General features: G+C 36.9%; 3 protein-coding genes and 1 pseudogene across 4 annotated transcripts; 2 read left to right on the forward strand and 2 right to left on the reverse strand.

The window, feature by feature from the left end:
* The first annotated feature begins 23,040 nt into the window (after nucleotides 1-23,040).
* Nucleotides 23,041-73,004, forward strand: LOC111507903 (juvenile hormone esterase). The gene is made up of 7 exons (XM_074184063.1): nucleotides 23,041-23,245; nucleotides 39,785-39,925; nucleotides 44,528-44,819; nucleotides 53,712-53,953; nucleotides 56,953-57,282; nucleotides 67,020-67,170; nucleotides 72,634-73,004. The coding sequence occupies exons 1-7, from the start codon at nucleotides 23,111-23,113 to the stop codon at nucleotides 72,939-72,941; spliced, it is 1,599 nt and encodes a 532-aa protein (XP_074040164.1). The 5' UTR covers nucleotides 23,041-23,110; the 3' UTR covers nucleotides 72,942-73,004.
* LOC141486331 (uncharacterized) lies at nucleotides 23,253-29,907 on the forward strand. The gene is made up of 3 exons (XM_074184082.1): nucleotides 23,253-25,576; nucleotides 25,636-25,857; nucleotides 25,914-29,907. Exons 1-3 carry the CDS (start codon nucleotides 25,406-25,408, stop codon nucleotides 26,559-26,561), a joined length of 1,041 nt encoding a protein of 346 aa, XP_074040183.1. The 5' UTR covers nucleotides 23,253-25,405; the 3' UTR covers nucleotides 26,562-29,907.
* A 5,986-nt stretch (nucleotides 73,005-78,990) lies between the features above and the next one.
* LOC111509623 (cytochrome P450 9e2-like) lies at nucleotides 78,991-108,979 on the reverse strand. Of its 2 annotated transcripts, none has more exons than XM_074184180.1 (7): nucleotides 108,825-108,979; nucleotides 104,586-104,860; nucleotides 97,809-97,972; nucleotides 92,222-92,553; nucleotides 90,658-90,862; nucleotides 80,996-81,235; nucleotides 78,991-79,495 (listed from the first exon to the last, which is right to left on the reverse strand). In XM_074184180.1, exons 2-7 carry the CDS (start codon nucleotides 104,789-104,791, stop codon nucleotides 79,059-79,061), a joined length of 1,584 nt encoding a protein of 527 aa, XP_074040281.1. In that variant the 5' UTR covers nucleotides 104,792-104,860; nucleotides 108,825-108,979; the 3' UTR covers nucleotides 78,991-79,058. The 2 variants fall into 2 exon arrangements, with proteins under 2 accessions (XP_074040281.1, XP_074040276.1); XM_074184175.1 differs by having other exon boundaries at nucleotides 104,586-104,894; nucleotides 108,825-108,949.
* Nucleotides 108,980-130,483: 21,504 nt separating this feature from the next.
* Nucleotides 130,484-132,525, reverse strand: LOC141484712 (uncharacterized; annotated as a pseudogene).
* Nucleotides 132,526-144,179: the final 11,654 nt, after the last annotated feature.

The raw sequence follows: 144,179 nt of genomic DNA on the forward strand, positions 1-144,179 counted from the left end.
CCAATTCGCACCATTAGCGATGTTGACATCCATGGAACTTACACCGGTACCAGAGCCTGCCATGGAGGTCGTGCCACCAGTGTCGAAGCCTGCCGGGGAGATCGCGCCACAAGTGCCACCAGTGCCGGAGCCTATCGGAGAAGTTAACCCCCAGGAGATGGAAACTTTCCTACAGAGGTGTAGGGATGTTGCACTCGCTTCACGAAATAGTGAGGCCGCGTTGGCTAGCATTTCCTGGGAGGAGAATGAAATTGCTAGCCGACGGCGCGAGTTGTTATTGGGGATGGCCGAGCTATATCGAAGGACTACATCTCTGAAAGAAAGGCGGAAGGCAGAGACCTCTTCGATAGAGCTCAATAATGAACTAAACATATTTATTAAGACATTTTTAAGTAAAGAGAAATAGTTTTTAGGTCACCTAGGACAGTTTTAGAATAATTAGGTAGCATGGTAGTTTTAGGTTTGTAATTATAATTTTAAGAATAAAAAAAAAAACAAATGAAAAAAGAAGGTAAATAAAGGGTGAACATTGTTTTGGTTTGGTACACATTGATCAATGCGATGGTTGGAGCATTTTTCTTCACTTCGTCTTTTCATTATTTTTATTTTTTTCAATTTCAATTCCAAGTTCTTTCATCCCAACTTCTCCCCACTCCCTTTCAAAAGTATAAAAGTAGGAATTATCTGTTGGAATATTCAGTTGATCAGCCACCTCCAACATGGAACCTGATTCAACTACTGAGCCCTATAGTGTCCCGGAGCCTCAGATGCTTTACTATGCATCTATACAGGAAAAATTCGTGCACTCCAAAACGGCACCTCATGACATTCCCTTCGAATTCATGCATAATGACTACAGGTTGCAGGTTCAGCATGTCACTGGGAGTGATGAAGCTGACCTATCGGACGGGGATTATCCGGATCCCAACGGATGGGATGACGAATGGGATGACCCACCGCCTGGAGACACCACAGATGATGACGATGACGACGACGACGATGACGCTGGCGATATCAGACTTCTACCATCCCCAGTCCTCCTCCATTTCCCATCCTAATTGATGACGATGATGTCCTAAATTCCGACGACGATATGTAATCGTTTCCCTGTTTCTCCCACCCTTTCCTTTCCTTTCCTTTCCTTTCCTTTCCTTTCCTTTCCTTTCCTTTCCTTTCCTTTCCTTTCCTTTCCTTTCCTTTCCTTCCACGGAGTACACACTTTTTGGTTGGTGTACACGAGGCACTGCGAGGCTGGGGCAGTGTCTTCCTCCCTCTCCCTTTTTAGTTTTTCATAATAATCATTAAGAGTTTCTCTTAATGATCACTCAGAGTTTTCATGAACATCGTTATTCTTGGTGCTTTCGAATTTCAAACATTGAATTGTTCTACATTTACATTTCAACTCCCTCCATTTTATCAATATAAATATAGTATCAATCCCAGTTCTACATCATTCTTCCACAATGTCGATTGCTGATTCCACCACCGAACCGATGAGTGTACCAGAGTCTTCTATGATGAGTACAGGACCCATCCAGGTACATGAAATAGATTCTACGTTTGATCATTTCAGTACAACCTTCGCAGAAATGCTGCAACGCATCTACGATCTTCCTGATGATTTCCCGGAACGTATGCAAGAGGAAGTAGATGAGTTAGACGATCTACAGGATAACGAGCTAGATGATCATGCGGACGCCATAATTAGTATATCATCTGATTCAGATGAATCTGATGAATATGAGGACGACATCATCAGTATATCATCAGATACAGATGAGTCAGATGATGACATCATCATGATTGTTTCTGATGATGAGGAGCATGAGTCCATACCATTGTGAGGATTAATAGGAAAAACAGCCCTTTTAAAGGCTACAATTAAAGACAATAAACAACTATTTCCAGAGCTATCATTATACTTTCAATCAGAAATGGGTTAACACTATAGTCAAAACTTATGTGAAAGTATCATCATCCAACTCTGTAGTACTCATCATTATATTCAATGATTGAGAAATTACCAACTTCGACTTTTCAATCAAAATAGTACTCATCATAAGTATAGATATTCAATGATTGACAAATTACCAACTTCGACTTTTCAGTCAAAGTAGTACTCATCATATGCACAGATATTCAATGATAAACAAAATCCTAACTTCGACTTTTTAGTCAAAGTAGTCATTTATCACATAATCTGTGAATTCTACTACTACCGTTTGTGTGAATAATGTAGCCCTGAAAAGGGCTGTTGTTTTTTTTTGACCAGTAGGTCCACGGTTATTGTGCCACAGGTTGGACATTATTACATATAATACATGTAGATACTCGGGTGAAGTTTGTTAGTGGCCTCTCGCAAGCTTCACACCAATTCTGTCCCATTTCCATAATTGAGACAGTGTTGTGGGTGTTGACATGGGCATACCACCCTCCATTATTGTTTCTATGCGAATAAAACCGAAAGCAGCACCAACATAGTTTTTTGTTCTCTCCATCTATTGTGCTGATCAATACGTATGCATCCATTGCACAATACAAATCCAAGGGATCTTCCAGTGTCTCACTGACGTTGAGCGTTCGCATACCGATCCTCAAAGCACCATCACCTTCAGTTGTGTCAGCTTCTATCCCTTCATCATCTCCTTCTTCATCCATGACCCTCTCAAACTCCATCACGTCATCATCTTCGTCGCTTTGGTTGGCCTCGTTTTCAACTTCGTCTATCTCATCTTCATCGACTCCAACATCTTCTGCTTCAACTATCACTTCCTCTAGCGGAACATTGACATCCTCATCATCTGATTCGTCTATCCAATTGTTTTCATCAACAGCAGATATTCTATTTAATGCAGCATTTATTTTTGCAGAATTCATCTTGTTGTTGTTCGCTCACAGTTGTAGAGAGTGAATGAATGAACTTCAGGATCGCAAGTCGACTTATACGATTGAATAGGAAACGGAAGTGGTACGACTCCCACCTATCACTTGACTCGTTTTAAGTGGGAGAGAAGGATATGGCATCTCTAGTCGATGAAAGAGTGGGCTAGTTGACGAAAGAGCGCATGCGCTAGTTTATTTTCTTCTATAAAAGGTAAAATATCAGTAACATCATCACCTTTCCTATCCACATTCTATTGCTATCACATATCATTCCCCCAAACCTAAATACTCATTATCATGAGCTCCATGCCACTATTGATTGCTGAAGATGGTTCACCACTTGTTGATATCGATCACACTGATTTTGAAAATATTCCAGTATTACATTTACACTCTCAAGACTCGATAAGTGATTTTGATATTAGCGACTTCGTTAACTTCGCAGATGTGCCGGAACCAATTCAACAAATTATCGTTGAAACTCCAATCATTTCACAATCATCATCATCCAAACACCCTTCATCTACCCCCCTCCCTTGGTGTTGATAAGAAATCCAGAACTATCAAAAGGAAGGTTAATAATGCATCTTCATCGATTGTTACTGAGTTGAAAGAAAAAAAACAATCGAAAAGTGGTTTGCGGGAGAAAAAGCCCACAACGAAAAGTGACATATCGAAGAGGAAGACAAAATGTGAACCCAAAGAAATGAAGGGTGATTTTATGACTGAATCGCTATCTTCTTTCACTCCATTACTTCGGTTTGGAGATATGAAAAAGAAAGCGAAATGCGGTCTTGTAAAGGCGCAAATGGCTATTGCTGAACATGAAAAGAGTGAGCAAGCTATTAGTGTCAATAAGGACACTCTTCAAGCATTAGATGCTAAGATTGCATTAGCGAAAATTGAATTGGCTAACATGAGCAAAGAAGCAGATGAACTACGTTCAAAAATCATGAAAGATAACAAATTCAATCAACATTCGAGAATGCAAGCATAGGCTGAGATTGAGGAGTCGACTCGACTCTATGAGACGGCATTATCAGTGAGAGATAATTGGCGAAAAGAGTTGGAGAAAGCATTTCAAAGTGACAGCGATTAGTTTTGGGAATGATATTGTGTTCTCAATATTGTGAGTTGAAAAAAATTTTAAGCGGGAATGGAGTATACAATTAATTTAGTTTGGTATACACAGAACATTGCGAATGGTTGGGGCAATGTTTACCGCTGCAATATTTTTTCAATTCACTTACATATAATAAAATGAAAACAATAATGAACTTAACCATTACTTCATTCATCAATACATTATTGGATACATTTGAAGCATATTTGATTCATCAATCCAAGAATTCTGTTCACTAGGAAGTCCTAACCACTTTACATATACTTAATTTTTCCTTTTCTTCAGCACTTTCTCTATCAGATATACGTCAGGATTTTCGGTTCGCAAAAACTCTTCTTCGTAAAAACATCCTCTGATAGGTTGTTCATTCATATCTTCAAGATTATAGGTTGTGGGGAAGGTTTTATTGAATTTAACAATCTTGAAGAGTTCCGTGGTAAAGTTCGCAGTGTAAGACTTTTCAAAAATATTTTTGTATTTGCTTATTCGTACAATATCATTCAATCGGAATTTGGGTTTACTTTGTTTTACTCCAACTCCATTGATACCTTTGAATATCAATCTTGTTGATGGATCAACATTAATGGGTGCCATACCTATTGTACGATGAACTTTATTGTTATATCTACTAGTTATAGTTGGAAGAATATCAAGCCATTTGTGGTGACCTCTCATCGAAAATTCCTTGTAGAGCCACCCCTTTATTGTACGAATCACTCTTTCTGCTATTGCTGCCTTTTTTGTGCTAAATGTTGAATAATGATTGATATTATATTCTCGCATGAGAGATGAAAAGCTCTTATTGAAAAATTCTTTCTCTTGATCGCTTTGTGTGTGTTTGGGGGAGTATTTGGCTTCTTTTAGTACATGTTTCATTGCATTAATTACTGTACTACCAGTTTTATCTTTAACTGCTACAGTCCACAGATATATATCGGTATATATCGGTATCCTTTATTACTTTTTGCATAAGGTTGCAGTTCAGCTGAATCTATTTGCCATAGATCTGCAAAACCTTTGATGGTGGTTATTCTTCTACGAAAATTGCGTCTTGCAGGTTTATGTAACTCATTAACAACTTGTCGTTTGACATCACTTATTTCATTAGTCATTCTATTTCAATATGATTAAAGAGAATAGGTGATAATGTTACTGCATTGAATGATGATGTGACAGTGATCATTACATGTGAATATGTTAATATATTATACCTTCTTCACGTAATTCTGCAATTATTGAAATTATTTCATTGTCATGTCCTGTATGACCAGCTGACTTTGAAGCTACCAATAGTCGTAGGCGAGAAACTAACTCTTTCGGTGAATTCCAGTACACATAATTCACAGGTTTAGAATTATGTGTTTTCTCCATTTTCATTCGTTTGAGTGCTCCACCAATTCTACTTTTTATTGGATATTGTGGCGAGTCTAATAGAGGTTTGATTACTTCACGAATTTTTTTAGACTTCTTCGATTGACGACTTGTTTATTTTGTGGAAATTCATGTTCACTGAGGATACACTACAAAAACACACTTTTGTCTATTTTCCACTATATTTCTTTATTGTTGACCGGTTTCGGCTATTATACCATGGTATAATAGCCATGGTTGAAAATGGTATAATAGCCGAAACCGGTCAACAATAATGAAATATAGTGGAAAATAGACAAAAGTGTGTTTTTGTAGTGGATCCTCAATTTTTTTAGAATCTGTGTTTTTATAACCATTATTCAAATTATATTGTTTATATGGAGCATTCGTTATTTTCAATATTTTGGAATATACTTGAAGAATTTCTTCATTATCATCACCTATTCTTCAAAAAGATCATATCATACAAGTCTGGACTACCTGCACATTCATATTTTTTCACTTTATTAGCATTCCAAAATGAAATGTTTCCATCTTTGAATCGTACCTCTAGACTTCCCATTTTTAGCTTTTGTGTAATAGGATCCATACGTACACCAAATGTTCTATCATATGCTGAATTTCTAGATTTTACATTATTCAAATGTTTCACCAAAACATGTTCACGACTTTCATTCATATTAGGTGAAGAGTCAGGATTCGTGGAATCGATATGGGACGATGATGGTGTTTCGAATAGAGTTGTTCTCATATCGTCTTGAAGTGTGCTCGTGTCACTATTCACAGATGATACATTACCAAAATATTGTTTTTTCCCTATTGGAGTACTCATGGGAATAATTGAAGTAGATTGAACATTTCCATTGTTTGACGATAACACTGATGATTGTGAAGTAGCTTTTGATGATAAAACATTCAATGGTTTCGTTATGGGCTCATACAATTTTTCGAGTGTCATACGATTTTCAATATTATCATTCTTGATAGAACTGAATTTTTGTCTGACAGCTTCTGTTGTCTCAACTAGTTGACGTTTCAAATTCATTTCATAGTTTTTATTTTCAGAATCATTTTTCGTATTCATATTGTCTTTTTAAATTATAGCTTAATTCGCTGATGAAGTGACCTCTACAATATTCAGTGATCGAATAAATATGAATAACAAGATCATGGGTATATGAAACTATCGAATCCTTTGCGATATCTACCTTCATCTATTTTTCTATCCTTATCAGTGACTAGAAATCCATATTGGTCCTCCCAGCATTTAACACACATCAATTGGGATTGTTTGAATGTTACATCGGGTGATACATGATCTGAATAAATGTGATGTAAATTCGTCTCATCTTGTTTGAACATTATGATGAAATTTGTATTGTCACGCACTAACTGTTTAGGCACCCGTGAATATGTCTGTGCGAGACAAAAACAATCAGCATCCTTATGACGTCCCATACAGAAATATGATCTAATAATATCCTGCTTTTCACATATCACATCATCGAAAATGAAAACAGAATTAGGCTCAGCATCGGAGGGTTACACAATTTCTGCATTATTGCTGAATGTATAAAAGCCTAATTCTTTTATAGTTTCCAACACATTTCGCAAGTACTGATATTTAGGTTGATTGAGTGATTTCGAATAGAGATACACATTTCTAAATCTCAGTCCTTGTGGATGTGTTAATAGCAATATCATTGCATTCGTCTTTCCACAATTTGAAGGTCCTATAATGAGTCCTCGAACTGATGATGGCAGTAGTGGACCATGTCTGAAGACTCTCTGTCCATTCAATCCACACCCAAATTTCTCATCTAGATTATCTACAGCAAACTTTTCTTTCTGTTTTACAATGCGCATCGTGCCGTGGTTGGATACTATATAAATGTTATATTAGCTTAATCATTTCAATGTGTACCATCAAACGATACGGACGTATTGAAAGTGATCCTAAAATTAAAATAGGTTGTGGTTTTTTTAATGATTTGATAAACAAACTTCCGTTCGAATTACACATACCCGGAGGTTATCAATACTGTGGACCTCGTACAAAATAGAAACAACGTTTAGCTCGCAACGATCTTGGAATCAATAAATTAGATACTGAATGCAAAAACCACGATATTCAATATTTTAAGCATCCATCCGATCTTGCAGCAAGACATTTAGCCGACAAAGAACTTGAATACAGCGCTTGGGATAGGGTTGAATCGAAAGACGCGAGTATTGGGGAAAGAGCAGCTGCATTACTTGTCACCAACGTTATGAAAACAAAAAGACATATGGGCATGGGTTGTAGCTGCACCAATAGAAAAAAAGTAAGAAGAAACAAACGAAAAAAAATAAAATAAGAAAAGTTGCATTTGGTGCTGGGATAGTTCATAAAGTGCGAAATGTATTGAAGAAAGCTGGCGGAAATCAATTTGTGACGAATAATAACAAAAAAGCTATCACTGTAGCATTGCAGGCGGCACGTAAATACCTCAAAGCTGCCGGTGGAAAGAAGAAAATCCGCACACAACGCATAATTCCTATTCCCAAAATCGGTGGACTTTTACCATAGATACCAATTTTTGCTGGACTATCCGCACTAGGGAGTTTGGCTGGAGCCGCTGCTGGCATTACCAAGGCTGTAAATTCAGCGGTAGTGGAATATACCTTAAACCGTACCGTAAAGGTTTAGGACTATATTTTAAACCATACAAACTCACAAACAAAACAAAAAACTAGTTGTTCCCCTACCTCAGAGGCCTCTCACCGACTTCGATCTCACATATTATGCACAAAAAATGAAAATTCCACATTTTCGTGGTGTTTTTATGCGTGACACATTACCCTCTTCAGGTCCAAGAAAAAACGAGACAGCTATTGTAAATTTAGATGGAATAAATGGACCAGGAACACATTGGGTAGCATATAAAAAATTGGGAAAGAAGTTACATATTTCGATAGTTTTGGAGATCTACCACCACCATTGGAATTGACTAGATTCTTTCGAAAATGTTCGAATGTAAAAATCAAATATAACTATGGTCGTCGACAGAAATTTAATACAGTTCTCTGTGGTCACTTGTGCTTACAGTTTCTCTCTGAATAATTTTCCAAATAAAAATGGATACAACACCAAAACTGGATCGAGAGGTTATCAAGGGAATGGGGTTTTCACTTGAGATGTTTTTAAAATATGGTACCTTGAAAAAAATGGATAAAGTGATGCTTGCAAATATGCCCAAGGAAGTGATACTTGCATGTGTTGCTCATGAGATTGCATATGTTTGGGAAAAGTTACCCAAACATCTACAAGATGACATCGACATAATGAAATATAGATTTTGTTACGAACACCATGCCAATGAAAATTCAGATTCGGATGTGAATGATGGTCCAATACCTCGAAAATCTGAGTGTTGCATTTGTAATATAGAGGATATGAATATCGGTATCAATAAAAATGATATTCATTTGAATACAACACCTTCGAAAAAGTGTAAATTGTCTCAGATATGCTGTTGCTGTGCACAACAATAAATTGAAATGTGTTTCAAAAGGTTCATCAGTCATGTCACGAAAGTTCGAGCTACAAGCTGTCGGGACAAGTGTTTCGAGTGCAGATCTTTTTCCACACATTGAATTGGATAGGAACAGTCGTTATGGATTAGGACTGTTGGGATTCTATGGATGCAATACAATCAATAATATAACTGAAGCAAATAATTTAATGAATTTCAGAATCGGTAATGACAATCCATCGATAATCCAAAAGTACACAATTGAAATTCCATGTGGTGCTTACGAAATAGAAGAGATCAATGCCGTCATACAGAAACATATCATGTTCAGATTGTTTCATGGTAAAAAACCAAATGATATCGCTGCTGATTACATTTTCTATCTACACGCCAATAATAATACATTCAAATGTGAAATGCGATCCAAATATGAAATTGATCTGACACATCCAAATTCTATAGCAAACATGGTGGGTTTTGCTCATGGCATATTTCCACCGAATCAGATACATGAATCCTCATTACCAATAAATATTACAACTGTGAGACTTATCCGCTTAGATTGCAATATAATATCTGGTTCATATATAAATGGTGAAGAATATCACATTCTTTTCTCATTCGATATTGATGTTGAACCTGGCTACAATCTTACTAAAGAACCACACAGTATTATACAATATATGCCTGTCAGTCCAGAAGGTCGTCAATTGATTCACAACATTACAGTGCATATTTTGGGTCAAAAAAATAACCTTATCGATTTTGGAAGTGAAGAAGAGATTTTCATTATTATTTTGGAATTGAAGAAAATCGAATAACTATTGTTATGGGTTTACAGTGAAAAGTGAAAACAGTGAAAAGTTGAATATATTCGATGAACCAGTGCTTGATTATTCTCTTATAAGTTTACATGTGCACACATATAAGCCATATGGATCACCGCTATTCAGGAATTCCGATGAAATTAGAATTGCTATCAATAAAATAAAGATGTTATACTAGATATTGCTGAGAGCTTCACTTACATAGAAGGTAAGTTCACCCCCAAAGACGTAACGAAAACATGTTATCTTTCGAATAATGCAATCGCATTCCTTTTTGATGAAATTCGTTACGAAATGGGTGGTGAACAAGTGGCTGTTGTTAGAAAACCCGGGATAACATCTACAATGAAAACCATGATATCATTTGGACAATCACATGCTAACACATTATTAACATCTGGCTGGGGACTTTCACAATTGAAACAAGATATCTTGGATACAAACAGTCATGTATTTAGTGGAAAACTACCACTGAAATATTTGATGGGTTTTGCTGAAGATTACAACAAAAGTATCTTGAATGCTAAACAGGAGTTGATTTTGATTATCGCTCGATCATTCAAAAACTCATATATAGGTGGGGTAGATGCTGATTTGGAAATTAATAAAATCGAATGGAAAATAAGGCACATTGTACCAGATGATAAACACAAGCTCAAACTTTTGAGTAGAATTAACAAAAGCGGCGTGAATGCCAAAATTAAGTTGGCTTATCGTATGTGGGACCTCTATGAACTCCCATCATTATGTGGGACTTCTTCAGACATATGGGCCATCAAAACAACTAACGCTCTGGAAACTCCTCGTTTTGTCATCATAGCATTCCAAAGTACTATCACATCTGAAGATAGAACACAGGATGTTACAAAATTCATAACTGCCGATATCAATAGTATTCGAGTATACTTGAATCCTGAAGTTTATCCATATGAGCGTTGGAATTTGAATTTCGATAAAAAACTTGATGCTCCTGCTTATTATGCTTTTGAGAGTTTCCAACGAAGTTATTATGATAAAGATATGAGTGAACCTCTGATGGACATTGGACAATTTAGAGAGAATCCACTATTCATCATCGATTGTTCCCATCAACCGAATGCAACAAAATCATCAATTATTGATATAAAGATTGAGTTTGAGACCAGGAAGATCAAGTTTCCAGACAACACCAAAGTATATTCATTAATTTTGCATGATACAGTTTTAACATACAATGCATTGGATGGTTCAGTCTGTGACACTCTTCAAATTATTGATACTATTTCATTTTTCCACTCTATAATGTACTGTTTTATAATCATTTCTTTTTTTTTTTATTTGTAATTGACTTATATCATGTATTATAATTTTTCTTGATTATATATATATATATATATATATATATATATATATATATATATATATATATATATATTTATATATATATATATATATATATATATATATATATATATATATATATATATATATATACATATATATATATACATACAACATACACTCCAAAACTGAAACTATTTAAAAACACTTTCCCTTAATGATATTCTGACATAATGACTGTTCATAATGATCTCCTGAGGACGCTAACTTGGTTAGCGAAATGCGCGTCGAGAGACCACAATTATTGTTCTGGTAATAGGAAAGTGTTTTTCAGTAAATGGGTATGTTGTGACTGGTGCTCATGCACTCGAAATTGATAAAAACCCTTCGGAATGTCTGGAGTTAGGTTTTTTCAACAGACTAATGAACGTTTGGTCTGTTCTACAGATTGAAAGATCCTTATAAAGTGCAGTTCAAACTGATTTGTTTGAATTGAGAATTAACGAATGAGTCGATATGAACCGTTGTCGAGTTGAACACTAGAAAGTATCTGTATAAGTGTGCAAAGTTATGGGATTGGTCGATACTTGATGAAAATCCACAACTAAAGTATTCAAAAAACACTTCATTGTGAGATTCTCACTAAATAATTTGACTAATAAGCAACCCGTGTTTCGCCATGCAATGGCTTCTTCGGGAGTGAGTAAATACTAAAGAGAAAGAGAGAAAATCAGAGTTTTTTATCGACCTTCTTTGGGCATTTTTTACTTTTCACAATTTGAAAAAAATAAAATCCTAATGGAAAACTTTATGCAACTGTAGAATGGCAAAACTTTCCAGTTCAGACCGATGCATTTTTCACAAAGAAAACTGCTATATTCATCAGTACGAGAGTCAATGAGAAGGGAAGCTGAAGCTTGCATACTTCCAGGAGGCGGACATTCTGAATTCAGTATTTTTGTTCATAACAGCTTCGTTTTTGAAAATGAAAAATTGATTTTTCATGCGTATTCATCACAAAAACTAAGTAATTCATCAATTTTTTTAATCATAACAATCTTGCCTAGATTCAGATTTTTTTAAACAGATCCAAGGATTATCACTCTTCAAGATCAGCATTCAATTTTGAAACAATAGTATGTATGAGGCATTTCAAACATTATGCACTTACGCAAATTAGTTCAGTAGACAAGGATTACAAAACACAGTGACTGGGAGAATTATGAAGTGTAAAGCAGAAGTATTGACATGTATTACAAATCAATAAATTGACTTGTCAAATTTGATCACTTCAACATGAACGTAATAATATTTGTCGTACAGGCGTGCCATCGTTCACTAGAGATAAGCCAGTTTCCTTTTACTGTAAATAATAATTATGATGTGAAAGATAACATTCATAGCAATTCATTATAAGTTATCTGATAATACCAGGTTTGAAAGACTCATTAAAAAATATATCGCACAGTGAAATTGTCAAATGTTGAATCATTGAAAATACCTAGAAATATAATGATAATAATAATAAATGATCTACTCTCGAATCTTAAAATCATATCGGCTTACTGCACTGAGGCAGAAATCTTAGCCGCATAGATGCAGAATTCTGTCATTCTTGACTCACTGCGCTTCTCGGACTCAATGATCACTTACCCCACGGTGTGGGGAGTGGTCATTGGTTGATAATGCTGGCGCGCCCTTAGGAATGTATCGGGACTTCGGGGGATAGGGCCTGACTAGCGCACACTACGGTGAAAAAAAAAAGATCTAAATCATCAAAAATATCATCATTGAAACATAATATAACCGTAATCTTGATGAAACGAAGGAATTTCAACTGAAGCTGCTTCACAAATCAAGCTTTGAAAACAGATAATAACACAAGATTCAATGTATAAAAAGTATATATATATATATATATATATACAGGGCTTTTCATGATGAGCGTTAATTAGCCGTTTCTGACAAACTATTCAACGGATCAACCTGAAAAGTTCACAGTATGCATAAATCAATATGACCCACACGCCTAAAATATTTCAGACAAAGAGGCATTGTCGCTTATTCTATAAAGTAGCGGCTTCTTTTATTTTTCAAATGGAACACCCCGTATATAATATTATATTATGATTCATTATCACTTCATCAACAAATTCATATACTATTTCCCTATACCTATCTATTACCGTTTAGAAGATATGAATTAATTTCGATATTTTTTTACCAAACATGAACTTTTATAAATGCTGATAATCTTGAACTCTCTTGCACTGAAACGATCAAATTTAAAATGGAGTGGAGCGATACTATGAGGATCTTCACTCCGAGTCATATTTTCATTTGCCTCATACAGGGTCTTCAAAAAATGCAGATACTTTGATCTCATGAAAAAATGAGTGGAAATCAATTTTTTCAAATGGAACACCTTGTATATTTCAACATTTTTGAGCTCTACATCCAATTTTCCATCCAAAGCCGCTACTTTATAGTAGAAGCGACAACGTCGCTTCGTCCAAAATATTTCAGGTGTGAAGGTCATATTGACTTATGCATACTGTGGAATTTTCAGGTTGATCCGTTGAATAGTTTGCCAGAAACGGCTAATTAACGCTCATCATGAAAAGCCCTGTATATATATATATATATATATATATATATATATATATATATATATATATATATATATATATATATATATATATATATCTTTCACGTATAGTCAGTGGGCATACTTGAAGACTGGCTATAAATCCAATCATCTAAAAGAACAATTCGTTCAGGCCAGTCTCAACACCCTACACAGTAGGTTAATGGACTGACACCTATCAGAAAACAACTACTCCCCTGGCTAATACCACGAAGGGCGTTGGATTATATCCGACAGGTGTCAGTGCAGGATTCTTCACTGAAGTTATTCCTGCATATGCTGTTGGCGATACAACTGCCGCAATAGATTTTCAATTATCGGAACACACTTGCAGACCGGTTTCGGGCTGTTTGGCCACTCGTCAGTGCAAGGTAGTGTATATCATCAACATAAAGTCGATGATTTCCGATAATTGAAAATCGAATTCCGTCAGAGTATCATTCCTCGAACTAAGCTGAAGACTACAACAAACAACAGGTTTGTCGTCGCTCCATCTGCCTGTGAACGAGGTAACCAACTGCATATCCAAATTTGCCCAATTCCTCGTAAAAGGAAAGAAATCTTTCACGTATAGTCAGTGGGCATACTTGAAGACTGGCTATAAATCCAATCATCTAAAAGAACAATTCGTTCAGGCCAGTCTCAACACCCTACACAGTAGGTTAATGGACTGACACCTATCAGAAAACAACTACTCCCCTGGCTAATACCACGAAGGGCGTTGGATTATATCCGACAGGTGTCAGTGCAGGATTCTTCACTGAAGTTATTCCTGCATATGCTGTTGGCGATACAACTGCCGCAATAGATTTTCAATTATCGGAACACACTTGCAGACCGGTTTCGGGCTGTTTGGCCACTCGTCAGTGCAAGGTAGTGTATATCATCAACATAAAGTCGATGATTTCCGATAATTGAAAATCGAATTCCGTCAGAGTATCATTCCTCGAACTAAGCTGAAGACTACAACGATTTTCAATTATCGGAAATCATCGACTTTATGTTGATGATATACACTACCTTGCACTGACGAGTGGCCAAACAGCCCGAAACCGGTCTGCAAGTGTGTTCCGATAATTGAAAATCTATTGCGGCAGTTGTATCGCCAACAGCATATGCAGGAATAACTTCAGTGAAGAATCCTGCACTGACACCTGTCGGATATAATCCAACGCCCTTCGTGGTATTAGCCAGGGGAGTAGCTGTTTTCTGATAGGTGTCAGTCCATTAATCTACTGTGTAGGGTGTTGAGACTGGCCTGAACGAATTGTTCTTTTAGATGATTGGATTTATAGCCAGTCTTCAAGTATGCCCACTGACTATACGTGAAAGATTTCTTTCCTTTTACGAGGAATTGGGCAAATTTGGATATGCAGTTGGTTACCTCGTTCACAGGCAGATGGAGCGACGACAAACCTGTTGTTTGTTGTAGTCTTCAGCTTAGTTCGAGGAATGATACTCTGACGGAATTCGATTTTCAATTATCGGAAATCATCGACTTTATGTTGATGATATACACTACCTTGCACTGACGAGTGGCCAAACAGCCCGAAACCGGTCTGCAAGTGTGTTCCGATAATTGAAAATCTATTGCGGCAGTTGTATCGCCAACAGCATATGCAGGAATAACTTCAGTGAAGAATCCTGCACTGACACCTGTCGGATATAATCCAACGCCCTTCGTGGTATTAGCCAGGGGAGTAGTTGTTTTCTGATAGGTGTCAGTCCATTAACCTACTGTGTAGGGTGTTGAGACTGGCCTGAACGAATTGTTCTTTTAGATGATTGGATATATATATATATATATATATATATATATATATATATATATATATATATATATATATATATATATATATATATATATATATATATATATATATATCGATCGCTTCAAAAACACTTCAATAACAATAATTTCTGATTACATAAGAAAATACTTCTGAATACTCACCATTAATATGGAAGTGTCCAATCTACATACAGTTTTATCAAGTGAAGTTACTTTTTAATCCTTTTCTACCAGCCTTCTTCGGTAATATTAGATACTTCTTCTTTAATTAGCTCTATTACGTTATCAATTTTGAAAAATTATTTTTACTCCTAATATTTAGTTTCAATTTTCCCCAAATCAACTCGATGGAATTGAAAACACAAAAATAGGGGGGAAGTCTCAGAATGGTATGTACTTTTCAGCAATACTCTCAAGGGCATACCTAGTTGGTTTTTGGTATGATGATAGTAGATGTTTACAGCTGATTCTCGGACTCCCCCCACCACTATGACGTATTAATTGCTTATTTTTGTTGGTTTAGTGAAATCAAGGTGATGTGATCTTGAAGTGTCTGGTGCATGGACCATTCAGAATTTTTTCGAGATTTTGTGTGTGTGACGCAATGACGTAATTGCATTTGGTTGTTGGGGCATATTTCAAAGATCATCCAAGTAATGAATGTTCCATCGGTGTGAGTCCACCAAGCGGTGTGACGTCACAGCAGGCAAAGTACAGGGTTTATCATGTGCATGTTTGTATACAAACATACGTCTGCATACTTCAAAGATCCTCCAAGTAATGAATGTTCCATCGGTGTGAGCCCACCAAGTTAGTGGTGTGACAGCTGCAACCGTTCAGCAGTAGGAGAGCGAGATGTGCACACCACGGCGTATGGCTGAGTAATGCGTATTCATCGGTATGTCCTCACCTCTGTCTCGATGCGGTGAAGGCTGTGACGTAATGCATCGCTCTACCCTCACGGTCGATGGTGACACGCAGGCGGCGAGGAATGTGTTAACGTATACCCTCTTGGACAGCGCAACGACCACGGCTTGTTCGTATCGACACATCTGCTAACGCATCCAGTGTTGAGACGTTGCGTTGGCGCATGTATCTGGGAGGTGGGGAGAATGTATTTAAGAAGCGGACAAGTGTTGCTTATGTCAGTTCTGCAGCAGTTAGCAATTAGTAGAGTGTTATCCAGTTCGTAATAGAAGGAAGACGGTGAGTGTATTTTTCTGTTGGAAATTGTTTATATTTTCATACATATTTTCATCATGTCCGTTTCAAAAGTAGACTTGAATAAAATCAATAATTTGATTGTACAGGAGGTTGAAATATTAGAGCAAAAGGCCTTATCATTATTGCCAATTGATGAAGTGTACATAATTAAAAATATGTTAACTCATTCTACAAGGTTTGGTAAATCAATTTTATTAACTTTGGAAGATGTGAGCAATGATAAATTATTTAAAACATGGCTACCAAAATGAATTTCGTTGCAATTCAGTGATGATGATATAGCTTGTATCAACTCATCGGGTGGTAAATATACGATGGTGTATTTAGGTCAGAGCCCACAAAGTTTTGCTGGCATGAAAACGCGATCTCTTGTCAAATTCAATATGATTGAATAATGATAGTAATTATTTATAATGAATTTCTTTTTGTTTTATTAATATTCATATATTAGATTATTTAGATATTAATTATATGGAAATATAAACATTACTAACATAGTTGAATACACTCACTTTATAACTACAAATAAAATGGGAATGTGAGTATTATATCATGGAAACAAATTGGAGGTTATTTATTGTTTTTTACTCGATTTCAGTTCCACCATTCAAAGTTGTGGATGCAGTATGCGAGTCAAGATTGGATTGATGTTGTAGATCTCAAATCATCGGTTCAACATTTGTCGTCTGAATTGAAGGTGAGCCGAACATGCAAGCAATTACGATATGAGTATATGCTATGATGAAGAACAAGTCGAATTGTGTCTTCGTGATGCTGAAAAATATTGGAATGGTGCAAAAGTTTGTGAAACATTTTTGGATAATGAATTGGAATTGTGTCAACTTTGTGAGGTTATGATTGAACTGAACCTGAGAAGATTCCTGTAAAGACTCCAACCATACTTACCAGAATGGATTATTCATCACTTTGAATTGAATGATGAAAATGGAGAGGAAATTGAAGATGGTCGCGAAAATGAGGACTATGAGGAAGAAGTTATTTTAGATAGTCTGTATGTTCCTGTAAATCATAAATAATGTCAAATAAAAAACATTGTATTATTTTCATGTTTAATTTATTTAAAACCGATTATATACAATAAAAAATGATTACCAAACAATAAATATGTTAACTCGAAGTTTCTCACGGATAAAGTATGATGAGCTGTTTTCTCGGGTTTCGCTCCGTGTTTTGTGTATTTTCTCCCCATAAGGATTATTTTCACAACGTTTCGGCAAAGTCTCATTTGCCATCTTCTGGTGATGTCTGGTTTTTTCAACTAGACTGATTAATTCGAACTCTGTGTCTCCATTTATAGGGATGGATGTTTCCCTTTACCTGCGTTGCTGTCACTACCTGTGTTTGCTCGACTACCTGTTTTGGTCTTATTACCTGAGCTGCATCTCCTGTCTCTGTTATTGTACCTGTATTGTCATGTACCGAGTTTTGTCTCTGGAGTTGAGCAGTCTGATTGCTTGTGCGAAGTGATAAAACGGATCTCCATGTTGATGGTAATCTTTGCGCATCATCCCTCTTGTTCATATTATTAGGTCGTTTTTCAATTTCGATTGCCTCTCTGATTGTTCGTGAGTAAAAGTTTTCGTTGCTTGCTAGAATTTTTGTGTTGTCGAAATGGATGTTATGTCCTGTTTGAAGTACGTGTTGGAAGAGAGAAGACGTGGTGACTTTTCCCTTCACTGCTAGTTTGTGTTCATCTTTGCGAATGTTGATTCGTCTGTTGGTCTGGCCGATGTAAGTCCTGTCACAACCATGGCATGGTACTTCATACACTCCTTGTGATTCCAATGGTATCTGATCCTTGGGATTACGAAGCATGGACCTTATTGTTCGTTCTGGTACGAACGAAGTTGATATGTTGATAGGTTTTAATGTACCTTCTGCTCAGATAGTGAAACGCTGCAAAGGCTTTGTGATTTGACGTCGGGGCCTCAATTAACCTACTTCCCACGGTTTGTCGCTGATCTCTGCAAGGGTCTCAATCTGCCTACTCCCAAGCCTTAACTGTCGGTCCAACAGTTCTCTGGTATGTCCTTGGACGAGTTGAGAGGCGGACCGGCAGTGGGAGCGATAGTGGGGTTGGTGTCAGGAATGGGATTGCGACTTACAGGAACGAGGTGTGCAATGTTGTGAGATGCATAGGGTGTTGTGAGATGAATGATTCAATCTTTGTTAAACATCTCGTTTGTTGAGGCAGTTGAGTTTGTTGTCAAAATCAATAGTTTCGCGAATTATCATGGTCGGGAGAGTTTTTTCGGTGGCAATGGCAATGGTGTGACCTGTTTCACAATGATGTTTGATAAGGGATGAGGCTGGAACTGATTTACGGACAGCAAGATCATGTTCATAGGATCTGTTGGTCTGACCGATGTAAGTTCTGGAGCAGATGGAACATGATATTCTGCATATACTCTGAACCCCATTGCCTATTGTGTCCTCTGATGTTCCTAGAAGAGTGAAAATTTGATTGGTGCCTGTGAATACTGTTCTTATATCGTGACTGTTCAGCATTCGGCTCACTTTGTTGGGGTGGTCCGCCTGTTCACTGAGCTGTTTGAGATGTGGGGTACATGTGAGGTACGGGTTTGATGAGATTGAAAGAATTTTTGGATTTGGAATTCGAGATAGTCATTTTCGCAAAGTGTGGATTTGAGTTCGTCTAGTTTAGTATTTCTTAAAGTGGGCGATAACGCCCCCTTGTGGCCGCTCCTTTACGCTTAACGCGCGTTTCCTCGTGTAGCGCCATCTAGGGGGATGGACAGTAACTATTTCCTGTCAAATTTTACAATAGATGGCGGTAAGCTTCAATGCGAAGCAAGAAGTATTTAGTCTCCATTTTCGAAAGTACCAGGCTCGCTCGCTGCCTCATATAAAAGCGCGCGCGCCATCCAGCCAGTAATGTCATTCGACGATATTACGAAAACAAGTGAATTTAGTTAGCAATTAGCTAGGTAAAGTGCTGTACGTGTGATGGCGAATACTGTGAGTGGTGTCATTAGCAAATTTTCAATACTCGATTTATATGAAATATATGAAATATGTATTCATTGAAAATCCCACAAATCCATCTTTGCCTATGTGCCTTATTTGTCAAAAAACATTTTCGAATGAAGCTCATCGCTTCAAGGCTACAAGATCAATTAATAAAATGCATTCAAATAAAAAAACACAAAAGTGTGACTCATTTTCAAGAACTGGAAAAGAAAAAGTCAGCTCAGCTAACTGTGTCAAAACTTTTTCAAAACTTTTTCAGCGTTTTCTAAGAAAGACGACGACGATTCAAAAATGGATACCAAGAATTTTGGCTACAAAAGCCAATCCCGCAATTGTACTCTGGATTGTGGTCCATCGTTCATTCATTCATTTTTGATAGCATTCCCATCACCGTATTTGTGTGAACGTAGATTTAGTGATGTGGCAACGTTGCTAACTAAAAAGAGAAATCGGTTGCAGATTACCGAACGCGGTGACTTACGGATATTTTCCAGTAAATTCGAGCCTGATATTAACAAACTTGTTAGAAATCATCAAATTGATCCTTCACATTAGAATAGTTTTGAAATTCATATTGAAATGTTTGTTTTAATAACATAAATAAAAGTTTTCCTAATAAATCTAAAGTAAATGGAACTTCAAACATTCCAGCCAGTCTTTGGTAAACCTACACAGTAGGTTTAATGGACTGACACCAATCAGAAAACAACTAATTCCCTGGCTGATACCACGAAGGGCGTTGGATTATATCCGACAGGCGTCAGTGCAGGAATCTTCATAGAAAATGTCCTGCATATGCAATTGGCAATACAACTGAAAGAGTCGACCTTCAATTATGGAACGGGCACACTTGCAGATCGGTTTCGGGCTTATTAGCCACTCATCAGTGCAAGATAGTGACCATCATCGACCTAAAGTCAATGATATTCCACAATTGAAAATCGGAATTCTCTCAGAGTATTTCATTCCTCTTCCGAAGTTGGAGCAAACATCACAAATGTCACTCCATCTAGTGGACGAGGTACTAACCAACTGCATATCCGTAATTTGCCCGATTCCTCTGAATAAGGAAAAAAACTTTCTTATTAGTCAGTGGGCTATGCTTGAAGACTGGCCGTAAACAAATCTAAAGTAAATGGAACTTCAAACGTTCCAGCCAGTCTCTATATACCTACACAGTAGGTTTATTGGACTGACACCTATCAGAAAACAACTACTCCCCTGGCTAATACCACGAAGGGCGTTGGATTATATCCGACAGGCGTCAGTGCAGGAATTTTCACAGAAAATGTCCTGCATATGCAATTGGCAATACAACTGAAAGAGTCGACCTTCAATTATGGAACGGGCACACTTGCAGACCGGTTTCGGGCTTATTAGCCACTCATCAGTGCAAGATAGTGACCATCATCGACCTAAAGTCAATGATATTCCACAATTGAAAATCGGAATTCTCTCAGAGTATTTCATTCCTCTTCCGAAGTTGGAGCAAACATCACAAATGTTAGTACCTCGTCCACTAGATGGAGTGACATTTGTGATGTTTGCTCCAACTTCGGAAGAGGAATGAAATACTCTGAGAGAATTCCGATATTCAATTGTGGAATATCATTGACTTTAGGTCGATGATGGTCACTATCTTGCACTGATGAGTGGCTAATAAGCCCGAAACCGGTCTGCAAGTGTGCCCGTTCCATAATTGAAGGTCGACTCTTTCAGTTGTACTGCCAATTGCATATGCAGGACATTTTCTGTGAAAATTCCTGCACTGACGCCTGTCGGATATAATCCAACGCCCTTCGTGGTATTAGCCAGGGGAGTAGTTGTTTTCTAATAGGTGTCAGTCCATTAAACCTACTGTGTAGGTATATAGAGACTGGCTGGAACGTTTGAAGTTCCATTTACTTTAGATTTGTTTACGGCCAGTCTTCGAGCATAGCCCACTGACTAATAAGAAAGTTTTCCTAATATTATGAAATGTTCTTTTACATTACCCTTATCACAACGTCTCATTTTCACATGACACACATAATTTAATTATTGAAATAATGACTGCGATTGCTATTCTTAAGATGTCGTAAAGTAAAAAAAAAGTGGGCGGTAGACAAAATAAGTTTGAGAACCTCTGGTTTAGTTCCTTGAAACTACTATGGCTGTTATTATGACTGATAGACCTGAGTTTGAGGGAATCCAGAACAAAATTCAACTGGGCAGAATGATGTTGGGACATTGGATTGATGAAGCGATTAGTATCCGTGGTTTTTCGGTAAACAGTGTGTGATAAGGAACTATTGGATTCTGTGATTAGAACGTTTAGGAATGAAAATTAGTTTTTATTTTCGACTTCCATTGTAAATTTCAGATCGAAATGTAAGTAGTTTATGTGCATGGTTTAGAAATATATGAAGAATTTCAAATCCATGAGGAAATATAACAAAGACGTCAACTACGTATCGAAGCCAATATGGAGGTATGAGGTCAGACTTGTCATTGGCTCTGTTTTCAGTCGTCCATGTGAAGATTTTTCAAGAACTGGAGAGAGTGGAGAACCTAAGGGGGCGCCTTTCACTTGTTTGTGAAAATTTGCCGTGGAAAGGAAATAGGTGATTGACATGAGGTTGAGAGTCTCTTGAGAAATTTGGTGTTTCGTTTTAAGGTCAAATAGGGTTTCGGACAGTGAGATATTTTTAAAAAGGGATTCTACGTCAAAGCTGACAAGCATGTCTGTTTGTTGGATATTTTCAAGATTCCAATGAAGAAATAGCAATTTTGAACATATAATGATGATTGTTCGGCTAGTGGTTGAAGAGTAATAGCATGGTAATGTCACAAACTACACCTAACGATTTGATCTTCATAAATTTTAGTTTTCATAAAATATCACGACATGTTTCGCTATTAGAGTAGCTTTTTCGTGATGAATAACATACTGGAAAGCGATTCTTAACTTTGTCAAAGTATTATACTTTGACTGAACCCCATGGCCTCAATCCAAAAATGTATTATCTTGGCTATCAGCCTATTTTGTTTTGTATAAGTCAAATATTACAAATGTGCCATGTACTCATTTTGATACTTCCTGTTGCCTGACAAGTGAGCACTGATGATGACGAAAGTCGAAAGCGCTTTGCAATGATTTTATAAATATACAGTTTCATACAAAACCTCTTCGATTCATTAAATAAATACATATTTTTTCAAGCAATTGATCACGGTTATCACAATTCTACGATGAACTAATTTTTTGCTTGTACGATCCTGTATATGATGGGTTAACTATTTTGCCTCGTAGGTTAAATAAATACGAGCGGTACTGATAAAAACATCATTTTCGTGTTGGTATCATTCGTTTCCAAGCGTAACAAGCTACGACATCGATACATTCGTTCGTCGAAAATGACAGTGCCGGTTGCCAGTATTTCCGAAGGTAAGGTCAAAGGCTGTTTGGGAACTGATCTAGATGGCCAACAGTTCTTTTCTTTTCTTGGAATTCCTTATGCGAAGCCACCGGTGGGAGACCTAAGATTTAAGGTAAAGATTTACAACTGAATCATGCTGTAGCTCAGGTACTGGTATATCAAATTCCATACACTGATTTTTGAAATTATACTGAGTGATTTATCACGAGAGTTTCCTCCCATATGGAGTCCTACTGTCCCTAATTTACACTACTAGCGAGCCGCCCCGGATCCGCACAGGTGCAATGCTGATATTGAATATAAATTCATTACCCGAAAATTTAGGGACATACAGAAACAGTGATGAAACATATTTTTATAAACGCGATTTTTTCCCTCACGGCTGGCGCCCAGTTGGAATATCCGAAAATCTTTCCTTATTCCACACCTACAATATGAAATGAATCTACATACAAAGTTTCAGCCTCCGAAAATATACTGGTATGCAGAAACGGTGATTAAATAGCTACTTATGATACGAGTGTTGAAAGTAAGGTTTTATTTTGTGACTGAATTGAACGAATTGAGCAATTTCACGAACAAAATAAAACATACTTTCAACACAAATATCATACAAAGTTTTTTGTACAACTGTTCTCTTTTCATAATGAAATAGATGAATTTGATATGAAGTGGCCGTGTCAGGTGACGCCAAATTACCTGGTTACCAACAAATAGTATTGTTTAAAGCTCACCAGTTTTATTTAAAGTCACATTTGAAGTTCTTGCTGGTGTTTAATGTCTTGTATGATGAAGAAAAATAGTGAGGAATTGTGTGTTCCTGACGATATTGAAGAGGCTGCAAAAAGAGCTCAACTGAATTGTTACCAAAAAAATTGGCTTAGCAGTACAACATCGCATATTCTGATTTTCTTAGATGGTGTAGACTAAAAAACGTCGAAGAAAATATCAGAGAAACCGTCTGGAAGAGAACTCAAAAATATGGAACCCTTCAATTTTGTGGAGCAAGTTTTAAATGATAAAGTCAAGTGCGTTTAATCTGGTGGTGATACAAGAAAATATTTTAATAATAGCATTCTCAAAGCGGAAAAAGGAAAGTTATAGGCCCGAAAAATCAAGAACTCTTATGTTTGAACAAGTCCAGAGGTTTATAAATGAGGAGCCAGATGGAAAATATTTGATGATGAGAGTTGCCAATATTTTCGGAATGTATGAAGCCTGCTGGCGCGAAAAGCTGTGTCATTTATTAATGGAAGACATTAAATTAATGGATAAATAAATCATTGATTGTTCAAATTCCAAATACAAAAACGAAAATAGGTCGTTTTTTTGCATTATTGGAAAAACATTGACTATTTTAATAAATACGCTGTATTACGCCCTTCCGTTATCAATCATCAACGTTTTTTTCTGAAATACTCAAATTATAAATGCAGTGCCAACCCAGTTGGTGTAAACACGTTTGGGAAAATGCCCTCTACCATTGCTGAGTTTCTGAACCTCTCGGAACTGAAGGAATATACAGGTCACTGTTTCAGAAGGTCTTCTGCTTCTTTGCTAGCAGAATTAGGAGCAAATATAACGGATATTAGGAAGCATGAAAGATGGAAGTCTACAACAGTAGCTGCTACATCGATCAATCTATTTCTTATAAAAAGGCTGTTGCTAAAAGAATAATCCCAACAGCTAGCTTAATGTCCATGAAACTAATTCAGCACTTCAACATCGCAAGGTATTAATATCAGCAGTCATGAAAATGTAAATAATGGATAATACATTTGTAACAGAATTCAATTGTATCTATATCTATTGTTCATAATAAAAGTTCCTTGAAAATTGAATAATTATGTTTTGTTTATTGATAGTTTGTAAAAAATCGTGTTAAAAATATTTTCAACACTAGTGTTGAGAACACTAGTGTTATAGTTATTTATGTATCAAGGGAATTAGGAGGGCCTTAATTACCGATGGCAAAGTTTGCGTCCCGAGGGCCTCTGGCCCGAGGGACAGCAATTGCCTGAGGTTATTAAGGCTCATTAATTCCCGTGGTACATAGATAATTTTATTTCTGACCGATTTCAATAAAATTTTGTTCATTTTTGAAACGGAAAAATGTACCAATTCATTACCTTCCCGGTATATTTGAATCAGGTACCGTTGATTATAGTAGAGTTTTCTTGTTGCTAGGTTGTTGCTATGTTACTTGCTTATAAACAGAACTTTGTTATCAAACTGTGTTTGCGGTGAAAACGTGTTTTCTACCCCAAATATAATGGAGGATATTTTGAAAAAAGCTGAACAAGCAAGAGAATCATTAATTCCATCGAAAAGTGAAGCCGTATACCAAAAAGAATACAAGATATATCTGGACTGGCTGACACGGAAAAATGTTATGCCAAAAGATGTCACTGAAACTGTATTTCTGGCATATTTTCAAGAACTGGTAAGGAATTTTCTATGTTTTTCGGTAGATTTGGTAGTAATTGTGTTTATTCGTTTCAGTCAGAAACGTATAGTCCGAATTCTTTATGGACTGAATGGTCAATGCTAAAATCGATGGTGACTATACATGAGAAACGAGATATCACCAAGTTCAATGAACTACAGGCTTTTTTGAAACGGAAGAGTAAGAGTTATAAGCCGAAAAAGTCTGCTGTTGTATCTCCTAAAGATGTTATCAGATTCCTAAAGGACGCTCCTAATGATATTCATTTATTGCATAAGGTAATTTTTTTCTTATTTTCCTTTTGTGTGTATTTATTTCCTTTTTTTTGTTATAGGTTGTTTTGATTATGGGTTATTTTGGAGGATGCAGAAGTCAGGAACTTTTGAATATGAAGATATCGGATATAGAGGACCGGGATTCCGTTATGGTAGTGAACGTACCGGAAAGTAAAACTGGTGTATCGAAGAAATTTACAGTTGTGGATGAAAAAGAGTTCTCCGCTTTGCCTTTATTAGGACTTTATATGTCTTTGCGTCCTAAAGGTATTGAACGATTTTTTTTGAGCTTCCGACGAAATAAATGTACATCTCAGTCAATTGGAAAAAACATGTTTGGGAAAATCCCCAGCAAAATCGCAATGTATTTAGGATTGCCAAACTCATCTTCCTATACGGGACATTGCCTTCGTCGCACTTCTGCTACTGCTCTAGCCAATGCAGGAGCAACTATGACTTACTTAAAAAGACACGGAGGTTGGAAAAGTTCCACGGTGGCGGAGGGGTATTTGGAGGATAGCATCGAATTGAGAAATAAAACGGCGCGTATGTTGTCTACTTTGTCATCAGAAGAGGCAGGTACCTCGACTGTAGTGAACAGAAGCTCCAGCCATACAAAAGAAGAAATTGTTTCCAGTGGCGGAAGTAATTTTCAGGGAACATTTCAAAATTGTACATTTATTATTTGTAATGACGTGAATAAATAAAATATGGTTCAGTTTTCATTTCTATTTATTTTTACTTGTGAAAGGTAGAGGGAATTATAAAATCGATAATGTCCCAAGGGAGTTATGACCCTCTTTATTGATAGCGTAATTATGACGATATAAGCTTATAATATCCCGGTCAGAAATAAAGAATATTTTCAACACGCTACTTTATAAACATCATCTTTTAATACTCTTGACAACCATTAAAAATGTCACTTTCAATGACAGTTGTACAAAAGGTAATTTTCATATGTAAAGGCTCCCCTTTCATAACCAGGGGGTGCCTCAGTTGTATATTTGAAAATCCTCTCTTATATTTTTTAATAATAATAATAATGATAATGTTTATTCAGATTCAAATCATGAAAAGAAATAACTAAAGTAGGTAATACATACAGTTGAATAAACATCGTAGAAACCACAGAAGCATCAGATGTTGCTTGTATGTGCTTGTATTGCCCATGCACAACATAAAACGAACCTACATACAAAATTTCAGCCTTCGAAAATATAGCGGCACGGAGAAACAATGATGAAAAAGTTATTTTCATATGTAAACGCCCCACTTTTACCCCCACAGAGGGATCCCCAGTTGGAATATTTGAAAATCTTTTATTAGTGCGCACTTGAGACCTGAGAAGCACTCATATACCAAATTTCAGCTTCCTGGAACTCACCAGTACGGAGAAACAGAGATAAGTGTAAATTGACTGAAAATGTGTTTTTTGAATACTGAAACTTTTTTTTACAAGTGAAACAGGAGAAAGTAATTACTGAAATGAAACTGACTAGAAATTCTTTTTTCTTCATTCGTATTTCCTGAAAATTTAGGAATGTGAATATTGAGTAATGTGAAAAAAACTCCAGTTTCAATTAAAAAATACATATCATATAGATAATTGCTGAATAAATAATGGACCTGAGTTATCATTATATATTTTTACACTGTGAAATGATAAGAAACGCTCCGTTACTGAACAAATATTTTTAGAACGTTTTGTTATCAAAATTGAACTCACTATGAGCTACGTCAAGTGGAACATTACCTTCGAAATTCATCTGTTTCTAGAATCTTTGAACTCTTCAATTCCTATATACAACACAGGGAAGCTAGTTATTTTTCAAATTATTGATATTGTACTCTTTTATTTGAAGTTTCGGCATTCCATCACATTGATTGCAAAATTCAAAAAAACAATCAAAAAAGTTGTTTGAACGGTCCATTCCCTTCAAGTTTCCGGAAAACACTGTAGGTAGCCTCATTGACTTTTTGCGTTTTTAGATAATATGATCCAAAAATTTGATTGATATACACTGTTAAAAATTGAAGTAATTTTCCAGAACATATTAGGAAATATTTCACAATCAAAACTCTGTTTTAGTCTAATAATCTGATATATAATGTAAAAATGCAAAGTTGTGTAATAAATCAATACAAATGAGGTAAAACTCATTTTACTCTGTGAATATTCAGATGAAATGTGAACTTTCTCTAAGAAGTTATGGAATCAGTTATGTACAGGAAGTGATCTGTGAATTTTAATAAATATTGGTAAAATCACTACCTATATTCTTCACAGCTCACATATCAAATGGGTAGATTTTACAGTATAGGTATATTAAGTATATTTGGATCAGTCCATTAACATGTTATCGTGTTGTCGGAAAAGGATAATTGCTCGTAGGCAGTGTGCATCAAATAAAGATCGAAAATAACTTCGGGTCGCGGGGAGCCAGGCGCATACCCCTATAACCGATGACCAAAAACATCATGTTCAAGCGTTATAACTTGTGAAGAAAATTCGTGATTTCATTGTTTTTCAATAAAGGATTATTGTGCAAATAGTGAGGTATTCAAAGTGATCAAAAAGGTAAGAGATAATGTTCAAATGTAAATTGTGTTTATATGAATGTGTATCACTAAGAAATTCAGCATCACGCCACCGTTACTGGCGTGATGCTGAATTTATCTGCTTACACATTCGTCTTCGGGTGATAACAGCGAACACCATATTCCCGAAATCTTATAGAAAATTTTAATTTTTGTTTTCAAATGAATGACAGATAATTCAAGTGAAAGTTTTTCTGAAATTAAGTTTATAAAAATATCACATACTAACAATATTCACTTTTCTTGCAGCAACCACGAATTCCGTTTAATATGTATACGTCGAGCAGGAAGAAGTTGATGTAGAAGGATTTGTGAATTTCCTAGAAGCATTAAAGGTGGTGATATTCAATATCCAAAAGGTTTTTCAATAATATTAGAGTTGTTACAGCGTCTAATTTTGAAAATTCAGCAGATTCGGGTTTCGAATATAAAAGGCTGAATCCGGTGGAGAAAATAGTTTTCAATTTCATAAACAAATTTGTCAAACTTGAAAAGTGAAGATTTTATGAAATAATGTGCTTGAAATTAACTTATGTACTTATTTGTGATGCACTGTTTGGAACCTTTGGTGTAGTAATGATCATTACTGCAGGTTTTTCTCAACATCAAACCGTTATTTTAACATCTCCACACGTGTTTCGATCACCAAGTGATCATCTTCAAGAGGAAGATCAAAACTCAAAGATGTGGTGTTGGGAAAAAACTCCAGTAATATTTATTCACTTATAACTTATCACAACTTATTATCACAGTTGATAATAAACCTAATTTAATGTGTTTTTATGTTTGAAATGTTTTTTTTCTAATGTTCATGCAATATATGCTGCACTGATGATGTTGAATTGAATTCTAGTTAAGTTTCAACAACATTTTTTCAAATTTTATTTTCTAGTTGGTTATTATTGTTAGATGCCATGTGTTTCATTTCTCGGTATGTATTCAGTTGAACTTTAATTTATTTAATTCTATTAAATTTGGTACACATTCTTGACTTAGAGTATTCTGATATGATACAACTCTTCGAAAAAATGATTCAGGTCCATGTACACATTTCTCAGTGAGATATGATAATTCTGTTATACATCGAAATATATATTTGGATTCGACCTTCACATAATAACATATAATTGGATTCGAAAAGGCACGTGTTTTGGGCTAGTTGGCCCTTATCAATATGGTGTAGTCAAATGGCATAGATTGGGCAGTTACATGGTTACAAATAAAAGCGCAGTCATCAACAGAAGTCAGTCGCACATCTGTGGTTTTCGTAAGAAGATCTAGTATTCACAAAAGCTATAGCTACCTACGTGGAATTTTCAATCCGGAAATGGTAACAATAGGAATGCTCTGATATATAAATCCATACTTTGCTTTCATTTCAGTGTTATGCTTGATAAAACTTTCCCTTTGATAGATAACACTCAATTTTCAAATTAACATAAAGGCAAAAGTGAAATATGTCCATTGTGAAATGACAATGAAATATGTGAAAATACATTGTTATAATACATTGTAAACATACACTGAAAATGGAAATATACAATGTGAAAACACATTATTAATAAGGTAAATATTACATAAGTTCTTCTGCAAAATTCCGTTACCTATCACAGAATTTTGAGTTACTATTGAGGAAATTTACTTAAAATATTATTTAAAATTACATTACATATGCAGAACTATTCCAATTCATATTTTACTGTTTCATTAGTATTTGTGTTATTCTCCATTATATTAACGGTTTTTGTTCTACATAATTTATGATGGACTGTCTTCGTTACAACCCCTGTTGTATTTTCACATGACATTACGTTGGTTATTTGTGGCCAGCGTAATGTTATGTGAATTTACACAAATTTTTTTAACAGTGTAATTCATTCTGCTGCTAAAGTAAAATGGCATTTATTATCAATTTGCTCCCTCATATTTATATACTGGAAGAGTTTTCAAATGGTTTTCAAGAATTGGTTTTGTATTTCGTTAACGGAAACATACGGAAAGTAAAAATTATTATTCATGAATCGCTATTCCTTTTATTGATTGAAGTTAGAAATAGAAATACTCATTTCAAATTACGTCACATAGTTAGACCTAGCATTAAACAATGTGGAACACCAGTAACGAGGTCAACATACCTATCTGTCGATTTCAAGAGAACTGTCATTCTAAAAGTTGTGACGATTGAGAAATTCTTCGACTGGGTATTTCTTTATTTTCTACCACGGAATGATGTTCAATACTTTCCGTACGTCCAGTGTCACGAAAACTACCACCTTCTCGTCGACTGTATGCAAACCTCTGTTCTAGACCTATATCTGCATTTGTGTTAATCGAGCAAGGAGACAATTCACAAACTTCCTCTGGAAGTATATTAGGATCATTGCTGAGACTTCCAAATATAATCATCGCCCTCGTAGTCAACGCACAAACGACTGATGTCTACCGCAGTAGCAGACGAAACGTTTGGTACTACAAGTGGAATTCTATCACGGCCTACCAACTGGGATTTGATTCTCTCCGGAAGTCTTTCATAGTTACTGAAGGCTGTTACCCCGAGGCTCTGTGGTGGAAATCAGTCCACAGTGTACCTTTTTTTCAAGGGCGAAACACAAGCACTTCAGGGAAATCCTCGAGACGCTTCAAGAGCAGTGTCTGTGCGAAAGTAGCGGTTCACATTAGATTTGGATCGCTGGAGATTAAATCCATTTGTAAATACGTTCTCAGGAAGTTCATTTCACATGAACGCAGTTCACCAAATAAAAGAGTTCTTGAAGAGTGAAGTTCAAGGTGTACTGAGTTGAACCTTGAAACGATAAGCATCCACATTCCGTCGCGTATTTCTGATATGTACCGCTCTAGAAACTTCATGTGAAAGTATCCATAGAAGAGACAGAAATCTCCAATTTTTCTTCGATGTTATCGAGGTTGCAAGTGATATTCGTGTCCCCAATCAGGCGGATGACTCTTTTTTGGATGGAATTCAACAGTTTCAGGGTGCGTTTGGGGGCGGAGTTCGGTACTCCAAAGAAGGTCTGATCTGAGCTTCATAAAGCATCAAAAGTTGCTGAGGTGTGTACAGTTTTCTGGTTCGGAATAGTGTTCCGAGCTTTTGAGAAGCAACCTTTGCGATTCCAGCGATATTGATGTACCAAGACATATTAGTTTCCATTTCAACCCCACAACAAACTTATCGAAGTAGAAAGCAGAATTGTCTGTCATGAAATTATTATATCCGGTTGGGAGACATTTATCTTTTTGGAGAAAACTGTTGCCTGGGTTTTTGTTGCATTAATTCGACCCTGGTTATTTTCACCCCATTTCGAAATAGTTTCTAGATCCTCATTAAGATATATAATCTTCTGCTGCCGGTGAAGATGTGCATCCGCAGCCAATGTTCTGGAATCCAATTGGAATGACGAGACAAGTGTGCAGCGTTAGCAAAGAAATATATTAGATACTTATTTTTTTTCCAATGAGTCATTGATATACAATAAAAAGAGGATTGGAGACAATATGGATCCTTGTGGAACACCAGCGTTAATGATAAAATTATTCGAGATATATCCATCGATGGCCACTAGCAGGGAACGTCCTTTCAGGAAGCTGGAGAGCCATACCCATAACTGATCCAACAAGCCATAGCCAGCAAATACGGTTGAAGGCCTTAGAAACATCAAGCGCAACAGCTCTTAATTCTCCATGTTCTTCGATTGCGTTATTTCAAATATGGGTGACATACGATAGAAGGTCGCCTGTTGATTTTGTTTCCGAAAGCCATATCGATGATCGCTCAAGATGTTGAAGCTTTCCGAATATTTAAGGTTTATGGCTTTCTCAATGATTTTTTTATATCACCGATAGAAAAACGACTGGTCTATAGTTATTTGGAAAGAAAATCAAACGTGGAGTGGGACCCAAATTGTTCAGCTAGTAGATTTTCTTTTTCCATGGTTGTTGTTGCAACTAAACCATTCGCTTGTGTTAGTGGTGGAATTGTGTATTTGGTAAAGTTTTGATTAACAGCTTCAGCTGTTGCTACAAACTCAGCATAAATGGCACTGAGACTTTCGCGCCACTGTCGTAACGCAAGATTTTTGTAGGTGACAGCTTGCTCACAATATTTGTTGAACCAAGGTTTGCCGTTAGAAGTTCGTTTCATTGAGAAAGGGATATATAGATCCATGGATGATGGGCATCTGAGAATTGAGTTGATTCCAATAGGTGCATTCTGTGCCAATTGTTCTGGTATCGCCAACAAACCCTAGGATATCACATGATTTCTCAGAATTCTTAGTTTTGCATTCATCCTCGTCTAAACTGAGTAGACTACAAGTATGAAGAAAATGCGGAGAACTCTGTCTGTGACCTTTTTTAACCGTAGAAAACTACGTGTGAAATCCTATGAAGTTTATAGATAAGTTTGATATTACTCCTGAATTAACATCGTGGGTATGTAGGAAATTGATATCATTTTAGGACAGACATTCTGGTCGAATTGAAACCAATCAATCAGGGAGGATCTTGGAAAATCATCAGTGGATCAGTGTACCTTCTTCATGAACTGCCACCAATCAAGAATGAGAAAAAGCTAGTTCGAGTCCGAAAAGTAGACAGATCACGATATGACCGGGTGGGACGATTAAGTGGGAATTTACCACAGTTCATAATGTCAAACAATAGACGTAGAAAATAAACCAACTTTCGCAAACAGAGAAAAGATCCGACAAAGGCTTTGAGCCCCATCACTCTTATCTCATTCGCATTGAACACTTCAGACAAACTACTTATTCAACATTGAGAAAGATTATCAAACAGGGGTGCTGAGAACTCTGAAATTTTGAAATGCAGAGATGCAACTGGAGAAGAAAGTTGAATATTTGAGATTCATACAAGATGTGAGACTGAACACGTAGAAGCAACAAGATTGTTGGAATAGATGCCATCTAAAAATGGATGGAAGAAGAAGCGCAAAAAGTCACGTAGGCTACAATTGTTCCTTTGGATAATTGAGAAACTTTAGAGGAACTGTTGATATAATTCCATAAATGCTCCAAATCAGATCACAGAAAGGCAAATTTCAATATTCCATTTCATAGTTCTCGACACGATTATAACTGATCATGCAACCGTTATTCTGCAAGTTGTTATGAACAAATATTTCAGAAAACAACAGAATAATAAAGATATCAAAACTGTTAGGTACATCAATCACAATTTGGGATAATATTTATGAACAAACAAATCTTAATATTGTCGCAAATAAATTCACTCATACTCTTAATGAAAATTATAAAATCGATCACAGACACAAAAATGTATTCAGAAGAAACACAAAAATTGAACCATGGATGACAGATTCGCTATTGAAATTGGTAAATAAAAAAAAATGAAATGTTTAAAGGAACTTTGAAAGAACCACATAACATTTTGCTTAAAAGTAATTACACTGATTTTAAAAATAAATTAACGAACTTAATATCTATACTCAAATAAAAATATACTTATGATGCACTGTTTGGAACCCTTGGTGTAGTAATGAATATCACTGGAGTTTTTTCCCAACACCAAATCGTTATTTTTAACACCTCGACACGCGTTTCGATCACCAAGTGATCATCTTCAAAGAGGAAGATTAAAACTAGAAACTGATGCGAGCTAACCCTATTTATGCTACGAAGGTAACCCATACAGGTAAACATCGCAGTCCTTACTGCGATGCAAAATATTATGGACAGACAGAAAGATCTATTAAAGTGAGATATAAGGAACACATAGTACACTTAAAATATGGAAGACCTGAAAAATCAGCAGCAACAAAACCATTCTATAGACTTCAGTTCATTAAGATTAGTTAGACAAGTTAACAACAACAGGAAACTAGATGCCTATGATAGTGTAGAAATAAGTAAACACAATAATATTATGAATAACGATGACGGACCTATACCAAAGAGCATACTATATAGCTTGTTAAAATAAAATAAAATAATGTTGTTGGGTTTACTGATTACTACATAAGGACACATTGCAAAAATAAATTTGGATAGGCAATATTGTGAAATTAATTTTTATATAGCTGAAAATTGTTTTATATAAACATATATTGTAAAATAATAGATAAGGCAAAATTGTAAAATCAATTTTGGTTGGTATACCTGTATGGTTGGTATGCCTGGATGGTTTACCTGTATGGGTTACCTTTATAGCATAAATAGGGTTAGCTCGCATCAGTTTCTAGTTTTAATCTTCCTCTTTGAAGATGATCACTTGGTGATCGAAACACGTGTCGAAGTGTTGAAAATAACGATTTGGTGTTGGGAAAAAACTCCAGTAGTATTCAAACAAAAATATTACAAAAATTAAATTCAAATGAATGAACAAAACCCGAAACAGTTATGGAACATTGTTCAAAAACTTACTTGTGAAAAAATAAAAACTAAAGTCATAGGGCCAATAAAGAATTATCGCGGCGAAATATTAATTAACAAAACCGAAACTGCCAATGAGTTCAATTCTGAATTTATTGAAATGGGTAAGGTTTCATCAGAAGAAATAATAAAAAATCCTAATTTTCAAATAAAATCAGTGACAATATCAAATTCAATTATATTGAGAGAAGCTGATAATGAGGAAATTTTGAATATCATCCATCAACTGAAAAACAACAGATCACCGGGAGCCGATGGAATCAGGGCCGGTGATCAAGTCAATTGCAAATGATATACTTGAACCTCTGAAATATATAATTAATACCTGCCTTAGGAAGGAAGTTTGGCCTGATGTGTTCAAGGAGTCAATAGTGTGCCCAATAGAAACGGGGACGAAACCTCTGTGAATAATTATAGAACAAAATCTCTGATCAACCATTCATCGATAATCCTGGAAAAAATCATAAAAGCAAGATTAGTAAACTTTATTAACAAATATCATTTAATTTCTGAAAAACAATTTGGTGGTTTCAACGAAAGAACTTCCACAGAAGATGTTCTATTGGAGTTAACTAATGAAATTTATAAAGCTCTAGAAAATGGAAAGCCTTGTTTATGCCTCTTCAATGACCTAAGCAAGGCCTTCGATACTGTGGATCACCTTATATTGGTACAAAGGAAAGGAATTCGAGGAAAATGTCTCAATATTCTGAGTAGTTATTTAGAAAAAAGAAAACAAGTAGTAAAAAAAGGTGATGACCTGAGTGGTGTACCTCGAGGTACCGTTCTTGGTCCTGTTCTTTTCAACCTTTATGTCAACTATGTGTTTGAACGGAACAGTGCAGAAAGAATAATTGGATATGCCGATGATACTAAAATATTTTATCAGGCGAATACTTGGGATGAATTCAAAAACATGGTAGAAAAATATTGTATTCTGAAAAATTACTGGTTTTGCCAAAAACTGTTAACTGTCAATCCGGAAAAAACTGAATTTATCACCTTCAGTTGTAATGAATCCGGGGCTGCACCTTTCCATCAAATTGTAGTAAACTTACCTGAAAAAACATTATATATTGAATCTGTAAGAAGCATTGAATATCTAGGCGTGTAACTCGATAATAACTTGAGGTGGAACTCCCATATCAACTTTGTTATTGAAAAACTGCGTAAAATTATTTATCAATTCAAAACTCTTGAAAAATGTTTGCCCATCATCGAATTGAAAAAACTGTACTATTCTCTTGTTGTGAGTCACTTGTGATACGCTATTACGGTTTGTGGAAACGCATCTAAGATATATTTGAATCCTTTGGAAATGATTCTCAATAAACCCCTCAGATTTTCTTCCGATTTCCGATAGCCTATATAAAGAGTCAATTTTTTTTGATATTGGACAGCTATATTTCTTGTGTTTAAACGTCAGATATCATTTCTGTAACTCAGAACGGTCAGTCGGTAGCCAAGCGGTTCGGCGTGGGTGCTTTGTTCACTCACTCGAATTGACTGCCGTGTTGGTCGGTGGTTCAAGCCCTAGTCTGAACGATCGATCTTCACTTGCTACCGTCCAACCCGTGTTAGGAATCACACGTTAAAAGGTAAGACCTCGTTAATCCTTAGCTCGCACAAGTTTCGACTTCTGAGGGTTGTCGTTCGTAGGGGTGCGACAGCTGGTTAACGGAAAAACAGATTTTAAACAGATTTTAAACAGATTTTTAAACAGAACCAGCTAAGCCAGAACACGAATACAATACATGAAATCGAAATGTATTCACCTACATTCTAAAGAAATAAATTTCTCAACAAGCCTTTTCATATGTTTCGTTAAAATTTTATAATTCGGTACCAGAAACAATAAAAAAAATTATTAGTAAGCATTTGTTCAAAAAAAGCTGGGGGTATATATACTCGAACGTGGGAGATATTTTGTACAAATGCTGAACTAAGACTTCAAATACTTACCAGGACTTGACACAACTTTAATGACTGAGATTAACGCATCTTTCGCAAATGAAATTCTCCTTACTCACTGCATTTTTTTTTTATTATATTACTTTATTGAAATGTTATTATAATGAAATTTTATTATAATGATCATATACCTACCTCTTATTTTATTATATAACTTAATTGAAAATTCATTATAATTCTTATAGATTTATTTAAAATTAATTTCATCAATGTTTCATTGCTATGAGGAAATAAGTACTGGGATACTTATCGTTTTTTTACTGTCTCATTCATTTAATAATCATTTTGAAATATATTTATATTTTGTATTCTGTACAGTTATCTGTTAAGTCAACAAAGTTTGTATTATTGCATTTTGTATTCTTTGTGATGCTTGACTTATTTATTCATATATACACGCATTCTTAAATTGTTACAATTTTCTCATTTCATAAATTTTTATAATATTTTCAATTTGGTAATTTTTTCTGAATGATACATGCATATGTTTTTTGTACATAATACCATTCATACATATATGTCAATTTTTATGGGAAACAAGTGCTTTGCACTTATCCTAAAATCGCTTTATTCAGTCATTCTATGTTGTAACTTATTTGTATCTGTATTATTTGTATTTATCTTTTATGAATAAAGTTATATTATTATGATGGAATCGGCCGATACTTGATGAAAATCCATAACTAACGTATTCCAAAAACACTTTATTGTGTGATTTTCACTAAATTGTTTTACAAAAACGCAACACGTGTTTCGCCATACAATGGCTTCATCTGGCGTATATTATTATTATTTATTATTATTTTTTCACCGTAGTGTACGCCGGTCAGGCCCTATCTCCCGAAGCCCCCATACATTCGGGAGGGCGCGCCAGCATTATCAACCAATGACCACACCCCACACCGTGGGGTAAGTGATCATTGGGTCCGAAAATCATGTGCTCTGAGCAAGCGCAGTGAGCCAAGAATGACAGCCTTCTGCATCTGTGCGGCTAAGATTTCTGCCTTAGTGCGGCAAGCTGGTATGATTTTAAAATTCGAGAGTGGAGAGGACATCATTCCACCAAAGACTCCAATAATCAGAACAACCATCTTGACAGAGTGATCTGGATAGAGTCTGCTGAGTTTGAAGAGAAAATCTCGATATTTTATCCGTTTTTCCTCCTCTTGTCTGACGATATTCGTCTCGCCAGGAGCTGAAAACTCCACGACAAACATCGTTTTGGTCTGGTGGTCGAGAAGGACTACATCAGGCGTATTAGCTTGTATGTGCCTGAGGGTGGGGAACGAATAGTTCCAATAAATTCGGCACTTCTCGTTCCCCACAACGGATTCAATATCCCCCGGAGCGTAGGGCAACACCGGTGTCTCGTCAATACCGTAAGAGTGCCATAGATGGTAATATAGCACTCTTAGGGTCGCGTTATGTCGATGGATATAGGCCGAGACCGCATATGCTGGACATGCTGATAGCAAGTCCATTAGGGTCTCGGGCGCCTCGCGGCAGGCCCTGCACCTTGTGTCAGGAACCAAACTCCTGACGACTTTACAGGCTGTATTCAGTACCATTCTGTCATGTAGACACTCCAAACTCAAAAGTCCACGGCCTCCCTGTTGTTGGGGGAAGTACAACCGTGGAACGGACGATTTGGGATGCAAACTCCTATAGAGATGCATCATTTTTCGGGTCTTTACGTCGAGTTGATACAGCTTCTCCCGAGTCCACTTCACTACTCCAAATGAGTAGGGTAAGATTGGAACGGCAAGCATATCTGTTGCAGCAACTTTGTTCTTCCCCGACAGTTCCGATGACCAGATCTGTCGAAGTTTATGCTGATACTTGCCGCGGAGAGAGTTTTTCACTGCAGTTACCTCTTGTGAGTGGCGTTGTTCCACCCCGAGGTAAGTATACGTCTCTCCGGCATCCAGATGGTGTATGATGCTTCCATCTACGTGCTGCACATCTTCTCCGTAGTCCCCGCATCGTCCTCTTTTGAGATGAACCATTGCAAGTTTGTCTATCCCGAATTTCATACCGATAGCATGCGTGTACTCTTCCATCACCCTCAAGGACTCATGGAGATCCTTCTCTCCAGAGGCATGAAGTTTAAGATCATCCATATGAAACAGATGGGTGACCTTGTGCCTCCGGCTTCCGGGAGTGCCACAGTTATATTTCTGAGTATTTCTGAGTGCAACGGATAATGACAATAGTGAGATGCAGAAGAGAAAGGGACTTATTAATATTATTATTTCCGGGGGTGCCACAGTTATACCCTCGAGTATTTCTGAGCGCAACGGATATTGGCAATAGTGAGATGCTGAATAGAAGGGGACTGAGGGAATCACCCTGAAATACACCCCTTCTGAAAGTGACCCACCCTGTTTGGACTCTTGCTTGACCAGATGTTATGGTGAAGCGAGCTCGCCAAAGTAATATCAGTTGTTCAATGCATCTCACTATGTTGTCGGGTACCGCAAGGCATCTGAGCAAATGCAAGATGAGCTCATGCGAAATTGTATCAAATGCCTTACGGTAATCGATCCAGGCCATAGAGAGGTTACGCTTATATTGTATCGAGTCCTGCGTTACACATCTATCGATGAACAGGTTCTCTTTACATCCAGCGACTCCTCTCTTCGACCCTCTCTGCTCATATATCCGTTCGAACACTCGGTCAACTGCGGTGAGTATTTGTGTGTATAAGATGCTTGTAAACAACTTATAACACGAATTCAAGCATGTTATCAGTCTGTAATTTTTTGGAATCGACAAATCTCCGCTTTTAGGGATAAGAACGGTTATTATTATTATTATTATATATCTTATCAAATCTACATTAATATCATCTCAAAATATAAATGTGAATCCATCGCATTCAGGAGATAGACTTTACCAATTATTTTTTGTTCATTCGACTCAATTTTCAGGCCCCTCAACCTATCGAATCATGGCAAGGAATAAAGGATGCAACTTCCATTGGAAACTGCAGTCGTCAAAGAGATATAATGGTTAGTCCAGATGTGGAAGGAAGTGAGGATTGTTTGAATCTCAATGTCTTTACCAAAACGGTGAGTCGATGTCATTATGCAACATTTTTCTCAAATATGTTAGACAACTATACTTTTCAATTATTGATATTGTATGTGTTTAAAGTGTACTATGTGAAGTGTCAAAGAAAATACTTTATTTTCACAAAATCATTATTGTTACAGACTTAATATATAAATCGAGAAAGCTCTTACCTAGTTCGTGAATAAAACATTTTGTAAAAGACCTAATGATCTATATCTATTATGGCCTGTAGACGAATGTATTTGAAGATTGAATGCCTGTACTTCGTGCAGAGAAAGTAATCATTTTGATTGAATAGCAAACATACAGATGAATTAGAATATAATTTTCGTTAAAAAGAGAACGAAGAGAACTTACTGTTGCTTCTGGACACAAGTTTGAGTACTTCTTTTCAGTTTACGGAACATATGAAGTGATGACATATTTGCATAGTTGAGGATACCATCAAAACCGAATAATCGGGTGTGAAAATTCGTGACCAATAATATTTCATCCAATGAAATTCACGTCCATAGCACACACAATTATATCCGTTCAGAAACAAGTTCTAGTGGTCTCTATCACAAAATCCCTACCTGCTGTGGTTATAGTTCCTTATTTTTTGAATTATCCTGTAGACTGTCACCGGATAAATGTTCCATCCTATATCTATAGTTTTATCCAAGAATCCAATATATTGCTTTGCTGACGGCTGCGGATGCATGTCTTCACCGGCAGCAGGAGGTTGCATATATTCATGAGAATTTCACCAAGAGCGGTCCATATCAGAAATACGCGACGGATTGTGGCTGCTCATCGTTTTGAGGTTCAACTTAGTACACCTCGAACTTCACTGTTTAAGAACTCTTTCACCTGGAGAACTGCGTTCATATGGAATAAACTTCCTGAGAACGTTTTTTCAAATGGATTGAATCTCCAGCGATTCATATCCAATGTGAATCGCTACTTTTGCACAGGCACCGCTGTTAGAGCGCTTTGGAAAATATTGTGACAGTTTCTTTATAATACAAACTCAATGAGAACTCAGCCTTTTTTCCCAAAAAAACATTATTTTCATTCTTCGACCTTGGATGGATTTATTATAAGTGGACAAGATGTACATATTTGTATCAGCCATAAAATATAATAATAATATTAATAAATGGTCTTTATTTTACGTGGCGGAGTTTAGCAAAGACCTACTCTTCCACTCAACCATGTTCGAAAAAAAAAGAAACATTACAAAAAATAAATGGCAATTTCAGGACAATAGTAAAATAAAATACAAATGTTTATGTTTGGATCACTGTTTGCTGAGCAATTCAGTTTTAAGTTCACTTTTGAATAGCGGTAGTGATGAATTTTTCAAAGATTCACTGAATGAATTATACATTGTTACAGCATGATACGTGAAGGATCGTTCATAGATGGTGCTGTTATGATTCGGAATGTATAAATTATTGTTGAATCTAAGGTTTCTTGAGTGTATCTGATGTCTGAGAAGGAGTTTATTTACCAAATAAGTGGGTTGTTGTGTTTTTATCAGTTTGTGAATGAAACAGGCGAAATGCAATTCTCTTCTATTTTGCATTTATGTTTCAGTTCCTCTGATGAGGTGATATTTGCTACTTGTATCGAATCCATCATGAACCAGTCAATAGGTGAACTAGTTCATTCATATGCGGATACATAAGAGAGATCTGAAAAATCATCACAAAGAGCTTTCGTGGAGTTACCTAGTTTCAGAAAACACAGAATAAAAAAAATTCAACCCTTTCATTGTTATCCTTTTCCCACCTAAGCTGATGCTCCCTCGCAACGTAGCCCAAAATATCAGGTCTATCGTCTTTCAGAAACCATTGGATGAGTTTGTTTTGGGAGTTTTCGTTTTTCACTTCTCTTTACCTATTTAATGTGTAAGTCTTTTTCACAAGTTTCACGCGAAACTATGTAGTTTCTCATGACGTAGAAAATGTTACTGAAACCGAATTTTGTTACACATATACGATAAATACTTACTGACAATTTCCCAGTTTTCCTAGTCCCAACCCAATAATCACACCTATGAAAGGGCTCCATCCACCATTTACTCTCCTGAAAACAGTTTTTAAGAGCTCATAAGAACGATATTAGGATCTGCATTGAGTGGCAAATAGAGTGATTTTGCTCAAAATCCCGATACGATATAAAAATAATAAAAACATAACCTGTACCACAAAAAAAGGATATTTCATCATAAGATATTCTGTAGAAACATACCCACTCATAATACAACAAAGAGCAGAATGGTTACCATAAGTAACAATTTCATTTCACCAAATCACGTAACAATACAGAGCACTATATGTAATGAATAAATTCATTTTCCACGTTATTAGCCATCTCCAAGAAAAACCCTGAAACACGTCGAATCATGTATTCGAAAAGACACTCTGTGACATAAAAAAATTCCCCCTTCTTCACCCCCCTCAACGTGACAGCCACCCCCCCCCATTTTTTTTAAATACAAAAGGGAGTCAAGTGCATGCCTCAAAAAACAATTGAATAAATTGTGTTATCTAAATCATTTATTAAAGCGGTAGTAGTCAATGTGCAACTAATGAAAGTCTTCAGATCGAAAGTTCAAACTGACAGCCATTTGTTTCTTGATAATGATAAAGGCGTTGCTGAAAGTTATCAACAACATCTTGAATGGTTTCGGGAGTGATACATTCTATTTCTTCTCTCTAAAACCCAAAGTATACGTCTATTGACGTATACTTTGTGTTTTAGGTAACCCCACAAAAAGTAGTCAAACGTTGTCATGTTGGGAGAACGGGCTGACCACTCTATGGCCAGCCCGTCTACCAATCTATCTGTTGGGAACAACTTCATTCAGATATGCACGAACGTCAGCTGCAAAATGTGGTGGAGCACCATCTTGCTGATACCAGATACTCTTATCTATTTGATTCGGATTATCATTATCTGGAAAAAGTTTTATCAGCGTTGGAACTGAAAAATTAGTCAAAAACTTCAAGTACCGTTCACCGGTCAATGTTTCGTTGAAAAAATATGGTCCAATTATGCGATTATTTATAATTCCTGCCCAAACATTTACTTTTCTGGGATATTGAGTGTGGGCCTCCATCATCCAATGGGGATTTTCTCGGCTCCAATATCGATAGTTCTGTCTGTTGACGGTTCCATTAAAAAAAAAGTTGACTCGTCGGAAAACAATATGTTTTTCTTAAACGAAGGATCCCGCAAAACTCAGTTCTGCGACCTGGATCGTCTTCGTTGAGTTCATGAACCACTTGTACTTTATACGAGGTGATAGTTTTCACTTTCAAAAACACGCAATATCGAACTTTGACTTACGTCGTAATCGGCGGCAAGTTGTCGGGTAGGTTTATGTGGATTCTCCTCGATGTCTACCAAAATATCGAATTTCTTTCCATCCATCTTCTGCTTGGTTTTGAAATATCTTGGACAGTCCCAAATTCACAGGAAATTTCGTTTCTATTCTACTAACGGTAGATTGAGAAATGTGATGATCAGGATATTTATTATTGAAAATTTTACTTACATTCTTCTGGGTTCTAGTTTTGTCCCCACATCCTAGTAGTTCAGTCAAATGAGACATTGCTAGAACTCTTAGCCTATTGTCTGAAAGTAATACTGAACAAGAAACACAAACAACAACTGAAAAACTGTTTATCTTCAGCAAGTTCACAGAATATATACAATTTTTTACTCAACTGTCACGGCTGACAAACAACCGTTGGTGAAAGCACAAAAAAATTGAAGGTGCATGGCATATTGTACAACGGACGGATTCAATGGAATACCTACGTGATACCTCTCAACACTTTGAATTTTTTGTTTCATTATGAGGCATGCACATAAAGAAAATTGAATACCCTTCAAAATGAGATACCATTTGACCCCCTTTTGCATTTAAAAAATTGGGGAGTGGCTGTCACGTTGAGGGGGTGAAGGAGGGGGGATTTTTTTTATGTTACAGAGTGTCGTTTCAAATACATAATTCGGCGTGTTTCAGGGTTTTTCTTGAAAATGGATAATAACGAAAATGAATTTATCCGTTACATATGGTGCTCACTATATATCCTAAGACTGAATCAAAAATGGTAAGACGCCCAGTTTTTGCGCCATCCCGTTTGTGATGGTTCAGTCTCCACCGGGGTCCTAGAAACGAAATTTTTTGTCGAACAGTGCGTTCCTCAACACTATCAATGCCAAATGCCTAGTTGATTTTCAGGGCTGTTTTGACAGCGCTTTAGTTTAATTCGAATTCGTAGAAAAAAATTGGTCAAAAATTGCTCAACGAGATGAGATATCAATAAGCTGAGAAAAAACAAATATCAAAATTTGGTAAAAAATGAATAGTGTTAATATATGGAGTACAAATTCCACTAAAGATCAGTATGTACCACAATGCAGTGAATTGAACATTCATTGAGGTATGTGGCTACAAAAACACATAAAATTATAACGGACAAACCTATATTAATCTATATCAACAACATATATTGAATAATATCATTATCAAATGTGAAAAAAGAGAAATGGAAATTATTATGTTTTTATACCACTTGTATTATCAAATATCTCTCCAGCTTCCAGAACAAGATTCCACTCTGAAACCTGTAATGGTATGGATCCATGGAGGAGGATTTTTTTTGGGTTCAAATAGTACAAAACTTTACGGCCCTGAATATATAATTACGAAAGATGTCGTGCTTGTGACTATCAACTATCGTCTAGGATTCTGTGGCTTTCTCACTTTGAAAGATTCTTCATTGGAAGTACCTGGAAATGCTGGATTGAAGGATCAAGTGTTGGCACTGAAGTGGGTGCAAAGAAACATAAAACACTTCAATGGCGATCCAAATAATGTCACTATTTTCGGTAAGTGAAAATGATTTGAAAGGAAATCGATTATTTTTTGTTATTATTCCTTTTCCTAACCTATCTGAAGAAAGACAAATGCCTGCATGCTGCTCAATTTCAATACAAAATACAATGTTCATCAATCCTATAGTCTCAAATGATCTCAAAAGTTTGTCTATAGAAACTGAATGTCATGGGGATATTTATTAGGCTAATTTTATGGATGATTCAGGGGAAAAACTGTAAAGGCCTGTTGATTTTTCAACGTCACTGAATAAATACTTCTTTCAGACATATGTCATTCATTTAACACCTATCAAAAATGGTTTTCACGGTGATACCTTCCAGATCTGAAACAGGTTCCAAGTATATCATCAGAACCTGCTTCAGATCCGAAAACACTATCTGTTCAGCCTCACGAAAACCAGGCAATCAAACGCGGGCTGCGATTCCAAGAATTGCATTTTCCGAATATCAGGTCATGATTGAACTCATCAACATAACATTGATGAAGTTCAACTCAGTGCACTTCGAACTTCACTGTTTAAGACCTCTTTCACTTAAAGAATTGCGTTTATATGCAATAAATCACCAGCGACTCAAATACAACGTGATTCACTAATTTCGCACAGGCACCGCTCTTAAAGCGCCTTAAAAAAAATTTCCCGTAGTGCTTGTGTTCTGCCTTAGAAAAAAAAATACGCAACATATGGAAACCTGTAATCAAGTGAAAAATAGCCAGCTCCCGCTAAAACCGGTGAAGCGCAGAGAGGTAAGAAGAGACGATGAAAGCACTTGAATAACCTGTAAATATTCATCTCTCGGAGGAATAAGTTCAGTCATCATATGAAGACGATTGTTTATACTAAAGATCGAAACGTCGTGCAGTAACGTGGTTTGAAATTTTTTGATTGTTTTCTGTATTTTATTTAGTTTTAATTTCAGTTAAATTTCACATATTATGTTATTTTTATCGATTCTTTCAAGGATTTCAAATAATCTAATGCCATATTAGACAATAGAAGTTCGAATTATTAAAATGCAAGTTTATGATGCACGTAATATCTTCTTTCAAATACGCGCTATGAAGATATTCTGTTCCGATGAAGTTCACTCACATGTCATGTTTTTCTCAAATGTGTGTTTACTCATTGGTTAGAATCAGTAGACATTTTTGACACTTGCATATAAAGGTATATAATGTATTCATTAACTCCGATGATCGCTCATCGAGTATTTTCTGCTGAATTCATCACATAATCATCTAACAAAATCTTTGCGAAAGTTAATTTCATCCTTCCTCTTATTTAGGTTTATCAGTCACTATTGTTATCAGTGATACGCCAGTTGAACTTTTCCATAAATCAAGGTAGCTAGTGTCGTGTTTCGACACGTATACCTATACATCGAAAGAAACTGTATTATATTCCATTTCATCGTAAATACCGATTCCTATGGAATCGATATTACGATGAGAACAAGATATCATATTTGGACGTGAAAGTAGAATACACTTGTGGTGAACTTGATGTGTTGGAATTTGCTAGAACTTTTCAGATAATTATTATCTATTGTTACCTTCCTTAACAATTGTATCTGGGAAGCAATGAATCACATAACTCCATGTGTTTAAGTCAGTTGAAACAAAGAACAATCAAACCAAGAAGGTGATCTCATAGAAATATGAAGGGTGAAAGTTAACAATGAATTTGAAAAAAAAATTCTGAGGAAAGTGTTTAGACTTCCCATGGCTAGATGTTTGTTTCAGTTCTAATCAACTTGTGCTTTTGAAGTCACGGAAGTTATTCTATCATCCATGGATGTATATATTTCCATTTCAATGAAACGAACTTCTAACAGCAAACCTTAGTTCAACAAAGATTGCGAGCAAGCTGCTGCCTCCAAAAATGCCACGCCTATCGGCAGTGGCGTGAAAATCCCAGTGCCGGAAATCGAACAAGGTTTGTTATTGCTCGAAACAGCGGCAAACTTAGAATAAATTAAAGAAAATAATTGGGGATAAACTGTTTGCCAATCCCAACTGATCTAGAACTTTCTGATCGGTAGCTGAAGCAGTTAATCAAAACTTTACAAAATTCTCAATTTTACTGGCTAATCTACTGGCAATCTACTGGCTGAAAAATGTGTGTCCCACTTCACAAACGATTTTCTGGGAAATGCACCACCCACTATTCCCACACTAGAATCCACAATGCCGTCAATTACTTTTCGACAAGGTCTAGTCAGACAAATTTTGAAACAGCTTAATATCAACAAGGCGTCTGGTCCAGATGAAGTGCCCGTCATCGTATTCGAGAACTGCGCCAATGAATTCCCACAAGCATTTTGCAGATTTCTCAAACTCCCTTAGAAGGATGTGGTTTTTCATTCTTCTTGAAATATTGCTGGCGTTCAGCCTATTCCCAAAAAGGACAAGAACAATTTTCCATATAACTATCGACCAGTCGATTTGCTATCAGTGATATGAAAAATTATGGAGAAAGCCATAAACCACCATATCCTTGAATATTTGGAAGGCTTTACCATTTTGAGCAATTATCAATGTGGCTTTCGGAAACAATGATCCACAGGCGACCTTCTATCGTATGTCATCCATATCTAGAATACCGCAATCAGGAAACATAGAGAGTCAAGAGCTGTTGCGCTTAATTTTTCTAAAGCCTTCGACTATGTGTGGCATGAGATTTGCTGGCCAAACTTCGATGCTATAGCATCACTTTTGTGTATGGTTCTCCAGCTTCCTGAAAGAACATTTCCTGCGAGTGGCCGTCAATGGATACCTGGTATTCCCCAGGGGTCCATATTGTCTCCAACACTGTTTTAATTGTAAATCAATGAAGTATTGGAGAAACCAAGTATCCGATATATTGCTATGCTGACGACAGCACCCTTGTCTCGACATTTCATTTGTATTCCAGGACATCGGCTGTGGATGCATATCTTCACCGGCAGCAGGAGATTGCATATTTCAATGAGAATCTAGAGGTGATTTTGAAATGGGGTGAAAGTAACCAAGTTCAATTCAATGCCACGCAAACCCAGGCATCGATATAATAATATCGGGACAGACAATCTCGTTTTCTGCTTTGATAAGTTTGTTGGGGGTTGAAATGGACACCAATATGTCTTGGCACAATCATGTTGCAGAAATTGCAAAGGCTGCTTCTCAAAAGTTTGGAATACTGTTCCGAACTGGAAAATTGTACACAGCCCAGCAACTTTGTTGGTTTATAAAGCTCAGATCAGACCTTCTTTGGAGTATTGTTCTCAAGTATGGAGCTCCGTCTCTAAGCATACCCTGATGCTGCTGGATTCCATCCAGAGAAGAGTCATACACCTAATTGGAGATACGAGCATTACTTGCAACCTTGATAGTCTGGAACATGGGAGAAAAGTTGGAAATTTGTCTTTCTTCTATAGATACCTTCACGGGAGGTATTCAAGGAAATTGGCACATTTGATTCCACCAAGAGCGGTATATTTCAGGAATACGCGATGGACTATGGCTGCTAATAGTTTTGAGAATCAACTAAGTGAACTTCGAACTCCACTGTTCAATACCTCTTTCATTTGAAGAATTGCGGTTACATGCAATAAACTTCATGAGAATGTTTTTCCAAATGAATTCATTATCCAGCGATTCAAATCCAACGTGAATCTCTACTTTCACAGAGGCACTGCTCTTAGGGAGCCTCAAACTTTTCTGTAGTGCTTCAATCGCGAACAAAACGTGAGTTTGTTGAATGTAAGTGAATTAATTCCATAATTAATATTCAGATAGCGATTTCGAAGTTATCTCCAAATTGACTTTGTTTTTTATTATAAATCAAGTGTTCCAGTTCATCAGATATTTCATTAAAATAATTTGAATTATATTTACGTGAAGGTCATTGATAATTAGATAAAAGTAAAAATTTTTGTGTTATCGTTTAATAGTGTATTGCTGTATCAATCATTCGATGAAACTTCAAATGAAAACAGTTGAAGTTTTTATCAATTCAAAATATATCATCAGAAAGTTCAAAGTTTGGGTCCCAACTGAACTATGACCTGTTAAAAATAGTCTTTGTTGTGTTCCGAGAACTCGAAATCACATTGTTAATGACAATGATATACTAGTTAATTAATTATTGAGTTTCTATGGATAAGTTTCCAAAAATATAATACTGTACCTTATGAGTTTGCGGGCCTAATGACAAAATTTTAATTATTGAAAATTTTTTGTGGTGAAAATCAAAGTTTTTCTGAGGGTTTTCATTTTTCACAATATGAAAAAAAATGCAGGGAAAGCAAACTACTAGTTGATCCCAATAATTGTTAAAAGGTTGTTTCAAAAGTTTGAAAAAACATTTCAATCAGTGCAGGATGAAAATTATGTGCTTGAAAGTCGACTAAGGCCGTTATTGCCTGGTCCTGATTGGTGAAGGTTTTAACGGTGAGAAATCTATCGAAGTACTTGAAAAAGATGTTAGTCAGTTGGCGAAAGGTCTTGGGAACTTAGACGCTCAAATAATTCACTTTTCGGACCATGACTTGTGGAACGTGCGGACGGGCGTTGTCGTGGACCAGGATCCAACCCCTTCTGTTGACCAGTTCAAGCAATTGCTGATGCAGTTTTCGGTACATTTCATTCCTCACAATAGAATTCTGCTGTGATGGTTTGGCCGGATAGTAGAAATTTATAGTGAATCATACCAGCCGCTGATCACCATACAGCAACAATGGTCTTGTTTTGTGTGATTTTTCCTTTGGAAAGTGCCTGAGTGTCCAACCACTGCAAACCAACGTTGAATATCAACACTATCATTGTCACATGTCTGGTTGATTTTTCGAGTTGTTCCGGTAGAGCTTTGGTTCAATTTGGAGTCGTAGAAAAAAATTGGCCGAAAATCGCCAGACATCATATAGTACTGACATGAAAAGAGGCTGAGAATTGAGTCTTCAGATTTAAAAATCAAAGTTAGTAGGAGGAGGAAACGAAAAGACGGGAATTTGAAAAAAGAATATATTTTAGATTACAGGATAAATTCGAAGAGATTGGAACTGGTAAAGTTCCACACCATCTTTCTGACCTAATCTAAAATGATTGCAAGTTCTTCCAGTACATTCGGTTGAATCACAACAAATTTAACAACAAAACGAACATGTAATAAACGAACTACCTATTTGAACTCATGCCTTTTTGTCAAGCACATTGTTTGCGAATGTGGAATTGGTCTTCCCAATACTATGTTCTTTCATTCTTTGGAAAAATATTTTTTCCGTTTTGCTGATACGAAATTTTGGGCAAGAACCACATGTTAAACGATGGGTTGTAAAAAATTGCAAGATTGCAGATAATTCATTGAATCATTGAAACCCCTTCCTGTGGTGGATTTAATTGATCGGTGGATGGAAATAACAAATTCGACAAACTGCCCGTCCGCCTATCTGTACCCGTAGAATAGACTGAGATATATATGTAGAATAAATACAAGGCTATTTACTAGATACTATAGATTTAAAGAAACAATTGAGCAAAATATGACTATATGATGAATACCTTAGCAGCACAAAGGCTGCTGATCGTGTTATATAGTACGTAAGGCACTTCTATAACATTTTCATTCACTCTTCTTGTTTTCAAGTAGTTGAAATTTGCAGAACATCGTCCATAGGCTTTCAATTCCATTTATAGCAATAATCGACCTTTTGGTAAATTTCATTTGTTCGCACTTCCATTGTCTAATATGATATGAATTGATTTGAAATCCCTGAAAGAATCTATGAAAAATTTAAAGTCTTAGCTGCGAAATAACAATTATATTGAGCAAAAAACTGAAATTACAATGAAATGAAATACAAGCAAAAAATCAAAAAATTGAACTGTCAACACGAGATGAAAATTAAAAATTAAAAGATTTTAAGCCAAGTTACTTAGCTTAAAATCACAGGGTATCTGGTAAATGCAATTCTTGGAGTCGCAGTCCGTGTTTGGGGATCTTGAAGATCGAAACAGAAATGACATTAGGAGCGGCATTGAATAGCATTAATAACAAACACAGGTAATTTTACGAATGACTTGAAACTTGTGAAATCAATACGCAGTAAAATTAACGAAAATGATGTTATATTGATTAGAGCAGATAAAGGCAACATTGTGGTGGCTATTGACCGAAATGACTATGACAACAAAACCCGTGATTTCTTGAATTTAGGAAATTTTTAAATGCTTAAACATATTCCAACTAATTCGTTCCGAAGAGAAGTGAAAGATTTTTTGAAAAATTCAAAAATACTTTTTACTGAAAGGGAAAAGTTCAAATTAACATTGATGAACCCCCAAATGCCCAAATTATATTCATTCATGTAACTACACAAACAGAGTTATCCAATTAGACCAGTGGTTTCCTTTGTCACTGCACTATCAGTTAAATTATCAGAAAGGCTAATCAATATCATCTTGAACCATTGTAACTTCTAACCAAAATTCAGTCTACGGAATTCATATGACTTAATCAATAAAATAAAGAACATACCTCTACCAAACAATGCAAAATTACTATCCTTTGATGTGCAGATCTATTTCTCATCTATTACTTTAGTAATAGAATTATTACTCATGATGCACTGTTTGGAACCTCTGGTGTAGTAATGGATATTACTGGAGTTTTTTCCCAACACCAAATCGTTATTTTTCACACCTCGATACGTGTTTCGATCACCAAGTAATCACCTTCAAAGAGGAAGATTTTTTTATTCTTCCTCTTTGAAGATGATCACTTTGTGATCGAAACACGTGTCGAGGTGTTAAAAACAAGGATTTGATGTTGGGATAAAACTCCAATAATATTAATACAATTATTAAATGAAAATAAAGTGAACCCAATAATAAAACGAAAAATAATTGACCTTCTGTCGTTATGTCTCAAACAAAATAATTTTCAATTCAACAACTATTCCTCCTCAAAAGGTTTAATTATGGAATATCCATTAAGCCCCTTACTTGCAGAAATTTTCATGGAGAGAAGTCGTTCTTTAAACATCCTGTGATTAGGAATTTCTTGTATTGGTATAGATATGTGGATGACGTTTTGGTATGTTTTACATGTACTGAGAGGCAATTAGATACTTTTCATAGGGATATTAACAAAATTCATGAAAACATTAAATTCACTATTGAAATAGAAGCAGACAACTCAATCAATTTCTTGGACCTAACAATTAGTAGAATGAATAACAAACTTGATATTTCAATTTATCACAAACAGTCCTATACGGATATTACTATACATTACGATTCTACCCATCCTTATCAACACAAAGTAGCAGCTTATAATAGCATGATTTACAGATCAGTCAATGTTTCTCTTTCAATAGATAATTTCGATAAAGAACTTATATCATCAAGCAAATTGCGGTTAACAATGGGTTTAAAGCCGAATTAATAAACAAAATACGTGCCAAGAAAGTCTACGAAAAAGCGATTCAAGACGTTTTTTCTATTGATAAGGTAGATATTCGATATTATAGAGCTTTAACGTATTTTGGGCAACCAACAGAAAAAGTGGCTTCATTTTTGAGGAAACGAGATATTAAAATTGCATATAGAACAAGTAATACGTTAAGAAGTTAGTTAAAAATAATAAAAAACAAAACATCCAAATTCGAGAAATCAGGAGTATATAAATTAAAGTGTGGAACGTGCCCTAAGGCATATATTGGTCAAACTGGCAGGACATTTAGGAATCAAATCGAGGAACATCATACGAGCTATGTAAATAAGAAATCAAATTCAATATATTCAAATCATCTTCTAGAATAAAACCATATCTTCAACAAAGAGTTCGAAATTTTGCATATAGAAAATAAAGGTTTGGAACTGAATCATTTGGAAGCAATGGAAATTAATAAACTAAAAAATTCAAACATTCTAACGAATGATAAACTACATTTGAATAGATCACCATTATTGACTTTGTTTTCTTAAAAATCGAGAAAGAATTATTATTGATGTAGTTGTGAGGTAATATGCTTCAGGTGATCATAATTGAACAGGTACAAGGTTCAGGTCATTTTTTGGAGGTAGTCTCGATTATGGTTACCTGTAGTATATAAATATAATTGTAAGAACAACTTGATGTAGATATCACTTGAAAAAGCTAATGTCTTAGCGAAACATGTTGTGATATATTGTGATATATTTTTCAAATAGAGTTTGTGGAGATCAAATCGTGGGATGTAGTATTTGAAAAAAGATATAACATATTAGACAATGGAAGTCCGAACTGATGAAATGCACCACTAAACATTGTCACACACCTTAAAACAAATAATTGACCCTGATTCGAATTTTGAATCAGATGTAATATTTTTTTATTCTCTGTTATATAATTACAATTTTTTATTGAATCTTCAATATCTCTCTGAGCTTTGCTGCCCCCAAAACATTCTTGAATGTTACTACTTTTTCTTTACTTGAATAATTGAGTAAATCAAGTAGTTCATCAAATTTTTTGTTTATTTTATTAGTTCCATATATATCCAAATACATCAGATATAATTTCAGTACAGAGTTTCAGATGCTCGACAATAAAAATGAAGGCTGTCGTATAAACCAGTTAGTGGTAACTGTAAGCACATTGGGTTACTGTAATCTGACTGAAGGAATTTAACAAGTTTCATAAAAAAAGCATACAACAACGCAACCTGGCTGATTCGTTTAATTAGAGTTTGCAAGATACAAGACAATCTTTATGGAAAATTCATTTCACTAGCGTCTTACTTGGGGAAAGTCAAATTTTTCCATTCATTAATGCTTGAAAAGGTGACACGCCGTTATAAATAATCGTTTTATGTATCTCAATACTGTACATTTTCTGAAAATAAACTATATATCATGATTTTCAGGTGAAAGTGCTGGAGCTGCTTCGGTTCATTATCTCATTTTATCACCCTCAGCAAATGGTCTTTTTCACAAAGCCATCTTACAAAGTGGGGCTGTCTTAAATTCTTGGACTAGGTCGAACTTCGATATCTTTGATCTCATGAAATTTATTGGAAGAGAAGTAAATGATGAGAAAGAAGCCTTGGAAATTTTGAAAGCAATGTCCGAGGAGGACTTATATATTTTACAGGAGGATTATTTGAATGTGAGTCGATTATTGAATGATTGAATCAATTTTGAAAAACCAGTTGAAATGAAATTAAAAATGTGTTAGGTTTTATGTTTTAAAAAAAATTGTGTCCGTAGGAGTATGTCCCCGGTAGAATATTATTTCAAAATTTTCAAGAAATATCGTTGTGCATTTATATTTATATATATATATATATATATATATATATATATATATATATATATATATATATATATATATATTCCAATTTAAGATCCACCGGTAGCCAGCTGTTTCAGCCAATTGGACAGAAATTTGGGAAGCTAACCTGAAATGCCATCGGAAAACGAGTCCACATGTTTCTAGAAATGATATGAAATCGAAAAAGGTTAAAGTCAAGCTGCTGGAAAATAATTCCATGAAAATCAAAAGATAAATAGATGAGTACTATTCTGGTACCGGATAGGTGGTCCTCGATTGAAGACAAAATGTGAATACCAAAAAAACGTACTTAATAAAAATAACTGCGTGAACGCAAGCGAGACATAATTGGAACCACCTATTGGTGTGACACCCGAGTCAACTTGCCAAGTTCTTATGTCAGTATTGGTGGTTTGACCACTAGTTTCCCAAATTTCTGCGGTAGCAGAAACTAACCTGAAATGCAAGTTGACTTAGGTGTCATACCAACAGGTGGTTCTACTTATGTCTCGCTTGCGTTTACGCAGTTATTTTTATTAAGTACCTTTCTTGGTCTTCAATCGAGGACCGCCTACCCGGTACTGACGATGCCCAATAGGCTGAAACAGCTGTCTACGGGTGACTCTTAATTGGAATCAATATGGGAATGACCGAAATAGTACTCATCTATTTATCTTTTCAAGATAGAAGTTAAGCAAGCTAAACACCTTTCCCTTCACTGCTAGTTTGTGTTCATCTCTGCGTATGTTGATTCGTCTGGTACTTCATACACTCCTTGTGACTCCAGTGGTATCTGATCCTTCGGATTACGGAGCATGGACCTTATTGTCCGTACGAATGAAGTTGATATGTTGTGTCGGCTAATGATTTTGCTGATTTTGTCTGTTGTTCCTGCAATAAATGGTAGTGTGGTTGCTATGACCGGTGTAACTCGACTACCAAAACAGGTAGTCGAGCAAACACAGGTAGTGGAGGCAATGTAAATGGGAACATCCATCCCTATATATTGAGTGTAAGGACAGTCTACTTCCGAACAAACATCACTGTACCTATATAGTAGGTAGCGGATCGAGTAACATTTTCAATCTGTTACAGGAGACTGAAATTCACGTAAACAGGATGTCCCAAAGACATCCTTTGGAAGTACTATGAATATACATTCTTGTCCAAAAGGATATCTCGCGGACATCTATTTCCGTTCAAGGAATATCCATGAGGTATATTATAGAATGGAGACATTTTTGAATATCAAGTTGATATCAATCCTATATATGAAATGATGTACGAACATGTTTATTCAGATATTCACTGTACACGAAAAAAAGTCCGAAAGGATTCATTTGGATATCTTGTGAATAGAAATCTGTTGAAATACGACATCCATAATCAAGAGATGAATATTATACTAAATGGTATAATTCATTCCACTGATACTTGATACTCCTTCATGACAAACGAAAACATGATAAACGAAATCATTATAGCCTATGTGGAATTGGCCGCGGTGGTAGTGCGCCCGACTCACGATCGGAAGACCGTGGGTTCGATTCCCACCTCGACCAGGTATTTTTCTCGAGAGAATTTATCTGGTTGAAGCTGTAATGATTTCGCAACCGTGTTAGGAATCACACGTTAAAAGGTAAGACCTCGTTAGTCCTTAGCTCGCACAAGTTTCTCAACTTCTGAGAGTTGTCGTTCGTATGGAGGCGACAGCTGATTAATGGAAAAACAGATTTTAAACAGATTTTCCATACGAGATATGACAAACAATGAATAAAGTTTGAGTAATTATATTGATATGAAGAATTGTTTCAAGAAATGGCATGGTCCATAGGAATGTGAAACACGGTATTAGAGAGCCAATCATGAAAAATGAGAACTTAAACTTCCTATATTTTTAAACCACTCGTATTCGTAACTAACGTTACTAAAATTTCGTCCTAGAAGGACATTATCAAACAATGTACACCCTGACATACCTATACAATTAATGTCTGAATCGGAAGCGTAAGTACGAATATGGAAAACTGATGAAGTTTGGTTGATTGATGGACTGAAATAATATCTGTTTGAAAAAAAATCTGTTTAAAATCTGTTTTTCCGGTAACCAGCTGTCGCACCCCTACGAACGACAACCCTCAGAAGTCGAAACTTGTGCGAGCTAAGGATTAACGATCTTACCTTTCAACGTGTGATTCCTAACGCGGTTGGATGATAGCAAGTGAAAATTGATCGTTCAAACTGGGGCTTGAACCACCGACCAACACGGCAGTCAATTCGAGTGAGTGAACAAAGCACTCACATCGAACCGCCTGGCTACCGACCGAATTAGCTCATGCTCAAACGAAGATTCACCCAAACCAGAGGCGAGAAAATCACACATGGATGAATCTAATATATCGTTGATAAAGTTTGCTCCGGTCAATAAGGTGGCACTACGAATAATCTAAAACTTTAATATTGGCCAGTCAAATGAAATTCTTTCAATATGCCAGTATGTCTGCCGTTGAGGGTATTCCTGAAGATGGTACACTGGTACGGTTCCAAAATCACACTCTTTAGTCTGGATGGCTATACGCTACTTGAGAGAATCAGGAAAACGTCTCCCAGCTGGTGAACATTTTGAATATAGTGGAAAGCATTATACAAAATTATGAAATTTGACCCTTCCACCATGGTCCATTTCATTCCGGTCGTAACAGCCTATTTTATTTTACTGAAGGATCACACTGATTATCCTAGGACGATAATTATCACCTGCCTCATTTCTTTCCTTCCTCTCAAAATATAAGTTCATTCCCAGATTTTAAAACCTGGATTATGTTTTTCCTCAGACAAAACCTCCAGGCGGAAGTATAGGGCCCGTGATTGAAAAACCCAACCCAACAGCCTTCCTGACAAAAAATCCATTTGAGATAATGATTTCTGGGGATTACAACAAAGTTCCAATGATAATGGGCTATACTTCAAATGAGGGTTTGTTGTTCTCATTCGCAAATAAGTTGTTCGGAAGAGAAGGTCGTGAGTCATCAGAAAAACCGAGTTTGGAAGATTTCATTCACCCAGAAATGAAAATAGAGAAGGGATGCCCTACAAGCAAAGTTATATGCAAAAAATTGGAAGAATATTACTCCCAGGAAGAGAACGCCAAGAATCCATTTATGGTATGTTTTATTCAATTTTCATAATCAAGAAAAACATTCGCAGGTTTTCCGTGTTATATATGTATATTTATTATGAATACCATTCTGAAATCATGATTTTTTCTGTCTGATTTTTTCGACACAAACAAACATAGCAATGTGAGAACTAGGGGAAGGCAGTCTAATATCGACCACCTAACATAAAGAATTTATGAAATGAATACGTGGTAACCAAAGACATATATATTGATGTGTATACTTTGACTGATGTTCAAAGAAGGTAAGTGAGCACAAATATGTTATGGAACCTTGTAATGGACGAGCTGCTATGTCTCCTGGACCGTAATGGGTATAAAGCACTGGGCTATGCAGACGACTTAGTCCTCCTAGTCCAGGGTAAATACAATAATGTAGTGAAGGAATGCATGCAGCAGGCCCTGAACATCATAACAAGATGGACTGAAGAGGAAGGGCTTAACATAAGCCCATCCAAATCGACCATAGTAGCATTCACCAAGAGGACTGAAATGGAGGGTCTCGGACCTCTAAAACTTCGAGGTGAAGAAATACAAGTGTCGGGGGAGGTTAAATATCTGGGAGTAATCCTAGACTCCAAACTGACCTGGAACCAACACTTGGGCAGGATAAAGAGGAAAGCGGAGGTAGCACTGATGCTCGCCAGACGCACCTATGGAAAAACATGGGGACTAAAACCAGACATGGTATATTGGCTATACACGATGGTGGTTAAACCTATGGTCTGGTGACCAAAGGTGAAGCAGGCGACCGCCATCAACAAACTAGGCAAGGTGCAAAGACTTGCATGTTTGGGAATGACGGGAGCAATGAGAACTACCCTAACAGCTGCATTGGAGACACTCCTGAATCTACATCCTTTACACTGTGTGATAATGGGGGAGGCCACGATGGGCCAATTCAGACTGGAAAACTCACCGAACTACAGAAGATCGGACCGAACAGAAATTCCGGAACAAGTGGGGGAGCACATATGGAATATGTGCACGGACCACATGACACCGAAGTACACCTTTAACACAAACTTCACGGCCAAAATCATAAGCCGTGAAGAGTGGAAGACCATTAGTCATCCCGAAAACATGTTTGGAAAAAACACCTGGTATACAGATGGGTCGAAGACCAAACATGGAACGGGAGCTGGAATATACCGAGCGGATAGAAATCTAAACTACAGCTATCCGCTAGGACTATACACATCCGTATTTCAGGCGGAAGTGTATGCTATCTTGCAGTGTGCAAGGCTTAATAAATTGAGACCTCAAAGAAATGAGCGGATCAATATTTTTACAGACAGCAAGAGCGCACTAGGGGCTCTGACAAACCCGAAGGTGACATCAAAACTGGTCTGGGAATGCCATGAAGAACTGAATGAACTTGCAAACAGGAACAAATTAACTTTGTACTGGGTGCCAGGGCATTCAGGAATCACAGGTAATGATAAAGCTCATGAATGCGCTAGACGCGGATTATCAACTTCATATATAGGTCCTCAACCAGCTCTGGGGGTATCAAAATCACTGGTACGAAACCAGATTAGGATATGGACCAATAAGAAACACACAGAGTACTGGACAAAAGTACCTGGCAACAAACACAGTAGAACCTTCATTGGGGAACCGCCCGAGAAAAGAACCGAAGAACTACTTCAATATAGTAGGGATCGGCTCAGAATAATTACAGGGTTACTAACCGGTCATTGTTCGCTCAGAGAACACCTGAATAAAATGGGGCTGTACAATGGAGACCTCAGCTGCAGATTATGCAACGAAGGGATAGAAACAGCTCTACACATCTTATGCGAATGTGAGGCACTGAATCACAGGAGGCAGGCAATATATGGACGTATGAAATTACGTCCAGAAGAATATGACGAACATCCAACACGGAACCTGTATAAACTAGTACAGGGAACGAGACTGATGGAATGGGTGTCATGAGAAGATGGAAGAACAAACGCAATAAGCCCAAGAGGCTGCAGTGTTTCCTGGAGACTTGGACTAAATGGACAAGTCAGACAGCTCCCAAGGTACAAAAAAACAAAAAAATAACAATATACAAAAAGTTTTACTTTTACGAAAAATATTACCCGACCACTAATGAGAAATATTGACAATGAGTGGGAAAATATCGACCGAAATAAAAAAAAAAAAACTCAAAACTGAATGAATACCCTCGACTCGAAATAATTACATGATGAAAAGTATTTTGCATAATCTGCAGTTATACAAAACATGTGCCACATAATCTGCATCGCCATCATTCTTCATTATCTGCCCCATTTCTTTCAATTCTCCTTTCATCGTTGTCGAGGTGAGAATTTTCGATTTCTCTTTCTTTCTTTTGCTCTGTGTAGGTTAAGGTTTAGGTGTTGGATGTAATTCTTCGAATGTCCTGTCCTTGATCTTTACTGTTTTGTCTTCATCATCTGTAGCTTTATTATCATACACTTCTTGTAACTCGCAAGATGATTCGTCAGTTTCCGAAGAGAAGTCATTAGAATTTTTTTTGCCTCAATGGCTTTGTCGAATTAGGATTTGTTTTTTTCTTTCTCATGGAAGTGAAACCACTTGGACCAGCAAGTGAACTTGGGGTTGCGAAAGGTAAAGTGATTTCATCAATAATCGCAACTGGTATCACCATATTATCCTCGATAACAGTAGGTGAGTCAGGTATTGGAGTGAAATCTTCCTCTTCGAATACATTCCTATCTATCGGATATAGTCCTGTATTTTCAAAACTATTCATACCTTTTTCAATAGTAGCTACTCGGTTGTAGGCTTTAGCAAATAATTCTGCAATATCTGTAACAGCAATTGTTTCATAGTGATTATATGCAGATGTTAAGTCAAACGAAAAAGTCGCATCCAATGGATGAACCTCATGAGACGTGTGTGTGGAAAGAGAAACCATTATGATTCCATTTTCACGACAGTAATTATAGGATTGCAGAGTAGAATGTGAGGTGTGATTGTCTAAAATGAGCACGACGGGATCATCAGGGGAGGCTTTGACGAATTCACAAAACTGCTTTCACCATTTGGAAAATAATTCCTTGGTCATCCAACCGGACTTTGAACAGTGATAGATTGCGCCAACTGGATCATTTTCACGCAATCCCTCCTTCATTATTCTCGTTTCCCTCAGCACTTATACAGTAAACTACAGTAGTGGTTTGACTTCGCTATCCACTACTAATGGACCCCCAACTTGCTTTCTTCTTTTTGGTGCTAGAACACGAGACGGTTTGTGCACGATTGTTATCCCGGTCTCGTCCACATTGTGAATGCGGTCTGGGCGAAAACTGTATTTTTCCGTTAGTGTTGTCACATTTATATCTGCTTCATTAAAAGCCAGTACTCTATTCCCACTAGTCGCTTCTGGCTTTCAAGGACAATTGGGAATGTCTCCTTAGGAACCCATACAGCCATTTTTTTCAACATGTTTTTTTATTATCATTGAAGCTGTCTCTTATATTGTTTGATACAGCATATTCATATGCAACTTTCCGTATACTGTTAGTGTTAATCCATAGAAAAGGTTTGACAATTCAATTACATAATAGGATTGTAATCTTGTTCGACAGAAAATATTGGTTTTCTTCCTAACACAATTTTTTTAGCTGGAAACCGATTTCTTAGACGATCTTGCAGAGTACCATATGGAATCGAGTAGAAACTAGCTGCTTTTATATTTGAACAGGATTTTTGTTCAACCTCATTTAAGGATCGCTTCATCCACCTTTCTGTCCAGGAAGAACGGGTTGTATTTTTTATATAATTTCTTGTAAATGATACCAAAATTTCTTTTGAAAAACAAAGTGTACAATATCGACCACTGGTTGGGGTAATATCGACTGCCGTGATCGAGATTACTCGTTATAGACATCGAAGTATGTTTACACCAAATATAGTGTCTAACCTCAAAATTTTAACAATGCGAATGCCACAATAAATTAGGTTTGCTTTGGTTCACAATTCTATACAGTTCGATCATGCGCAGTTATTAAAATGTGTTTTGGTTCAGTTAGAACCTTTCTAGTATCGTCCACAAATTGTTTTGGTTTTCTCCGAACCGATTCGGAACTATTCCAGTACGGTAATTATAAGTTCGTAAATTTGCGTAGGGACCGGTCAGAACTTGCTCTTACGCACTAATAACATTTTTCATTTGCGTTATGGATTTTGGTAGTTACGTTTTCTTAATCTCATTTTTATCCGTATTTCAGTTGGTTTAGTTGGTGTTTCATTTGGTATTTTATCTACAATACTGTTCGTCTCCGGTAAAACAAAGAAACTCGGAGAGTTCATTGCGGCCTGTAAATAAGACAAAATTATATATCAACATTATTCTTATACCATAACAGATAGTCGTGAAATGTATGTAGCAATAATATTAATAATCATTAGTATTATCACATCTTTTACAATTCCAAAAATTTATTCTTGGCATGTTTTTGTCAAACTCATTAGTATAAGATTACAAGGAGAGGACAATATATTTTCAAATTAATTTTGGATAACCGGAGATAACGTCTTAGTTGATTCCTGTTACTCTCATTTTTTAAAAAACATCATCACACTTTAATTATACATTTGCTTAACTTTTTCACTCTTGTCTTTAAACTTAACTCGAAGCTCCAATGATCGTTATACCAGAGTAGAGGTACCTAACCTCCAATCTTTGTTTATACACTTGCCAGAATAATTTTTTTTTATATTTTGGTTTTTTACTTGTTGGGACCGTTCCAGAACTCTTCTGTGACTGTAATGTTCTGCGCATTGATTCGGCATCGATACGGGACGGTTCAATAACAGTTCGAAATACAGAACTTTAAACAAACACACTAATAATATTGGTTAGAACAAAATTTCAGAACAGTAACACAAAAAAAGTACAAACCTTATTTCCTCAGGCAAACAATTCGTGAAAAATCGGCGAAAAAACAACTTTATGTTATATTCATAGAACTGAACGTCTGACTGATCACATGGGTTTTCGGTAGTTTGGCAACTATGTCGCAAGGTGGTAGCACGTACGAGTATTAGAGTAGTGAAATCACGCTCTACTTTAGAAAAATTGTAGTGGTCGATATTGTCCGCTGCTCGATATTAGACCACCTACTCCTACACTTGAGTTTAGTAATTCCGATCAGTTCTGTGACTACTCTTCAATGTGAACTCTTTCAAATAATTATTGACTGCACTTGGGACAAAAATTTACACGAATCAAGTGTGTACGTAATACACTACTGAATATATCCTCTATATAAGTAGTTTCGATTTTATAATAGTATGAAAAAACTTTCGACAAATTCATCTATCATTAGAGCTATTCGCAGTTTCTTACAGACATTGAGTGACAGAAAAGGTCTATCTGAAATGAATGCTTCCCTCTATGAATACACAAAAAATATTGTTTTTCAATTTGTACACCAAACCACTACTTTCATATATATATTTAGAAAAAAATCACAAATTCCATTTTCTTATGCAATTTGTACACCAAACCTTCATAATGAAACCCAAAACACATAGCATTGATGAACATTTCTTTTCAACGCATCAATGCTCAGTCGAAATAGCGCTGTCTGGTCATAGAAGCTATGTGTTTGGGTTTTGGTTACCGATAGTTTCTTTGCAGTGAAAGCTGCAGACAAAGGACGAATCAAGTCGGCAGTTTAGTCTTGGTTTTGCAAATAACCGCCCTTGGAGAGCCTCTTTCATCTTTGATCTTCAGGGATTGAGTTTTCTGTCGATCCCATACATGGCGTCTTCGTACTTACTCACTCAAGCTCGTCTTTGGATCATAAATGAGATGTGTTTGAGATATGGTTCCAACTTTCATCTCAATTGATATATGTCCATGAAAGATGAGAGTACCTACTTAAATGTTGGAACTTGCTTGGAATACATTTGCAGTTATTCTTAATCCTAAGTTATTAAGTTATCCTTAATCGTAATAATGAAAATAATCTGAATTAGGTGATCCCAGAGATGAAACGCTACATACAGATTTGGTAGCAGGTAACGTTATTTCAACCTGTCATGTATTATTGATGGGTCGATTCATGCAGGAACTTTTGAACACATTTATCCCTGAAGAGAACACCCCTCAGTTGACTTTTCGCGACATTGTTCCCTGAATAGAAATTTCTCCTCTGTCTTCTTCACGCCTCACTACAGATAGGAAGATATAAATTTCTCCTTTGTCTTCTCCATCCCTCACTACAAATAGCTAAATAGGTGATAACAGAGCTCAATCGGTACAGCCATGTTACAATCTGTCCTCAACAAAGACAACCTTGAGTAATTATGATGACTCCCTCACGAAGACACCATTTATGAAATTGACAGGAAAATCACACTAGGGAGATTGAAGATGCATAAGGCCTTTCAAGGCTACATACCTTCAAAGTCGTAGGTTCACATAAAAGGCAAGGGTATGGCGTTTTCACCTAGACTGAAGCATGTCATATGCGCCTCTCCGGAAGATGTTTATTTATTTATCATTCTGACTCTCGCCTCGGAGTATGTTTGTAGGGCTGTTTTCGAAAATTGTCTACAGGTGACGCAGTTGTACACCCTACAGAATCAACTGCAGATAAAGCTTATGACTAGTTCGAAATCATATTGACACTCAGACGGTTCACTACGTCTGAAATGATCCCTGCTACTGACGAGGAGCTAGTATTCCGAAACTGGTCTATCGGTGGTCGTCCCCATCAAATGAAGTTAATTTCTGCTATTCATATATTGTGAGTTACTTGCGACAGATATACCGAATGGAAGACGTTGCACAGGTGCCTGGTGGTATTACTTTAGCTTCCTGCGCGGCATTAGCAGGGTTAGTTGTTGTTTTACTGTTGGGTATCTGCCACACGTACCTACAAAGTCGTAGGTTCACATGAGAGGCAAGAGTATGGTGTTTTCACCTAAATTGGAGCATATCATATGCATCTCTTTGGAAGATATTCAATTATCATTCTGACTACCACTCCGGATTATGTGTTTGTGGAGTTATTTACGGACTTTGTCAGCATGTGGTGCAGTGGCACATCCTACTGAATTAACTGCAGATATAGCTCATGACTAGTTGGAATATATGTTATTTGTTCAGGATACTCGGACGGTTCACTCCGACTGAAATGACCCCCGGTACTGACGAGGAGTTAATACTCCAAAACCGGTCTATCGATGGTCTTCCCGATCAAATGAAATTGATTCCTGTTTTTCATATATAGGAAGTAACTTGTGACATATGTTCCAAATGGAAGACGTTGTACAGGTGCCTGATAGTTGTTGTTGTTGTTTAAAGCTGACCATCTATAATGCAGTAATTCCTAGATTTTACTCTTTGCCTGAAGTACACAAACCTGAACTGTCGATGAGACCCATTGTGTCATCAATAAATTCACCTAACATCAAACTGGCTAAATGGTTGGCCAATATTCTGTCTATGTCATATAATACTGACAACGAACTTTATGTGAAAGATTCTATTTCCTTCAGTAATTTCATTAACTATTATAAACTTCCTGAAGACTATGTTTTAGTGAGTTTCGATGTAGTTTCACTTTTTACAAATTTGCCTTTGTAAAAAGGCAATATGTAATAATTAATAGCTTAAAAAATCACTGGGATGTCATCTCTTAGCATTGTATGCTTGATTTTCCAAATTTCAAATCGATTTTAGAGTATATTTTTGACTCCAATGTCCTAGTTTTTCAGGATACTTTCTATAAACAAATTTTTGGTACCCCAATGGGTTCAACTATTTCCCCCATTTTAGTAAATTTTGTATTAGATGACCTAATTATGAATGGAAAAGATAGAATCCCTTTTAATATTCCTTTCATTAAACGTTACGTGGACGATTTGATCCTATCTGTTCCTCGTGAGAGAACTGAGGAAGCATTAACAACGTTTAACAGTTACAACGAGCATCTGAAATTTACAGCTGAAGAGGAAGGTAACAACAGTTTACCATTCTTAGATATGCGTGTTCCAGATAAAGTTCTACGTACAAGATGGTATAGGAAACCATGTGCAAGTAACATGTTACAGAACTATCATTCTTACCATCCTACGAAGATGAAAATAAACTTAGTCCTTACCATGAAAAACAGGGTGACCAATTTAACACATCCACTTTTTAAAGATGAATGTATCAAAGAACTAAAAGGTATTCTCCTTGAAAATTCATATCCTTATAAACTTTTGAACAAACTACTTTCCAACCCCTTTTCCACAGGGAATAATTTAATTAATCCCATAAATGATAATAATTTAAATATGTCAAATAGTGGAGATATACCTCTAAATTCATTATTTTTCAAAATATTACCATATTTTTAGTCCTCAACACCCAAATTCATGAACGTTTTCAAGAGTGAAAATATTAAATTTGCTCAATACATTGTCACCACTACGAATAGATTTTTTTTTCAAAATTAAAACTCCGTTGAAAACTTCAGAAAAGTCAAATGTAGTATATGAAATTCCTTGTCATACATGTGACATATGTTGGTCAAACATCTAGAATTTTATCAGGACGCATAACGTCACATAAAAGTGATTGTAATACGAATAAAACCACCTATGCACTTGCAGAACATGTCATCAACACAAAGCACACAATGAATTACACCGAAGTTAGAGTTTTGTGTACTGAAAGCAACTTACAAAAACGGTTGTTTGAAGAAATGTTCTTTATCAAAAGAAATACCAATAACCTTGAACAAAAAGACTGAGATCAACAACCTCAGCAACATTTATAATTACATCTTAAAATTGGAACTCATTCCCCCAGGTTCCCCAAGCAACATATAGTGTGTGGGTTTGAACGCAGTGCTGAGTCTGTCATTCACTTCAATTATGAGTACTTTGAAGCACTGTACCCATATTCAGATACTTTGGAATTTGCTAGTGTCAACCATGCTGTTGTTGTGCCTTTTGGTAATTCTGTTTTTGTTTTTCACACTCCAAATGTCATAATGTCAATTATCAATTTTCAAATATTTCCTGTTTTCTCTTTCTTTATGGTTGCTACCACGCCACCAGTAAGTGCCATGCATGGCCAGTGAAATAATTTTAAAATTTCAAATATTTCGAATGTTAAAATGAAATAAGTTTTGTATTTTTCCTCTGAAACATAAAAATTTGATGTGTGACACTTTTGTACATGATGAAAAGTATTCACTTTGTTTTTATCATTGCAACGTCTGACTTTTCACTATAAGCTCAAGTTAATAAGTACCATTTTTATCTATTTGTTTTACAATTTGGCTGCAATATTTTCAATTTCTTGTACATGTCTTGATAAAGGGAATAAACATTCTCGAAAGCTTGACCATATAACAAAGAGTATTCTTTAAACAACAGCCCAACTATGTCAGTGTTGGTGGTTTGACCAATCAGCCGACAACTGCGGCTGATTGGCTAATTTTCATGGAATTATTTTCCAGCAGCTTGACTGCATTAACCTTTTTCGATTTCATATCATTTCTAGAAACATGTGGATTTGTTTTCCAATGGCATTTCAGGTTAGCTTCCCAAATTTCTGCAACCGCAGTTGTCGGCTAATTGGTCAAACTACCAACAATATGGGAATGTTAAAAATAGTACTTATCTATTTATATATATATATATATATATATATATATATATATATATATATATATATACATATGAATGTTATTTTCAATATAATTTTTTTTTCAGTTGCATTCGGATTATTTTTTCGTCGCAGGAATTGTAGGTTCCGCGAAAATTCACTCAAAAACTTCGCAAGAACCAGTTTACCTCTATAGGATGTCTGTGGAGACTAATTTGAACCTGATGAAAAGAATATTTGAACTGTATGGTTTACCAGGTGAGGATTACAACTCTTCAATGAACGCTTTAGCAGGTTTTTTAAGTTACATCATTTTGAGAATATTCTTACGAACACTGACTCTAAAAAAATTAACCATTGGAAAAAAAATCTCTCCCATAATATCTACTCGATATATATTGCCTGATTTTCCTTCAAATAATTTCATACATCTAGACGAGACTTACGCACAAAATCAAATATTTCATCAACTTTCATCAATATCTTTCATATCTGTATCTGTAGAGTCGGGAGGGTGAGTGTAAGCCCACAGCACTTAGGCCACATGTGACCCATTGTACATCCTCCCGAGGAGGAAGGTGAACAGGTCACTGGGAGACATCTCCTTTATATCGGGAGGTGTAGGCCAAGACTTGCCGGTCACACACTCTCATATTGACGATAACTCCGGGCACTCGCATAGGACATGCCTGACAGTCTCATCTTCTTTTTCATACATCCTGCATAGAGGTGTGTCCACTAGCTACATATTATGCAGGTGTTTCCTTAGTTGACAGTGGCCAGTCAGAATTCTCATTGTTAGGCGTAGATTTTTCCTGGTCATCGCCAGATATTTCTTCGGCGCCAGCTTTCCAGGGTCGCCCAGGGTAATCTTGGCGAAATTGCATCATTTGATTCCATTCCATCTCTTCACGAATTGAGCATGGGTGTAACATTTGACTAGTCCCGCAATTGTCGTAGTCATCAGGTCGTAGGTGCCACTGGGTTCTAAAATTCTCAGTCCAGCCGCTTCCTTGGCTAAACAGTCGACAATGCGATTACCTTCACTCCTGTCGTGCCATTTAACCCACCTCAGGATAATGTTATTATCTACCGAGTCTTTGGCTGAATCTTGGTGGCACTCTAGTACTAGCCCTGAGGTAACCCGTTGTCTCTTCAAGGCTAACAGGGCTTGTCTGCTACAGACAGTGCAGATTGTTATGTTTTTGCTAGAAATTACTTTTCTGCTTATTTTTCTTTTGTGGTGATTGAGATAACAGCCAGTTCTGTTTGGACCACGCTGGAATTTTTTCCAATTATCCACTTAATCCTTAGGCTTAGTGCTCTGGAGTATCACATCCTTAGCCTTCTTTGGTTTTTGAGCCGTCTGTATATATGCGTATTGCATTTGTAGCATCTGACTCTGTGTTCTGTTTTATTTGTATTTTCTCACTGTTGCCTGCAGCAGAGGTTGCGCAGTAGGCGCTTTTCGCCATAGGCTCAGCCTCAATTGATACATACCTACTTCGAGGTTCACACCAGCCGTGCGCAATCGTAACATGGCCATTAACGCAACCTCCTTAACGTACAGGTCCAGAGGGGTCAGACCCGTAATTAATTCCATTGCTGCGGTTGGTGTTGTTCTTATGGCTCTGTGATATTTAAACAAGCCAGTCGCTGTATTTGATATGATTTTTGGATGGCCGTTTCTTGTAAAACTTTCGTTCCCCATGCAATGGCTCCGTACGTTAACGAAGGTCTTATTATTGCAGTGTAGATCCAGGTGACCACACGGGGTGAAATATCCCTGTACATTCTACTAGCAATAAAAGTTACACTAATGATAAACACATTTCTAAATTATTTAAGTAAGGAAAATTGGGTGGAAGTATACGATTCTCCATCGGCCCAAGACAAATACATTCATTTCCATAATACATTTTTATATTATCACAATATGTCTTTTTCAGTACCCCCTAGTAATAAGAAATATAAAACAAAGAATTGGATCACAGATGAAGTAATGACAGCTAAAAATAATCTTCTTTTTCTTCATACATTTTCTAAACAACATCCAACTATAGAAAATAAAAAAAATTATACAGATTTCAAAAAAGCATACAATCAAATCTCAATATCTGCCAAAAAAGTCCACAATGAGAAATTATTACAAGAATCAGAAGATTATAATAAAATTGTATGGCAAATTATAAATAGTGAAACAGGAAGGAAAAAAAAAAGATAGTTTAGCCTACTGACTTGTCAGTAGATGACCTAAATGATCATTTTGTAAGTAACGCGACAAGAACTGTTCAAGAGTTGAACAAAACTTATATTAGTGCCGAATCTTTATTGGATAATTTGAAAAGGATTTTCATCAATTCTATGTTTTTCATACCAACTACACCTGATGATATCAGAGTAATCATTATGGGACTCAAGAATAAAAAAACTGAAGACATATATGGAATATCTACATTTATTTAAAAAAATGTGTGAATTTTATAATGGATCCATTATGCAATATAACAAACAGTTGTCTAGAACAAGGCAATTTTCCTTCGGAATTGAAAATTGGAAAGGTATTACCAGCTTATAAAAAAGGTGATCCTTCTATAATAAATAAATAATTTTAGACAAATATCCATACTGCCAGTATTTTCTAAAATCTTGGAGAAAAAAATGTATAATGACTTAACATCCTATCTAGATACTCACAATATACTTGTAGCAGAACAATATGGCTTTAGGAAAGGAGTCTCGACTGCCAATGCCAAAATGTCCCTTACCAAATTTATTGAAGAAAGTTTTGACAAAAACAAACAATGTCTGGGTATCTTCACGGATCTTACTTGTGCCTTCGATTCAATCAATCATTCAACTTTATTAAACAAAATGAGCTACTATGGCATTCGTGGAACCTGTCAACAAATGTTCACTTCGTATTTGACCAACCGAATACAGCGAGTGGAGTGCAATAATGAGAAAAGTCAATTCCTTCAAATTGAAAGGGGAGTACCTCTAGGTTCAATCTTGGGACCTCTGACCTACCCCATAATGTGGCTGCACATAACAGATTATCTGTACTCTTTGCAGATGATGCTACATTCACAATCAGTATAGAAAGGGATGAAGATCTCAAAATAGCCCAAGATGGTGTCAGACAACAAGCACATACATGGTTCGCCAGCAATGAATTCATACTGAATGATAGTAAAACTGTAAGCCTAAAATTTGATTGTAGGCCAAATAATTCTGCTAATCAGGCAGAAATGTATGGAAATGTGTCACCTCCAGTGGTCACAACTTGTAAATTTTTTGTGTACTAAACTCTCCAAGGCTGTTTTTACTATTAAAAAAGTTCGAGACCTTCTAAATCGAAGAGCAGCGCTAACTTCTTATTACTGCCTATTCCACTCACACCTTCGGTATGCTACTTCATCTTGGAGTAATGCAGCTCAAACATACATAGTTAAACTACTAATTTTACAAAAGTCTGTCATAAGATGATCTAGTAACTGTATTTACAACTTCCAAGAATTTACTCAGTTGATCGCTGAAAATCGGTATTTGTTCATGGATAATCAAAGTGATTGAATATAACTTCCCATTTCATTGTTACGGTATATATCCATATACTATCTATATTTCATTCATTTGACACATAGAAGTCGAAGGAATACTTTTTGCGCGCGGAAAAAAAAACACCAGAGAATTCGAGACGGGATCCGCGGAGATTTTGTGAGAAGGTTAAATAGATATCGGCTGTAAGGAATCACACGTTAAAAGATAAGACCTCGTTAGTCCTTAGCTCGCACAAGTTTCTCAACTTCAGAGAGTTGTCGTTCGTATGGGGGCGACAGCTGATTAAAGGAAAAACAGATTTGAAACAGATTTTCTTTTAAACAGATGAATGAACAAAATTGTTAGGTATCGTATTATACGGATAAGTCATTGAAAGTGCCTTATGCAATATTGGTGTTATTTATGGTTATGTCTGTTGTATGGTATATGCCCAATACTGTGAAACATTAAATTTGGATCGGTATCTGCTGTACGGTTGTTGGAAAAAGCGTAATTGATGTGCTAGAAGACTCGACACTCAGATATGTTTTTGTGCTATATCGTATATTTGTTATCAAGCAGGAAAGGTGAAAATTTTTTTCTGTATCTTCATTTGAGATACAGTGTGGCTTATTCAATGGAAAGACGAACTGAGCTGTTAGTTTGAAAGGAGAAGTTCATCTATTGAACGCATTAAAGAACAAGGATCACGGATGAGTACCTCGTAGAGGATAATTCTTTTTTCAATCTTCAATTATTTTACTTATTTTCATTACTAAAGCAATAATCATTATAATAGTCATAATTCGTAATGATAGTAGTAATAGTGATAGTTATGGTACTGTTGTTGAGATGTCAATAAGGCCAATATCTCCTTCCTAGTGAAGTATATATTCTCTATACTTTTTGTACTCTTGCAAGAGTCCCCAATTATATAAGGTAGGGACCAGTATCAATGTAGTAAGTTGTCTATATCGTTTCATATAGTAATATATATTTTATAACTCTCAACAATTCATTTTTGTTGGGCAAGGGACTGCTGAGTAGTTGATTTTGGTGGTTGGTTAACAGCAAGGGGTTCAAAAACCACTTGGCGCCCAAATGATTTGATCAAAATTGTAATAAGTGTTTTGAAATCTTCAGTAACCCATGCACGGTCCTACCAGAGTAGGTACATTACCTGCCATACCTGACCCCCCTGCCAATACGGTCCAAAACCTGGAAATTAACATACATATATGTTGGACGTGATACAATCTATGAAAATCTAGAATTATCACGTTTGCCCCACTGTCAGCCTAGAGGAAATAAATGGATATATTTTACAAATAATTTAAAATATTACACATCTATGGATCCTCTCTCGTGATTGTAGGTGCGTTTCGTTGGCAATGGTCTATTACAGAGTTGTCCGATCTGTTTGAAGTTATTCGCTTTCTCTGCTCGATCAAAATATGTCAAGAAGAGACGGCCATCAACTTTTGGTGTGAATAACTTGATATGAAACATCTAATATAAGTGGTAACAAAACACACCTATCAACATCTTATATAGATTGGCCTATATAGATCGGCTAATAGTGAGACATGAATTACGTTCAACTTTTAAAGAAATCATACAAACCTTTTGTGCTTATATTTCTATCAACACATTTTAATTGTCGTTTCATTGATATTGAAATGCTTATTTTTCTTTCTCGTCTATTGGTTATTTTGCTTTATTAAAATATTTCAAAAAGTGTCTTTAACTTAGGTACCTCAAACAACCATATACTTGAACATCACTTTTGGAGTATATATGTAAAAAGCAATGTCGCCGGATGAATCCATCGCTGAAGATAAATTTGACACAATCTTAATACGTCAATGAATAACCTCACTTATTTCTTCCAAAAAAATTAGTATTATTAACATCATCCATCAAGGATTAATTGATGACTGAAATTGATAATATTATTGACCATCTTGCGATAACGTTATAACTGCTCCTCTCGGTCTACAACTAATTCTGAAATAAGAGCGCATCTCAGCATTCACCTCTGAATAGACATCATAATCATTAAATTCTTTTCAATTCGAATTATGAATGATTCAATTTCAGTGTTATTATCAAAGTTGAGAAAAAAAAAGCAGAAATTGAACGTTTTGTATAACTACAACAACCTAATTTTCATTTCAGGTGTAAGCCATGCTGATGATCTTGGATATTTGTTCAAATATTCAGTTTCTCCTGATGTTGAAATGGGAGAGCTTGAAACAAAGGCTATGCAGCGATTCTTGAACATGTGGACCAATTTTGCCAAATACGGCAATCCAACCCCTGAAGGAACCGATTTAAATATTATATGGAAACCTGTTGAAGAAGATTCCGTGAATTTTTTGGATATTGGAAGCGAGCTTACGATGCAAACAAATCCAGAATCAGAACGAATGACATTGTGGAAAGATATCTTTCAGCTCAGCCCTGCCACAGCAAAATATTTATAAAGAATACGATATTTTATCATATAATACTCATTCTCTGTTATGAATAAAAATTCAGAATATCGACTGCTATTTTGATGTTGGCGTGAGGGAAAATATTGATATTCTTGAAAAAGCTTCGAAGAGCTCTTTCAGACGCTGAACTAGATAAACATAGACATTCAGCAGATCGAGTATTCAAGCTGTATTGGAATATACGTTTTTCTACTCCATACATTTTTTAAACTAATCATTACTCGTTTGACAGCAGGTAGGTAATGGCTTATTCAGAATACACGTATATTCTAAATTAATGGCGGTTACTTTGGAGAGAAATTTTTAAAAATGATGGGATATGTAACATTTACTCTGATGAATATGATCTCATGAATACATTCATCCGTCCAAAAGCTAAAATCAGTGAATTTTCTCTCCAAATTCTCTATAAAATAGAAATGAAAATCATATTTTCAGTAAATTTATTGTTCAACAGTTGGTGGGTTGATACTGAATCTAGTTATATCCGTGTATCAACAACAATTTGTTTTGATTATAAGCTGTGTTCGGTCTCAAAATGTTGCTATCGTCATTAAGTTTTTCAATTGAATCTTAATTTTCTTAGTCTTTAGCCTAGAGTTGCCAGCTCTAAAATCTGTACAACAAAACAGATTTATTTAATCTTTCATTATTCCCAAGAGTTTCCCAATTGGGGGTTTCCAGTTGGTCTTCTAATGTACTGGTCTTTTCGAATGTCTTTTCTCAAGCAACCCGTATATTTAAGTGCATTTCACGTAAATATTGTATGCTACAAATAGCTAGATTTTTAAATTCCTTAATTGTTACTTGTATCTCTTATCTTGGGAATTATGACCTTTCCTACCTATGTTAATCCAAACCTCTGTCTATCCCTACAATGACGAATCTGATCCCTTGTCTAACTACCGATGTGAAACATTGCATTTTGTCACATCATTCATTACGTTACAAACCTTGTAAGAGTTCAGTAAGAATTAAATATTGTCTACAGTACATCTAGCCAGTTATTTTTCTCATTCTATCTTTTCACAAGAGTTAATGTAATTCTTGTGCGATAAAACAATCGTGGGTCAAAACATTGGTCCTTCGAGCAGGATATTTTTAAAATTGATTAAAAATATTCATAATAATTTTCAAGTTTTCACTTGAAACTGTAAGTGAACAGTAAACACCATACTATCGACATCAGTGCAATCTTGCACAACCCCGAAGCAGCAGCATACCAGTTCTAGGATTTCAAGTGCTGAAAATCCTTTGCGTACAGCAGCCCAAGTAGCGGGTATCAATCTATCCAAGGAATTCACGCCCTGCAGCATCGATATCTCGTCAAAATCGTCAGTGGTCACAGTAAGTCATTTGAACTATCCTATCTTATCCTTTTCATATATTCCATTCTCACTAAATCAATTCATTTTTTATTAGAATTAAGTCTATCAGATCACACTTGAACAATCAAAACAAATCTATCCATATAATTAATCTTATAAACATTCTCTATTTCTTGTTCAGTAACTGATTAAGCATTAAAAATCTGTCGAGCAAACTGAAGCAATGAAAAACTAAACGTGGAGTTGCCCAGCGATCTCTCACAAATCATGAAAAATTCTTATCGCGCTTTGATCCGTCGAAAGACTTTCCCGCTCTAGAAAAACCGTATGAAAAAATAAAAACAACTCTTGAACTGTTCGAAACCTGTCAATCTGAACTTGAGTCAATTCTTGATGAATCGGAAGAATTAAGCGATTATTGCACAAATTTTGAAGAGCAATATTTTGATAGGTTTTCTATTGCCTCAAATCTACTAGCTACTCCCGGAAACCACAGTCGCAATCTACAAGTAATGCGGCACTTATAATGAATATAGAAGCGCCAAATTTAAATTCCCCTTCGCTTTCTTTTTCTAATCAGCAAGCGGAACAAACAAAAGGTGAAGCCAATCCTTCTAGCAATGAAAACAATACCTATTCAACTAACTTGTCCACCAAGACAGTAGTACACCCCCAATTCCAAAATTATTCTATTTGGAAGGCTGCCTTTCAGGCGAAGCAGCACAGGTCATCTCATCTATTGAATCATCAGCTCAAAACTATGAGATATCATGGAATTTGTTAAAAGAGAGATACGGCGATCATAAATTCATTCGCGGTGCTTACATCAAATCACTAATTGATCTACCTTCCATTTCAAAAGATTTTTCTACTCGCACCTTTTTAGATCAGCTTCAGAAAAATCTGGGAGCTCTTCAATCTTCAGGTGAGCCTACTAGCTATTGGGACTCATTTTCAATGGTTTTATTTCTCATCAGAAGGACTAATGGGAATATTGAGAATTCACTTACCGGCTCAACAGTGTTGACCCAAGTACTAAGTATACACCGACCGCCAGTCGCTGTGGAACTGCCGACAACAAACTTTGAAATATAACTCTACACCGATCAGATATCTCAATTTTTTATATTAAAATGGAATTCAATTCTAACTTGACGTTTCGTACATTTACATGAATTCGTTCATTAAAGTAAGATGATTTTCATTCTAAAAAGTCATTCGGGTTAACAATCTACTATTTTCCAATGTTCATCCATGTTTCGAAATGATTTTGAAACATTAAACAAAGAACAAGATGTTGTTCATATTTATGTGTTTCACTTGTCATATATTTCTTCTCTGATCAGTAACTTTTGAAACGGAAATATTTGATTTTTTTTGAAAATTTGTCTACTTGATTATCCTGAAAAATATATTTGATTATAATATTTTCCATTGGAAGTCACGCAGTGAAATTAGACAGTATCTGAACCAGGAATCCAACCACCATCAATTGACTGAGAGAGGAATCATCAAGACTCTAGTAAATCGTTCTTTTGAGCTCTGTAATACAAAGGAAGGTCTCGAAAAAAAAACTAGGCATCATCAAAAATTATATTCAACGGAATGGTTACTACAAAGTGGTGGTGAAACAGACTTTGGCTAGAAGACAGCAATAGTCTCTGGTGGAAGAGAAGTCGCCACAACCAGTACTTGTACTTCCTTACATCAGAGGATTGTCGAAAAGGATAAGAAGAATTGGGTTCCAGTGTATCATCAGAACCTGCTTTAGATCTGGGAACAGTATCCGTAGCAGCCTCACGAAAATTAGGCCACCAAACGCGGACTGCGATTCCAAGAATTGTATTTACCGGATACCCTGCGAGTGCGGAGAATCATACATGGGTGGAACTAAGAGGCCATTGAAACTTTGCATTGCCGAGCATTAGAAACACACACTGCGAGGAACTAGCATATCAGGAATTGCAGAGCATGTTTGGGCTCATCAACATACCATCGAGTGGTCTCAAGCTGAAATCATACACAAGGAGGAACACTGGTTTAGGAGAAAATTCAAAGAAGCCGCATGTATGTTGTCCAACAACGCATTTAGCCAAGTTAGCGTAGAGATACGCTGTAATCAAGCGAAACATGACCAACTCTAGCCAAATGGTCAGCTCCCACTGAAAGTGATGCAGCGGAGAGTGGAAAGAGGGGATAGGTGAAAGTACTCGAATGACCTATAAATAATCATATCTCGGAGAAATGAGTTCAAAACTTTCGATCGACCAGCAGAAGATCGTGCAAGCGGTACCAACTGCACTACTGGCAGCACCCGGAAACCAATAATGCCAGCACGGATTCCAGAAAACCTAAAAATCGGATCGTGGAACATAAACAGCGTTACAGAAAAAAATAATGAGCTTTTGAAAGTGCTATCATGGCTAAGCATAGCCGTCATGGTACTCCAGGAGACAATGCTCAGAAACCACACGAATTTTCGCATCCCAGGATACAATACTCATAGAAAAGACAGGCCAGGGGGCGCCACGCCGCAGGGGGCGCGGCTGTACTAATGAAGAAAAAACTAGCGCATAATGAAGATAGAAATCCGGAACTATACTTCGGATAGGCAGTAGCGGTCAGAGTGAAACTGAAACGCTACGAACAGCTGAGGATTTTGTCGATGTACCTGTCTCCGCAGAGAATACTAGAGAGAACCGACATAACAGAAATGTTCCCAGATCACCATCCAACGGTAAACAAAGGCGACTTCAATGCGAAGTCAGGCGATTGGAACTACAGGAACGGAAATCAAAGAGGCAGGCAACTAGCCAGGCTGCTAGAAAAATCAAAGGACACCGCGAAAGTAGCTCCAGAAGCCCCAACGCACTACTCACGAGAAGAACAAGTCCCAGACATTCTCGACGTCGCTATAGTGCAAAACATTCCTACATCGGAGATGGAAGTACTAGACGAAGAATCGTCAGACCACAATCCGTCCTGCTCGCAATAGAAACAGGCGAAGAGGAACCAGATAATCCGACAAAGAGAATCATCAACTGGAGCAGATTTTAGCGCATCGTTCACGACGCGATAGGAGATATCCCACGCATTGAAACAAGGACTGATCTCGAGAATGCCACAACGCAGCTACAACAGGCGATCATCCAAACTATGGAGAGAAGCGCGCGGGAAGTCCCAGCTGCGTACTTCAATTTGGAGGACCACATTACACCGGATCAAGATCAGAAGACGCCTGAAGAGAAGATAAAAACGGACACGCGCTCCAATGGACAAAAGGAGTACGCACAGAGCCGACAGAATCCTGCGGCTAAGGCTGTGTGCAATTCGAGACCGACAATGGACAATCCGTCTGGAAGATCTCGACACCGAAGATCAATCTGCATGGAGAATGCAGAAAGTTCTTAGGAAGGGACACCAAAAACCATGTCTGCCTATACACGGCTAGCAAGGAATCGTCTACACGGACCAAAGAGAAAGCGGAAGCATTTGTTGACAACTTCGAAAGACAGTGCGACAGTGCGTCTCGTTTACGGACGAAGTAGAAGGCAACGAAGGGACAACGCACAACCCCTGATACCGACATCACACAAGAAAGTGAAAGGCATCGTGAGGTGCCTAGCCACTCAAAAAGCCCCAGGCCCGGACCAGATACTAAACCGGCACTGAAAGTTCTACCAAGGAAGGGTAGAGCGGCAATAACGCAAGGAGGCAACGGTCAGTCAAATCCCGAAGCCAAAGAAGAATCACATATTTCCATTGGCCAATAAGCTTAACCCATTCCATAAGCAAAATGGCAGAACGAGTCATCTTGAAAAGAATAGAAGACCGAACCAGTGAACTTGGAATCTTACTAGGTGAACAGTTTGGTTTCAGACCCGAACACTCGACAGAGCTGCAAGTACTGAGGATAGTAGACTTCGCGATAGAGGGTTTCAACCTTAAATGATATTCCTTGACGTCTCCAAGGCGTTTGACAGACATGACGTCTATTAGCTGAAATGAGCAATTTTGGCTACTCGAAACAAACGGTTACTAGATACTTGCAACAGCAGGCGAACAGACTAGAGGATTGAGCCAACCTTTGGAAAATCATTATAAACCCTGACAGGAATCAGGCGATATTGTTCACCCGGACGCTGATACACTCGGAAGGAAACATACTGAAATACTGATAATTCCAGATGTTTCCAATGTGATGTCGTAAATAAACATATTTTTTGTGCTCACATTGCAAACGCTGGCTGAACCTTACGAGATAGATAAAAAATGTACTACAGTATTGTACCTTAAGACGGTCCAAAAAATTCGCGATGGTATATGCTATCTCTTAGGGATAACCCACAATAACCATTTTTATCGTCGAGAAATAATAGCTCATTTACGAAGCGATTTTAAGCAATACAGCAATAATTCATGTGGAATTGAGTACCTAAAATAATGTGTGTATTCAATAAAGATCAGTATGGTCTTTTGCAGTATGTGATTTGAAATAATATTCTCGAAGATATTACAGATTTAAAATGTAGAGACATAGCGGTTGTGGTGGTACCGACCGAGGGGTCGGTAGCACTTGATAATTAGCAGTGACTGTACGCGTTTATATGTATATTTAGTATCGGGCATTGCCCCCGAGCAGTTTCTCATAAGGATTCTGTTCAACCACTCTGCATTCTGCATAATATATATATATATATATATTGAACTATGAGTAATATTAATATTAATTATAACAATTTTCAAGTGATAGTTGGAATTTTGAAAAATAACTAATTTATTTCTGCAATCGTTTCAGGCCCAGCCAGAACCCATTTTCTGCCATTAGGTTGACAGTCCATGTAGACAGTTTCAGTGGAATTTGAGTTTTCTCTACAGGAACTAATTCAAAATGCGATAAGAGGTGGAAAAATAACAGTTTCGTTTCTAGAAGAGCAAATCTAGAGCCTATACAGATTCTTGGTCCCAGTCCAAAGGGCATATAGGTGAAGGGGTCGATTTTTCCTTTATTTTCATCACTAAATCTCTCCGGATCAAAACGTTCTGGATTTGGATAATATTTGGGATCATAATGTATTCCTACCATAGGGATCATCAGTGTTATGCCTTTTTCGATATGTAGTGGTTTTTCATCTGCATTCTTTGCCTCTATCGTATAAGGTTTCGTACAAACTCGGTCTGTTGATACAGTACTTGGCCATTTCCTCAAAGATTCTAAAATAAAATTGAATGAATCAATGACGGCTATAAAAACTCACCAATTCCATTTATTGTGAGTTGTGCAGACCTTATTTTGATTATAATACAAGAACATGAGCTCTCACAGTTGAAAGTATACTTAATGAAAACAAATTTTGAGCTGTTAGGTTATGGTCACATGGAACTTGTAGTACCAAACGTTTCGCCTGCTACTGCGCCAGATGTCATCGGTGGTATGTGCGTTGACTAAGAGGACAGAGGTTATATTCCGAAGTGTCAGCAACGACTGACTGGCGCACCTCGTGTTCAATCGTTTTAAAATTTCAAAGGGTGTTGGGGATGACGGTGTTTCATGCAGATGCTCACTTCCGATCAGTTCACACTCTTGATGGGTTGGCCATGGTGTTGATGGCTACGTTGCTGTTGGGATATTTATCGGAGTTTTATTTTGCTTCCTTGAGTACTGGATATCATGTTATGTTGAACCGTATACCTTCTTTCTCTGCTGTTGAGATCGTTGGGATGCAGCATTAATACCTCCGCACTAGGTTACCCGGATGCCACCGTATGTAGTCAGAGAAATCCGCAATCGCAAAGCATGTCCTAGCAGTAACAGATCACGTTAAAAGTACATTAAACTACCGTCCTTTCCGAATCAACGCATCAACACGAATTATTTCATAGGAAGGCCATTGAGAACTACAAGTATCCCAACAATTCCAACAGTGAAAAAGAAGGTATACGGGTTGACAGAACGTGATGTTTTGTACTCAATAATGTCAGTAATGCACTGAAATATAGCTTTCATCGACTTTTCACCAGCAGCGTATCTGTCATCAACGTGGACCAATCTGAACAACCCAGGAAAAGTGCGGGCCACTCAGGAATGAGCATTTACATGGACATCTCACTCCTACCAACATCTTCAAATCCACTCCCACCGCCATCCCTTACATCACCCCCATCAGCTTCTGAAATTATGAATACGAGGAAACACGAAGCTCCCCGGTCACTCGTTGCTGAGACTTCGAGATATAATATTCATCCTAGCAGTCAACGAAAATACCACTGTCTGTCTGTCTGTCGTAGTAGCAGACGAAACGTTTGTTACTGCATGTTCCATTCGACCACGGCCTAACAGACCGGGCTTTTTTCTTCAATTTTTGTACTAGATTCATGACTGATATATCAAAATTATTAAGGAGTGATATGAAATCTTTTTTCTTATGAAGTTCAACAAGAAATGTTCAATTTTTTAAAAAAATTCTTCTAAAGTGTTACGGATTGAACACCTATCAAAACCCGTTTCTTCAAATTCTTCTGATTTTTTTTTTCTGAACTCGTCCAATTTCAAATTTTTCGGTTTGTAACATTATTTATTTTTTTTTGTCGTGTATTGTTTTCTTAATTGTACTGCATTTTTTCTCTATACTGTGCCAAAATTATTTGGCATTTTATTGAATGGTATCAGTCAATCAGAAATACAGAAAATATAAATTACGATTGTCTTCTTACCTGATATAACCATATCCATATATTTCATTTTCAATAATGCTTCATATGTTATTTTTCCTCCACATTCCGCCAGTGTGTCTTCAATTTCATTTCTTAGTCTCGTTTGGATGTCTGGATGGATAGCCAACTCATGGGACATGAAGCACATGAGCGAAGACACCGTATCAAACCCGGCAAAGAAAAATAGCAAAGCCTGAGCTGTGATATCAGAGTTTGTTAGTTCAGTGGCTTGCCCTTTTCCTGAAAAAAACGAAACCAATTCTATATTTCGACATATATTCTAGAATAGAAAAAACAACGAGTAGCTCAGCATTCTTTGGCATGTCTACTAGAAGTGGTACTCAATAAATTGACACAAGAACATTTTCAGTTCTCAGCTAGTAGTTTGTTATGGAGGATTTATAAGCAACAGTGCAACTTCTTTTGCCGTTGATTTATTCATTCAACAACTTTTTGATAGAACTCTCTCTGCACTATTGGCATATTCATAATGAGGAACATATATAAGTTTTCAGTTTTTTCATTGTGTAAATGCGCTGCAGATATGATAATAGATCTATCAGTATGAACTTTCAAGGCAGGTGATAACTTTTTACAAAGCTGAAAATGTTTGTTTTTTCGAATTGTCGTCTGTTGGAATTCGAAGGTTCGTGTTATTGCTTACAAGATTGATGATACACTGTCAGAGCTATTTTCGTTTTTATGGCCGGCATCGGCAGTTTTTTATGGCTCACGCTTCGACTACGACTGCTGTTGGTATTGTCAAATGCCATGAAACAACTTACAAAGTGCTCCAGTTTTCGTCACACCAGATATTAAATAACCGGAATGTGTTCCCTATTTTATTTTATCGTTGGTGGGTGTGTCTTCTTTCATATTGATTAAATTGAATGGCCTAATTCGTGTTCAATTCGAAATGGGTAGAGAGATACAGTTAATGGTAATTTTCTCTATCTTTCTATTGATTTCTGTACATTTCTGGCTGTATGAATTTCTATCAACTCCATGTATCTTCGAACGAGTTGGCGAAAATTCTTGTTTGAGTGGTTTTGTTGGCTTGAATATTGACAGAATATATGTAATGTAAGTTAGTTTCCCTCGAAACCAAACTTGAGATGTAGATTCTTGTATACATTGAAACTTACTCTCTGTGTTTCAATATTCGAATACATCCGAATCTTATTCACTGTTATCTCTTTTTCGCATTGTTCACCATCGCTATTGGAATCACTACACTAGAAAAAGTGTTAGGTTAGGTTAGGTTAGGTTAGGTATATAATGATTATAGAATTCACGAAGATTTGTCCAACGATTTACTGGCCTCAAATATCTTATCTATTATGTCGACCATTATGAGCTACTATTGATATTATTGCCTCTCTTCTGCAGGAGGTCTATGGATGATGACCAAATTCAGAAATCATGTTGTTCTAGGCTGTCAATGTTTCTGAGGACATTTGGATCACCAAATGAAATGGAAGTTTTCAGTTCTGTTATATAAACCCAAGCGTACTATCCAAAAAGTAAAATGATTTATTTGAATCATTTAATTTATAGGGGTTCAGTGGAAAAAAATTATTACAAATAACATGATGGAATAGTTTACATTTTCAGCACTGAAAAAATTGTTCAAACATGGAAAACATACCCATTTTGAAAAATAAAATGCTTTCTTTCAATATTTAAGCCTCACCAAATCTCAGGGTTTGTGAAAAATTTCAAGACGAGTATTTCAAATACTTTTACATACATACATACATTTTGCCAAAAATGTACCTATAGGACAAAAATTTGGCGAGAATATGTGATTTAGTGCCTCCACTTGGGTAAAAAAAATTAAAAATTAAATTCTGCGCGATATTGCGAATGTTCGCTAATAACGAGCAAAATGTTTCGTTGGAATTGACGTCTTGGATACATCCCAGATGATTAAATATCACTGAATTTTGTTCTGAATACCTAAATTCTATGACTTTCAGACTGGATCATCGATTTTTCCTTTTTTTTTTCTCCTACGGAATGGCGTTTGGAAAAGTGTTATTTTTTCAGTGGTAATAAGTTGCCCTATACAATTGTAAGTAATATGTATTTATGTATCAACGTAGTTGTTGAGATCAAGTGTACAAAAATGTTACAAAGTTTGAAAAAAAAATGAGTACACACCATTTGTTACCATAACAAATATTAATTTCTCTTGCATAATCGAATAGGTGTAGTCGAAGTAACCTGTATTGTGAATAGTTAAAAATGTCGGCATCTCAAAGGCCAAAGAAACCAATACAGATCAATAACGCCGCTGCCAACTAGTCCTCGTGGACTGGTCATGCTCATAAAATTAAATTTGAAGTCACGTTACGGCGACAAATAGAATGCGAGGATGGTTCAGGATCAGTTCAGGAACTGATCGCGATGTGAGTGTTGAAATTCGATATCGGTGCAGTTATAATTACTTGGAATTTATGTTATCTGTTTAAGATGTGGCGTCTCTGGACAAGTATATACTGATAGTAATAAAGAGTGTGATAACAACGCAGACTTTTTTCTGTGTAGGGATCCAATAGCGATGGTAAACAATGCGAAAAAGAGATATATACCAGTGAATAAGATTCGGATGCATTTGAATATTGAAACACAGAGAGTATGTTTCAATGTATATAAGACTCTACATCTCAAGTTTGGATTCAAGGAAACAAAATATTACAAGCAACATCAGATTTGATCGAAATTCCATTCTCAACTGTAAGTAAAATAGTCAAAAACAAACCTTATGAACGGAAGACACGATATGACAAGGGATTACCAAAACCTTTAGATCGTTGAAAAAAACAATTTACGACTGTTACAAAAACATTGAGATTTCTACAACTGGAATCATAAGAAAGGAATTGAATGCTTCCGGCCATAACATGAGCTGCTGTAACAAAACTCTCCAGAATTTGATAAAGAAACTAGTATTTATATTTAAAATAATAAACAAACGTCAAGCAGTTATGGAAAGCAGAAGAAAAGTGGAATTGTGTAAAATATACTTAGAACAAATAGATAAATATAGACAAGAACGGCAAATTCTCTATTTGGATGAAACTTGGTATGACACTCACGACACAGTTACGAAAGGGTGGACTGATGGTTCGAGAATGTGTACGCCTAACATGCCTGCAAAGAAAAGATCGCGACCAATCATTGTGTATTGCGGAGGAAGTAAAGGATGGGTTCCGAATTCTTTGAAATTATGTGGAAAAAAACTTGAGGACTACAATGTTGACTCTCATAAGAACAAGGAAGCAAATATTTTTGAGGAATGGTTTCACCTTTAAGCTGACAGAACCAAATCAAAATTGTTCATTCTCTGTATAATTTGAAATTTCTGAGTTATGTCAGGCCCTGTTATTACGATATTGAGATTATTTTCCCCTTGTCAGAATCAGATATTTGAATGATTACCTCAGACACACGCGATAGTATTGAAAATGTATTGAGAATTGTAGGTCCGTTTAAGCTCCTATGACCCTTCGTCGCTGGATTTTGATGTTTAGGAAAAATAGTGTGTTTTGCTTGCTTTACCGTTAGGCTGTCAGAAACAGATCCAAATCTTTAAACTTTTTGGAAAGTTTTAACTTGCAATCATTTTACTTTCATTTCAAGCTTCTTCATTACCGTATTAGTCCCTCATTTGAAATTAATATTTGGGTAATTACTCAAAACACACATGCTGAATGTTCTTCAATTATTGTCCAGAAAAATTTGTATTGGGAATTTCAAGCTCGTTTTAGGCTGTTGTGAACCATATGTTGTTTGTTCCGAACCAGTAGGTTCTTCTAGCTTCATCGATATGCTGCAAAAACTAAATCGAAATCTGTCTTTTTTGTTAATTTTAATTATGCAATAAGTATTTCATTACGCTATTGATCAGTTTTTTGCTTCTCCGTTGAATTAAATATTTAGATGGCTACCTCAGCACATGGGGTGTTGAAGAGACACAAATATATTGAATTTTTTTCATCATCGCCCCCTTTCATGAGTTGTTTTTTTGTAAATCTATGGGTTCGATAAAAATCTTTCAATATGCTATTGTTGCTTTTCGTTTGAATTGAATATTTGAGAGATCACCTCAGACACACACAGAATATGTGAAAATAATTGTTTGAGAATATTCTTCAAATTTTAGACTCATATTCCCATTCATCACTGTTTCTCCAAGTGTGTATGAGGTATTCACCCAAATATTCAATTCAAATGAGGAGCAAAACTTTTTCAAAACACTAATGATTTCGTTCGAATTTTCCAGAAAATTGAGAACTACGAATTGATTTTGCCAGTTCAATGGTAAAGCTAGTAGAATCCATAAATGAGTCAAGGAATGTGGGCGAGGGAGATGACAGAAGTGTGAAATAAATGAAAGATTCTCAGTTTATTCCTTTCTCTTCCACAGTCGAAGAATTATTCCAAAACATTTCGCCTCTATCACGTATGCATAGGTTGTCACTCGAATATTTATTTCAAACGTAGAGCGAAACAAAGTTCAATATCAGGATGAAAAAACCTAAATGACTTCAAAATTATTGCAAGTTCAAATTTTCTAAAAAATGAAGCCTAACTGTTTAGCTAGCAGAACCCATTTAAAAAAACAACACTTCAAAAGTCGGTAGATAATAAGCAGAATCAATAGAATAAAAAACTACGCTCAGAAAATCGATAACAATAAGTAATTAGAGCCTCAAATATGTCTAAAATTATGACGTAGTCTGATTCAAGAAAGTGTTTGGGTAATGCTAGTGTCACTTAGAGCTCGATAGGCATGACATCTCTGTCAAAATAAAAGCAAAACATTTTGGAATAGGGTACAAAATTAGCATAACATTAGCCTGGAGGTATGACCTGGAAATAAATATAGAAATTCGAAGTGATTTTGTTAGCTCAACAGTAGTAATTATCGAAAATTCTACAAATCCTGGAATTTTGGTAAAGTTATTTACAAAAGGACCGAAACAGTATTGGAAAGAACATTTTTTATATTATATCAAAACATGTTTTTCATGTTTCAACAATGTTTACAGTGTTTGAAATGGAAACTATTTTCACACATTATGTGTATACATTTTATCAATCAAACACTACAGGTTGAAAGGTTAAATTCTGCTATTATTCTGCTATTATTCTTTTGGATGAGATTCCTGGGTTTTATGAACAATGATTCCATGGGATGTTTCAATTTCTATTATTTGAAAACTTAAGTTTTTGTGGAGTTTCCAATCGAACGCAGTTGCCCCCAAAATTCATATAAAACTAACAATTGTGTATGCTTAGCCGTGGATGCTACTCAGTTCAAGTCACAGAAAGCTGGAATTTCTATGTATGATGTGATCCACCAAAGATTCACTAACCAATATGTGTTGAATATAAAGCTGTTCAATAGAAAAGGGGTTGAAGACCATATTTATTCTGGAGAAGTATCAAGTTTCATGACTGAGGTATCCAAAAAGTTATGAAGAATATATTTACAAAATATATTCAATGAAGCCACAAAGAACCAATTGAAAAAATGAACGGACAGGTATCCAGATTTCATTAATGTTCATTTCCTCTCCTTTCCTATTGAAATTATTCTTGTATTTTTGAATTTCTATTGCTTTCTTATTTTCTTATATTCTTTTGGATAGTAATTTTGAGTTCTATGGGGTATACCTGTATTTCCGAATGAGATAATGTGGGTGCCTTTTTTTGAGAGCATTGGTCGGTTTGTCCGAGGCGACAATTTCTCTTTTGTTCAGAAAGACGGATACCTATACCTTTTTTCGTTATTCCAATGAGAAACGAACCACAGCTACAAGAAATCCGGTATACTCAGGGTATTGCTGAAGAATCTCTGAGGTCACTAGCTGACCTAAAACTATCTTTGATAGTTGATTTCAGCATTCTTGGATGTACTTGTGAACAAATGTGCAGATGGTATATTGAACCACAGAGTCTACAGAAAATAAAAATACATAGAAAGGTCACAACAAAAGAGAGATGTATTATTAAAACGTTGGGTGAGAGAGCACGGCGTATCTTTGAACCTAAAAGTCTCCCTGAAATCAGGCGGGTTGGCTGTCCTTGTTCATCTTTCACTGCCTGAACTACGGTGCATGCTGTTTTTGGCGAGTGCATTGGCAGGTGCATAGGTGCGATAGGTGACAACTGGGGGAGTTGATGGATCCGTGACTGGTTGACCATGTGCGGAAGGGGCGGGGCTTCACACTGATTACCTGTTGCGGTCAAGGGGTGCTTGATTCTGATTGGCTGAGGCGGCAGGGGATGAAAAAAGTGGAGGGGTGCTTGATTCTGATTGGCTGAGGGGGCAGGGCTAAAAAAGTGGAGGGGGGTGCTTGATTCTGATTGGCTGAGGGGGCGGGACTAAAAAAAGTGGAGGGGGTGCTTAATTCTGATTGACTGAGGGGGCGGGGCTAAAAAAGTGGAGGGGCTGGTCTATCCACTGCAGTGCATTGGGAGATGTGGGGGTTGAGCGAACCGGCCATCGAATGCCTGCTTTCACGTAGCCTCGCTAGATACGGGAATGACAGCATCATTTGTGGTTCTATTATTCCCTAACTGAATGGCATCCCAAAGATGGCCTTATCCTGAGGTGTGTGTATCTGTGCCGAGAGAATGACACTGTGCCTATCAGCTGGATGTCGAGCAACTGACCTCTCTGTAAATTTAGATCAGGAGCGAGAGCTTCTCAACTCTCCAACTCCTGATCCAATAACTGATCCTAAAAAAAAGGTTTGGTGGACGACTGGGTCGTCTCCTCAAGAGCGAGGTACCTTATGAAACCGCCTTGAGCGGTGTACGCAGAATCTGTCTCAGGTGGAGGAACAAACCCCCATGAGAAGGTTAGCAAACGTTTGCGTTCAAATGATTCACCAAAACCAGAGGCGAAAAAGCCCTGCACGGTTGAATCTAAGGCTTCGTCAGGTGTAGCTGATGTGCAAAAACCCTCATATGGACAGGTTGTCGCGGGTATCAAGGTGGAAATCTTGCATCTTGACAATCCGACTACCTCTTTAACGATGAAACAGCAGAGCATATGCTTTTAGTCTGCCCCGCTGGGAACGAATCAGGTTTTCAGAGTTCGGCAGAGACGTACTCTTACCATCTGACTTGAAGACCACTCACCATACAAACTAATCGGCTTCGTTAGGAAGCTGGGTTCATTTGGTCGAGTGTGAATAAGTGTGAGCCACAATAAACTCTTCCGGGTTGCGGTGGAGGGTCGAATAGACCCACTCACTTTGAACCTAACCTAACCTACATCACTCGTCGTCAAAAGAGCGCTATAAACTTTCCACAAACAGAAGTTGTGTAAACAATATTGATGAGTATTTTAATTCTTATCAGATACTTTTCGATTTTTCGACATGATAAAGAAGTACCTCATTATGCTGCAACATAATATCAGTTGAAAACCCACTTCTGAAATCATATGAAAAATGCCTTCAAAGGAAATGGGTATAGCAAAGGAGAGAATGCTGAAGTAACCCCAGCTAGGCTAGTTAGGGGAAAAGTTCCACTTCCCTATGTTAAAAATGGTACAGACCGGATTGGGACAATCTTAGAGAAACACGACGTGAAACCAATATCAGAGAAAGTCGGAAATCAGCCCCAGAGAACCTTTAGCAACACCGGGGGTATACCTTATCACTTGTAGCTGCGGGTCAGTCCACACTGAAACGACGAAAAGAAGTATAGGTACTAGTTTTTTTCAATTTATTCACAAACAAGTTACACAGTTACACAGAATTAGTATGCGTTGCAAATAAATTAAGATAACTCACAAAAGGTAAACCCTGAGCGTGAGATGCTTAACTATAAGCTGTATATTTATAGAAAAATTAACCCAAATAACACATAATCACAAGAGAAATAATGCATTTCTAAGTCTGATTCAAACTTATGTATCAGAGAGAAACGTCTTTAAAAAAAAAAGAATAAGTTTTATAAGTAATAGATATTTTTTACATCAACATATTGATGTATTTGAGGGCGGGGGATTCGGAGAACCCATAATTTGGTTTTTTGTTTGAAAACTCTCGAGTTTTGTATATTTTTCAAAGTTTTTGGCAGCTCATTATAAAGTTTTGGACCTAAGTAAAAAAAAAACTAGTAGTATGTTTTTTTGATGGTCTTGCTACTTGCGACATGTTCGATTTTTCCGTGTTAGGTATGGATGACTGATGGCTTGTAGACTTGCTTTGTATTTATTTTGTCAGGCTACAGTGCTCACAAAATGTAATTGTCGAATATCCAAAATTTTCGATTCATCAAAAAGTTGTTCGATAGAGTAAGTATACGGTTTTTCAAAAATGACTTTGAGAATCATTCTCTGCATTTTTTCCAAGTTTATGAGAAACGTTTTATTGACTGCACCCCAAGCAATGACTCCATAACTGAGATGGCTCTCGATTAGCGCCTAGTATAATATTTTCATTTGACCTAGTATAATATTTGGTGAGTATATTCGAATAGTGTTTCATCCTGTATAGAATACTCCTCAATTTCTTTACTACATAATTAACATGTACGTTTCATTTCAAGTTATAATCGAGATAGATTCCTAAGTATTTATAACTGTCTGCCCTTTTAATTCTCACAACTCCATTAGGTCGTTTGATGTCTATGGTGTCAAAATTAGGCATGTTTTGGAGTAGGAAGTGAAGGGAATGAAGTATGTTTTACCTTTATTTACTGTCAGTAGTTGCCCGTCAAACCATTCAAGGATAATTCTGAAGTCTCGTTCTACTACAATTTTCAAATCATCCCAAGTTTTGACTTTGTAGAATACTGCGGTGTCATCAGCAGATCTCATCACATTTTCCTCTAAATTCAATTTGAATAGGTCGTTCAAATATATATTGAAGAGTACAGGACCAAGGACGGTGCCTTGTGGAATACCAAAGGAATTGTCGCTTCGGATAAACTGACAATCAGATGTCGCCGAACATAGTCTCGAAAAAAGGAACTCTCATTATCTAATTCGAAGATACAGTAATACCCTATAGAATTCAAAACTACTATACAATAGTATATATAGAGGCAATATAAATTCAAAAACAGGGATACTTTCAATAAAAAAAGGTAATGAACAATAATTAAATCTGGATACCTGTCCTCAATTGATCACAAACACGGTCAAAGAAATTGAGCCACGCCCACCTATGATAATATAAAACCGGAGTCAAATACCATCATTATAGTTTGTGCGTTGGGAACAATGGAAACAACAACTCGAGCACTTTGACTGTAATGTTATCGCCTCTGATCATGTCTACCGCAGTAATAGACGAAAAGTCGGACAAAAAACTGCAGACCACGACCAAAGTAGCTATGACACAATTTCTATTGTTATTTCATTTTTATTAAAAGTGAGATGTCGCATACTAATTCATTTCAATTCATATTTTAAGTAGCCCAACAAAACATTAAGTACCTATTACCTATTTTGAGTATGACAATTTCATAAGGAACCAATTCAATTTTTATCTATTTTATATCATTCCACTGGGAGAAAGGTTCATTTTCGTAATTTCCTATTCATTTCAGGTGATAAAGTCCTACACTTTTCGAAAAACAATATTAAGTTTTTGATTTCGGTTTTTATGATACGAATATCCAATACTCACCTAAGTCAGCTTTCTTAGCTGTGGCAAATCCTGTATCTATGTCTGAGTTTTCCTCTTTGTGATGTTCTCCTTTTCTCGCTTCCATCAATAAATGAATCATATCAGGTCGTATTATATTGTTTTTCTCCCGGACTTCTATGGTATTATCAACCAGATCGGAGAAGAATCTGTTGGCTGCTGGATTCATGTATGTTATCCCTAGATACTGTAACAAATTTCAGTTTGGGACGTAGATGTGAAAATTATAAGGGAATTTCTCAAAGATCGGTTTTGAGTTGAAATTTACACTGGTTATTCGTCAAACATCTGTTCAGTCAAATAACCATGTGGATATATAAATATTTTGAAAATATTTTCGGAACTTTGCAACGATATTCAACAGCTTTTTGTTGAATATATAACATTCTGTAGAAATTCCCACGAATATGATTGTTTTCCCAAGTGTGATCCACCGAATGAACTATAGTCGATGTCATAATTAACGCACTTTCTTCGAAGTTACTTTTTATAATCGACAGGATCACAATTTTTCTATTGGCAATCGATAGAAAAATATAATTCAACTCCAGCAATCTAACTGCAACATTATTTCAGAATGATAAAAATATTCTTTGTAGGTCAGTATTTCTGTGATGGGTTTTGTGAGTTTGAATCATTGCTCAACTAGTTTTAAAAGCTTATATAGAAAAATACATGAACAATCTCATACGGTTTGGGACTATTCGAGCTATAATATGAATTTAATTCGTGTATATTTTTTTTCCTCGATAGGGTCAGTGAATAAGATGAAAGAATCATAAAATATGTGATGGAAACTCATTAATACAGTTTATTACACTATAAAAGGTTTTACAAAAACTGCGACACGTGTTTCGCTATACAATAGCTTTAACAAGCGCTATACAATAAATAGCTTGATAAAGCTATTGTATAGCGAAACACGTGTCGCTGTTTTTGTGAAACCTTTAATAGTAAAAATCATACAAATCAAACTGTATCAATGAGTTTCAATATAGATTTTCATCACGTATTGGCCAGTTCTATTTAATTATATGTGATGGAATCGGCCGATACTCGATACAAATCCATGACGTATTTCACACTTCATTGTGAAATTTTCACTGAGCATTTCCACAAAACGCAACACTTGTTTTGCTATACAATAGCTTCTTCAGGCGAGTATAGCAAAACACGTGTTGCGTGTTTTGCTATACTCCGCCTGAAGAAGCCTAAAGGAGCTATGCTAATGCGAAACACATGTTGTGTTTTTGTAAAACGGTTTAGTGAAAATATAACAATGAGTCTTTTTCCAGAATAAAGAATCATAACAATGAATTCATGTTGATTCTATTCAATACAGAAATAGTTTCGATACACTTGCCTTACAAAGAATAATATTCTATGTTTTCGTAGTGCTCAATATACATTAGATTGCATTAGAATGGGAAAATTTCCAACTGAAATTGGAGTTCCTATTTGGAATATCATTAAATCATGGAATAGAACCAGATTGATTCAGTTTTTCTATTTAGGGAGATGGTTGAGAACTGCGTTTTTTATTTACCTTTATGAGTTTTGGAACCAATGGATATCCTATGTACTTGAATAATATTCCGGAATTTTTAACATCAGTTAACTTTTTCCCCATCGAATAGAATTCATTATCTGGTTCTTTAAGTGAATCGACTTCCACGCCAAAGGCAGAGGTGGCTATAACATCGTTAGTAAAACGGGTAAAAGCGTCTTTCATCTCTATTTCTATACATTTTTCATCTTTCTTGAGAAAATGATTGACAAAGTCCTCAGTGCATTTCGAAATCAGAACAAACATTTTTCGCAATTTGCTACTGGTGAACGACGGGCTGAGAATAGGTCGCATTTTTCGCCATTGTGGACCTAAAAAATTATAAATCATATTAGTAGAGGAGAGCTGAATATACTAACGTGAAAGGGACAAATTACCCAGAGAGGAGTTATACAAATAAATTCGATATTTCATTCAATACTGATTATTGTTGACTTCAATGATGACCATACTCTCGTGATTGAAGTTGTGTCCCTCTCTATGGAGGTGTAGCATGCGTCGAAGTCATTTCTCCATTCTGAAAACTGTGTCTATGTTCTTTTGTTCTTTTATGCGTGCTTCAAATATTCTTTCTGTTTGACGTATGTGAAACATCCGATTTGATGCTAGTATATTTCTTGTTAAGTTTTGAGAAATATTGAAGATGAGTGGAAATGAACTCCATTTCTGTTTGGCGCACACAGAAATGATTTCGAAAATACTTTTGAAAGATAGTGAGCAAACAGATCTCACATGTTTCATTTTGGAATATTTTTCTTGCAATTAGAAGTTTTCGCCATGAAATGAACAGTTTGGAAAAAAAAAACTCATTCTGGAAATACTATTCTGTTAGTCAAGCGGTGGAATGGTGCCACCTATGTTATAAATATATATTCTTTTGAATTATAACGTCAACAGACACACTATACCCACTTGTCTTTTTCCATTGGAAGAAAATATTACTCTATTTTCTGTTGAAAGTTCAAAGGCCATGGTAGAGAGGTTAGTCGTTATTTTCTTCATTTTACTTCGAGAGCGCGTAGAATAAAAAACTTTACAACATGGAAGCTAGTTGTTCGTGAACCTTGAAGTTTTCAAAACTGTCAGTATTGGATATAAATAAAAAACAATGTATTCTTCAAGAATACAATATTCGCTCGAAATTAAAAGTAAGGAGGAAATAGTGCAAAAATGTGCGAGTATGACTGCTGTCAATAGATCGACAATTTTTATAATTCTTGAGGAACTCAGGGAAAGTAACAGCTCTGTAGTGCCTTTTAGATAATTGCACTTATTTTTTTAAATATTTATTTATGTATATACACCCTGTACATTAATCATTTTCATTTATAACTAAGTCAACTACGTTTTGCTAATATTGCAAATATATTTATGTAGGATATGCAAACTGTATCGATAATGAACGATTTGTCAATTGTAAATCAGAATGAGAAGAAAGACAATAGACTGAAGTGAAAACTCCATCAGCTTTTTAATTTTCACGTCCTTCCTTATGAAACAACCTTTACAGCTCTTTGGAGCCAGAAGTATGCACTGGCAGATAGTGTTTGGTTATCGATGAAGAAGTCAAAAATTCTATTAGGAGAACAGTACACTTTTTTCACATAAAAAATGAAATACTTTCATTGAATAAAGTTTTGTCAGTTATTCGTGAAGACAGCTCTTTTCCTGATATAAGAAGGAAAAGATTAAGGAAGATATTACAAGAACACTGTTCTGTTGTTACAGAACAACAAAAGTGGAAGACAAGCCTTCATGGAAGGTTGGTCCACTGGTTTCAAAATTCCAGTTGGAAAGGCTCGTTATCTGAACTCACATACGGAGCAGTAAGGAATGCGTGAACGATGTATTGACGCTGTTTGAATTGAAAGAAAATGGGGAGTATCATCAAGAAATGGATGCCACTGTATTCGAAGAATGATTCAAAAACATACTCGTAAAACTTCCGCAGAGATCCGTAGTAGTAATGGATAATGCAAGTTACCACAGAAGACGAGTCAAGAAGCTACCGACATCGTGTTGGAGGAAGGCAGATATTACTTTCGAATCAACCATGTTAAAAGCGAAGCTCTTCAATTTGGCTAAACGTCATGATTCAAAATTCGTTAAGTATGTCACCGATAAGATGGCGAAGTCTACAGAAATGCCGGTTCTTTGGTTGCTACCTTATTACTGGAAATTGAATCCAATAGTGTTGGTTTGGACTCAAGTTGAAGAATTCATCGCATGACTTTTAAAGTGTTTCTAGTGAAGAAATGCCTCTGGAAATAGTCGACCAAGAAGCTTGGGAAAAATGTATCCTCAAAACAATCAGAATCGAAGTATAGATGTGGGATCTGGATGATCGTATAGACTCATTATCAAAAAAAATTCCAATTGCCATCAATCCTAATAAAACTGATCCCGTGAGGAATCACTTAAAGAATATCTGTAAACCTTTTTCAGAATACAAGTTATCGCAATACCCCATTCGATGTAAGTATTTCATTGAGTCTATGGAATTGTTTCTGAATCAACTATAAAATTCAGTGAAAAAATTAATCTTCATTTCCAAACCAACAAGATATCGGTTACCAGCTTTCACTTATTATTGACATGGTTTCTTAATTGAGAGTTTTACCCTCCATACACACATATATGTTTACTGTTAACCAGTTATCGTGTTCCCACTACGAACGATAAGCCTCTAAAATCGAAACTGGTGCGAGCAATGAATTAAAAGGGTCTTTATCATTTTATCGTTATATACGATATATTTTATATTTTACAACGCTTACTTGTAATTACTGAAAAACTCTTATGAAATAATTGAAATGCAATTCTTCACGAAATTGCTTCTCAAGAGTGTTAGAAAAATTTTAAAGTAACTGCCAAAATGTTTATAAAGCTGTCTTGTAGTGTTTGTTTTATGAAACTGTGCCAATTTCCTATTTATAACTGTTTTATGAACTTATTGAAAACATTTCTGAGAGAAATATAGTTTTATAATTTGTTTTTTCGAAAGGTTTTCACAATCATTATAAAATATTGTTGTAAATCATGCCCTAAAGAAAATAACGCTGACCGCCAATGGTGATCATAAACCAATTGTGACGTAGCTAAGAGCGCGCCAATGTACTATGTTCGCTGCCGCTCTAGATGTAGCGAGAATAATGCTACCGATTTCGATGAAATTATATGAACTCTAGTCACGAGCATATTGACATAGTCAAGTGGAAGTTACAGTACGGTACGCGAAGCGATCTAGTAAGGCGATACACATTCAAATAATAACGTTAATTTCAAATATTGTTCAATGTAGTCAATCATTGGTCAACCCACGAGGAAAAACGTAACAATATAAAGTTGCTAGTTGGGCAGGTGCTATTTCAGATGAATCGTTTTCCCTTTGGGGTATCTTCGTGTCCCGGAATATTTCAGAGAATGATCAATACAACTCTTGTAAATATTCAAAACGTGGCCTCTTTTCTTCGCGACCTATTGATGCTGGGAAAGTCTATTGAAGAAAATTTAAAAAACGGATACAAGGTGTTTGATGAATTACAGGAATGTGGCTTCCGCGTGAGATTGAAGAAATGTTTCTTCTTCCAGAAAAAAAGTTACGTTTTTGGGATACACTATTGATAAACATGGTTCATCAACCTGTCAAGATGAAATTCAGGACCTTCATATATAACTGAACTCAAATAATTTTTGGGCTAAGTTAATTTTTATGGAAAAGTTATTGAAAATCTGAGTGTAAAATTATATCCATTGTTCGTTTTATTTAAAAAAAAACAAATGTTTTGGAAAATGAAGTCTCGAATTGATTGAATCAAAATCAAGCAGATTATTAGTATATTATGATCAAAATTTACCGGTAACTTCAACGTGTGACGCAAATAAACGTGTAATATCTCATGTGTTCCCAAATGGTGATGTTGAACCAATTGCTATATGATTACTATAACTCTAAAATAGTAGGCACCAAATTCTCAGAAATGACTAACGTTTCTGCCTTAATCTGTTTTTTGCTAAGACGTATAGAAATAACACTAAAACCGATGGGGAAAAATGATGATGAAATATAAAAAATCACAACCTTGATAACAATGTTTTCGATTCAACAAGAAAATCAGCAAAAAATTAACAACAAAGGTACTGGAAAAAATTTTATGGAAAAAAATGAGAAATATATTTCTTGCATCAAAACAATGTACTGAACATGAATTCAGCAGAAAAAATTTCTGTGGTTCGAAAAAAAATTAAGGGGGTTCATTATTTGCATCACCATAAGTCAAAAATTGCAATATAATAATCATAGATTTACTTTCTGTGGGATGACTGAAAACAGACTTTGGTTACTTCAAAACAGAGAGGTATTTGACATACACTACGTATTTTTATGTTTTTTAATTTTGTCGAATTGAGGCGTTATTTTTGAATCGTTCAAAAACATTAATTTTTCATGCCGCTGAAGACATCAATGTACTCATATATTAATATTATGTTCTACATCTTCATTAGAGAAGATTATTTATCCAGATTGAATCTTCAGGAAGTTTATTTTCCTTTGTACCTAGATATATGAACAACTTTTATATCTATGATTTCTCTTCAGTATCTCCATTATTGATATTCATCAAAAAGAACTTCTGGTGCTGTAATCGATGAGTAAATTTCTATAATGTAATATTTCGACACCAGTCAGTATCCGAAGTATATTTTCAAGGAAAGCCACGCAAAACTGAATTTATTACATGAGTATTAAAGAAAATTCCAATTTTAAAAAATATGTAAAAAATATACATTTGAAAACAAAATCGTCAAAATCGTTGTTGTTGTTTTTGAGGACTCCCGAAAGAAATACTTTGTTGATTCGATTACATATTACAATGAATAAAGCATTATTTTGGAAAAATAACCATATCTTACCTCATTATTCGTAGAGTCACTGTTGAAAATAGTTACTAAAAAAATTTTAGAGCAAGGAATTCATCTAAACGAAATACTAATTCATTTTTTTTTTCTATTTACTCATGCAAATCGGATCAGCTACTATTGATCAACTGTGAAACAACTGAACCAATTTCAAAATTCAAAAGTAACATATTCTACTTATTATCCCGATATATTCACGGGATTGGGGTCTAAGTGGGTAAAATCGTAAATTTTTTTTGGTATTTCACGCGGAAATAGTCTTGAAAAAACTATTGTATGTAAAAGCATTTCAACAACTCATTACATGTTGAAACTCCAACAGCGACGATTGAGAATACTTAAAATTGTTATATTTGTAAGTAGAATTTTTTGTGTTCAATTTTTGGAAAAAACTAAACAACGAATTCTGATCATTCACGAATGGAAATTATTTGTTATTGATAATAATAATGAATCTTTATTGGTGCGTCTACTATTACACTCTGAGGTGACAGAATTTTTGAAAATCGGTTGAGTAATTAACGGAACGGAGTAATTAACGTGTTTCACTATCAATAGCTTCTCTAGGCATACTAATATGAAAACAGCATTTATGGTATCAATTTAGATTATTTCGAATTTCTTTCAGGAACAATCCTATACATACCTTTTGAAAAAAATAAATTTTTGCTCCATAGTGGATCAATGTCCAATGCAATAAAACTTTTGTGATCGGTGAAGTGATCAAAATCTTTAACAGTGATTCTTCTCAAAAGTTCTGGATCTTTTATTACCAAGGTAGGTGCAGACATTTGATAGATTCCATGATATCTGGAAACAAAGCGATAGCATTAATATACATGAGAATGAACACATTACAACTGTCAATGAATGGGGAAGTTATGCAGGAGTTTATTTTCATAAAAATTGTTAGATTTGATATTTCCTCGAATAAATGACTCATCTTTTGAAAATACTATTCCATTACTAGAACAAAAATACTACCCCTCAACACAATTTTCGTTTATCAAGTAAACATCATCAGGAGATGTAAGTCACAAGAACTAAGTTTGATACCAGAATACTTGAACCAACAACCAAATTTTTCAATAACAGTTTTTTTAATGTTTCGATTCAACAATAATAACTCTTTCAAACGTGAATGCAGATGATTGCTATTACTAATATTTACTTCTCTTTACTTCATAGAATGTGAAATTGAGTATGCGCAACTACAGAAATCTGTATCATTACATTAAAATCATTATCCTTTTATTGAACAGCTCTGATAGTCCTTTGAATAGAAACTGGTTATTAGCTTTTTTTAGGATCGTGTGAAAGAATCGATCATCAGACTTACCACGTTACCTTATGTTCATCGCTTATTTCTGTGAAAACTGTATTATTTTCTATTTAATTTCAGTTCAATGGTGAACAATGGAACTTATATTTTTTACTCTTGATATTATTATTTTTTTTCACCGTAGTGTGCGCGCCAGCATTATCAACCAATGACCACTCCCCACACCGTGGGGTAAGTGATCACTGGGTCCGAGAATCATGTGTCCTGAGCAAGCGCAGTGAGCCAAGAATGACAGCCTTCTGCATCTGTGCGGCTAAGATTTCTTCCTTAGTGCGGCAAGCCGGTATGATTTTAAGATTAGAGAGTAGAGAGAATATCGTTCCACTAAGGACTCCAATAATCAGAACAACCATCTTGACAGAGTGATCTGGATGGAGTCTGCGGAGTTCGAAGAGAATATCTCGATATTTTATCCGTTTTTCCTCCTCTTTTCTGACGATATTCGTCTCGCCAGGAGCTGAAAACTCCACGACAAATATCGTTTTGGTCTGGTGCTCGAGAAGGACTACATAAGGCATAGGGTGGGGAACGAGTAGTTCTAATAAGTTTGGCATTTCTCGTTTCTCACAACGGATTCAATATCCCCCGGAACTCAGGGCAACACCGGTGTCTCGTCAATATCGTAAGAGTGCCGTAGATAATAATATAGCACTCTTAGGGCCGCCTTATGTCGATGGATATAGGCCGAGACCGCATATGCTGGACATGCTGATAGCAAGTGCATTAGGGTTTCGAGGGCCTCGCAGCAGGCCCTGCACCTTGTGTCAGGAACCTCCATACCCATCACGCGACTGCGGTAGACTAAAGTGTTGAAAACATCATCCTGGCAAGCCATGATGAACCCCTCAGTTTCCGACTTCAGCCCACTCGACCTGAGAAAAGCGAACGTCAGGCGCTTTGATAAGCCAAGATCTCCAATGTTATTGAAGAAGACCCCATGCATTGACCTATCCTTGTGTCTCCGCAGAAATAAGGTGATCTCTGCGGCTTTTATCTGAGCTTTTTGCTGAACGGGTTCCAACTCGGTGACAGAGTTGTGGTCACTTCGTTCAGAGTAGAAAACTATACCGAGTTCATCAGCTGCTCGGGCAGCTGCCCTGAAGAGAAATGCTCCAATGCCTGCTCTCTCATGGTCCCGGAACATGCACAGAAGGGGATCCAAACCCCTGATGACTTTACAGGCTGTATCCAGTACCATTTTGTCATGTAGACACTCCAAACAAAGTCAAAAGTCCACGGCCTCCCTGTTGTCGGGGTAAGTTCAACCGGTGAACGGACGATTTATGATGCAAACTCCTATAGAGATGCATAATTTTTCGGGTCTTTACGTCGAGTTGATACAGCTCCTCCCGAGTCCACTTCACTACTCCAAACGAGTAGTGTAATATTGGAACGGCAAGCAAATTTGTTGCAGCAACTTTGTTCTTCCCCGACAGTTCCGATGAACAGATCTGTCCGGAGTTTGTGCTGATACTTGCCGCGGAGAAAGTTCTTCACTGCTGTTATCTCTTGCGAGTAGCGTTGTTCCACCCCGAGGTAAGTATACGTCTCCCCGGCATCCAGATGGTGTAGGATGCTTCCATCTACGAGCTGCACATCCTCTCCGTAGTCCCCGCATCGTCCTCTTTTGAGATGGACCATTGCACATTTGCCTATCTTGAATTTCATACCGGTAGCATGCGTGTACTCTTCCATCACCCTCAAGGACTGATGGATATCCTTCTCTCCATTAAAATCATCCATATAAAACAGATGGGTGACCTTGTGCCTCCGGCTTCCGGGGGTGCCACAGTTCTACCCTGGAATATTTCTGAGCGCAACGGATAATGACAATAGTGAGATGCAGAAGTGAAGGGGACTTATTATTTTTATTATTTTCAACCTAAGGTTGACCTGATCAAGCCCTACCCCCCGAAGCCTCGATTCATACAGGAGGAAGCACGGAAGCGTCATCAATCAAGGAATACTCCCCACACCGTGGGGTAGGTAATCATTGGGTCCGAGAATTATATGCCCTGAGCAAGCATAGTAGGACAAGAATGACAGTCTTCTGCATTTGTCCGGGTAAGATTTCTGCCTCAGTGCGGCAAGCCGGTGGATTTTGAGATTCGACAATAGAGTATAGGCATCATTCCACCAAGAAGAGCAACCATCACAACTGAGTGGTCTGAACAGAGTATGCGAAGAACATCTTGATATTTCATCTGTTTTTCCTTCTCTTTTCCTCCTCCTCCTGTATTCAAATCACTGTTAAAGTAGCTACTGTGTTAGCGAAACAAGTCGTGATATATTTCTCAAATAAAGATTGTGGAGATCAAATCGTAAGGTGTAGTTTATGAAACTGACTACTGAGGTTATTAGATTCATATTCTGAGTAGTTATGTCAATAACTATGCGAAGTACCTAGACTATTTGAAGTATTATCAGCAATGTAGCGTAGCAGAATTATTCCACCTTCAACTACCTTTTGTCGTGGTGAAAAGTGCAAGTTATAAGGGACCTCGCTTATCCTCAGCTCGCACAAGTTCTGGCTTTTAAGGGTTGTCGTTCGTATGTTGGCGATAGCTCGTTGATGGAAAAACGAATTTTCACTAGATGAGTTTTCAGGAGAAATATATTTTTTTTCCGTTTATGTAGTATTTTCTGTTATAGATGATGAATGGACTGACGTATTACTTGATGAAAATTATTAACACCATCTATGATAAAAATTTGAGAATTTTCACAAAAATTTCTTAACACTAGACGCGTTAGCTAACGTTTCGCTAGCTTAATCGGTATGAATACCGATGAATAGTACACATTGAATAGTACACATTGGAATAATTGGTTAATAGTAACTAAGCATGTGAATTTGGAGATAACAGGTAGCATTTGTGGAACATTTACAATCTCAGTTCTTGGACACTAGGTAAACTTTGAATATGAATGAAATTATTGGCATTATGAATCAAGTTTTAACAATTGTGACTGGTTAACCCTTTGTTGGTCGTTCAATAGGGAATTGGAATGTTTGCCCTGATTGATTTTCAGCGACTCCAGCAGATTCAATTTCTGTCCTTTATCTTCTATATGTAGTATGCCGTGAATATTATTGAAATCGTGATTGTTTTCCAAAAGGTAGTACGCATAATTGGGATCGGTCTCCTACAGTTCGAAACTTTTCTTATGTTCGCAGATTGTCGTTTGAAGTCCTTCCTACATGAAGTTTTGGCATGATCCGCATGTAAGCCTATCCATTTGCCTGCTCATTCACTGTCAAACAATTACCAAAGTGAGTTAACTTGCTGTTGTATATAAGAATTGTAGTCCGGTGTGTACTATTCAATACTACCCATGAAGCTACGGTGTTGGCGAAACGCGTCTAGAATCATAAAATGATTGTGAACATTGAACAATTATAATTGTCGGTGATATTACATATGAAATTGAATAAAAATATCTCGAATTTCTCAGGGAAATATTCTGTAATTATATTCATGTAGTGCGGACGCATATAGTCTTCTTCTTTTAACTTTTGAACGAGATGAAATATCAAGATATCAGAATTCACGTAAAAAATATAATTTGTTGTATTTTTCGATGGGGAAGACAATAGTGTTACATCACTGTGTATGCTGTTTTCGTCGAGTGCATTGGCTTGGGATGTGGGGGTTGAGCAAACCGGCCATCAGATGCCTGCTTCCACGTAGCCCCGCTGGATACGGAAATGACAGAATCACTTGTGGTTATTCTCTAACTGAATGGCATCCCAACGATGGCTTAATCCTAAAGTGTGTGTATCCGTGCTGAGAGGATGAATGACACTGTGCCTATCAGCTGTCTCTACGTAACCTTAGAGATACTGAGCGCCCTCTCGTCCCGGTAATGCGGGGCTCTGCCATGATTGACCTTGCTTCCCTAGCTACTCGTGGGACTTTTATGGACAGAGTCAACTTAAAAATTCTTTCTCACGCTGAGTCTATAGAGAAGATGGATGTCGAGCTTACGACTCCAGTGATCAAGTGCGAGTCTACAGTGGAGATGGATGTCCAGGTTACGACTCCAACTGACCTTCCTGTAGAATTAATTTAGGTGCGAGTCTACAGAGGAGATGGATGTCGAGTATACGACTCCAACTGACCTCCCTGTGAATTTAGTTCGGGAGCGAGTCTACAGAGGAGATGGATGTCGAGTTGACGACTCCAACTGACCTTCCTGTAAACTCAATTCAGGAGCGAATCTACAGAGGGGGTGGATGTCGAGTTTACGACTCCAACGGACCTCCCTGTAAATTCAGTTCAGGAGCAAGTCTACAAATGAGATGAATCTTGAGTTTACGACTCCAACTGACCTCCCTGTAAATTTAGTTCAGGAGCGAAAGCTTCTCAACTCCCCAACTCCTGATCCAACAACTATACCTTGAAAAAAGTTCGGCGGTGCAGCCAGGAAACGACTGAGTCGTCTCCTCAAGAGCGGGGTACCTTATAAAACCGCCTTGCACCAAATTCTTGAGCGGTGTACGCAGAATCTGTTTCAGGTAGGGGAACCAACCTCCCATGAGCAGGTTAGCAAACGTTTGCGCTAAAGTGATGATTCATAAAAACCAGAGGCGAAAAAGCTCTGCACGGCTGAATTTAAGGCATCGTCAGGTGTAGCTGACGTACAAAAACCCTCATATGGAAAGGTTGTCGTGGGTATCGAAGTGGGAATTTTGCAACTTGACTATTCGACTACCTCATTAACAGAGCATATACTTTGTGCCTGCCCCACTGGGGACCGAATCAGGTCCTTAGAGTTCGGCAGAGTCGTACTCTCACCATCTGACCTGAAAGACCACCCACTATACAAACTAATCGGCTTTGTTGAGGGGCTGGGTTTATTTGTCCGAGTGCGAAAAGTTATAAGCCAAAATAAAAACTCGCGTGTTGCGGTGGAGGGTCGAGTAGACCCACTCACTTTGGACCTAACCTAACCTACATCACTCGTCGTCAAGAGAGCGCTATCAACTTTCCACAAACAGAAGTTGTGAAAACACTAGTGATGATTATTTTAATTCTCATCAGATACTTTTCGATTTTTCGACGTGATAAATAGGTACCTCATTATACTGTAACATAATGTCAGTTGGAAACCCACTTGAATTAATCAATTTTCCAAACAGTCGTGATCTCATGGAAGACCTCAATGAATCACCTGAAGTAATACTTCTAGCTGTTTTTGAGGGTTTGTGCCACATCTGAATTATACGATACACAACTACAGTCCATTTTATATAATTTCAATATAGTAGAATTAGCTTTTAACAAATGTTTTCTTGGAATTCTGATATTTGCCGATTGTTTACAGATTCTTGAAACAAATATATAAATGCTCAGTATTCAAAATGGCAAATCAGGTTTATAAAAATGGAAGGGGATCGAATGAAAATTTGAAAATGAAATTGGTAGCACCTTCTTGACGACGAGAGACGCAACACTCTCTCCACCTAACAAAGTTAAATAATATCTCTACTCGAATGACACAAAGCTGCATTTTTCTTATTGATTATGTGGAATGTTGTAGACAACGGGTTGCATCAACTTGGACCTAAATCAATTACTAGCACTTACAAATGGTCATACGACGAAAATCAGTTCGAATGAATCTGTTGCACTTCTTTCTGTCACTGACTATGATGTTAGAAAAATAAATCCACTAGAGTACAGGAACACGTAGAAAATGATACGATTACATTTGTTCATTATGGTGAAAATTCAAGATTGACTATGGACAATAAGTTTTCAGACAAATAGCGTCAGGCAGTCTGAAGTGTCGTTGAAATGGCACATATCTTAGTTATCTCAGATCTTACCAAGAAGCAATAAATAATGATAATTTTACAAGTTTTTCATTATCTCAATCTGCGATGAGAGAAATAATTTCAAATTCCAGGAGTTCTTTACATATCAACAGACATATTTTGAATACCCAGCTTTTCAATTTTCAACTGAGATATTTACAATATCATATTGTGATTAAATGCAGAATAGTTCCAGCACTCTAGTGTTGAATTGTGTACTTAAAGGAATATCAATTATATTTAAGGTTGAAGTCACTTACCTTGTACCCTGAAATTGGTTATAATACCCAACAATTCTATCCAAAACATTGTTCTTTATAATTGCTTGTCTCTTGCTATCGATATACAGCTGAATTGGATGACCTTCTTGTTTGACACCTCGTTCTCTCCAGTAGTTCCATGGTTTAATATAGAAGTAATAGAAAATGGCGGCTAATGCAGCAGCCCCCAGAAACAACTGAATCATCTTGCAAATATCTCACTGATTGAAGTGTTACAAAAAAATCGTCATTACTCATCCAACTGGGTTGGTAATCTGGAACCAATTAACAATTTGTTTCAGGATACGTCTGGAAATAAATAGTTATTTTTGTATCAAGTGCGTAAAATGAGTGTATTTTCAATGGCACATGAGAGTGTTAATTTTTGTCCGAGACCTCAGGTCGAGGCCAGAAACTCTCCCGAATGTGACATGGAAAGACGAATTTTATACACGAAATACAAACAATATTTTTCGTACAACTGTGAATGTGAATTTACATCGTCATCGTATGATATATATTGAAAATAAATACTTTCACATCTTGACGTGGTTTTTTGTACTGATGAGTTATTGCTTTTGAACGACTGTTGTCTTGAAAATATAATTCAATGTTTCTACTGAAAGTGTATTCAAAAATTTTTCCTGTCTAAAAAAAAAGTCCAAAATAACTTAATAATACTTCTCTATCTCTCTCCATTAATAATCGACTATGTTAAAAATAAATTCTTCGAAATGTAATATTTCATGTTCCTTTTGTGAATAATTTTTTCACGGTCAAAAATAGTGAATATTTACTTATCAGTTGTACAAGAAAATTATTTCTTCGGTTTATTTCATCATGAACTCTTCTTAATTCCATATCTAATAATAACAAATCAATTGAAAGAAATGACTTTCCTTCTGAAAATAATCAAGTGTACATTTCTAAAATACCATTTGTGACAAACCGATTTCGTTAGAAATGGGGCGAAGGAAAAATATAAAAAAATGAGTTTCGTGTAAACATTATAGATAAACGATATAGATTATAAGTATTGAATTCCATTCTGAAAATTTTAATGGGTATCAACAATTCAATATACGTGTTTAAAAAAACATTTTGATTTCCACTTCTTCATCTTTATACAAAAAATTATGGAAAACTATCGAATGAAAGAAGAAAAAAATCATGTTTCAAATGAACGATTTGCGAAGATGTTAAAAAATATACCTCTTCACATTTAAATAATACACGCCATTTCCATTCTGGTCTGATCGCTCATCAAACAATTCATCGTGTTACAAGCTCTGTCCAGCAGTTTGTTCAAGGACAAAACACAAGCACTACATGGCAATCCTTAAGGCGCCCTCAGAGCGATGCCTTTGCGAAAGTAGGGATTCACATTGGATTTGAATCGCTGGAGAATAAATTCATTTACAAAAACGTTCCCAGGAAGTTTATTCCACATAAACGCAGTTCTCAAGATGAAAGAGTTCTCAAACAGTGAATTCGAGGTGTACTGAGTCGAACCTCAAAACCTATGAGTAGCCACAGTCCGTCGCGTATTTCTGATATGTACCGCTCTTGGTGAAATCAAATGTGCCAAGTCACCTGAACACCTTTCGTGAAAGTATCTATAGGAGAGAGACAAGTCTCCAACCTTTCTTCGATGTTCCGAACTATCAAGGTTGCACGTGATGTTCGCGTCTCCAATCAGGCGGATGGCTGTTTTCTGGATGGAATCCAACAACTTCAGAGTATGTTTGGGGGCATAGAGAACAATACTCCAAATAGGAATGAGGTCTGATCTTTATAAAGCATCAAGAGTTGCTGAGGTGTGTATAGTTTTCTAGTTTGGGACAGTGTCCCAAATTTTTGAGAAGCAGCTATTGCAATTCCAGTGACATGATTGTGCCGAAACATATTGGTGTCCATTTCAACACCAAAAAAATTTATCGAAGCAGAAAGCAGAATTGTCTAACCTAACATTATTATATCCGGTTCGACAACATTTATCTTCTTGAATGAAACCGATGCCTGGATTTTTGTGGCATTTAATTGAACCTGGTTACTCTCATCTCACTTCGGAATCACTTCTAGATCCTCATTAAGATATTCAACCTCCTGCTGCCGGTGAAGATGTGTTTCCGCAGCCGATGTTTTGGGATCCAAATGTAATAACGAGACAAGTGTCTTGTCGTCAGCAAAGCAATATATTGAATCCTTGGTTTTTTTCCAATAAATCGTTGATTTAAAATAGAAGGGGTAAAAACATTATGGATCCCTGAGGAACACCAGCGTTGATGGTGAAAGTATTCGAGAGATATCCACCGACGAAATATCCAGGGAACGTTCTTTCAGGAAGCTGAAGAGCCATACACAGAAATAATACGACAACTATGTGTATTACAGCCCTTCTCAACTGTATATGTTTAGTTTTGTAACGAACATGTATTGAGAGGGATTTTTCTTCCAGTTTGTATCTGGAATACTTTAATGCATGATCACTTCTACACATTGTATAAAGAGTTCATTAAAAATTCCATTGTTTTCTTCCTTCCTTTGGCAGTTTCCCAAATTTTTTGTATGAAGATAGGAATGTAGAAAAGTAAAACCTTTATGTCCCAAAAATATACCTTTTTCAATTTTGACAAGATTCCTGTGGCTGGAATTGAATCAAATAGGCATATGAATGTCATTACGCTGATCAGTCATCGTGACATGAGTAGATTCAACTCAAGATGCAGACATATAGTCGCATTATTATGAATGAATTGAGTATTCCATTCAGATTAGTGCTGATGAGGCAATAAGACAAATGTCTTATTCTGAAGCTTCGAAGTCCGCTCTTGGGAATGGCACGTTTCATGCGAGTGAAATTTCATATCGTAAACTCTTTATAGTACTACATTGTGCAGTTTTCCTGATTCAATTCGACAACGAAAGTTTGTAGTATAAACTGAATAGCAAAAAGTGATTTTTGTTCAATCAAATGCTCATATCTGTTTAAAAATCTGTTCATAATCTGTTTTTTCGTTAACCAGGTGTCGTACCTCTACGAACGACAACCCTCAGAAATCGAAACTTGTGCGATCTAAGGACTAACGAGGTCTTATTTTTCAACGTGTGATTCCTAACACATGTTGGACGATAGCAAGTGAATATCGATCGTTCATCCTGGGGCTTGAACCACCGACCAACACGGCGGTCGATTTGAGTGAGTGAACAAAGCACCCACATCAAACCGACAGGCTACCGACCGACCGGCTAAACGTAGTTCTTTCGAAATTACTTTTTCTTTCGTGCCATTCAATGTTTATATGAAAGTATTTTTCCAAGGAGGCTTTTTCGTTCAGTTCATATCTGAAAATAACTTCTATGTATGATCTATAAATTTTTGTGAAGAGTCAATTCGAAAATAATTTGTTACTTTGGAAATTTTACACATTTGGATATCATAAATGCTAGGTATACTTGTCAATTCGAGTTTTTTTTATGAATCTGGTATAGGTATGGTAATAAAATAAGAGAATGTCTCTGATTTTTAAGTCTAGTTGAGATCTCTGAAATGTTGCTAATCTCATTTTGTTGCATTCTCATTTTGGAATGCCATTTTGTGGTGTCATCGACAAACACAGTGACTTTGCCTTCAGTGTCGATAAATAGATCATTCTCGTACATAATGAACAGGAGATAACTCTAAGGACTGCCACAGGTCTGAGTCTTGTGAGTCTTATAGAAAATTCTGAAATACCTAAATACCCGATTTTTCTGATAATCCAAGTTCAATGTCGGAACTGAACAATATTCCTAATTTGAAAATATGATTCAATGTTTTTTTAAATATAGATTTTGAACTCCCAAGTTATTGAAATTTCAATTTGAATACGCAATTTTATTCATAAAAAATGTGTGGCGAAGACCTTTGTATGAATCGATGAAAACTTGTTGAAAAAGGCTAAATTTCTTGAAAATTTTTGTATCTTTGTGAACTTTTTGGTTATGGTAGCTCTTCAATCAGGAAAAGTGAACAATTTACACTACTGCGATTCAAATTCCACAACAAATAGGTGAATACATATCAGATTTTTCTATTTAGAATTGATGATGATATACGAGTACTTTCATATGGGGGAAAGTAAGTTATATTGAAATTTCAATTAATCATCCTGCTTAGAATTCAACAAGTAGATGTACCCTCTTTTCAACATTTAAACTTATGAAAAAAACTATGGAATGATTCGAAAATTTGGTTACCTGTCAAGCTAAACAACAAACAACTGTACAAAATTTATCTTCCTGACTTTTGACAGACTCGCAAAGCAAATGAAAAACAACTCAACTCAATGATATCTACGACGTAATAAATACTCTGCAAATAACCTTGAGATCATTATAACTCATTGTTATCATGATAAGTAACTCACCAAATACGATTTGATCAACTTGTTATCTGTGTCTGATAAGTGAGTGCACTGACGTGATAGCGGTTAAAGGATCTGGTTTGAAATAGTTCAATCACTTTTTGTTTGATGAGAAAACTATCGACAGTGCACTGTCTAGTCTTTGAAGATCCCATTTCACAGAAAAAAACATTGATTTCTATTTTTTGATGAATAATAATGATATGTTTTTCGTCTACAAAGACGCTATTTCAACTTTGCTTCTACAAAACCAACAAGGGTCTCCGTCGCTGATATTGCTCCATGTTTTTCTCTGCAGCTGTCACTGCAACGTGATTAGTTGTAACCATATCCCAAAAAAAAACATGATTCAACCCCATGGTGCACTATTGATATCTGCTAGAGGTATCATCACTGCTACTAGCCCTCCACCCACTAAAACATAAAACTAGTTACATTTAATATTTCCGAAAAATCTTCGTGGAATATATTTTTCAAATTAGCATGCAAACACCGTAGACAAGTTTTCATAAACGTTGTTTGGTTATCATCAATGATGAGGTGAACATTAGGATGTTCCTGAAATGTCCTTATGAAATAAATAGGCAACATCATATATTTTATGCAGGAATAGTCGAAATGGAAGATATTGTGCACATTTAAAGGTGGTGGCACTCCCAAAAAAAAAACAATACAAAGAAATGAACTAGTCCACGTGGACTGTAGATTTGACGGTTCGTATTGGATAATTTTCACTAATCGAGTTTTATGATTGGCTGAAGAGTCATAAAATTAAATTTTGAATAATGTTACGGTGACGATTAGAAATCGGGGAATGCGGAAATTGTTATCGCAGTTCAGAAACTGATCGCGATTTGAGTGTTGAAATTCAATAATGGTGCAGTTATAATTATTACTTAAAATTTTTTTATGTATATGTATAAAAATTTACATCTCGAATTTTGTTTCGAGGAAAACAAACAATTACAAGCAATATCAGATTTGACCGAAATTCCTTTCTCAACTGTACGTAAAATTGTCAAAAACAGACCTTATGAACGCAAGACGCGATATGATACAGGATTACCAAAACCGTTAGATGTTCATCTAATAAAATCATTGAAAAAAACAATATACAAAAGCAATGAGATTCTTACATCTGAAATCATGAGGAAGTAATTGAATACTTTCAGCTATAACGTGAGCTGCTGTGACAAAACTCTTCAGAATTGGATAAAGAAACTAGGATTTAGATTTAAAATAATAAAAGAAGTCAAGCAGTTGTGGAAAGCAGAAGAATAGTGGAATTCTGTAACAAATACTCAGAACAGATAACTAAATGCACACAAGAATAACGGCAAATTTTCTATTTGGACGAAGTTTGGTGAGACACTAACGACACAGTTACGAAAGGGTGGACTTATGGTTCGAGAATGTATACGCCTAAAATGCCTGAAAACAAAGGATCGCGACTAATCATTTTCCATTGTGGAGGAAGTAAAGGATTGGTTCCGAATTCTTTGAAATCAGGTGGGAAAAAACATGAAGGCTAATATTTTCGAGGAATGGTCTGAAAACACATTTATCCTAAATTTGGATGCGAATAGTTTAAATATTTTCACGCATCAGCCGTGAAAATAATTTTCCAAAATTTGATAAGGAGGTGATAGAGCAGGCGGGTTGGCCGTCCTTGTTCATCTTTCACTGCCTGAACCGCTGTGCATGCTGTTTTCGGCGAGTGCATTGGCTTGGGATGTGGGGGTTGAGCAAACCGGCCATCGGATGCCTGCTTCCACGTAGCCCCGCTTGATACGGGAATGACATAACCACTTCTGGTTCTGTTATTCCCTAACTGAAAGGCATCCCAACGATGGCTTAATCCTAAGGTGTGTGTATCTGTACCGAGAAGATGAATGACACTGTGCCTATCAGCTGTCTCTACGGAATCTTTGAGATACCGGGCGCCCTATCGTCGTAGCATCGCCTTGTGGAACTTTTATGGACAGAGTTAACTCAAAAATTCTTGCTGACGCTGAGTCTATAAAGGAGATAGATGACGAGCTTACGACTCCAACTGACCTCTCTGTAAACTTAGATCAAAAGTGAGTCTACAGAGGAGATGGATGTCGAGTTTACGACTCTAACGGACCTACCTGTAAATTTAGTTCAGGAGCGAGTCTACAAAAGAGATGAATATCGAGTTCACGACTACAACTGACCTCCCTGTAAATTTAATTCAGGAACGAGTCTACAGAGGAGATGGATTTCGAGTTTACGACTTCAACTGACCTCCCTGTGAGTTGAGTTCAGGAGCGAGTCTACAGAGGAGATGGATGTCGAGTTTACGACTCCAACTGACGTCCCTGTAAATTCAATTCAGGAGTGAGTCTACGGAGGAGATGGATATCGAGTTTACGACTCCAACGGACCTCCCTGTAAATTTAGTTCAGGAGCGAGTCTACAGAGGAGGTGGATGTCGAGTTTACGACACCAATTGAGCTCCCTGTAAATTTAGTTTAGGAGCCAGTCTACAGAGGAGATGGATGTCGAGTTCATGACTCCAACTGATCTCCCTGTGAATTTAGTTCAGGAGCGAGTCTACAGAGGAGATGGATGTCGAGTTTACGATTTCAAATGACCTCCCTGTAAATTTAGTTCAGGAGCCGGAGCTTCTCAACTTCCTAAACGTTTGCGCTCAAGTGATGTTTCACCAAAACTAGAGGCGAAGAAGAACTGCACGGCTGAATCTAAGGCGTCGTCAGATGTAGCTGACGTGCAAAAACCCTCATGTGGGAAGGTTGTCGTGAACAGAGCATATACTTTGTGCCTGGCCCGCTGGGGACCGAATCAGGTCTTTAGAGTTCGGCAGAGCCGTACTCTTATCATCTAATCTGAAAGACCACACATCATTCAAACTAATCGACTTCGTTAAGAGGCTGGGATTATTTGTCCGATTGTGAATCAGGAACAGTTAGTGGTTGTCTGTTGCTGTTTCTGGACCTCCTCAATGATGCAACATGAACTTGAACAAATTTCATTATTTCGGACTTTTATTGTCTAATATGATATGATTTGGACTCTGAAATAACAAATGAAAATGGAAATTAAAAGGAATAGCAGAAAATAACAATTATGTCCAGCAAAAAACGTGAACAAAATTCACAATAGAATAAAAAATCAAGCAAAACATCGAACAATTGAAATGGATTCAAAATTGAGAGATATCAAGCTAATTTACTTCACGACGTTTCGATTGTTATGATCCATAATCGTCTTCGGGTGATGGGGAGGTGGTATAATTGGGGATCAGGTCATAGGACCATATTTTTTCAAATTTTTTTGATGGACCTATGAAGGAAAAAATTCATCGAGATTTTTTTCGAATTGATTCATCAAATTTTTTGGAGGATGTACCGATTGACACAAGGCGTAGGTTATATTACCAATATCGAGTAAGGAGGTTTTTGGACCGGTGGCGTAGCAATAAATAGATTGGAAGACATCGACTCATTGACTGGTAAGTACGATCTCCAGATCTCACGCCCATATATTTCTATCTCTGATATATTAAAGGAAAGGCCTTACGAAAGAAACCAACACCAGAAGACACGAAGAATAGGGTCAGAGACGTTTTTCGATGTACTACAAGATGATGAACTTCGAAGGAAGATTGTTGATAGACTACATTTATGCATAGCTCAGAATTGAAAAATATTAGACTATCTATTGTATATATGTGCATCTTTGAATTGTTTGTTTTCATTTCGTTTCATGATTTGTCCGTCACTGAATAAAAAACGTTATTACTTCTATTTAATGACATTTTCATACACTACTCAAAAACAACATTTTTTCTACGATCCACGACCCTTCAGAAGTAGTCAGATAGAATAGGCCAAAATATGCAATCAGTTTTCAAACTACTCAAACGTTTTCATTATGGGTGACAATTTTTCATACACGCTTTTAGCAAAAGGAGTTGTTTAACAGTAAAGTCATAACTTTGAATGAAAAATCTACAACAATCGAAATTGTTGGAAGTGATTTTATTGATCGTGAGATATATATGAAATAAACTATGTAATGAAATTATAAATGTCTCGTGATATTTCATAGGTAAAAACCAGACATAAAGACAATGGTGAACATCTCGACCTTGAATGTATATCAGATTATGATCTAAATCGAAGCTCGTGGCTATTACCGTATGTAATTCCTCGTCATTAAGTATATTTTCACGTTTGGTCATAGGTTGACTGAGAACTATTTTCAAAAAATAATTTTTCCTCATCAATTACAACAAAGAAACCTTTGTAACATTCATTTATTCACCACTTATGTATTTTTATTATGACTTCACCTCCTCTTTCGTTCATTTAGCGCTTGCACCACACATCCATTTTTCAATATGAATTCAATATAAATTTATCATTATTGTAGAGAATATTCCTAATACTCGGTTCAATTCCGTTTGACGTGCCTCTGAATGGCATTTCTACTGTTTTCATATCCTCTTGGAGTTTTGCCGTGGTTTTCTTTGGTTATAATCTTCGATCGTTTCGACTGTAACTGTGGCAGTAATCGTTAATGGCAAAAACATTGACGCCAGCCGTAAAAGCCTACTGCAAAAGCTACTACAAAACTGTTTGCTTTGTTTCCCGAGCCTCAGTGCGAGCTCCGCCCACTCTGAGGACACAATTGGAAAACTGAGAAATATGTTTTTCTATGATATTTCAGCTTAGTTATGAAAACTCAGCATAGGAATATCATCTCACAAGTGTTAGTAGAATCTTTTGCAAGATTAATAGCATTTGTTTAGATTCCTACATAGGGGAAACGGCGACTTTCTGGAAAATGCCATTTTCATTCAGTTAGATAGGGAAATCATGTTTTTTTCAAAGAAACATCGATAGAACTTTTAACTAGGTTTCGTTTGATACCAGAACCATTTCTGTAGTGTGACTGATTCAGATTTTATTTAGATTTTTGTCCGGTGCGAAATTATAATCTTCGGAGGAATTTCGCCGAAATCTTCGAGCAAATCGTAAGTTTTGTCCTGAAGAAATTGGGTATTGCCGGTCTCTTGAGTTAGAAAGAGACAGAATGATGATTATCGAAACACATACGCATTGGGGCTCTCAAATGCATTTTACAGCCAGAAGGAATAGAGATATTAGAAAATTTCATTGGACTTTTCGATTCGGATCGATGAATACTATCCGAATATGAAGTGGAAATTTTTCTGGGACAATTTGAGAAAATCGCAAAATTTCCGTTTACAAGTCTTTGTTAGTAACGGTTTCGCCTCAGGGCCAAATCACGCCACCGGCTAGCCGGCGTCTGATTGGCTGGAAAGAATCGCGTGATTATTGAGTTCCTGGTCGATCGAAATAGATGTGATTTTTTGAGCGATTTGATTGGCCGAATAGAGTTCCTCCATGATTATATAAATATACAGGTTTTTGCATTCATCGGTCACATTACATACATGACATTCGATTGCTGACCACCGAAGTGAACAGACGTGTCGTAGCGATTTAGTGTGTTTTTCTGCCAATTTCTCAGTGAATGATCAGCCGTGCTGTAGTGTTTCTGGCTCGGTATAGTTCGTGCGTTGTGTTGTGCTGTGCAGGCGAAAACGTTTCCGGTGAGTACGTTTGAATATTTCATTTCCGTTTCTTTCCTGGTGCTCAATAGCTTCTGGTAGTTTCAATACTTTGACCAAGTCACAGCAGTATGGAGGAACTGCTTGACAGCCTGATGACCAGGGACAGGGGTGAAGTAATTACCCTTATGGGTTTATTACTTGACCGCCTTGGCCTGAGTCCATCAGAGTTGTTAAGAGGCAGCCCTGGGGCGGTAGTTCGGACGCCCTCTGTCCCCCCACCAGGGGTGAGAGAGCTTCTCGAGCGCCCGTCACAGAATACTTCCCCCGAAGGTGCTTCTGTGAACACCACCTCCTCTACGCAGCCAGATACGAAAGTAGACAAGATCCAGACAAAGCCGCAAGAACCGGCAAACAAAAAGCGACGTCTACCTGAGGAGTTTCCTTCTCTTCCTCCCAAGCCGGCTCCTCCAAGAGTTGCTGAAAACACCGGAGCAAAGCCGAAAAGGCTAATGAAGAAAACTAAGCTTCGGAAAGAAGCCAAACACAGTGCCTCGGAGTCGGAGATATCGACCACAGACGGAGACGGAGATATCCTCCACAGACGGAGAGCTGGAAATGTCAGTCGACGACTTTGACAACAAGTCTGAAAACTCTTTCACCACTATACAGGGTGGCCCAAAAAGACAGGTTGAAAATCTCAACGATTTGGGTAACATCCCCCAACCCCCCCGCGTTCTGGAGCGCCCCAAAGCGCCAAGAGAACTCGCGTTCCCCCGATTGTCGTTCGCCAGAAGGACAAGTGGGTTCAATTCACTAAGCTAGCCACCTTACACAAGGTGAACTACACTAAAGCGGTGAACCTGGCCGACGGCATCAAGGTTCAGCCTTCGACGATAGAGGACTATAGGAATATGTCCAAACTCCTGGTGAGGGAAAAAATCCCTCACCACACATACACCTTACCTGAAGACAGGCAACTCAGAGCCGTCTTCAGAGGAGTCCCAGAACACCTGGAGACCGCAGACATCGAGGACGCCTTGGTGGAGAAAGGCTTCTAACCCACATCGGTGTCGAGAATGATGCGTGGAAATCGCCCGCTTCCTCTGGTTTTGGTTTAAGTGAGCCAAAACCAGAAAAAGATCTACGACGAACGGGAGCTACTCAACGATAAAATCAAGGTTGAGCCCCAACATCAGAGGATACTGGTCGGACAGTGTCACCGATGTCAGCGGTTTGGACATAGCCAGAGGAACTGCTTGGCCATCCCCATCTGCGTCAAGTGCGCCGGCAGACACCTTTCAGGTGAATGCAAAAAGCCTAGGGCAGAACCCCCTAAGTGCAACAACTGTAAGGGGGTGCATACTGCGAACTACCGAGGTTGTCCTGAGTTCCCCAAGGTTCGCAGGAGGACCAAGGTGGCAGCAAATGCCCCCCAAAAAGCATCCACACCTGGGAGGCGTCCTGCCGGAGCATCTGGCACGCGCCCGGGGATGAGTTATGCAGGAGCGGCTAAGAGCGGCAACACCTCTGCTAAGCCGACCTCAGCACCTAGCGATCCTAGTCCGTCGAAGGTTAGTGACATCTGCTCCGCTCTGGACCAGATGAAGAAACTCTTCATTCAGTTCCCCGTACTCGAGAAAATGTTTACGGTGAACACCAGCGTGATAACTGAAACTTGTTAATGGCTAGACAACCAACATTGCCTAGCTCTCCTAAGGTTGTATTTTGGAATGCCAATAACATCACAAGTAAAAAACCTGATTTCACAAACTTTCTTACAGAACATAACATTGATGTCGCACTTGTGCAGGGAACCCACCTACACAATGAGCCTTTTGGTATCCCAAACTACCGTTTCTACCATAGAGAACGAGTTGGACGTGCTGGAGGAGGAGTTGGCATTTTTGTCAAACGTAATCTTCCTCACGTACAATTTGGCATCAACTCGGATCGGTTACACGGCATGGAAGCCGTGGGCGTTGAACTCCAACTGAGAAGAGGTCGTCATAGACTAATCTCAGTTTACAACCCTCCGCGGAATCGTCTACTCCAAGAATCACTGGATAAACTGCTGTTGTCGACAGATACCCCCACAACTGCTGCTGGTGACCTCAACGCCAAGCACAATCTGTGGAGCAGAATCACCAATACGTACGGCCGAGCGCTCCATGCGCATGCTGACAGGCATGAGTATCGAGTGATGGGTCCAGATGAGCCTACGTTCTACTGTGGGGATAACAGACCTCACGTGCTAGATATCGCACTACTCAGGAACGTCTCCATGTCCTGCGAAGTGTACACTTTGTCGGAATAAGACTCAGATCATAATCCAGTCATCCTGATGCTGGGTAATGATCCCCCTCCTCAGGAATATCGCGTGAGATCATCCACGGATTGGGAAGTCTTCAAGGCTCATCTAGTGGAGACACCTACAGATCGCGAGGCACTTCAAACTCGCAACAGTCTCGACGCGGCAGTGGCAGATTTCGAACTGTCTGTGAACAACGCTTTCAGCGCAGCCACAACTAGGACGGAGTGTCCTCTGCAAAACTATAATGAGTTCCCTCCCAGGATAAAGAACCTTATCCGGGAGAGGAATCGACTCAGACGAGTTTATCAGCGGACCCTCTATCCTGGGGACAAGACTGCTGATAACAGGATGGCCAACGAAGTCAAACGGGCCATCATTAACTACAGAAACGAGAGGTGGAGTGAGTGTTTGGAACCTCTTGAACCTGGGGATGATGAGTTATGGCGAGTCACCCGCAGGCTCGAGAAGAGGAAAACTGCTCCCTCCCCTCTTCACGGACAGCGCGGTATCTGCTACTCCCCCGCCGAGAAGGCGCTGGCCTTTGCAGATACAATGGAAAATCAGTTCCAACTTAACGTTGATCCGGACGATGATATTGACCTTGATATCCGGCTGGAACAACGCGTTCAGCGTATCCTCAGGGAATGACGACGATGTAATCCGTCCAGCTTCGGAGGAAGAACTGAGGGGGTACATCAGAGCCTCCAAACCAAAAAAGGCTCCGGGAATTGATTCAATCAACAATAGGTTGTTGAAGCAGCTCCCGGAGAACTTTATCAGATACTTGCTGGACATTATAAACAGCTCAATCGCCCTCAGATACTTCCCTCGAAGATGGAAGCATGCCGTAGTTGTCATGATTCCGAAACAGGGCCAGAACACGTTGTTTCCCCAGAATCATCGTCCAATTAGTCTGCTTTGCTCAGCGGCTAAGCTGGCTGAACGTGTTGTGCTGCAAAGGCTTACTGAAGAAATTGAAGACCGAAATATTCTGCCTGACGAACAATTCGGTTTCAGGAGGGCACACTCCACCGAGCTGCAGGCCTTGAGACTGGTCGAAAACTCCATCTCAGAGCTAAATAACAGAAAGACAGTCCATCTAGTCCTCCTGGATATTTCAAAAGCCTTCGACCGAGTATGGCACGAAGGCTTACTACATAAAATGCTCGATTTCGACCTGCCTCGGGGCCTGATCCGGTGGATTAGGTCCTTTCTGAAAGGCGGATCATTTCAGGTCCGAGTTGAAGGAACCCTGTCTCCGGTCAGGGAAATCCAAGCTGGAGTGCCTCAAGGAGCTGTGCTGTCTCCACTACTGTACAGCCTTTACGTGAGCGACCTTCCGAGGTTCGATCACGCGAAGACTTCCTTATACGCCGAAGATACGGCTCTCCTCGCTTCTTTCATGGGACGGGGGTTGGCGGTCGTCTTCATGCAACGCGCATTGGACGACCTCGAACGCTGGTACCTACAGTGGAAGACTCAGGTGAACCCAGAAAAAACTCAGGCGATAGATCTGGGGAGGCGCAACGTTTCTCCAGACACAAGAGTCACGATCTCAGGCAGGGAGATCGAATGGCAAACGCGAGTCAAATACCTAGGTCTTTGGGTGGACCGCCGACTCACCTGGGCAAATCACATTGAGTACGTCAAAGACAAGATACAAATGAGGATAGCTAAACTCTATCCTCTGATAAACCGCAAATCAAAATTAAATCTTAAGAACAAGATTTTAATATACAACACGATGTTCAAGCCTGTCATTATGTATGCTTCAGGCGCTTGGGGACAAACCGCCCCGACAAATCTCTCCACTCTGGAGAGATTGCAAAACAAACTCATTAGGATGCTGGTGAATGCTCCATGGTTCGTGCGGAATGAAGCCATCCGCAGAGATTTGAAGCTTTTAACTATACAGCAGTCCATTCAGTTGAGGAATCAGAGAGTTTTCGAGTCAGCGGAAACTCATGATAACCCATTAGTTAGGGAAGCTGTAGATTACACTTTAGACGACCCCACTCGATTCAGAAGGCCCCGTCGTTCGGTTGAGTGAAGGCCCACGACGTCTGTTAAAATGAACAGTCTGTTCATCAATACCCCAGTCAGGAAGGGGTACACAAGGCCAGAGCGGCATAGATGTCATTTACCTCTATGCCGTTACCAAAACAACACTCTTAGATATGAACCACTCGCCCCCATGGCGAGTGAGGACTCAGTCCTCAAATCGCAATAATAATTCAGATATTCAATCTTTACTAAACCGCATTAGGTAATTTAAAACTCCAGCGAGCCTACAGAATAGCATTTTCCAGGAGGAAAATGTCGCCAGGGAATATCAGGAGATGTTTCCCGAGAAGCTTCCCAATAAGGGAAAAACTTCGCAAACACAGAGCGCGCCCCAGTTAGGGTTACGCGCTATGATGAATGCAGCAAGGAGACCCGCTACACCGAGATCGGTTGCGACGAGAGAGATGGAGGATGGAATCCCTCCAAACACAATTCTGTCTGAAAACTTAGAAATTTTCAGACAAAGGGAATTGTTGGCCACTTATGTGGAAACACCAAGAGTGAATATGTACAGGGTGTACAGTCATCCTGTACTACTTGCAAATTTGGATACTACAAGGCCATTGTCGACCCCAAAGAGTTCATGCAGGAGCAGCCAGCACACTCGAGACGTAGGACGTTTCGAGTGCAACGAAGGACTCATCAGAGAGAATGGAAGTGAGGATGGGTTCATTGAGGATGAGTATCTGGAAGATGGATACTCCAACGTGGGATGTATCATCGATGGGTCGCCGGCGGGCGTTAAACGCGAAAATGGAGACGCAGGGATGGACGTCCGACGCCAGGCGTCGCGACGCCCCCAGGTCAAAACCCTTAGAGGTTCCTGGGAGGGAGACGTTCGGCGCACAGAAGCGCCCTACGTCTCTCTAGAAGGAGCAACTGAGGCCCTAGCGGAAGTGCTAGGAGGAGGTGGAATGCCACTGGGGCATCCTGAAGGCAGCAGGGCCTTGGGGATTCCCTCATGGCGGGCGACGTTGCTTAACCAGATCCAACAGTACAACGAGCTAGTCATCGCAAACCCTTCCGTCGAGCTCAGACAGGAGATGAGGCTCAGGTTTGGGAGGCCTGCCGGCCGTCTCGACGTGAAGAAACGGTGGCCGAGGTGATCAGCGGGGTCGGTGTCGACGAACACGCCTCCGCATGCACCGAGGCACACGGGTTGTGGGAAGGCGACGTTCAGCGTACCCGGCTGGATTATGAGCACCTCCTTAACCCAAACCCCCATAACCGTTTTCGAGGACACTACATTCTTACAATATATCTGTATTAAAACCTTTCAGCGTTATCTGCGATGTAAGTAAATGCACTGCATATGTTTAGTCTTATGAAGTGGACGTTTGATCAAAATAACTATATCTGAAATTTTGCAAGAAGCCAGAAAAATCCTTTAGGCTCTCTTAGAGCAGTGCTTGTGCGAAAGTAGTGATTCACATTTGATTTGAATCGCTGGAGATTCAATATATTTGTGAAAACATTCTCAGTAAGTTCATTCCACATGAAAGAGTTCTCAAACGGTGAAGTTCGAGGTGTACTGGTTTGAACTTCAAAATGATAAGCAGCCACAGTCTGACATGCAATTTCTGATATGTACCGCTCTTGATGGAATCAAATGTGCCAAGTGACTTGAACACTTCTCGTGAAAGTATCTATAGAAAAGAGGCAAATCTCCACCCTTTCTTCGATGTTTTAGACTATCAAGGTTGCAAGTGATGTTCGCGTCTACAATCAGGCGAATGGCTCTTTTCTGGATGGGATCCAGCAGCTTCAGGTTATGCTTGGAGGCGGAGCTCCATACATGAGAACAATACTCCAAAGAAGGTCTGATCTGAGCCTTATAACGCATCAAAAAATTCTTAGGTTGGTACAGTTTTCTGGTTCGGAACAATGTTCCAAGCTTTTGAGAAGCAGCCTGTAATTCCAGACATGATTGTGCCAAGACATATTGGTGTCCATTTTAATCCCCAATAAACGCAACACCTCTTGACTTTCCATGTTTTTCTGTTGCGTTATTCCAAATATGGGTGATATACGATAGAAAACTATATTGATGATCGCTCAAAATGCCTTTCAAATATTTGAGGATATGGTGGTTCACGACTTGATATCACTGATTACAAAGTAACTGGCCTTTAGTAAGTTGGAATAGTTTCCTTTCTCTTTTTGGGAATAGGCTGAATGCGAGCAATCTTCTTACAAGAAGAAAAAATCCTTTTCTTGTAAGGCAGGTTGAAAAGTCTGCAAAATACTGGTGCGAATTAATTTTCGCACTTTTCAAGTGTGATAATGGGCACTTCATCAGGACCAGCTAGTAGATTTGCTTTTTCTATGGCTGTTGTTGCAATTGAATCATCCGCTTGTGTTAATGGTGGAATTGTGGATTTTGTAGAGAAAATCCAATTATATATATATATATATATATATATATATATATATATATATATATATATATATATATATATATATATATAAATACGAAGGTTATCGAGTGTCTTGATATAGATAAAGGAGTTTTTAATCGGACATGGCACTCAAGGAAGTGGCAAACCATAGACACGTGTTTCGGGCTTTTGACCCATCATCAGTATGGTGCAGCCAAGTGTAAGGATGGGCAACACTTGGTTACCAGAAGAAAGAAATACAAATGCACGGAGCCACCAGCAGGAGCCAGCCGCACATTTGTGGTTTCACTTAATAGATCTTGTGTTTACAAGAAAACTATCAAAATCACCACGGAGGCAGCTATAGCTACCTGTGTGACATTCGGGTCCAGGAAATGATATGAATACGAAGGTTATCGAGTGTCTTGATATAGATAAAGGAGTTTTTAATCGGACATAGCACTCAAGGAAGTGGCAAACCATAGACACGTGTTTCGGGCTTTTGGCCCATCATCAGTATGGTGCAGCCAAGTGTAAGGATGGGCAAAACTTGGTTACCAGAAGAAAGAAATACAAATGCACGGAGCCACCGTGCATTTGTATATATATATATATATATATATATATATATATATATATATATATATATATATATATATATATATATATATATATATATATATATATACATTTATATGGATTTTGTAGGCAAATTTCAAGAAGGTGTTCTGAATCTGTTATCTGTTAAATAATAAAAGAAAACAAACAGCGGTAATCAATTTGCGAAAATATTAATGATTCAACTGAGTTGCACTCAGTTGATATATCAGGTCTGTTTAAAAAAAAATCTGTTTTTTCCGTTAACCAGCTGTCGCACCCCTACAAGCAACAACCCTCAGTAGTCGAAACTTGTGCGAGCTAAGGATTAACGAGGTCTTACCTTTTAACGTGTGATTCCTAATACGGGTTGGACGATAGCAAGTGAAAATCGATCGTTCAAACTGGGGCTTGAACCACTGACCAACACGGCAGTCAATTCGAGTGAGTGAACAAAGCACCCACGCCGAACCGCTTGGCTACCGACCGACCAGAGAATTCAGCTTATAATAGCAGCTTTCAATTGAAAAATGTTTAAGACATTTTTTAAAGTTTCTACGGTTCGACTCTCTCTTACATAGTCTGGTAATTTATTAAATAATAAAGGACCTACTGAGTTTGGAGAATTTTTAGATAATTGGACCCTAGAAAAGGGTATATTCAGCTGATTTTTTATCCTTGTGTCATGTTTATGAAAGCTACATCTGGTTGAAAAACTGTTATAGTTACTAAATATATACAAACACTATATATACACAGAAATGAAGAGTGATGATAGCGTCATGATTTTAGATGTTTTGAATACATCAACACTGCTTTGTCGAGAGGATACACAAAACATCACTCGAAGTATTCTCTTTTGTGTACAGCTTTTAAAAGGGAATTTCAGGCTTTATCAAAGCGCGGCAAATTAATATACAGGGGGATACCTTGTACCCGGTTAAGTACCTCCACCAAATATGAAATTCTAGAGCGCGTCAGATTAAAGTAGGGTGAGTTAATTACCTGCTAAAAAGTGTATATGAAGTGTAATATGACAATTTGTGAGTGACGTAAAGAAAGGGGAGGGCAGCAAAGTTGTAAAAAAATAACGTCATTTCGATATTCCCAAGCGTAGCTATTTTTTTTTATTTTAAAGGAAATAATTCAAGGATAACGAAAAATATATAATCTGACGATTTCCGCAAGCCGAAATAAAAAAAATTCGACGATAAAGTTTAATGCGTGCAGCTGTGTGATACCTATATTTCCCTCTCCGAGTTTCTATTCCTCCTATTCTCTATTCAGTTTTTCTCTATCTATTACTCTCTCACTCCGTCCCCACTCTGAATTCTGTTGCCATGACGCCATCATAGCTGATCACAGAGACACGTTCGTGATGTAGATGAAGATTAATTATTCAATTAATTAATGGATGTAACCGTTACTACGTGGTAGGAAATCATAATGAAGAAAAGAGAAATTGAACTTTCTATGTTTCTTCCACTTTCATTTGTGACTAACGTTACTGCAGTTTCATCCTATAAGGACTTTCAAACTTATATAATATACAAGGACGCGCTTGAGTCAGATTATTGAATGAGAGCTTTTTTTAACCCTTACGTACAACCACCCACATCATGCAAACGATCAGATTAACATACCAATATTATTAAAAATACGTAGGACATTGATGCTATCAATATCTGACGCGCTCGAGTATGTCCATGCAACAATATTTTTTTACATATCTAAAAATCTATAGCCGCTTCCCCCACCGATGAAAAGGTATATATTATAAAACATTCTTTTCTTTTTATCATCTAAGCTTTGCAACCTGATATGTCTCAATTATGCTCGAGTAAATTCCCGTTTCGCATCGTGGGCTCCCCTGCTATTTCCATGGAAAGTGCTTACTGTGCAACATCTGCAAATGGACACTTGTGATTCAAACAAAGCCAACGCTAATGTTGTGAATATTCAATTGCATACAGCTTGTCAAATCTAACGAACGAACATCTAGTGGGACCCAGCTGTAGAGAACATATAAATAGACCACATGATTTCCTATTATAATTCATTATAATATAATTTCTCATTTAGATTTTGTCCAGTTATACATGTTTGTGATCGTGAATATGATGAAAGTGGTAAGACGGTAGAGAAAGTTTCATTTGTCATTTCTCATGGTGATCTTCTACAATGTAGTTAACGGCTACACCCATCAATTCATTGAATAATATTTTTTCTGAAATTCGAAAGTGAAAAACCAGATATAACAATATATACTTGCCTCAGATTCACACATAACGCAATGGATTTTTCAGGATTAATTCTGCGACCGTTATTGATACATCATTCGTATATGTTCCCAAGGCCTGAACTGATAATTATAATGAATATTCTTGAATTATTTTTGATAAATTCCTATCAATTTCTCATGAGTGTTCCATGACATTGCATATTTTCACGTGTGTGTCAATGACAAACACCAAATGCTTGAATGGGTAAACCGTTAATTGCGTGATTGTCGGATTTCGACGAATCGCATGAACTTGCATGTCATCTGTGATTATGGAAAATATATATTTTTCCAACGACAATTTATTTGAATGCTTCGTTGTACAACCAAATTATGAACAACAGCAAAAGTTGTGTGGATAAAATTTAAATACTCACGTTCAGTATTCTATGATTTTAAGAAAAAAAGTCAGTCTCAAAGAAAAAATTGAGATGGCAAAATGTAATCAGAGAGCTGCTATGTATCAACCACTCGTATATTGATAATTTAGAATAAGAAATCAGTTGATACAATAAAATTGAATTTTTAATTATGAATCCAAGAAAACATTTTGACACGAGGAGTGAATCGGATAAAATGAACCTTTCATTGAATTCCTAGTTTGAACTGAAAAAATTAAGATGAGTTTGAAAACGATTCTGAGAACTTTTTTCGCGCACTTATAAAATTAACTTGAAATTAAACTGAAAATTCAATGATTGACCTGGCAGATGAGAATGTGCCAGGTATCAGTGCCGTTAATCAAAAATTTTACTGCCCGTAGCACGAGCGATACAATAGCTTCAACAGTGGAGAGAACTCGTGGATGAATCTGTGAATCATCTTTGGAGTGCTATTACATCGAGAACGATCATCGGCACTCCGATTTGTAGAAATGTATGATTGAATTCAATATGGCAATATAGTTATTATACCCTCAACATTCATATGTTTGAATCACATCTTTGAATAGCAAATCTGCGAGTACGTTGATAGCAATACGCGTTTCAAAAATAATGCTCATCAAGACAAGCAACACCAAGTAACTTACTTCGTGTTGCCGTACCCAGGGGGGGGAGGAAAATCAAGGGGGATTGATTCCCCCCGAAAGTTCTGCAACCAATGGCCATCCAAAAATTATATCAAACACAACGATTGGCTTATTTAAACATCACAGGAGCCATGAGAACAACACCAACCGTGGCAATAAAATTAATTACTGGTCTGTCCCCTCTGGACCTGTACGTTAAGGAGGTTGCGTTAATGGCCATGTTACGATTGCGCTCGGCTGGTGTAAACCTCGAAGTAGAAATGGGCCAATTGAAGCTGAGCCAATGGCAAGAAGCGCTCAATGCGCAACCTATACTGCGGGCAACCTGATGCAATTGAACCCAGGTTTGTGTTTAATAAACCCTACAAAATACAAATAAAATAGAACACAGAGTCAGATGCTACAAATGCAATACGCATATATGCAGACGGTTCAAGAACCAAGGAAGGATCAGAATGTGGAATGTACTCCAGATCACTAAGCCTAAGGATTAAGTGGGAAATGAGAAAAAATACCAGCCTGGTTCAATCAGAACTGGCTGGTATCTCAACTGCCACAAAAGAAATAACCAGAAAAGAAATTTCTGGCAAAAACTTAACAATCTGAACTGATAGCAGATAAGCCCTATTAGCCTTGAACAGACAATGTGTTATCTCAGGGTTAGTACCAGAATTCCACCAAGATTAAGCCAAAGTCTCGGTAGATAATAACATTCCCTGAGGTGGATTAAAGGGCACGACAGGAGTAAAGGTAATCGCATTGCTGTTTCTTTAGCCAAGGAAGCGGCTGGACTAAGAATTTCAGGACCCAGTGGCACCTTTGACAATTGCGAAACCAGCCAAACATTACACCCATGCTCAATCCCTAAAGAGATGGGATGAAATCAAAGAATGCAATCTTGCCAGAATCACCTTGGGCGACCCTGGGAAGCTGGCGCTGACGAAATGCCTGGCGATGACCAGGAAAAATCTATGCTTAGCAGTAGGATTTCTGATTGGCCACTGTTAACTAAAAAAACACCTCCATAATATGGGGCTAGTGGACACACCTTTATGCAGGATGTGTGAACAGAAAGGTGAAACTGTCAGGCATGTTCTATGCGAGTGTCCGGAGTTATTGTCAAAAAGAGACTGTGTGATCGGCGAGTTTTGGCCTACACCTGCCGATATAAAGTGATCTGTCATCACGATGACCTAGAAGGACAACTTCTCGGGAGGATGTACAATGGGTAACATGTGGCCTTAGTGCTGTGGGCCTACACTCACCCTCCCTACTCTACAGATATAGATACTATTGGAATTATTAAATCCGTTAGAAATTTTAGTCCTTGGCAAAACAAGTGCTTGAAAGAGAATATTGAAAAGACTTCACCGAAACACAATGAATAACTTTACGACAATGTGCGTACAAACTTTTAAAGATCTTGGCGACACTACCTGTTTCCACATGTAACCCTGAGAGGACTTTCTCTTCTTCGAAACTCCTCAAAACTTATTTGAGAAACTCCACAAGCCAGAAACGACTAAACGGTTTGGCGTTAATGTCAAACCACCGTAGAATTGACATTGACACCAAGGAGGTAATTGATTTGTTTGCAAAGAAAGCTAGAAAACTAAATTTGATTTTGTATAAAGATGTTAATATTTCTGTAATGGTTTTCTAAAGAATATATATGATCATGTACCACCATATTTCCTTCGTTATTTTTATATTTTATGTTTTTCTACTTATCCACCAAACCAAACCTCTCCCCCCCCCGAAATTATTTCCTGGCTACGGCCGTGGAAGTAAGTGAGGAAAGAATATAATATTGTTATCTGCCATATCTGCCGTGAGTGCGATTACTTACTATTCACAGCGGGCATCACACAGCATACTGCACACCCCTACACTGGTAAGTGGCACGACGGTTCACACGTGTCCCTAATTTCACCAGTAACTTGTGAGTGAGGAGGCATATGTCCTAATTTTTTTCATAATATGAATTTAATGAATTGATTTGCATTGAACTGTTCTCTGTGTGTGTGATGATTTATAATGGCGTGACATGTGAAATTTCTATTCAAATTTATAATACATTCTTCCTACTTTCTAAATATTAGTAATTGGTTAGGTTAGTTCCAAAGTCAGTGGAACTATTCGACCCTTCACCGCAACCCGCAAGGGTTCAATGTGACTCACAGCTTCTTGATGAAGCCTATCAGTTTGTATGGTGCGTGGTCTTTTAGGTCACATGGTGAGAGTATGGCTCTGCCGAACTCTAAAAATCCAATTCGGTTCCCACACAGTAAAAATTATTTCTTTAAATGAAGATCATAGGTTGCTTTGAAATTTTTATCTTTATTGGAGAAACTATTACTTTATGCCAATATCGCCATGTTCCCCTAGAAAATCCACTTTTTTCAACGAAGAAACCAAATTTCTTGGCCTTTCAACGACATCATTCTTTTGATTATATAACTGCGAAGATGAACTATTTTGAATCAAGAAAATATAATATCATCTCAAAATCCACCATCTATTCGAAGGCAAAAATAAACTGTTTCAAATGGAGAGTAATATCAACTTGATCTGAACACATAGCGTTTGTTTGAATTCAATGCTCTATTTTCTGTACTGTACTTTCAAATATCCCAATTCGTTTATAACAAGAGTTTTGTGAATCTACATAAAAACTATATTATGATCGACTGAAAATAACAGGAATTTTGTATAGAATGAACAGGGTTTCTTTTGAAGTATTTTATTCATTTCACTTAAAAAAAAAAAAACCTGTGGTGCTCTGGTATTTGTATAACCCTCTTAGTGATAGGGGAGCGGGGAATTCCGCTGTAAGCATCGCGTACGCGCCTGTATGTATTGGAAAGTGATGTTAGTGTGTTGCGATTTTGAGGAGGAAGTGTTTTATGTGTCTGTAGGCAGTGCAATTTCTTTCCGATTATTTCGTATCTACCATAATGGAACAGATTTTACTAGACAGGGGTCTTGCACAGTTGAAAGATATTTTAATAGGTAAGTATTATAATTGGATAGAACTTCGCTATATCAGTAAGTACCGCGTTGTATACGTAGTACGGAAGAGAAAGTGGTTAATTTTGACGGCAACTCTTAATTTTGCTTTCGTTTTGCGACAAAAATACCAATGCTCCGAAAAATCCTTCACGTTGATTCAAGTTTGCCAATCTCTTGTTTTGAACATACATTTTATCTTGTTTCAAATAAGAGCATTTTCTCTAAATGAAATTTGATTTTCTTTTAGACCGAATTCATTTTTTTTTAAAAAAATAGAGGTATATTATAGTTTCGACAATAAATTATAATACAAAATGTAGAGTCCAGTAGAAAAAACTACCCGTTTAACTTCGGTTTTCTCAGTTCAATGGAAATTGTCAAATGAGTATCTACTGTTCGTACAGCGATTACTGCAAACCCCAACAAAAATACGATTTATCGGCAAAAACTTTTTTACTTTTTATTGACGTTATATAAAAAAGTATTATGCAGGGTGGTTTGTGACAAAACTCAAAATATATTTCTCAACAGTTTCGTAACACTCTCCCACCTGAGAAGTATTATTATTCGTAATATTATTTCTCACATAACATCAATTATTAAATCTGGCAGGTTTTTTCGAAATTCTGCCACTACGCGTTTTCATAACGGAATCGGGTACTCTGCTTTTTGACACTCCCGATTCGCCCGAATGCACTTGCGGAACACTATCGTAATCGGATACTCTGCTTTTTGAATCCACTTCCGCAGTAACATCTTCTTCAACTGGAAGACATGGCGACTGGGATTCTTCTGCAACATGTTCCGATCGTGATTTCAAAGAAACATCCGGATTCAAGCATTCCAAAGGATATAGCTTCTGTACTGGTCGAAGAATTTGACCATTCTTAGTTTGAACCCGAACCAGACGAACTACACCATCTTTTCCAGGTAAAAGTTCAATAATTCGACCCATTGAGCACTCAATGCGCTTCTGATTGTCGTTACCCACCAGAACAATCTCACCAAGGAAGACACTTCGTGATACCTTATTTGATGCAATTTCCAGCGTTCCCAAATATTCATTTCTAAAACGTCGATGCAGATCATCTCTCAATTTCTGTTTGTGTCTCATTTTACGATAGAGAGACTTTCTGTCTATTTGATCACAATCAGGCATACCATACTCATTACCCAGATCATTTAAAAACATAGCAGGAGTCAAGGCAACTAGATCTGCTGGATCGTTAGATACGTGAGTAATTAGTCTACTATTTACTACAGCTTCACACTCGCAATCCAAAGTTGTTAAATCTTCACAGTCCAGGGAAGCTCGACCCAACACTTTTCGGAGAAGAGTCTTTACAATACCAACTAAACGTTCCCAGAACCCACCCCACCATGTGGTTGTCGGAGGGTTGAAACGCCAAGTAATGCGCTGCGATAAACACTGTTTCGAAATTTTAGACCAGTCAAGTTTTCGAAAAGCATTTTCTAGACCAACGAAACATCTACCGTTGTCACTATAAATTGTTTTAGGCCGACCTCTGCGAGCAACGAAACGTCTCAAAACCAACATAAAAGCATTAGTTGACAACGAAGTAGTTAGTTCGAGGTGTACGATAAACGGCACAAGTGAATAGATAAATGTAAGCTTCGTCTCCGTTTCTCAAAAACAAAGGTCCAGCAAAGTCGATACCTGTTATTTCAAACACATTAGCATCGCGAACTCGATCGGTAATGGTGGGGAGTTAACAGTCAACTTTTTTGCATTGAATTTCCTACATGTGAAGCATTTAACAATTACAGATCGAACGGCACGACGTCCACCTAGTACCCAATACCGCTCTCGAAGAATGCTCAACAATCCTTGAGTGACTACATGACAAGACCGTACGTGCTCCTGAAAAATGATTTGATGAACTGCAGGATGTTTAGCAGGAAATTGAAATAGGAAAACGAAAACTCTTGGGGTCTGTACGAGATGATACTCTAGATTTAAGGCGAATCAATCCATTTTCACCACAGAAAGGAGACAGGATGATGATGGTTTTCAAAATAAATATTTCAGCGGCGTTTAATTCTTCGCAACTCAGTGGCCAACAATTCCGACTAGCTTTTTTAGTTTTCAGATTGAATATAAATCTGAAGACAACAACCACTAGCTTTACTGTTTGGAAAAATTCGGAGAAAACAGTTAAGTGCCAAAAATCAGAGCAATCATTATCAAGAAGTGTAGTGATCAACTTTTTCTTACGCTGTAGACTTCATTGCAGTTGACAATGCCACTAGGCCACTTATCTGGCATTTCATAGAGCCATGCTGGCCCCTCCCACTGTCTCGAGCGTAGTAAAATTTTTGGAGAACAACCACGTGATGGAAGGTCTGCAGGATTGTGAATCCCAGGAATATGTCTCTCCATGCATCTGAAGGAGTTAAACTACGGATTTCAGCAATTCTATTCCACACAAATGTGGCCCATTCTTCTTTTCTTTGTATCCAGGAAATTACCGTAGACGAATCACTCCAGAAATAGCTCGTTATTTGTTTGAATTCAAAATTATCTATGACATTCCTGAACAATCTTGCGCCAATTGTCGCTGCAAGTAACTATAGCCTTGGAATTGTCAAAATTTTCCCTTTCTTCTGTATAGGAGCCAATCTAGACTTCGTCGCTAGGAGATGGATAGATACTTGTTGATTCTTAACAACACGTAGAAATATAACTGCAGACTAGGCTGTGTTACTGGCATCACAGAACGTATGAATAGAGCAAACTAAATTAGAAGTTGGAGCAACATCTACCCATCTAGGTATAGCTATTTCTAGTAAACTACGTAGTTCATGAAACCAATTTCTAAATTCAACAGATGTGTCTTCATCTACAGGCTCGTCCCAGGTAAGGTTCTTATTCCACAATTCTTCTAACAGCAATTTTGGAACTGATATAGAAGGGCACACAAAGCCTATATGATCAAAGACACGTTGAGCCATTGACAAAATTATTCTTTTGGTAATGTATTCTTCTTGTGAGATCACTTCTTTTAGGCAGCTTGGATGAATATTCCGTGTATCTCGTACTGGATCCCACATCAATCCTAATACTGGCACAGGTACTACATCTTCATTGTTGTAGTTACTGTCCTTTCTAGTGAACTCCCACCCTCTTAAGTCAAACTTTCCCTCTGCCATATCCATAGTGGCTTCTTGCAAAAACATATTGAGTGTCAATTCATCAGAAAGACTTGTAATGCAGTTGTCGACATAAAATCCTTTATTTGCCAGCTTCAATATTACTTCACGGGAATATCTCGTGTCGCCACTTTCAGTCCTTCTTAACATTACTTCAAGGTGATGTTCAATGGTTGCTCCTAAGAGAAAAGGGCTGCTATTAACGCCGAAAACAACTCTACAGTGGCAAAAGGTCAACTCATTTCCATCTTGATCAACTCATAAGAAGCGAAGAAAATCTCGATCTCTCTCGTGAAGACTAATTTGCAAGAATGCCTTCCGGATGTCTGAAACTACTCCAAACTTGTACTCTCTAAATTTAAGCAAAATTGACGGAATCAATTCGATGTAATTTTGACCTTTTTCCAAACAATCATTCGAAGAAGTCTTGTCTTTTTCATGAGCAGACGCATCAAACACAGGCCGGATTTTTGTTGTAAGTCTATTTTCTTTTATGACTGGTCTGTGAGGCAGATAATGAATGCCGCTTTTGTCATGTTCAGATGGAATTATCTCAATTATTCCTTCCTCTACCCACCCTTTAAAGACTTGGTCATGAGATTGAACAAGGTATTGATTTTGTAATTTTTGAAGAGTATTGTATAGGTTCCTTTTGGCAAGGTGATAATTTTTTGACAGTGGTGGGTGACCATCAATCCAAGGTAACCGGACCTCATAACGACCTTCATTGTTAATTGTCACGGTGTTTAAAAAAATATCTTTGGCGACTGATCTCAATTCCTTCCGTGTTCTGAGCTTGCTTGGTTCTTCAATACCTAATACATCAAGATCCCATAAAAAACTGATGATGGAATTCTTCACTAGAAACGACAAGGTTGAGCTGATCAAAGAGTTGGCTATATTCAGATTGTTGTGTATTGGTATTTTTCCAAGAAGAACCCAACCGAATAAAGTTTCATAGGTTACTAGATCATTGGATAACGAGTGACGATTTCCTGTGAAGATTTGACCGACTGAATCAGCACCAATCAAAATCTCAATAGGTCCAGCAGATCCAATGTCTGACAACTCAATATTGAGATCTCTGAGCTATTCAATCCATGGTCCAGAACAGAAACGCGAAACCTCACTGCATATTATTGGATGGTCTAAAACCTCCAAATTATATGAATAATTTTGATTTTTCAACTTAACCACATAACATTCATGAAGTCGTTCATTTTGAGAGCCTCCAAATAAACAATGAATAAGTTTTTCCTTACCCACTGATTTGCATCCCAATTTCTCAGCAGTTGACTTAAGAATGTATGATCGTTGAGAACCACTATCGATCAGAGCCCTCACGTTCTTTGATCCACCTCTGGTTTCTTACTATGATCAAGAGTATCAAGAGACTCCTTGTTACTAGGCAAATCAGGGCACATTATTACCAGATGAGATTTTTGACAGATAGCACACCTAGGATGTCCACGACATCTTTTTGAAGTATGACCAGCTTTCAGACATCTAAAACAAATTTTGTTACTGATCAAAATACGTTTCTTTTGCTCCAAAGACATCTTCTGTGCTTTGAAACAGTGTTCACCAATGTGATTAGAACCCCCACAAAATGCACAATTTGAATTGATACTAACCAAGTTTGCGGCGGTGGGTACCGGTGAACTCACAATTTTCTTAGCCGAAGAGTTCGAAACAGTTCTCGATAAATTAGCACTGGCGTTACCTTGACCGACTAAACCGAAACCCCTCGAAGCCAATGTAATACGCTGCTCGTTTTCAACTTCAGTTTTCAGAAACTTCATGAGGTTTTTAAGATGAGTGTCTAACTTACCCGGACCTGACTCCGTTGAGACATTTGTAGCACTTCCTGAATTTTCAGGTTCAAATCTATGCGGGCAACGTTGCCATGCTCTCAATAAATCTGGAGGGAGGCATGACTCAATGAAAGGAAAAAGCATCGCAGAACACTTATCTGATGTAATGCCTAAAGTATCTAACGCTCGAATCTGTGTCTCGATCTGGTCATATAAAATCACCAATTCAAGCTTAGATTTAGATGTAGCATTACACAAAACCAACTTAAGCAATTCTCTGACGTAGACCTCAATTTGAAGATCTTCTCTGCCAAAACGAGATAACATGGCTTCGATAATATGATGATAATTTTCCGCAATAGCTGGATAACTCTCTACTAGTTGCCTTGGTCTACTAAAGGGTACAGTTGAATTAAATAATCAATTTTATCGACTGCCTCGATATCTCTGGCTTCGTGGATCTTCTTGAATTGAGACCAGAATGGTAACCAGTTTCGAATGTCACCATCAAATTTCTTAAATTCTATTAAAGGTAATTTAAAACGCCTACCTGTCATGCTGACGTGAGAACATTCAGAATTTGCATCATCGATGTGTTCTACTTCATGGGTTACCTTTCTGAATATTTTCTCATACTGGAGTTTCAGGGCTGCAAACTTCCTTTTGTAAGAGTCACAATTTGTCATGTCTGCCAATAACTCATCCTCAGTAATCACTCTGCAGGAAGTCCTGGTACACTTTATCATCTGCAACTTGTAGGTCCTCCATCTTTGCTTGAATTAAGTCGTAACATATATGTATCTACTGATTATCGCGTGGGGTTGCTGACATTAACTTTTCGAGATCAGATGTTAGTAACGTAAATGATCTACGTAAAACGGAACGATGCTTTTTATTACCTTTCATACTTTTACTTCGGAAAGAACAGCAAGTACTCGAAGGGTAATCTGAACAGTCTTGATGACAATTGTCCTGTCACGGTCGCCAAAAAATCTAGAGTCCAGAAGAAAAAACTACCCGTTTAACTTCGGTTCTCTCAGTTCAATGGAAATTGTCATATGAGTATACAGGGTGTCCCTGGACTTCCTCTTTTCCTCTCGGGAATGTATAGATGGGGTCAAAATATCACCAGTACTTCATATAACTTTTTTTCCTAAAATCCTTCGTTACCAAGTAACGGGCCCTCGAAGTTACAAAATGAAAAATGTTTTTCTTTGATAACTTTTCAAGTGAATATTCAAAATCATCCAAATTTTGGTAATTGACTAAACAAATGAATTCCTTCGATGAGCTTTCATGCAGGAGTCAGTTGTTTTGCTACAAAGTCAGGAACGGACTACCCCCGATGGTCCACACCCCAAAACTTTGAAATGACAGATATTTTTCAATATTTTTCAACAAATTAAGGTTACTTGGACAATTTTATGAATAAAAGTACTCGTTTGGAAAGTCGATCGGAGCAACGAGTCTTGATAAAAATGTAGTTTCACTCGACGACATCAAACCCGCTCGTCCACCATTATTTGAAATGAATAATTATCAAAGCAGAAATAATAATGATAACGTTAATTCAACAACATTTATCCTGAGATGTCTACCATTATTCGAAAATATTAGTTTTTAAGGAAAATGGAAATGATAGGTAAAATGTTCATAACGAATTTTTATAATGCAAACACGTTTAACTAACGAAACTCAAGAGCCTCAAGAGCAAACAGAAATGAAAAATCCGCTACAGAAACTGCTCGATATGACCACCTTTTCTTTCTATAGATTTTCTTAGTCTGCGAAGACACCCTCTCTGTACTTGAAATAGCATTTCAGGGTCGTTTCGTATGGCTTCACAATGTAATGTGAAGCCATGTAATGTTCAACAATGCATCTCTTGTGTGAATAGGTGTAGCGTAAACAAGGCTTTTTAGATGCCCCCACAGAAAGAAATCCAATGGATTTAAATCCGGAGACCGCGATGGCCATGAATATGGCCCACCTCTACCAATCCATCTATTGTGGAAAATATGGTTCAGATGGTCACGCACAATCAAACTAAAATGAGGAGGAGCGCCATCATGCATAAACCACATATCTCTTCGGGTTTGCAATGGAACATGTTCCAAATGTCCATTCAAATCGTTCTGAATGAACTCCAAATAACGTTCTCCATTCAATTGGTACTGTACGAATGGTACGAATGGTCCTATAAGATGGTTTCCTATGATACCAGCCCAAACATTCACGTTGAATTTCCGTTGGTGTTTGGTTTGCAATATCCCATGGGGATTTTTTTCGGCCCATATATGGAGATTATGAGAGTTGATAACTCCATCTCTACTGAAACCTGCTTCATCAGTGAATAAAACTCGATTAATAAAAGTCATATCCTCTCTTTGCCTATCCATGAACCAATTGGCATATTCCAGTCGTGCTGGAAAATCTTGAGGTGTCATGGCATGTACCTTCTGGATGTGAAATGGGTGGAGCAGTTGTTCCTTAATTATTCTATGAATAGTGGACTTGGTTGTATGGAACTGTTCTGATAGATTTCTGATGCTCATTGAAGGATCATCAGCGACGGCTTCCAAAATATTTTCCTCCAATACAACGGTACGTACAGTCCTAGGAGCGCCCTCACCACCTCGTTTTGGCAAAACTGTACCTACAATAATATCGAAATAAAACAACGTGCTCAAATTAATTATCAATTATTACATACCTGTTTCCCTCAAGCTGCGATCGACACGCTCGAATGTTTCTCTTGACGGTACCGTTCGATTGGGAAAATGCTCGGAATACAGACGACAAGCTTCTGCAGCATTACAAAATGCTCGTCCATAAAATACATGCATATCTGCATATTCATTGAATGTAAACTGTTCGGCCATATCAAAAAAATTCAAAATATCCTATAGAATATTGACAATACAATGATAGTCATATGACAACGCACCACTCAACAAAACAAAATCGCATTCCAGTTTCTCATTTATTATCAAAACTTTCTAAAAGGTTTTTTTGTCAACATCTGTGAAAGAAATGGAACATAATTATTCCCTGGATATTTTTCACCTGATCATGTGCAGCCGTTTTTGTAGTTCATTCGTTTGCTTTTTATTAGTATAGTAAATATTTTTTCCGATGTGCGTTTTTTCAGCTAAATTTAGATTCGTGTTAAAGAATTTCTCCCATAAAATTATAATTATCAGTGAAACTCCTCAACAGTTTACCTGTGAAGAAGAATTTGAAACATTCGAATGTTGAGTTTCATGAGATTCAGATAACTGATCAACACGATCAGTGTGATTATTCCACACGTATTATGTACATACAAAATATGGAATGAATTCGATATTTCATAGTAGAGTAGCTTGTTAGTTTAAAAACACCACGAATCTACAGAACTTGATATTTCTTCTGAAAAAATATCTGCTATCACAATTGTGACTTAAACTTCCAAACTTAAACTTATAAATGTTGTTGAATTAACGTTATCATTATTATTTCTGCTTTGATAATTATTCATTTCAAATAATGGTGGACGAGCGGGTTTGATGTCGTCGAGTAGAACTACATTTTTATCAAGACTCGTTGCTCCGATCGACTTTCCACACGAGTACTTTTATTCATTAAATTGTCCAAGTAACCTTATTTTGTTGAAAAATATTGAAAAATATCTGTCATTTCAGTGACAGTGATGGGGTGTGGACCATCGGGGGTAGTCCGTTCCTGACTTTGTAGCAAAACAACTGACTCCTGCATGAAAGCTCATCGACAGAAGTTGACCTCTCACTCAGTTCCAATTCAGACTATTTTTTCACGGATGAAAAACATGCTTTCCTTATTGATTTGGAAAATCCATTTCAGCCAGTGAAATTGGCTGTGCCGTCGAGATAGTTAGTGCAGAACATACGTTGCATTTCATGATTTGAAAGCTAGAAGACCTAGAAACTCCTCTCTCAGAAAAGTTGGTATCTTCGATGAACAATCATCATATCTCCGAGCGTCGCATAAAAGCAACTGCAGCGCTGTTATATTTGAAAAATCTGAATAATTATCAAGATGACTTGCAGCAATGGAAAGGCAATGAGACTTTCCAGTTGCTAAGTAAATATATCGTAAGGAAAGAAATTGAAAATATAATCACAAGATTATATTGTGAAAAACCAATCAATTAGAGGTTAATACGAATGTATTGAACGAATATGACTTGCCACTTGCTATGATTGCAAAGAATTTAAATTTAAGTGCTATTGCTACACAAACTAATACTTCACTTCAAAAGGAATTAGAAGGAACTCTGCGAGCATCTAAAAGTCTTTTTACACGTGTATCCAGATCCACAAGCTTAGATAAATTAAAGTCAGCAATAAAAAAAATGGATTTGTTTGAGTGTGGAGGAACAAGGAGAAGATTTTTGCAGTTTGCATATAATTGCTTAGTCACGCTGTTGCCAAAAATTGTTGAGTGGGAGAGGGCATTCACAGCAGCTGGCTACATTGCAACGGATATCAGATGCCGGTTAGCAGATAGTACTCTTGATATACTTTGTTTTTTAAGAAGTAATTTTCAAAATCAACCGTAACTGATTTTTAATCTCCTTGAGCTATACTATACCTATCATTTGTTTCAAATGATATTTTGTTTTAATTACCTCACCATCACAAACAAGCAGTTTTCATCATATTCAGTAATGTGATATTTTTTTTAACTAGACGAGATCCCACCGATTTCGGGATCCCGCGGGATTGAAATTTCTAATCCCGAGGAATCTCGACTTTACGACCTCGAGTCGGGATTGCAAAAATATAATAATAAATCAAATAGAATTTCAGAAAAACGAAGACAGCGAATCATCTCTTGACAACGCATACTGAAATCCACATTTACTCCTGAATTTATTTCAAATTCAAACCAATTTTACAATGGAATTTAGGTGGCTATTTTTGCCATTCAGATATGCTAAAATCCATTTCATCAGGTTACAACCCAAGTATATTAGCTTTTCAAGAAACCCATTTCAATAAATCAGCACATAACCAGAAAAACTATCAGTGCTTTTACAAAAATAGCGAAAATACAAATTATCTTAATCTACGTACGACTATGCATGCCGCACAAAATCAGGAACCATGATCTAGACTGTCAATGTTTTTTGGGACATTTGGATTATCGAACAAAATGGAAGTGTTTAGTTCTGTGTATTTCACCCGAAGCGTATACTATCCAAAGAATAAAATTACTTATTTGTAGACTTTTAACCCAAAGGATTCAGTAGATGAAATAGTTCACATTTTGAACCCTGAAATAATTGTTCAGACATGGAAAATTTATTCATATCCAAAAATTGAATATTCACTTTAAGGCTTAAGCTCACCATATTCCAGGGTTTGTGAAAAATTTCAGGACGATTATTTCAAATATTTTTATTTTTCCAAAATATCACCTGGAGGACAAACATTTGTGAAGAATATGTGATTCGGTGTCTTTATTTGAAAAAAAAAAGTTCAAGAATTAGGTTTTTGCCAGATATTGCGAATGTTCGCAATATTTCGTGATCCATATCACCTATGCTTTGTTAAAAAAAATAGTGGGTTTTGTTTGCTTTTCCGTTAAGCTGACAGAAACAGATCAATATCTTTCACTTTTTGGAAAATTTGAAATCGCAATCATTTTAGTCTCATTTCCAGCTCCTTCATTACCGTTTGAAATAAATATTTGAATTATTACTTAAGACATACGTGATAAATGTTTTTCAATTATGGTTCAGAAAGAATGATATTGCAAATTTCAGGCTCGTTTTGTGAACCGATATTCAAAAAAATACTCAGAGGAACGATAAATATTCTTTTTTGCTAATATGTTACTCAAGAACTGATGATGGCAGGAAAATAAAATGAAATCGAAGTCAACATTTCCGACCATCAATCCTATTTTTGGTCAAAGAATGTATCCTTTTACAGCCGTCAAAACTATTTTCCGGGGGGTTTTTTGAACGAGGTCTGCAAGCTTTTATGCCTGACGTTTCGTCTACTACTACGGTAGATATTATCAAATGCGATGAGATAATGGACGGAGTGCTCGATTCGGTGCTCGATTTGTTGTTACCGTTATTCCCAACGCAAAAACTACAATTCTGGTATTTGACTCTAGTGGCGTGATTTGTTTTCTCCTATTTGGATTGCCTGACCTTGTTTGTGTACAATGTAGGAAAGGTATCAATTTTGGATACTAATTTCGAATACTGTATCAACGAATGAAATAATGTAAGTGGCTTCTTTTTTGAGAGCTTGTTCGGCTACAGCTGATTTGTCAGATTGTCCGAGGCGACAATTACTCTTGTATTCAGAAAGGCGGGTATAGTCGAAGTAAACGATTTTGTGCACATTTAAAGTTGAAGGCACTCTCAAAGGCCAAAAAAGAAATACATAGAAATGAACCGGCTGCGAACTAGTCCACGTGGACTGTAGAATTGACGGTTCGTATTGGATAAATAATGTTTACTAACCGAGTTCAGTTCAGGAACTGATCGCGATTTGAGTATTGAAATTTGATATTGTTGCAGATATGATTACTTGAAATTTTTGTTCAAAATGTGGCATTCTTGGACAAGTACTGATAGTAATAACAAGTGTGATAACAACGCAGACTTTTTCCAGTGCAGTGATTCCACTAACGATGGTGAACAATGCGAAAAAGAGATACAAGTGAATGGGTTCGGATGCATTTGTATATTGAAACACAGAGAGTATGTTTCAATATATATATTGTTTCAATATATATGTACCCCCAAGTGTTTATACGGGGACAGTATATATTTATACGGTATAAATTCATACAGTATAGACTTATACCGTATAGGGTGATTTTGTCCCCAAACACAACCTTCCTAGGGCACTAGGTCCCCAAACAACCCGTATATAATTATATACTGTCCCCAAATCACATAGTATTAACAGGTCTGCATAAAACTTGTCATTCCATAAATAATCTACATCGCTTCTTTGAATTGTACGTTACGTGTGTGGGAGGAGTTTTTGGCTTTGATAAGTTCATATCAGCCAAATCAAATTTGGTTCCAAGAAAATCAATACTTATGCGTGTATGTCAATTATTGACTTGATATCGACTGATTACATATTATTTTTATTTGAATGATTTTCTGTTCTTATTTTTTTTTTTTTTCATTTTATACGTATACTACGATGTCCATACATCTTTATTTCTTCCATTTTTTATTTTGTTTCTTTCAATAATTCAATCTTTTCGTTTCTTTGGATTTGTTCGTCCTTTTCTGCATCTGCGTTTGATTTCATTGCATATATATTTTTCGTTTGTATAATCATAATTTCAATTTACATCCTGGTATGAGCTTATATAACATTTTGTATATTGATATTCAATATTCATGATGATGTTGCAAGTCTTATTTTCCATAGATATATACTTCACGGGTTTATTGTCATTCTAGTTCTGGCTTTGTATGTTGGACAGAGTGAATGATTCGATGACAGGCAATTCATAGTGTTGATATGTTTCCTATCGATAGAATCAAGGAATAAATATTTAATTTCAAGATTTTTGGTAATAACAGTTTGTAATTGTACTTGAGTAACCGATTGAAACAATCTAATGAAATGAAAGATATTTGTTTGTAAGAGACGCAGGTACCAGATTTCAATTCACTTTTAAAAAATTCATCGAGACATACGTATAATTCTTGAAGATGTAATTTCATTTTTCACTAGAATAACTTGAAATCTGAAAAAATTAGTTTTTCTTCAAGGAAATAAATTATCTAATGGAGTCATATAAATATATATATATATATATATATATATATATTTATAACTATCCTTTCGATGATTTCATGCTCATTTTTCATTTATATTTCTGCATATGAATCAAGACCAGCAGTATTTTAGGTATTTTCTATTTTTTTACAAATATTATACACGTAATCGGATTTTTTTTATATTCAACTATCTTCTTTGATTTAATTTATTTATTTTGCTTTCTTGAAATATACCACTTTTCATAATGGGGTGGGCGCGGCCATATTACAACGTTTTCACATAATGAAATTTTTCATTTCAGTTGAAATAAATACATAAACGTATTCTCGAAAAAATTAAATATGTTCTCTTAGGTATAATTTTCAGTTACAGTGTTTATTTTAAAATAATTTCGAAATTCATGATGGAAGACAAAATGAATTGAGAAAATAATTCACGAATGTCACGTGTCAGAAAAATAAAAATAAAAATCTCCAAACTACAGAGGAGTTTTTTTATATTGGAATTAGGTCGGAAGAAAAACCAATTTTTCTAATATGTCGATGTTTCGTAAAATGTAACTGCATTATGTACGTGACACTAAAAGAACAAATTATCAAAAGAAATATATAATATAACAATGTGTATATGAAAATAGCTATCTCGAAAAGGCTATTTCTTTCAATTTGTGTCTGGAAGTTACTTCTTTTCATGATCTACACATCTTTGTATATAGTTAATTTCTGTAATTGGTTGCTTCCTTCCTTTCTTAGAAAGATTCCCACATATTTTGTATTGAGATGGAGAAGTAGAAAGACAAAAACTTTCTTTCCCAAAGTTTAATCTCTCCTAAAAATATACTCTTTCAATTTATAATCATTAAAAAAGGGAGGGCGAACTTGAACTGTCTACTGCACAAGACTGTCTATTATGTCTATGGAATAGTGTACTGAAGACAACTCAGTAGGTATCAAAATTTTACGTACAGACACCAATGTTTTTTACTACCAACAAGTGATCGCATTGAAAGTTTTTCTTCAGAATACTTGTATGTTAATGAATTTGTTTCACTGTTTTTCATATATGTAATTATAAGTAATTCAAATTATTTGAAACTTATCCGATATATATTCTGATTGGAGTCGAGAAATTATAACGTTCTTATTTCGACAGGTTGTTAAGGAATTATTTTAACCAAACTAGCTTCATTTTACCAAGTTCACAGTATTCACCACGAGATTGTAAAAAGTTCATGGTATCTGTTCCGTGCTGACTGTCTCTTCTGTAAGGTATTCTAACCAAACCAAGAATCAACTAATAAATTTGCAATTCATACGTTGTTTTCAGTTCTAGTTGCACAAGTTGTATGCAGTTTCGGTTAGGTTAGATTACAAATTAGCTTGTTTTCAATAAACACTATAAATTAATAATATTTCAATAAATTCAACGTGAAAATGAGATGCGAAGTTGCGAGGAGTTGTCACCTACAGACGCCGATCATGATTTACAGGTTTAACTGTGAATTCACAATCGTAAGTTTGAAAAAATCATCCCGATTTTTGTGGCCCTTCTATACTGTCGTAATAGTCTTTCGTCTTATAAATGTCTTGTTTACCTCGAATACTGAAGTTATTAAAGTTGATTTTATGATTCGAGGTGATTCGATGAAAGAATTCCACCGCATTCGTAATAGTAGATCGAATCATCAACACCCTATAATACATTCAACTTTAATGATAGTAGTTTTTCAGGTAGATAATTAAAAATCTGTTCAAAATCTATTTTTCCGTTAACCAGCTGTCACACCCCTACGAACGACAACCCTCAAAAGTCGAAACTTGTGCGAGCTAAAGATTAACGAGGTCTTACCTTTTAACGTGTGATTCCTAACACGGGTTGGACGATAGCAAGTGAAGATCGATCGTTCAGACTAGGACTTGAACCACCGACCAACACGGCAGTCAATTCGAGTGAGTGAACAACGCCGAACCGCTTGGCTGCCGACCGGCCATAAAAGATATTTCCATATACATTCAGTGGAATTAAAAAAAATGTGTATATAGTGTCAACAAACGATATTGAATATAGTTTGACTCCGGCCGTATTATTATAAACTACTTGTACTCTTGTCTGGCTGGCAGCACTGCTAATCTGAAGAAACCTTCTATATCCTCGAATTACTCTTTCAAAACTTTGGATATCCTCACGAAATCCTGAATCTACAAGAAGATGATGCAGTCATGAAATATGTTGCGTTGGTTAGCAATTTTGCGCATATTATTTGCAGAAATCAACAGAAAACTTAGTACATTCAACGAACCGAGTATGTAATGGGAAATACATCTATTTTTGCCTACAGTTTAAACTCAATTTGATCTTGGATTTGAATAACGACCCCGCAAACGTTGGTGCGAGTGAGTCGTGACAGTTGTAACTTGGCTCCAGTATTTAGGAGAGGAAAAATCTTGAAAGGTGTCTTGTTATTCTGAACATCTAAATGAAAATCAACATCATATTGGGTTTTCAATTATTCATTCAATTATTGCAACAGGTGTACTAAAGTTCAGAAGCATTAATTCAGATAAAAGTACAAACTGTAGAAATTATATGAATTAGAACACCTTTCAAATATGGCGAAAGGATAAATCCTGTAATCATTAAAACACTGTAAATGATCTATAAATAGTGGCCGCACATAATGTGCGTAGTATAAGAAGGAGGATGGGTGATGTTATTCAATTTTTTTTCTTCCCTCTTCTCTTCGAATCAACACATTATTCAACGAAATTATTCATCGTGGTACAATATATAAAACATTTGCACAATTGCTAGTACGACAATATTATTATTTAATATTACAAAATTGATATCTTTCAAAATGAGTCACAACTCGAAATATGGCAACATTTTTACAACTACGTCGTTCTGTCTAACGACGTCTGTACCGACTACTTCTCACTTCCTCTCATAGAGCTAAGTATTGACGTATAAGTTTCATGAGTTATTATTGCTCCAATATAATTCAGATTTTTATGCTCACTATTTGTCAAAAATGAAGGCACCAACAAACACATAATATAATTTTTTCCCGGTTCTAATCCTCCCCTCACCAATATGACGCGTTATTTGCTTTTTTTTGTTGTGCAGTGAAGTCAAGGCGTTGTGACCTTGAAG

Source organism: Leptinotarsa decemlineata, unplaced genomic scaffold (assembly GCF_025532065.1).
Source record: "Leptinotarsa decemlineata unplaced genomic scaffold, Ldec_3_MD MMD2_P_RNA_scaffold_2, whole genome shotgun sequence".
Lineage (NCBI taxonomy): Eukaryota > Metazoa > Arthropoda > Insecta > Coleoptera > Chrysomelidae > Leptinotarsa > Leptinotarsa decemlineata.

Excerpts from the sequence above, each read along its gene's own strand:
- LOC111507903 (XM_074184063.1), top strand. The coding sequence starts at position 23,111 with ATGACAGTGCCGGTTGCCAGTATTTCCGAAGGTAAGGTCAAAGGCTGT. Across the intron at positions 44,820-53,711 it reads AAATAATGTCACTATTTTCG|GTGAAAGTGCTGGAGCTGCT; the intron begins GTAAGTGAAAAT and ends CATGATTTTCAG. Across the intron at positions 53,954-56,952 it reads TACAGGAGGATTATTTGAAT|ACAAAACCTCCAGGCGGAAG; the intron begins GTGAGTCGATTA and ends GTTTTTCCTCAG.
- LOC141486331 (XM_074184082.1), top strand. The coding sequence starts at position 25,406 with ATGGAGGATATTTTGAAAAAAGCTGAACAAGCAAGAGAATCATTAATT. Across the intron at positions 25,577-25,635 it reads TGGCATATTTTCAAGAACTG|TCAGAAACGTATAGTCCGAA; the intron begins GTAAGGAATTTT and ends TATTCGTTTCAG. Across the intron at positions 25,858-25,913 it reads ATATTCATTTATTGCATAAG|GTTGTTTTGATTATGGGTTA; the intron begins GTAATTTTTTTC and ends TTTTTGTTATAG.
- LOC111509623 (XM_074184180.1), bottom strand. The coding sequence starts at position 104,791 with ATGATTCAGTTGTTTCTGGGGGCTGCTGCATTAGCCGCCATTTTCTAT. Across the intron at positions 92,554-97,808 it reads AAATTTATTTTTTTCAAAAG|GTCCACAATGGCGAAAAATG; the intron begins GTATGTATAGGA and ends ATAATTTTTTAG. Across the intron at positions 81,236-90,657 it reads AGCTAAGAAAGCTGACTTAG|GAAAAGGGCAAGCCACTGAA; the intron begins GTGAGTATTGGA and ends CGTTTTTTTCAG.